This window comes from Clinocottus analis, unplaced genomic scaffold (genome assembly GCF_023055335.1).
Source record: "Clinocottus analis isolate CAN_PGR_092001 unplaced genomic scaffold, fCliAna1.0.p SCAF_18, whole genome shotgun sequence".
In the NCBI taxonomy this organism is placed as follows: domain Eukaryota; kingdom Metazoa; phylum Chordata; class Actinopteri; order Perciformes; family Cottidae; genus Clinocottus; species Clinocottus analis.
Window position 1 is genome coordinate 7,740,518 of NW_027175909.1, and position 121,896 is coordinate 7,862,413.

The following is a 121,896-nucleotide window of genomic DNA, read 5'->3' on the forward strand; positions in this document are numbered from 1 at the left end:
TGATCATCCTCATTTTCCTTAGCACCAAGCTAAATCAGCAGAAGAAGGGGGGGAGGGGGGGCAAGGTGAAAAGAAAAGAAAAACGTACATATTTTATGTATTTTTTAGGATTCAATGGTTAGATAAAATAGAGGAGGTAACAGAAAGGTTTACTTGATGGGTTAAGCCATAGTTTGTGTCATGTAAAGACTGCTTAATGGCTTGAGTAATCCTTTTGTCACCATCTGCCATTAGCCAACGAGCAGAAATTATGACTAATAGTAACTGTAGTTCATTCCAATAGTAAGTTACCCACTGTGCCAGCAGCTATTGCAACTTTGTGTTGTTGTTGTTGTTTCTACAAGAGAGTGATTTAAAAAAAAAGCACTTACATCTTTGGCCATGCAAAGACTATTACCTGTAACTTATGTAACGCCACTGGAATCTGCCCACAAAGACGAGGGACGCTGGCTCGTTAATGAATGGATAGGATATCAGAACTATCTAAACTAAGTAACTACAGCCCATTAACCCGATGTAGATTCCATTGTATCTTTCGCAGATGTCTTGAGGACACGACAGACTTGTTGTGCGAAACAAGACCAACGTAATCTTTAAATGCGTGTCACTACAAAACCAACCGTCCTTCTTTCTAAGAAGATTAGTACAAGCATTTCAGGTACCATGAGCATTCACTTCCTTGTTGTGATTGTGACGTTTTACGTTGACGTGTGTGCGTCGTAGCTTCTTCTTCTTCTCTTTGAGTGGGGTTTTTACAGCTGAATTGTGGGTACTGTAGTGAAATATTTTTTTACAGCGAGCTTTCTTTTGTTTATAATTTTATTTATAATTAATTATAATAACGTTGAGTTTACTAAATGTGTTACAGTGCAGTTTCACTGTAAAAAATGCTATTATCACAGATTGTGGTTCTTTGATGACACATTAGCTAGCATAGGCTATCAGCTGTCAAATGTGCCCTGCCCAGTTTTCCTTTCTGTCTCGCCATTGTCCAATCATGTACTACTATCCTATAAAAGAGGCGGGCTTAGGGTGAAATTTGGCTAATCATAGCGTCACATTTTTCCTCCTGGTGAAAGCCACCTATGATCGCTAGCCCGATGTCCATTCAGGAAGAAGCGGGTCTGATTAGCTTAGCTAGCTTAGGTTGCTAAAAAACCTTATAGTGCAAAAATGGCGTCGGTCAACCCGTTCAATCTCAGCGACTCCGAGGAAGAGGCTGAACGGCGACCCAATGAAACGGTTGACACAGAGAGAAGTCCCAGTGACGGGGTGCCAGGGCGGTCGCCAGGTAATCCTTTCTCTCCACCTGCGGACGCCGAGCCCCCGACACTCCTGCTGTCCAGCAACCGGACGAGCCCCAGTGGCGGCGAGGGCTCGGTCTCGATCGCGGCCACCTCCGCTATGGCAGGCACCACCGAGACACGGATATCTGTGGACGGCATTGCTGCTCAGCTATTACGGGACCAATACATCCTCACGGCCCTGGAGTTTCACACAGAACTGTTGGAAGCAGGCAGAGAGCTGCCGAGGCTGAGGGATTATTTCTCTAACCCGGGCAACTTCGAGCGTCAGAGCGGCACTCCGCCTGCCAAAGATCAGGTACTTGGACCTGGAGGACCACTGAGTAAGTAACGTCAGCTGCTCCCAGTGCTCGTCACGTAACTAGCTATCGATTGGCTCTGTCTTTAATGTAGCATTGTGCTAATTAACGTTATCTGAAAAACGCTAGAATCGGAAGCCCCATTGATCGCGAGATATCGCCATCCGCTCGCTGCACCTGTCCTCCTGGTCGAGGGCCCGCGCGCAGTCAACAAGCGGGTTTCGAGGGTCAGCTGTGCTGGCTGACATTCAGACTACATCATCACAGCAATGCTATTATGCTCTATTACACCATCCAGCCGGACGAGATGGATGAGTGATGCTGTGGCAGTCCGATAATGATGATGCGGAGGCATTGAGCTCTGCAGGGAAATGCCTCGTTCCCTTGTTCTTTATGCCAGAGCCATGTCAGAGGTCAGGACCAGCTTGAGCCCCAGAGGAGGAAAACAGGCAACTGAAGAAGTGGAAGCTTGTACAACTTACTGTTATAATACGGTGTTGCTCTATGCCAGTAAAGCACTTTATAATTTGAATTGAAGGCTGCAGCCGGTAGACATTTGGTGTCTCACAGGGCATGTTAGGCTAAATCCTGAACTTAGTTTGAACCGAAATCTTATTGCTTCACGGGGCAGTGCTTTATTAGTGGATGTGTTGTTTTGTACCAGTTCTACCGGGGCAGGGACATACTATTGATCAAGGGTGTATCTCTGTAGTGCCCTCATCCACTTGCAGGATGTATGTATGGGAGTAACCTGCAGTCTTATTTGGTGTCAGTAGACTCTGGACACATCAACAAACATGCTATGCAAATTGTAACTATGGTGACAGCCCCAGACACAAATAGATAAAGCCTGTTGTAAAGCAGCAGGAGTTGTATTACCGTGAACATCAAGTCTTATTGACTGTTGTGCATGCTATTAGAGTCTATATGCAAAGTGAATTGGACATGTTGTGTTTCCTGTCACAGTCTTATTATCCAGGGTTCTTTTGGTAAGTTATTTTGAGGATTTCTTCATTAATTCTAAGATTAAAATCAGGGTTTTAGTTTCTGAATGGCTCACACTATTTACAGAATCTCATGACACAACACTGCATTTGTAACTTTTATTCATTTGGTTCAGGATTAGCAACGAGGCTAGATGATGCATTTCATTGTATTCACATTTGGCGGTTTTCCAGCAAAAGGAACAACAGCATATGAATAAATGCGGAAAGAGGGGATCTGGTTTTATAACTGGAAGATTTATTTTCTATCATTTAGGTGCAATAGCAAAGCATTGCTGCTTTCTCAGGAGGCTGTTGTATAGTATTGAGTTTAGTGTTAGCAGTTGCCAGTGGAAATGAATAGACTGACTTTTACTTTTTTAGAGACCACAGCATCAATTTCAAATTGTTTGTATGCTAGTTGCAAAGGTCTTGTGGTTGTTTTATCATACAAACTCTCCAAAGATTTGGAGGATGGCCACAAAAAAAAGTTGGATGATGATGCCTTCCCAAAGCATGACAGGACTTGACGTTGTGTAGACTGAAAAAAAAAAATAAGCATCTGATGGAAGTTGTTGAGGGAGAAGGTGATGTCCCTTTTCTTTCCAGCATAATCTGATAGCCAAGGCCGCACTGGAATGATAATGTTCCTTGTTTTTGAAGGATGAGAGGGAGAGTTGTTGAGAAGGGATACCGATCGAACGCTTTCTATTGTCAACTGCTCTGTTGTTGTTCGGCAGCCAATTTCCAATAGGCATTTTCCAACAGTAGCAACACATTAAATGCCTTGACTTGGCCTCCAGAATGTTCTGCTTTTAGAGGGCGTTGAAAGGATGATTCGGGTTGTATATTATTGAATGGACTGTGTAACTTATTGTAAAATAGCATGGCATAAAAACCTCACAGTGAGGGGTTGAGAGCGTGCTACAGAAATGAAGCATCATTGGCTGAGTGTTACGATAGTTTGCCCGCCTTGTTTATGCTTAGCCTTTTAGCCTTTAGTTCTCAGTGCAATTAAAGCATTGTTCAGGTAAGGATTCCGAGTCTTCTGCTAATCAGAAAGTATCCACACACTCAATCACGGTTGGCTATTGTTCATTGCAATAAGCATGCGAACAACAAGCAGCATCATATCTGCAACTGCTGCATGACACAGCAAGGCATCTCTCCCCACCTTGCTAATTTGCAAGCAAGGGAGCATGAATGGTTTTCTCCCTGCCCCTCATTGGCTAGTCAGCTCGTTGTTTGCCCTCTTGATGCAAGGAGCTTTTGAGCATGCAAGTCATTTAAGTTGCCACATGCAAGGTTGACAGTAAACTGTCACATTTAAGAAGTTGATGATGTTTATCACATAAGACCTAGTATGGGATGGGTCCCAAAAAAATGGCATGACAGAACATGAATCCAAAAGTAAAGTTGTAGTTGCAGGCACCTACGATCTGCTACTTCAAATTGGTCATGTTGTAGCTTCATATAAAACGTTCTACCCAAGGTTGTTTGTAACCATTATTCTTGTGTTCTCTCCTGTTACAAATCTGTGAAGTTGGAACAAAGACAATCCAGGTCAAAGACACACCACCGTCAGCCTGTTGACACAATGCACCTCCTCCTTGCGAGCACTGCCTATTAGCTTGCCCAAACTGAAATGCACTATTGGTGTGTGTGTGTGTGTGTGTGTGTGTGTGTGTGTGTGTGTGTGTGTGTGTGTGTGTGTGTGTGTGTGTGTGTGTGTGTGTGTAAAATTATATTTTCGTGTTCATTTAGCTTCATGAAGTTCTGGACCAGCTGCCTGCATTTTATTAATCTGGTTCTGTGCATATGAATGCAAGTGTTGTATGTACATATTTCTTAGCAGCAAATCACAATGTGGGTTATTGTTGTTTGGTGTCTCTTTCATTGTGAATTGGCACAGCCTTCCAAATATTCCACAGACACTATGTCACTGTGTAGTCACACTAATTTATTACCTATTAATTATAGAATTTGTATATATGTTCAAACTATTGTCCAATTCATCTATACGTAGAATTAATCTGGTCTTAAACTAGATCCTTGTTCTATATGCCCAGTTTATACACAGACTTTAACATCCATACAGATTTCTGTGGCTGCCAGTCCATCCTTTCAAAGGAGATCCCATTGTTTCCCCCTCATTATATTTGCAAAATAGCTGACAGTCTTTTCAAAACAAACATTTCCATTAAATGAGCTAGTTGGCTACCCTGTGACCATCCATCTTCTCTTTTTAAATGTATCTCTTTGTTCTCAAACTAAACTTGTGCTCCTTTCCCTGCCACCAATGCCTCTGCTTTGTTTTGTTTACTTGCAGAAGCAGACAAAGAAAAATCCTTTATCATAATTGTCTTTTCCCATCCTTAAACTGCATTTAGCCTCCCAATTGTTTTTGTAAGATTAGTATTTTCAATGCTGAACCAGAGGAGGAGTGACTCGCGGTCACCAAAAGCTTCTGCGAAGACTACAACAGCACCAAGAAAGTATGCAGGGTTGTTGTAAAAGAAGTTGTATGGCAAGAGTTTGCTGCAGTACTGCTTTATGACAATTACAGGACCAAGATATTCATGCAGCCATCGTCCGGTCTTTGCAGGCCCACATCACCAAGATGTCGACTAAGCTTGCAAAGTGTGTACTTTTGCTCCTGGTTCCTGGCTTACCCCGGTTTAATTGCTGTGGCAGTTCTGTTCACACTCATCCTATGAAGCAACACAACAACAGCTGCAGGGGGAGGAGGTGTTTAGCAAAGCGACACAGAGGCCCAGCGGTTAATGCTTTGCAGTTTCTACCTGCGTCGACGTGGTTTACTCCAGCTACTCTGGTATTCTCCTGTGTGGAGTTTGCGTTTTCTTGCCGTGGTAGTGTGGATTCACTGTGGCTTCATTAGGTCGTAGTTGTGAATGTGAGTGTGAATGGTTGTCTGTCTCTATATGTGCCCTGTGATAAACTGGCGACCTGTTCAGGGTGAACCCTGCCTTGAATCAACAAACACTTGTCTGTGTGTGTCCTTCACTTTGTGCATTGTCGACATGTCGCTCACATCGACATGCATACAAACACTCTATTACCCACTAATTTACAGTAATGAGAGCTGTGACATACATACATACACACACACACACACACACACACACACACACACACGCACACACACACACACACACACACACACACACACACACACACACAGTGACCTTCCACTGTATCAGAGGTATCGGAGAACAAACAGTCCAATGTTGCACTTGTTTTGAGGTAGAGGAAAACTAACACCATTGGCTGAGCTACTGGGACAGCCTACCTCAGTGAAATAGGAGCTCAAGTATTCTTATACATCTGCTTCATCTGCTCTTTGAGTGAACAATACCTACTCAAATGTGAGGTTGTTGGCTGGAGGTGTTACGTTTGGAATTTGGTGTTTCCATAAAGTAAAGGTCATTGCAGAGTTAACATTTCGTGAATGATTTGTTTTCCCACATGTGCAGTGACTCATAAGTTTCTTGGCTAAAGTATAACCATCCTGCATAGTCTTTTAAAGGTCTCTGCTTTTCGCTGAATTTAACAAAGTTTCCATCTGTTTGGTCAAAGTGTGGCCTGTTGGTTAGTCACCACTTAACCACTTCATCACTTAACTAGAGCCAAGTGTTAGCATGCTTCCAGCTTGATCGAGAGTCCTTAAGCAAAATGCTGGATCCCTACCACAGTGGGGCTACTGTTGTGTAACTGACCCCTGACTACTACACAGGCGGCAGCTACACAACAGAGAGGAGCACATATAAAGGAACAGTTCTTGAGCATCAGTGCATTTTTGTCACATGTTACATCTATGCGAGCTGCTTAACCGTTGGGGTCGTCGAGTTGTGTGGATTGTATACTTGTCTCACTTATTGTTTCCATGTATGTGTCTCCGCTTAGATCGAGCAGGCAGCATCAGCACCTTGGACTCTCTGGACTTTGCCCGTTACTCAGATGATGGCAACCGAGAGTCGGACGAGCGAGTGGCAGGTAAGATGAACTGTAGTGCCAGAACTCAGAGCAAAAGACCCGGCTTAACCACTGGGACATTATTCTTTTTTTTTTTTGTTAAATCAGGAGAATAGGCATTGACGTAGAAGGGTGGCGTAGAAACAAAGACCTGCTGTATTAAAGCTGGTACAACGATGATGTCCGGGTAATCCAAGACACCACAGAATTGGAATATGGATTAGTTCTGGTGTTGTCACAGTGACACGGCTGTATAGGAGCGGCTTTCCCAGTAATTGCCAAATAACGAGCACATGTAATTTAACACATTTGATGTCAGAGTCCACATTAAACAACACTGTCTGTTTTTAGGGAGACTTAAGTTAATCAACGAACAGTGTTTTTCAAAATCGTGGCTCTTTGTCAACATGTCCCACTTCCAAAACGCTGCATGTTTTTCATTCTTGAACGAGGTTGAGGTGTTTCTGCCTCTGCGTCAGCGCTCACACCGTTGAGTCAGTCTGTGGTATTTTTGGTACAGGACCTGTCTCAGAATTGTTTAAAATCACACCCTTCTTTCCTCTCTGTTGCTCTGTCGTGACACACCACTACACTGTTTTTTGCCATACACATTACCAGCTGAGTCTGAAGCCGATGGCGCCTCCTCATGAAGCGCTGGTTTTAAGAGCAGCTGCTTAGTTACAAGCAGCTGGTTGGTTTTTGCTCAGATGTTGTGCGGTGAGTATTTTTACACAAACAGGTGGCTACGCCTTTTAACTTTTAACATCAATGCAGAAGGGACAGTCATGCAGGGCCAAATAGTATTCTGTTCACTTAATCAGCCTCCTGTTTCCATCTTTTCTATTTCATAATCGCCAACATGAAAACATTACTTTTTAGCCCCCTCCCCCCCTCCACTCCAAGATTTTGCCATAGTATTGGTGGTTAGTAATAATAACATCCTTTACAAACTGTCTGTAGTCATCCACCCATTTGTTCAATAAGTGGTAATCAATTTGTCCCCAAAAGCCCCATTTCATAACTGCAGTATGGAATTGTGCACAAACTGTGGCATATTTTATTATTCATGTTTTCTTTTCTATTTGTTTTTTTTTCCTTCTGTACTTTACATCAGTGCTAAGCATGAACATTAGACTGTCTTCCTGTATTGTAAAATGTTTTTTTGTTTTTTTTCGTGTCTATGCATTATAGATATCAGTAAATGTTATGTACATATGTATTGCATTATTATAGTAGAAAAGGATAACACTTCATTCACAAGTTTATCAGATGGATACACTTTAACTGTAAACAGGTAACTAGTTTGCTTGTGGTTTGGGGCTTTCAACAGTCTATGAGAAGATACTGACATGCGGTACATTAATGCATAGAAAGGGCACATATAGGACCATGCAGCAGAGATATTGGTTCCATTTTCCCAACTACGTAATGTGCATCTTTAAAAAAAAAGACAATTATTCACCAAATTGGCACCTTCCCCTTCCTCTCCTCCCTCCTCACGACCCCCACTTCAATCCCTTCAAACTGTTCTTCTGGCCAAGATGCCTGCCCCCAGCTGTCTGACTCTGGGTTTTCTGGCTTTCTCCTGACGTTGATCAAACCCCAGTGACCGATACTGGACAAGTCACTCCATCCAGACTAGCTTTTTGCTTCTTCTTCTTTTTCTTTTTTTAAACCTTCTCCCCGTTATTCAGTTCTTGGTTTTCCATTTGTTGCGCTTGCATCCTGTGCACTCTTGATCTGCTGGACAGGTTAGGGATGATGGATTCAGAATGAGAGAATTTGGCCATAAAAGTCCAACTAATGTGTTGCTGGCATTTGTCTTTGCAAAAATATAGTATTCTTAAAGTTACGGAAACCTAAAGTTGACAATGGCATTAGAGAAAATGACTGTTGTTGTTCTTAAGCATTGATGAGCATTCTTGCCTGCCTTTTGCACTTTTCATACTGGTATGATGAGTATGAAACCTGCAATACCTGTTGAGCTGCAATCCTGCTAAATAGGGAGCTATTTAGGGATGGGATCACACAAGATGACAGATTTTTAGTGCACAGCAGATTTTCAGTGCACGGCTATGCAACATAGTTTTCCTGCTCCATTGCTTCTTACTTTTTGCGTGTGTATTTTTAATCTAACGTGTCTCCAACTATTGTGTGTTATCGTTCTATATTCAGTGTTAGTTTAAGTGAATCAAATTTCAATCGACAAATCAACAATGATTTCTAAGTGTTTGCCTCTGATTGTCTGAGATGTCAGAAACGGCTTGCTCGTGTTATTCTGAAAATATTTGTTATTTTTGTGTTTTTTTTAAATTCATTTTTTAAAACTGTAACATACCATGTTCTAAAATGGCTTTTATACCTTAGATTGCTCATAGTATGATGGCCTATTTGTAACAACCTGAGCAGTGGCTGTCATTTGAGTGGCTTTTAACCAAATTATGAATTACTTGTTAGTAAGGTATTTGCCTGAAACACATCCTTTGTCAGACAGCTCCTAGATTATCAAAGCTACATTTGGGTAGCTTGACTCAATTTGTTCACCTCAGCTACAATTGAAGTAACTTTGAACTCCCATTTTTGAAGTCGGTCACATCAGTGCTGTTAATGGGAGGCGATCGAGGGCAGGAAACCTCCCCATTGAGATGTGTCTCAATGCATTAGACACACTTGTTAAACAGACCACCATCGAGCCGGCTTTACCATGATCCTCTGCTGCATGCGTTCCTTAGACCCATGATTTGCATGTACCCTTTTTTGTTGTTTTATGACTCTTACAATCTTTTGTGTGGTTGTTTTGTTTTTCATGCCCATCTTTGTTTTATTTCTTTGTTCCCTGTCTTTGGTTGGATGCATTTCCTGTGTGTGTGTGTGTGTTGTCACTTCCTGTCCAGTGCTGGAGTTTGAGCTACGGAAAGCAAAGGAGACCATTCAGGCTCTGCGCGCCAACTTGACTCAGGCAGCAGGTGTGGCGTACTTTTAACTTCTTCTCCACCTGAACCCTCTTTTGTTACAGCTTTCCCTCTTTTTTTTTTTTTTCTAAGAGAATTCCACTAGATGAATAACGCTCAGCATCCTTTCAAACTCATCTAAAATGTTCTCAATTTCTCAGAGAGCGAAGGTCCCTCTCAGGAGAGAAAAAACTTCAAGTCAAGTCCTGAAATTCAGGTGGGAAATCTCGAAGTGTTGAAAATTATGAGATTTGTGAATTCCTTTTTTTTTTAAAAATGAATAAAGAGATTTAGTTCCTTTAAATGTGTTCCTTCAAACCCTATGATGATATCACTGCTAGATTTGAGTGAGTCATTGTTACAGCTTTTCTTTCCTCTCTACCTCAGGAGCCTATACGCCCACTGGAGAAAAGAGCCTTAAACTTCCTTGTAAATGAATATTTATTAACAAATGAACACAAACTCTCATCCATCACCTTCTCTGATGAAAATGATGATCAGGTAAAGATTATTCTGGCTAAATGATAACTATCCAAATTAAATAATACTGTTTTCTTGTCATTTATTTCTGACTGCTTCTTAATACAATGTATTTTTACAAGGCAAAATAAGAGGTATCAGACTTGTGAGCAGTAGTCTATGAACTGTGGTAGGGTCATGTGACCATAAATATATTCAACAACTGGGATCAGCTGTCTTGTTTTGAGCCTGCATCAATTCCTGCTTTGTCTGATACAGAGGACACACACCCGTCCATCACACATTGTTTAAACATTTAGTTTTTTATTAATTTTCAGGACTTTGAGTTGTGGGATGATGTCGGCCTCAACATCCCAAAACCCCCCGACCTGCTACAGCTCTACAGGAACTGTGGCACCCCTCTCCCTCCTCCTCGGGTCGATGTGTCAGTAGGGGTGGATTTTGGCGATGTTCCAGGAAACTGCATTGCGCAAGATCCCCCAAAAAAGCCCGACCTCTCTCATCAGGTTGGTGTGTTTGTACATGTATGGGTCTAATTCAGGGACATGCAGTTCTTCATGAGTTGTCCCATCCATCCAATAATGTAGGATGTTTCACTTTGCTACAAAGAGTGAATCAGTCAAGTGTTTTACCTTTTTGGCTGCATCAAGAGCTCTGTGATCACGAAACTGTTGCTTTTCAAAAGCAGGGATGGGCACTCTCATTATCATGGACACACAACCCCTTTTACTCTCATTCTGTAACTGAAAATTGGCATTGACACGCTCTTTGAGAGACATTGGCAGTTGGCAATTGCTTTGACTCGTGACAGCGAAGTACTGGAGGCTTAGATGATGATGATGATGATGATGATGATGATGATGATGATGAAACATTTAATTGACCCTTCTGCATTCACATTGTTTCAGTAAAAAGATGTAGAAGTAAATTAAAAATATTTTGAATAACTTCTGAGATATTACCAATTTATGTAGAGTTTTGACTTAAGAGAACGCAATGTCTTTTAACAAAAAATCTTTTTGTCCTTTTTATAGCAGCAGACCGAAGTTGTCCAAGAGTTGGAATACCAGATAAGCCTCCTCAACAATGAGAAGCAGAGTCTCGCTGAGCAGATCAAGAAACTGCAGAGGTGTGGGCCTCAGTGCATGTTTGTGCTAATGTGTTTATATTACATAAAAGTGAATCAGTCAGAATGTAAAAATAAGACTGAGACACTGCAGAGAGTTGTGCTATATGTCTATATGTTCACTGTTGGTATGCTATGGTGTACCCTCACAGTTTTCTCTATATATAATAGTCATATGCCATTACAAGAGTAACATTTACCAATACCACAAGGAAAAAGAAAATAGAAGCATCCATGAAAATCTGGATATGTATTCAGCACTTGAGTACACGTTATTACCATAACTGTGACCAACACCGGCCATGAGGTAGAACCAATATGGAAATTTCCCCGAAGCGCTGCACTGAATCACAAAGGAACACTGTTCTGTTACATTAGTGAAATCTATTTTCATACCATGTGGATTAAATACGATTCAGAAGGATTTGCTTTACCACAATCCAAAATTGTTGAGGTAACTGTTCTACCGCTACTTTTGGATGGAAGACTTTTGTATTGTTGACTTCTTCACTAATAAGAGTGATGTGGTGTTTTCTGACTCTGTCTCCTTTCACGTCTCCTTTCACCTAACCCCCACAGTGAGATTCAGACACTGAAGAGGAGCGTCTCCTCTCCGCCTCCAGCCACTCTGAACCTGGGCTCCCAGAATACATCTCACCCCTCCTCGTCAGCCACCACCACCACATCCTCCACTGACCCTCTCTCTGTGGTATGTGGTTCATTTGAATATGTTATGAACAGACTTAAGATAATAGTAACAGTGTCCTGTAATGAAATCTTTTTTTTTTCTTGCTATAGTCTGACAGAGGCTCAATTACTTGACCCAGTAATTCCAACTTATCCTCATCTTACCCTTAGCCTCCTACAGATAACGGCCAGTACCTGGACATGCGGGGGGTTTCAGAGCCTGACACTAAACCGGACGCCTCCTCTACTCAGACCATTTCACAGACTCACTCACAGTCCCTTAACACGCTTAAGAAGCGGCCTCCTGTCCAGTTTGCTCAACCTAACAGGTGAGTCCTGAAAATCCTGTATTCGACAGATATGTGTATATATAGACACTAGACGAACTGACAAGTCTTGTGTCAGTAATGATGTATTTGTCGGTGTTGCTTCATCCAAAGTGCAAAAGTTAAATTACTTCCTCAAACTCAATCCATGCAGATTTTTCAGGTGGTATTTGAAATAGACTACAGAAAAAGATAATCAGTCGACTCTGCATCTGCATGTCAGCTACGGCCTCACACCCCATGTCAGTGTAGTTACTAAATGTAACCACTAGATGGAGGTAGTTCTCAGCCTATGCAGCCACAACAATTACAACAGCACTGACTGTTGATCGCCAGCCCTCTGGAGCACAAAGCAGCTTTGGTGGGAATTGAACTTTTGACTTTTGGTCACATACAAACTGTTCTTACCATTATCCCACTCATACCGTAGTATATTAAGAACACCGACATCTAGTGAATCATCCGGTGAATGGACTGCTGTCTTTTTTATGTACCTTCATTATATATCATTTATCAGATTAATGTAGAGTCATAAAAACTTAGCAGCAAAAAACAGTCATCATCTGCTGTTGAACAAGTCACAGTGTTAACAAATTAATCGCTAAAAACGCCTTAATGCTTAAAGCTCCTATTGATTGGAATACTCTACCGGTAAATATTCGATCCATAGCATCTTTCTTAATGCTATCACTGACCGTAATGCTTTTCTATAACCTGAAAGAGTGATCCATGTTTATTTGAGTATGCCCTCCAGTTGTATGTCTTATTACTGAATATTTATAATTATAGTTTAATTATCTTGTTCTTGATGTTCCTGTGGAATGTTTTGTCTAATTGTGCTTATATTGTATAATTGTCATTGAGGACCTCCTTAAAAACGAGATGGCACATCTCGAGGGGTAATTCCTAATAAAGAATGTCCACACTAATGTCTTGTAGCCAAACTCCATCTTGAGATTGCTTTTGGTTTATTCCACTAAAATGCACAGCAGTGACATGGGAGAGTGGCCCCGCTAAGCTCTCTGGCTGGATGGCCCAGCATTCAATCATTCAGTGGTCGGGCCAGTCTCCATAGCTCAGTGACTGTTTTTTGCTCTTTTTGTTTGTGGTGTCGCAGAAAGTTATCCCCGGCCTTCCAGCAAGCCCTGCTGTCCTTCTGCAGAATGTGCTCCGACAGCCGCCTGGGAGCAGAGGTCAGTCCATTTTCATGTAGAAGAGTACTTGTATAACCCGGTACAGTACAGTACATAATGCCCCTCTCATTTCCAGGTCTCGCGTATAGCAGACAGCGAGGAGAGTGTGATGCTAATGCTGGGCCGCTGCCTCCCTCACATCGTCCCGAACGTCCTCCTTGCTAAACGAGAGGTAACCCCACTTCTGCCGCTGCTCCTCTACTCCTGCACACCCTTCATTATTGTCATCATATCACAGGCTTCTGCACGATCCAGTAGATACACATACAGCAGCAGGGCTAAGTAAAGTGAGAATTTAAGGAAAGCTGTGGGCAGTCACTTTCAGCCTGTAAATAAATCCCATTGGAACTACGTCTGAGTAGACGAGCAGTGAATACATTCGTCGTCTTCAGTCAAACACCCTGAGCTGAAGGGGATGACCACGGTGAAAGTTATGTTTCTGCTGGCGAGTGTCTCATTTTTACAATCCGCTATTGTGAGAAAAATGTAGTGCCGTTTGCTTTAAAAGAACACCACCCTCTCCTTGGTTTGTGCCACGAGGCATTCCCAACATCCAACTAACAATCAATGTAGTGTTTCAGACCACGAAGAGGCTTCCAGTGTTCTTGGCAGCAGTCTTTCAAGTGTGATTTCAAATTTGTTTATGACAGTAATACTAAAATATCAAATTGTATGTGCTAATGCTGCACTGAGCGTCTTTCTGCTTGCTAACCCGAATCTTTTTGTGTCTTTTGCCTGCAAGTATGAATAAATAGCTTATTCAGACATGTGCAGTGCCAATCATAGACGTTCATAACCTGCAAATACCCAGCTGACTTGTGTCTATCTATTGATTGGGAAATCAATCACCCCCTTTATGATGGCGTTTGTTTTCACCAGTGTCGTCATCATTTCTCCTCTGCTGTATTTGTCCCCCACTCATGTTTGCTGTCCTTTTTGCCTTCACTGGTTTTTATTTTTACTCTTTTCTCTTTTCGTCTCACTCATTCTCTCACTCTCATGCATGCCTCTCTTCTAGAGAATGGTTGCACATCTTTGCCAGGTGAGTCTTTCAAGCAGTCATCTGCATGGTTCCCACATGACCTATGGACCGTATTCATGTAACGTATGCACCTGCTCCTGTTGGCTACATCTGCTGCATTAATCTGGCCTGCGGTAATAATTATACTTTTTCTTATAGGCACTGTAGTGCTGGCATTTTTGTGAAGTGCCAATGACTTGTGTTATGCAGTCTTGCATTGTCTTCAAAATGGAATATGACAATGTAAATATACATTTAAAATATGAACGGATATGCAAAGATGGCATAAAGTATGCAGTTGTAGCCTAACAGTGGGCGTGTCTACTGTGTGTGTCTTTACTCCTTTTGTTATTGGTTCTCTGTCTGATTTATTTTGCTGTGGCGTTCAAGATTCTGGAGTGTTTTGAATTCATCTCGTAACATTATCTAGAACCTTATTAAAAGTAGCTTAATTATTATGATTTATTTCTTTTCCTTAATTACTTCCAGGTAACTAAATGTAAAACATAACTTCTTTTAAATAGCTGTCAGGGAACATTTTTGCGTTGTCTTTCAAGAGCAGAATGTTAATTGTTGTTTTTTTAATGCCGTTAGAAGAAAAGGAGGTCTTAAAATGGATTACTCCCTCCAAGCTATGATGCAGACACCTGCACAGGTGTTACGTCTAAACAGAACTGCTTGCATGCAATTTGTGTCTGTGTGTTTCCACGTGTATACAAATGCTATGTGCTTGACTTTTGTGCAGTGTATTGAAAGTTGATAAGACACAAATTGGAGTGTTTTGAAAGAAGTAAATCTGGTTGGATTAGTTTCCAGTCGGGCTGCTTTGCATATCACAGTGGTTATGTTGCTTTATTCAAACTCTGACAGTTAGGGATAACTTAATCTCTTTGCAAAATCAGGATAAACAAACTGGGGGAGAGGATGACAAAGATTAAAACACAGAACATTTAAGCCTCTCAGTCTGAGTGGTGTGGACTTTGTTCTATATCCGTTAGATTCAGCGACCATGACATTGAGTACACACACACACGAACACACACACACACACACACACACACACACACACACACACACACACACACACACACACACACACACACAGCTGCACACTCTTCCATCTCGTAACTTGAGGCTTTCTTGCCACCACAAGTCTGGAGTGGAAACACACCTTTAGTTGTCTGAATGTGACACCCACTTGAGAACAAAAGGTGTTTGACTTGAAACGGTGGAACGAGCATTAAAACTCTGCCTGCCACCTGGTTGTAATATCAGACACTGTAAATCATTAAGCATTATGTTTCTCTTCAACATACTACTGTAGCATAATGCAGTGTAATTATGTTTTTATTTTCTTAAGGTGGGACATATTTGGGTTTTGGGGTATTTTTTTTACAGCACTGCTTCTTTTTTTTAATCCAATGTGATATACAGTAACGGGCATCATTATGAAGAGAGTAACTCTATCCTGTATGGATTGACTTCCTTTTTCTACTGGTCAGATTAAGTGTGATCTTTAACAAACTCCTGGAAAGACAAAGAACATTGATAGTTTTATCAGAGCTGTTACGAGAATAAACATTAGGAGTTAACATGTGTCTTTGTACTCCAGCTAGGATTTGTCTAATGATACATTAGAAGGTCAGAAAGGATAATAAAAAAGAAAAACAATTGAAAAGAACAAGCACCTGGAGGGCAGAAGCCGACGTTGTAGGTCACAAATAAAATATTTACAGCCGCAACCTGCACAAACATCAGCCATGCTTATTTAGGATATTGTGCATCAACAATCACTCACGAGTGCAATTTGATTTTAGGACTGTTGTGGCTCCAAAGGCTACTCATATAATTGTAACAAGCCCTTTGTGAAGCATACATGATACAAAACCTGCATCACCAAAAGATACAGGCTGTCTTTCTCCTAGCTGTTTTTATTTTTCTGTCGAGCCTCCTTTCACATAAAATTACATTAAACATTAAAACAGCAGTGATTGTAAAGCCTAGTGATACTGCATATGTATGGACATTTACAAAGAGATGGTTATCACTGTATTTGGAAATCGCCTGTGTTTTTTCTTTTATTTATATTAATGGTGTATTTTTGATTATTTGAATGTAAAAATGAATTACATTTTTTTTAAAATAAGATTTAAAATGTGGAAATCCTCAAAGCGCAACATTTGGATGCCGCACACAGTGATGCTTGGACTGGAATGTGCAGTCGCTCTGCTTTTTGAAGTAAAGCATCAAACCCCCTCCCCTGGCCTCAGAGTCCTGGCGTCGTGCTGCCCCCTCGACCTGCCCACAGTATTTATCCAGGACCGGTCAGATGGTTGACCTCCTGAAGGAGTCTTCACTTGAGAAACACAGGAGTTCACACACAACTAGAACAGGATCAGTGTGGGTTCTGGCATTTCAGATGCGTGCTGAGTTGCTTCATTTGTTTTATCAGGCCAGTGCTGTTAAGTCCTCAAACTGTCTCTTGTGAAGATGTATGCTATTTCTAGAGCCCAGGGCAGGGTATTATTGAATGTGACAATTACATTTCTTACTTTGCTGTTTTTTGCTGCTTGAACGGCTTTCACTCATATTGAACTCATCATGCAACCACTTAAAATGACCCACCGATACTTTAATGTCATATTTTTACTTTTTAAAAGATAGCCAACATGGCATGGACTTCCGAGGGCTGGACCACTATTTAGGGAGTGACTCATCACAGCCTGTCTTTACCCAAGCATCTCTGTCAGGTCCATATGCAGGTCCAGCCTTGAGGTTTTACTCGTTCTTCTTCAAAATTAAAGTTTGTTGGAGAGAAAACAACAAAAAAAACATATTTTTAACTCCTGTATGCACTCTCTAATTTGGATGTGTGTGGCTGGTATGTAGCTCACCACAATTTGGCCATGGACGCCCTGTATGAAGGGCAGCTGAGCTCTCTCCCCTCTGGCAAGAAGGTCCTTAAACTCTATCTGAACTCTGGCATTGAACTGTGTTGTAGTAGGGGCAACTCGTGCAATATGTAGAGATCTTTTCATTGCCATTCTGTTGAGAGGACAGCTTTGGTCCAATAACACTTCCCGTCAGCTACCGCATTAAAATTTAACTAGTTTGAAACGGTCTATTTGTGTGTCTGTCCAAACACAGCTCTGTCTGGGTGTGTGCATGCTCTATTTACGTTTCTACACTTAATGGCTCTCATTGTATGACTCTAAAGCCAAATAAGTCACAGGATAACACCAACAAGGTATTAAAGGTAAGCTTGTTTCTTCTGGTGTTGACAAACTCTGGTTGGTTTTAAAGATGCCTCCTTGTGTTTCTCCCTGTGACTTTCCCATATTCTCTCCTCTCTTTAATAAATATTGTCTCGCCCTTTTCTACTCCCCGTCCTCCATGGACTTCCAGGCCCGCTTGACTGCTACCGACAACCCTTTCACCTTGTGTTTTAGCCGCGCCCTTCAATCATAAAGGAATCTAAACTGATGCCACTTCTCTCTCTGTGTCTTTCTCATCGCTTGTCCTTCAGGAGTTGATCCCGCTCATCTTGTGTACCGCCTGCCTTCACCCAGAGTCTAAAGAGAGGGACCAGCTCCTCCACATCCTCTTCAACCTAATCAAGAGACCAGATGACGAGCAGAGGTGTGTACGTTTGTGTTTGTAGACAGAGCAATATGCTTTTTAGTGTATTATGATGGATGATCAAGCTCCACAATCGTGAGACACTGCATGACTTTATCCTGTTGTTGTTGTTGTGTTCCCAAAAGACAAATGATCTTGACGGGGTGTGTTGCGTTTGCGAGGCACGTGGGTCCCACGCGTGTCGAGGCTGAACTACTTCCTCAGTGCTGGGAACAGGTACAGGACACACACTGCAGGTGGTCTTTGTTATTGAATATGCTGCAACTGGTTTCCTGCAATGACAATAAGCGCTTTACTTCCATTTGTGACACTTAAATGGCACTTTATAAGGACTTTTTCTCTGTTCATGTAGATTTGATGAAAAGGAAAGTACTTGCTCAAAGCTCTATTGCAGAAATATGTCATAGTGCACGTTATTATAAACAATTCTCAGTTGTGTCTTGTATTTCGTGAGATTACCATTCAATGTTTTTGAAATTGCATATTCTGACTCTGACAACCCCTATCACTACCTCCTTGGTGTCCCTGACTTCTAAGTGATAGCTCTCTTGTTTTCATTGCCACCTGTGTCACCTCGTGCAACACATTTATGGGAACAACAGCTGCTAGAAGTTTGGAGGCTGAGAATTTGCCCAGAAAGACCAATAGCGGTTTCCACAGGGTCAGCATGTTGATGATACTCCAGTTGTTTCCATTCCACGGTGGCTGCCCTCCAGTCTACCTCTCTCCTCTTTTCAACTTCTGTTCCTGTATTTGTTTTAAAACATTTTCCTCTAAGACTGTCTCTTCTTCTGCAGATTAACCACAAATATCCAGAGAGGAGATTGTTGGTGGCAGAGTCCTGTGGAGCCTTAGCACCATACCTGCCTGTAAGAAAATATTGTGCACACAGCAATTATTCATTTTTATATATAAGTGAATATCTACATAAATGAGTTATCTCTCTGTCTCTGCAGAAGGAGATCCGAAGCTCCTTGGTGCTGTCCATGTTGCAGCAGATGCTCGCTGAGGATAAGGCTGACATGGTCAGAGAGGCTGTGGTCAAGAGTCTGGGTATCATCATGGGTTACATAGATGATCCTGACAAGTACTCCCAGGTAGGGCGTGTTATAATAGGAATGCATTTTAGAACGTAATATAAAGTGTTCTACTTAGTTTTTCTCATAAAAAAGTTGTTTTAACATTAATGTAAAAAACAAACGGTAAAATAGTAAAACAGCCCTAAAGGTTAATTTAGCTGTTTCTGTTCATGTTTGTGGGTAAATCCTTATGCACATCAATGTGTGTGTCCTTCAGGGTGTTGAGCTGATGCTGCTGTCACTTGGGGACCCATCAGAGCGGGTGGTCAGTGCAGTCCACCAGGTCTTCATTCCTGCCTTTGCTGCCTGGACCACAGAGCTGGGCACCCTGCAAACTGCCCTCATCCCTTCTCTATTGGCGCGTATAGAGAAACTACTTATGGTAAGTGTCGGTGCGCGTGTGACCTCAGATGGGTTTAAAACCTGAGAGCTTTTCTCAACCCCCTCATAAGTTTGTTGAGTCAAAGACATACACAATACGGTTTGTTCAAGACGTGTAATGTGCGGAAAAACTAGAGGAAAAAGCAAATGTTTCAGGGTATAGCAACATGCTGTTAAAAATGTACACAAAAATCATCCTTAATGTAGATGAATATAAAAAGGAACTATCCAATACTACAGATATGTGCAATTTGAATATGTGTACTGTAGACCATATGGATAGCTTCTTGTCCTCCATGATTCTTCTCATCGCTGCACAGAAACAAAGTCTACAAAAGCATTAAAGCGGTGTTGATGGTACAACATATGTATGTGTGCGGACAATACTTTTCACTTTAGCCCTCTTGCTTTCTCTTTTCTCTTCTGTACCTCCCTCTTTCTGTAGCAAGGAGAACATAGTCTGGATGAACACAAGCTCCACGTGTTCCTGTCGGCCCTGCAGTCTCTCATCCCTCCTCTGTTTGCTGTGGTGCTGCAGAACGCACCCTTCACCAGCAGAGCCAAACTCACTGGAGACATACCTGCAATAGAGGGTAGGACAACTACACACACACACACACACAGCAGATGTAGAAGTAGTCATTCTTGAAGCCGTCAATTTCCATTCTGTTCCTGTGCCTTTGGTCTTGCAGTGACTCGGTTCCCAAGGCCGGCCTCTCCCCTCCAGGATGTGGCAACCATCATCGGCAGCAGAGAGATGCTGAGCGCCCTGCTGCTACTCTACGACTACCAGTTAGAGCAGGAAGGAACCACTGGCTGGGACAGCCTGCTCTGGGTGGTCAACCAACTGTGAGAAATGCACATATACATGTAAAGTATTTGTACTTTGTTTCACCAAAGCATACACAAACGGTCACAATGTCCATGTGTCTGCTGTCTCCAGCCTTCCGCAGCTCATAGAGATTGTTGGTCGCATCAATGTGATGTCATCGACTTGCGTACATGAGTTCTCTCGTTTCTTCTGGAGGCTCTGTCGCACCTTCGGCAAGATTTTTACCAACACTAAGGTAAAAACATGTGACCTGTCCAAATTAAACATTCTCTTGACTGCACAAAAGACTGCAACCACAAGTTTGAAGTTTGAGTAGTCTCCCTCAGTTCAGCTTATCTTTGCCTTAATCCATTGACTATATATTTATTCTCAGCCAATTCGAGTGTCTAAATTCTAACTTTGAAACGTACGCACTAGTAAGAATGTAGTGTCCTAGCATTCACATGAGGTATCTAAAATATGTGTTGACTACACAGTAGCCTGTGTCAGTCATCTGGAGAATAATGAATATACAAATGAGCATCTGATTTAGAACACAGCTGTAGTGAACTGCACGGTATTTATCAGGGTTCACTACTTGTCACTGTGAGGTAATGAGAACTGTACAACTGTGAAATAGTCCTGAAAAGTAAATGTCAATTATATTTATAAAGTGATGGCATTTTGTTTGCTCGTTCAGGTCAAACCACAGTTTCAAGAGATCCTCCGACTATCTGAAGAGAATGTTGGTGAGTGCAGATTAAACCTACACAAACAGTTGTTGTAAGATTTCCTCAGCTCTCTCAAGAGACTGTTGGTAGGTGGAGTTCATGCGCAGACAGTGTTGATGTAAACAAGCTATTTTGGAGTCCGTTATGGGTGTTCCCCTCTTTCTTTCTTTTCAATTCCGGACATGTTTCTGTAGTTATAAGAGGTGCTTGGTCTCAGTTAGCTGCCAAGTGATTTAACTTTGGTATTGTGGCCATTTATGAAATGTGTTTTTGAACTGGGTCCCAGTCTGTGTTTAGGCCATTGTGACCTTACATTGCAAGTAAGTCGTTTTTATTTGTTTAAACCCAAAACAATGTAATGCTGTAGACATATTGTGACATAAACAGCCCTGTTACCAAATGCCGAGCACAATGTAAGAGACTGTACCTGACCTCATCATGTCCTGTCATATTGGAATCTACTTTCCCCTGATTAGTCAGGCAAAAACAGATAATGAACAGCTGTAGTAGAGTTTGAGTAAATGAGTGTGAGTGTCAAACTTGATTCAAAGCTGTGTCAATGGCTCAATGTCCATCTCTGGATTGTTTTTCCTTCATCATTCATTCTTCAGAAGCTTCAGCCGCTAACGACATTCTCACCAAAGCCACAGTCCCCATTTATGCCACTGGAGTGCTGACTTGTTATAACCAGGTAAGCAAATAGAAGACCGCAGCCCAATAGCAGCCGACTTGAAGGAGTCATACAGTACTCTGTGGTGGTGCAATATAAATCAGTCAATAGTCAAGACGTCAATGATTTTTTTTCTGATAGCCAGTTGACCTGTAAAGTGTTTTTGCCGCTATTCTTTTGTGTATGTTATTTTATATAATGCAGCACTTTCAAATCACTGTCGACAACACGTTCTTCATTTTATTTACCTTTCAACACAACACTTCAATAAAACATGTAAAGAATAGTCTATTTCAACTATACTTTAACTTTAACTATATCTTTGCTGTGCCAAACTACTCTTGCTGATTCGTAGAACTTTGCACACATGTGTACATATTAAAATGTAGATTTTAACATTTGTGTTGCCTCCATGATGGATCTGATAAACATTGTGATATTTCTGTGAAGGACGAGGATCGCAAGTTGTTGGTGGGTTTCCTGGAGGATGTTATGACAACGCTATCTCTGTCCCATGCACCTCTCGACAGCCTGAAGGCCTCCTTTGTAGAGCTGGGGTGAGACACACACACACACACACACCCCTACATTTCAAAAAGTGGTGGACCACTGTTTCTGCTCTTTGAGAATTTTATTGTAAGGTCCCATTATATAATATAATATCACCATTTGTTTTTACTTTGCTTGTGTTTCTTTCTTTTCATAAAACAGAAGTCCCTTGCATCGACACACACTTATTTCTGTATAGTCTAATTGATTTGCAGCACAGATCAGTGCGTGTGTAAAAAAATGAATCTGATAGTTGTTCGTTGACAGCTGCCGCAATATTACCCAGTATTTATCTCATGCTCTCTTTTCAGTGCCAACCCGGTGTACCATGAATTGCTGCTCACTGTTCTGTGGTATGGGGTAGTGCATACCTCTGCACTGGTCCGGTGTACAGCAGCACGGATGTTTGAGGTAGAAAAGACGCACACACAAACAAACACACACACACACACACACACACATAATGTCTTGGCTTTGTTATCAGATATTGTTAATTCATATTTCTTTTCACATTTTTTTTTCATTTTAGCAAGACATAGGAACATATGATAACAAAGCTTATAGCAGTAGATTACTACATGGTTTCACATTAATGAATAAAATGGTCATTCACATTAAGTTGACTTTATTTTATAGCTTATGTTAAACCTTTTTTTTTAGTATAATAAACAATACATTTGAAATAAAATCACAAGTACTGTATTATTAAGCTAAAATCCATCCATAAACTAAATTTGTAGTGCTACATTATATATACTATATGTATGCGTACATATTTGCTGTAATGTGCTAGCTCTGCTTGCTATTGCTGCTGTTTTAAAATGATTTAATATGTAGCTACCCTGTCTTCATGAGTGTGAACTATGACTTCTCTAACTTATAAGCGCCCTGGTTGCAACTGTATACCTCGACCCTCTTAGAGTTAACAGATCTGTCACTGTGCACTGGTCTCACAACAGACTTCAAAAATATCTGCTGCATGTCAGAGAAAGGCTTAAGTCAGCAACCTGAAAGTAAAGTCGAAAGAGTTCAAGGTCGGTTCTTTTGAAATGTTGTTGGAAAGAATAATTTAATCAGAAGTGTTTTCTCACGAATATGGTTGTACTTCTTTGGTATTTCAAGTCTTATTGAAATATAATACTTCTATGATGTTTTAGGGAAGACGACTGTTTCCCTGTTTTCGACCTGGCCAGGTTCCCAAAGCAAAAGTCCCGGCCTGAACAACCATAACACATCACGTCTCCCAGTCCTTTGAGATCTGTGCACACTTTAGGTCAAATATTGGAATGAGGGTCTAGGTATGGCAGCAGATCAGGCCTGTGTTGATTCTAAACTTGGGGGAGGAGGAGTGGGAGGCTGTATTCATGTCCCCCACCCTGCTGTTTTGTGAGGTACTTGCCCTTTCCCAGCACACCCTACTGTCACCATTCCATAGTGACGAGCTGTCCACCATTGCCAAAAATGTGGGTCGCTATTTGGACCTTTACCACAGATCCCAGATCAGATTAGTTTACTTTCATCTGTTTTATCAATTTGAACTGAATTAAATAACAATCTGACCTGGAGTATGTGGAAAATGCCCACAGCTTTATGCTCACCATACTGTAAAAGTATTTGTGCAGTTTAGTTATGTTGGCTTTGCCATTCCTTCTGCATACATGCGTGTGCATGTATGTATGTGTGTGTGTGTGTGTGTGTGTGTGTGTGTGTATGTGTGTGTCTGTGTCTGTCTGTGTGTGTGAGTGTGTGTGTTTGCGTATGTGTGATTGTGTGCTTGATATATGCAGTGCCGTTCCGTGCCTTGCAGCTATGGTTCTTGTCATAGTATATCACTTTCTTCCTATCTTTTTGTGTTTCTTTTACTTTTTCCCTCCCCTTTTCTGTTTTGCTTCTTTTTTTTTTTCCTCTCTATCTATTGGCGGTGTTGCTCGCTCTTGTCCCAATGCCCCGCCCACCTCTGTGACATCACGGCTGGTTCTATCCAATCCGATCAGCTGCTGGTGAAGGGGGTGAATGAGACGCTGGTAGCTCAGAGAGTGGTGCCGGCTCTCATCACACTGTCCTCCGACCCTGAAATGTAAGTGGAACAACAACAACAATAAACCGCGCCGCGTCTCTCCCCCCTTCTCTTTGCCGCCTGAGAACTATCGCACTGAAACAAGTCTGTACCTGCCAGGAGCAAATCCAGCACACAAACATTTCTCGAGACACCTCATTTGATGAATACTTTCCTTCATTCGATGTCAATTTTACAATTTCAGATTCCACTGGTCGCCATTTAAAGAGTCCTTTTGAAAGGCGTAGTTTTTGTTGTTGTGCGGAGTTTCTCCTGTGTTGGTTCAGGCTCAGACCAACCGCTGTTTACACTAACACTCTGCATGTGCGCATCATTAATCTGCAACTCGTACCCACGCCAGCGCTCATCACGTCATCAGTCTGCAACACTAACCTGTCCAGATGTGAGTGCACATTGTCTGCATGCGGCAATAGCACAGTTCCAGCATGTTCATCTGTAACCCCCCCATCTTCCTCCCCACCGTACTCAGTTCAAGCAGGGCCCCTCCTCCCGACCAATCTGTCAGCTACTGGTTGGTTATCTTCGCCCCGTCTTTTGCAGTTTTATCCTGTCACTCTATTTTCCGCTCTCTCTCACTCACACTGTCTCTCTATCTATCTCTCTATCTTCAATATCATCCCTTCTATCTTTCCTTTACCTCTCTCTCTCTCTCCTCCTACCCTCTATCTTTCCCTCCCTCCTTCCTGTCTCTGTCTCCTCCCACCCTGCCTCTCCCTCTCTCATCATGCTGTGTGGTGGGTTTGCAGTTGGTACTCCGAGGCATGAGTGAAGCATTAGTAGATCGTCGTGCGGCTCCGGCCCTTATAACTCTGTGCAGTGGGCCTGAATTGTGAGTCAATCGACACAAGAAAACCTCTCTGTAAACGTTGTCATTTTGTGGGCTGCATCCTTACAGTGTAGCTGTGTCCTCCCTTTGTTTTGCTGAGCTTGAATGGGCACTTAAAAAAAAAGAAAAAAAAAGAGCCCTTGTGACAACAAAACCCTTCAGGACATCTGAAGTACACCAGTGGCAGATTCTTTAACCACCACAAACATTCAGTTGAAGAAGATGTTGGCGGCTGAAGTAAATTGTCTCTCTTCCTGTATCCCGTCTTCAATGATCGCCTGATCTGAAGCCACAACGATTACTTAAATGTCCCCAAGTTCAATCTTGTGGCACACATGTGTCCTTGTCATTGCTGGATAAGCATGCCATGCCTTGACAGTTCTACAAAGATCAGCTCCCTCACAAGCGAAAACATTTTTTGTGGCTGCCAGCGTGTCTTTGGCTCACATGTTTGTGATTAGACAAGATGATGGAATTAGTGGCGACACTGTTGGAATGCAGCCCTTCTCATCTCATCATTCTCTGTATTGAAATGCACATGCTAATGGGTGCACACTTGACCCAACTTGTAGATTTAACATATGTTTATCTTTTAAATCTTCACATTTTTGGCATACAATTGTTCCCATATCTTCCGAGTCCAAGATGGCTCAAGTGTATCTCTTTCCAGCTCCTGCTAACAGTGGTATGATTATCTAACATCACCCTAACGGCACCCCATTAATCTTGCTTTTCACAGTCCATTACGATCATTGAGTATTTTCAAATATTATTCTGCATTATGATTTTTCATATTTTTTTTAATTGAATGATGCCAAAACAAACAAAAAAAAAGTAGCTGCATATGTTCCAGATATATTTAATCCAGTGTTCATTGTAGATAGAGGTCAAATATTATAAGCAATGTTTAGCAAGTTTCATGTTAGGAGGAGGTTTTTAAACATGTATAAAGAAAATAACTGATCTTAATAGGTCAATAGTAGCAGATGGTCATCGTTAAAACTGCCCAGTCAAATACAGACTTACTAGATCAACAAAGCTTTTAGCTGTTAAACTGGCAATCAACTCCGTGAGCAAACACCTGAGTCCTCACTGGCTTACCAGCGAGCTACTCGTGGTCATTACTAAGTAAGCACTATAGTTCTAGATAAACCAAAGCAGTCACACGTCTTTGTAGTTTTAGAATAAATGCCTACTGGGCACTTAATGGGCCATTGTAATAACAAATATGCAGATGAATAATAATTCCAGTTTATTTGACTTTGTTAGTAGCATTATTTGGAAAGTCACAAAATAGCTACAAATGACGTGACCTGAGGCTATGTAAGTTGATCTGATGATTTAAATGTTGTGAATGTGCAAACTATTGGCACATATTATTGGATTCCTGAAAAAAAAAGCACATTGAGAAATGGGAGAATACCTAAAATGGTGATACCAGTGACTATGAATGGTCAAACCATTGTCTTACCCTCTTGTTGCTTTTAGCTCAGTGAGGATATCAACTATACCTGCCTTTGGTACCATCATGGAGACCGTCACACAAAAAGAGGTAGGAAACTAAGAGCACACTTTCTGATATGCTGACTATGAATTTGATTGAATAATAATCATAATGAATGCGCAAATCATTAAGGAAACATGTTTAAACACAGTGTCTGTGCTTGTGTGTAGCTGCTGGAGCGTGTAAAAATGCAGCTGGCATCATTCCTGGAAGACCCGCAGTACCAAGATCAGCACTCTTTGCACATGGAGATCATCAGGACGTTTGGAAGAGTTGGACCTAACGCAGAGCCGCGCTTTAGAGACGAGTGTATGTGAAATCCACAAATATATAACATTTCCAATTGTAAACAATGTCTAATTTGTTTGTTTTGCTTTGACGTTGCGGCTGCTTTTCATGTGCACTAACTTTATGTCTCTAAATTCCTCTAGTCGTGTTGCCACATCTTCACAAGCTGGCACTGGCTAACAACAGCCAGACAGCGGAGAGCAAAAGGATCGACATTGCCACCCAGCTGTTTGAGGCCTACAGCGCCCTCTCCTGCTGCTGTATCCTTCCAGAGGTCAGACTCGATGGGCCATACACTGGTCAGCTTGGATTTACTTTCATTTATAGGTCTGATAACAGCTATATATGTGACTTAAAAATGTATATCTTAAGGGGAAACAATGTGCAATTCAGTTCACGTCTTCTAAAAGGGCAGCTCACTGCACTGTATGTATTTCCAAAGGATTTACTCAAAGTCTGTGTAACGCTTGGCTTTGGTTTAGGGTTCGCTATCGTAACAGTGAGTCAGTGGGAAGGTCGTTAGAATACCGGGCCAAGCGCTAGCTGCACTGGTTAGGTGTGCTCCTGGATGTACTGGCTGAACTGTGTGGTACGTTTTAGCGTGGCCCCTTGTGTGTGTGTGTGTGATTCAGTGTGTGTGTGTGTGTGTGTGTGTGTGGTTCAGTGTGTGTGTTGGCAGAGTCTGCCTGTTATTTGGCAGAAGGAGAAAGGGAAAATAAGCTGCCTCCATTTTGGGGCTGGAGTAATTACAGGGTTGGTTAAGCAAAGGAAAGGATGAGAGAGGGAGAACGCGCATGAGATGAGAAAAGGGCTGAGCATCAACTCCAATCGTTAGTAAGAGTTCCCAGGATAGGATTCACATTTACTCTACCTCTGCTCCGTCTCTGTCGCCTTTCTCTTCTGTGATCGTTTCATCTCTCACTATTTCTTCTTTCACACTCTTTTTTTTCCATTTATCTACTCTACCTCTTCTGTCAACCACACCCTACGCAAACACACTCACACTCACACGCACACACACACAAACACACACAGACACACACACACAGAGTGCAGCTGGTCTGAGGTTCATTCCTGTGGATCTTTGTCAGGCTGTGATTGTGCAGTGCAGTAGTGTCCAGGAGGTATAGCCCTAACCTCAGAGGCTTTACCTCCCACTGCACTTCTTTCTCGTGTAATCAATGTGACAGCTCTGAAATTGTACATTCCCATCTCTAAAAATATAAATTTGTTCACTCTGTGCCCTATACAGCTAAAGTAGCAATGACAGGTGGCATAACGCATACAATCCTGGACAAAGTAGTATTGTGCCTAAATCTAGATTTGTGTCAACATAATGTGGTATGGCAATACATATATTTGTACAATCAAAGGAAAACATTTTTTTCAAAAGTGCTTTCATTCACTGACGTTTTGGGTAGTCCTAAGTAAACTCCATACATCTTGAGATGCCTGGAAGCCCTATCCAAACAGTGTTTCTAACATCTTGGCTCTGAAAACACAAGCTTTTAAATGTCTATGCCTCTACATGTAGTGAGAAAAACAAGAATGTCTACACAGGTAAGGTTGGTTTTGCTCTCCTTTTTTTTCATTCTTTCAGTCCCAGATTACTCAATTTTAAAGTGAACAGCCACATTTCCTGAAACCTGCATGGCGGCCCCGATGTGATTTTTGCTGTGTGAATAGGAACACACTCGTATGTGGTGCCGCAAGGTGCTTTGGATCATTCCCGCCCTTAACTTCCTGTGCAGTCATTTCTGAGGAGGTGATGGTCAACCACTTCCTGCCTGGCCTCAGGTGTCTCCGCGCCGACATGGAGCAGCTCTCTCCTGAGCACGAGGTTAGAGGGGTGGGATTTGCATTCACACATTTGAGAAACTGGCTCTTCCACTCCCAATGCATTCATGTGTTTAGCAGCTCGTCCCACTGGACCAGAGAGCCTGTGTTTTTCTCAGAAGATCTTACATAATCTTGGTGAAGACAGACAGTCTGACTCTCCACCTCTTTCTCAGACACACTCATACACACACGTCTGCCATTTTTATTTGCGTCTCAGAATCTCAAGTGTACCACTCCATGTGAGCATTTTCCCAAAGTGACTAATGATCAGCTGATTTCATTTCTTTCCTCCGTACACATCCGCTCTGTCTGTCCAGGTCTACATACCAGATTCCAAAACAAGAATTTTTTTCCAAAGTGGAACTTCCATGCATTAAAACATACAAACACATAAAATATTTTTATTTAGCGAAGTTGGAACATGATTAGACTGCAGGCCGCTTGTCTTGTACCACTCCAGTGATTAACAGCATGCTGTTTGCAAGTATTGTATCCAAATAAATCTTTGATTAAATCATTCAGGTTGTTTTCATGACAACATTTCATGTGTCTCCGTCGTGTCCTCCACAGGTTATTCTGAGTTCTATGATCAAAGAGTGTGAAATCAAGGTGGAAAACAGAGGAATGACTGACGCACAAGGGTGAGGACCAACAATCAGTCCCATTCACACTATCACTTCTTCTGAAATCATTTGCAAAGTCTTGGAGTTTATTGCGAGCGAGGCAGCGACCGCAATAAGGGATGGCTTTAAAGTGGTAATTTAAAGGTATTTGGAGGGGGAAGAAGTAATCTAACTGTGAAAGGAGGGGTCACTTAATAGTGTTGAATCTGGGCCTGAATTGCTGGTTTATTACTCAGAGGAGAGCAGAACATTTAAGAGTGTTGAACCACACTCATTATGTGGGTATCTTCACATGGAGAGAGAGAGGGAGCAGAAAAGTATGAGCAGTTGTTTGGGGAAAGCTAAGAGAGCTGGGAAACTGGCCAAACTGTGGGTGTCTTTTTAAATGATGTTTCCCCCATCTTGTTAACATGTGTCTAGGGCTCATTAAGAGCAGTGTGTGCATATATGGATGAAAGAAGTGTGTATATGTCTGCTTGTCTCTGTGCACATATATGCTCAGTTTTGGGTGTGTTCCCCAAAACCCTCTGAGGTTAAAATGTCTATGTCTGTGCCAAGAGATTTTTGCTCCTCTTTCATTTTGGTCTGACAAGTCTTTCCTCGACTTCTCACACTATAATTGATCATTTGGATTCTTATTTGTGCAGCTTGTGTCTTTCGAGTATAGTTTTGACCTCGTAGAACTCCCCATTTACTTCCTGCTATGAAATATTCCTGATATGTTCTGGCTATAGCAGCTTAGTGAGCCTTCTATCAAAAGTACTTTTTGAAATTTGGCATCCCATAACAATGGTTTAATATTCTAGGATGCATATGCACATTTCTTCCAAAAGGTATATGAAATTTCTATAATGTCCTCTAAATACTGTGTGTAGTGATGCGTACAACGGTAAACTAACAGTTTGCAGGGAAGTTGAGGCCCTGAGATATGAGCCAATTGGATAACGAATCGTTTAGTTGTTCTTAGCTAAAGTTATGAGATGCTGTTGACCAGTCAACAGACCCCTTAAAGTAATTAACTTAAGTTCAGTGCTGGTGTTAAGATATGATGTTTGCCAAGCTGCTGCATTGCTCAACAGAAGGGCCGAGTGTTGTAACTGCTCAATTGTCTGAATCCCAGATAACTCAAAAGAGGAACTTATGGAGCCGTTAGACTGTAAAAAATCAGGAGGGGCTGTATTGGCACACAGCATTTCCCGTTTAACAGCAAAGTCTGTGCGGTCCGTATTGTGATGGCCTCAGGGTTGGCCCTGTCTTGTCCAAGCTTGTCACACTATATCTAAATCAATTCCAAATGCCAAATTTAACCTGTACACCCTTTTCCCTCCCCTATAGCTCCATGTCCATCGCCTCCAGTTTGGTAGGTGAAGATGCCAAGACCAAGTTCCTCAGCAAGATGGGTCAGCTAACCACCTCTGGCGCCATGCTGGCAAACGTCTTCCAGAGAAAGAAGTGATCGAGGACCGATCGATGACCGCAACTCACAGACAATCCCCTGCTGTCTTTTGGAGCATTTCAGTCTACTGGAAAAAGCGATGGTTCAGCTTAAAGTAGAACAAAACCATGTGTAATGTAATTCAGTTTCAAGATATGAAGGTTTGCTGAAAGTCCTATTGATTTAAAGTCTCCAGAGCAGCAGGACTCCATGTTCTGTTAAGGTGAAAAGCAATGTTTTTTTTTCAGCGAAAGCTGAGGTTTTCAAAAGCAATGTCGGGGGCAAGGGATTTGCTTTTGTGAATCGGTGTTGTCGACGTTGTCATTTGAGAAAGAGGAGAGCGAGAGGAAGACACTGAACAGTGTTGAGATGCACACAAAGTGATAACAAGGGACTTGTTTCTCGGATGTTTCTGGACTCAAAAGTATCACATAATTTCATTTGATTTCAGTGCAGTACTATCAGAAGAGCTTCACTCCTCATTAGGAAACAAAACTCTGAGCACGGCCTGCTGGATTTCATTTAGAATTTCAAACCCCACCTTGGAGCAAAGGGTTGTACAATGAATGCATTAACGTGCATTTATTATAGAATAATTGTACTGAAAGACAACACATGGCTCTGTTAAGAAAGCCTCGTACAGTGTGTCTGTACGGCTCTCAGAAGTATTGCATACTTGAAGCTATGATAAAAATGTCTCGCCTTTATTTCTTCAAAGTCTGTCACTGGTTTTTGTTTTGACAGCTTGTATTTTATAACTTATTTATGTCTTAATGAAAAAGAAAAAACAACTATTCCAACTTCCAAAGAAATTTGCACTTCACGTTCCTATTTTCTATTTTGTGTTTTAATTCAGAGTCTTACATACATGAAAAACATCACTACTGGTTTATGTTTTGTTTATCCGTTTTGGCAATGTGAAGTCGAAGAGAACACTGCTCATAATGATTCCCTCTGTCCGTTGCATCGTGTCTCTGTGTTGCAGTGTCTCAGATAATCGTACTTTGTTTTTCTTTTTCTAAAGTGGGTATTTGGTTCTATTTTTGTTGTTCTTCTTAGATCTGCTCTATGAGAAATGACCGTATCATACACTGAACTGGAGGGGATGGTACTCATTCTGTATATTTGAAATCGGTGTAATAAAAGATGGAGATCAGTTGTGTACTTAAATATGCGTCTGGAGGCTTCACTGGATGTCGGCATGCTTTTGCACTCGTTGGTGTCCCGAGTTTTGATTGTGGCTCATGGCTTTAAGTGTTGACAGGTGTTGGAGGCTGTAAAACAAGTCATTTCACAGACAAACACACTCCTGCTGTACCTGCCCCTCACATACAACCCTTTGATGTGGTCTATTGTCTGCTTAGTACAACAAACCAAAGTCCATCTTCTGGGACATTCCCAACAACTCACTGAAATAAAAGCTCCGATCTGCCGTCAAGATTGCACTATCTCTCAAAATAACGTGGTTAACTTTGGCCTATCATCAAAAACATGCGCCTGATCTCAGTCAAAGATGTGTGGACCTCAGAAGGTCGCTATAGGAATTCCAATTTTTTTTTAAGATTTTTAGTAAAATGACTAAGTAGCAGAAAATGTGGCTGCTATGGTAATGACATTGTTGATAAACAACAGATTTTTGGACACTTCTGATTGTGCTGGTACGCAGTACATTTATAAATGTGGAAAAAATAGAGGTGGGTAAAGCAGGGCATTGTGGAGCGGCACTCATTTAGTGGTTGAACATTACGTGAGTGAATGATAAAGAACCAAATTTGCATTTTCAGGCTAATATTCAACCACCGACACAGATAAGGTGCCAGGTGGACAAATAATCAATAGGCGACAGGGTGGAACTCGAGTGCATGCATGGCGGCATTGTGCGTGTGCACTCCCACTTTTTTGTGGGTGTGTCTGCAGATATGCGAGTGCAGAGTGGTGTGTCAATTGAATGTCGAGTGAGCATCTTTGTTCTTTGTGTCAAAACAACCCTCCCTGCTTGTCAAGACCCTCGGCTTGGCTTTGTCAGCGTAGGTGTGTGTCGCCAGGCAATATGTGTTTTTCAGTAGGCAGCTCTTTCTCACATTGGTGACTTGGGTGACTCACTGATCACATCTGTTTCCAGAGCAGATCCAACCCGTTACCCACCGGAACGTGGTGCCGAAGCCTTCATGTTGTTATTCCACTTCGGGCCACGTGCGTGCTTGCTTGCCCCGTGTGCTCCTCAATGCGTTCAAGGGAGACCGCGCCGAACCCTTGAAGCTCTCTCCAATACCATGGTCTCAAATCAGGCTGCGGCTGCTTTCTTCTATGGAACAAGTGTGTGTTACTTTCATGGAAACTATTGGACCGGCCCATGGCGTGCATTCATTTTTGTGTATATGAGCTGTCTGGAATATGCATGACCTTTGACTTGTTGTACGTGATGCTAAGCAACACAACCCACATACTTGCAGACACATAAAAAGCTGCACAGGCTGTGCTCTGACCCAGGTCATCTGAAATGTAATGCTTATAAACCAGCGTGGTGTTTGCCTGCAGCAGATCTACATTTTTATACATCAAAATAACCTAAATTGTAACTTTAATGTTTGAAGTGGATCCTAACAGCGACTTCTTAATGTTTTTTTCTGTTTCTGTTTTGATGTTGGAGCTTGACTTTGGTGTGAATGTTTGGGGTGCGTTCAGAGTCAAGCTGAGGTTTCTGATTGCTATGAGTCTAATCTGGCTCTTAATTGCTACCGTGCGAGCTGCACAGGCTCCACCACAAAACAGCTTCACTCAGCATGTTTTGACAGGAAGTGGTGGAGAGCCCGCTCCCTCCATTGGCTCAGCCTAAAACCCCTTATCATTCTTCCTTTTTCTCCCTCAATTTAACTTCTTATGATTTCAACGTTTTGCCCATGGACACCTCAATTTGACATGAGTCATTGTACCTTTTTAGTCATCATTTGTGAAACTTCTGGTAAACCACTCGGTGCAACAAGTGCTGCACATTAACACAGATGTCTGATTAATTATTTTAAATTATACACTTTTGTCTCTTATTTTTTCAGTTCCATAACTCTTATCGAGGAATATAAATTGCTTCATTTCTTTGCAGCTCTTTTGTGGTGTTGTTTACCTCTCTTTTCCTCTCGATCTACCCTGTTTTATCCTTTCAGGGCCTTCACGTGCAATTTAATATTTGCATAACTGTCAACTTGAAGAGAACATTTTCTCCACTCTCTCAAACCTCCCCTTTTTGAACTTGCCATGGTAGGCTTGCCATGCAAATACGTTGTGTTTTCCCTCTTTCTTCCCTGGGGGCTGTGCTTTTTGTTTTTTTCAGACTGTAGAAATGTACGTGGCCATTCCAGGATCCATGCTGCCGGAACTATGCTGCCCACTCACCTCTAGCATGACCACATGCTTTTGCTCAAGAGTGTGTGGTCATCTGTATTCATCTATGCCATGAGGTCATAACGTAACTTGGTCAATCACATGAGAAGTGCTCATTGGGAAACTTTCAAAATAAGTTGTTTATTTAACATTAAAGTTGATCATCACAGAAACATGCAGCGACAGTATCAGTGTTTATGGGTCCAATGATATTCTCCTGCATCAGAGAACAATCACACTTGCTTTACCTGTCACATGTACATTCATTCAGAGAAACGGATCTGTGCTCAGATGTAGGAAAGAAAAGTGGGAGTGGACTTATTTTTTGACACGCAGTATGGCAACGTGGGAGGAGTTCCCTCCCTCCCTCCCTCCCTCAGTCAGCCAGTCCGTTGTTACAAGCTGTTGCATGCAGCTTACTCCACAACGCGTGGGTGATAGCAGAAGGATGAGAAGAAAGGTGGTAACTGCAGCTGCCTAATGAATGAAGGCGCAATAATGCCCTGTGAGACAGTGTGGAGGCCACGCGCACAAGAAAAAGAGATTTACTGCGAGTTCATCTGAAGAAGAGTTGGATCTTGGCGTTAGGAGTCGTTTGCCTCAGAAGTATATTCTCAATTAACCAGCAGAGATGAGATCGAGCACTTCTACAAGTTGGATAGTCCGAGGCTGGATAACGTGCGTCCTCCTTACCTTTTACGCACAGGTAAGAACACACTTATTGTCTTCAATAGAACGTTTAAATTGACTCCTAACACAATTAGAAGTGCATTTCATATGCAAGAGAGTTGAACATTACTTTATTGTATACCCTGTCTCCTGTGCACTACGTTTTATGAGATAGAAATTGATTACATTCTGAAACTATCTTGGTCGAGTAGATGGAGGAGGAGGTGTGAAACAGTAAATCAGAATATATGTCATCACATCAGATAAGTCATATGGACTTTTTAAAGTGAGAAGGAAGGTGGGGGTGATTTTTTTTACACTGACTGGAAACAGTTGTGTTTGGGTTGAGTCCACTTCGTCTGTTCTGACCGCAAAAACGCCGCTGGCAACTCGGTGCTCATTTCCCTGAACCATATTATCTCGCGTGAGCCAAATGGCTTATCGGGAATCTCATTCGCTCTTCCATAGAGGAGACACTTTCAATGTGAGAGAATTCAAAGTCTCTAACAACAAAACATAGTCCTATGTTTAACAGTCACTGTCCCCATAAGGCTACAGGCAGTTTATGAATACATCATGCAACGCATCGTTGTGTTGTTTCCATTGTATCTTCATCATAAGCGCTGCGCATTGCCCCAGCTGTGTCACTGCCGCAGTTTAATTTAAGTTTGTTTTAAAGTGAATGGCATGTTGTTGTTTAGTCCGGAGCTAACTCTGTCCAGGTGGAAGTAGTTTATAAGATGCGGTCGTAGTGGTGGGACTGCCGGGCACCAGCGACCTGTTGGCCTGTTACCGTAAGTCAGAGTCGCTCCGACTCTGACTGGAACAGACGCTCTTTCTTCCCTGTTTTCCTTCCCTGCTTTTACTCCTCTGCTTCACTGAGATGTGTTGCAAGAGATAGCGCTTCGAAAAGCCTCTGCTTCTTGTCCATAAATCCAGAGAGGCAAGACAAATGGTGTCAAGTTCAAGCCTCATATGTTCAAATAGTGGCAACAAGAGTATAATAGCTGGAAAACGAGTCGGTGTGTGGAAGGGAAGACATGTTTTTCATCTACGTGTGAAGGTGACACTGCAAATCTTTGGCTTTGGTTTGTTCTCACCATGGCCTTGCCATTACTGACTCACAGCATCCCCAAAGAATTCCCCTTCTTTTTCTTGGTTTTCAACCACTTTATCCAGTCAATTCCAAATGCATGTCCAACTGTCTCTGTAACATTGAGCAATACAAGATTACTTCAAGATGTCGAGAGCTTTAAAAGTCAATGCACTATGAATAAACTGAGGTTTGATGGATTCATTTATTTTCCTAACCACATGGCTCCTTCACTATTTTTATTAGCAATTCATGCATCTGAGCCTCTTCCGTTAGATTATCCAATCTTGATCTCTCACTACCTCTTTCCCAACTCCCTCCATCTAATAGTCAACAAGCAACCCGTCTTCTTTGTAATCATTTAATTGATCAAGAGCCTTTTGTCTAACCCGCTGCAGCTCCATCCATACATCCACCATCACATCAGTAATCAGGCTTGAGCAAAAACACAACATTGCCTCAGGCCGTCAGATTCAAACTTGGTTTAACTAAACAACAGACACATCCAATTAATGAGGAAAGAAAAGCATTAAGGAGTGTGTGACAATAGAGCTTTGTGTGGAGACATCATTAGATTTGAATAGTGTTAACACTTCTTTGGAGCTAGCACAACCCGTTTGAGCTCTGTCTTCAATCAAAACAATTAGCAGACAATAGTTGGGCAGGGACTTGTTTTCCAACTCGTTGCAAGATCTGTTCTTCCTTGAAGATTGAGCTGCCGTTGCTGTGCCACTTGATATCCAGCTTTTATTGAAAATCCCAACCAGCCTTTAAAGTAAAACATTGCAAACTGTGTTTGATTATTACTCCTGATTTTGCAGGTATTAGAATTCCAAGAATTTGTTTCAGTGCCTGTTAAAGAATGAATCACATTCGCAAACATCATATTCAGATTCAATTGTGCATCTCCCCTTTACACCCCCTCGTCACGGATAAGGTGATACGGAATAAAACCACGCTCTGCTTCTCTTGGCTCCATGCCAACGGCTGCCGTTATGCAAATTCTCTTGTATTCTGACTGCCGGTGGAATGCACTCTGCACCACTCTCCTGTTTGATAGGATCACACAAATTCTAGGAAAATATGTTCACATGGGTAGTTACTTTATATTACCAGAGCAAGAAGACTTTACACTTTCTACATTGAATTACCCCAACGGACTATTTACCCTTTTACCTCCCTCATCATTAGACTCACACACTCAAACTCAAGTGTATGTTTGGATCCCTGCAGATAAAGTTAGCTTTGAGGTTGGATATTCTATCTTGACTGTCATCGTAACCTATAATCATATAGGGTGGATCAGCTCTTTTCCTCTTACATATATATTTAGTGAGTCGAAACATACTGCCTTGCATAACTGACACCCAATATTTAGATGTGGCGGTACCAAAAATACAATTCCCAGCATTCTTTTGGCTTCCTGTGCACTGTGTCCCAGCTATATGGATTCACCACCACTGGCGTTTGTGTCTCCACGTCTCTGTCTATCTATTCACCCACCTATCCGTAGTGCACAAACATGAACCTCTTAGCACGGGAAGCGTTCCTACTTGTTTCACTGGTGTCTGCTGCAGCACATGGTCCTTGTTAGCGCTGCGGTCTGACTCTGAGCAGTGAGCGCTGAGCATCATGATCCCTCCGGTTAGAGTCTAAAACAAAGACTGGCTGAAGTGTGAGAGGCCTAATGGAGGTAATTAAATGCCTCCGTGTTCTTGGTGCTCTGTTGAAGCCCGGGGCCGGACAGACAGACACTGAGGCTAAACAGAGTTTAACATGGAGGTGTGAGATAGAGAGGGAAAGAAATAGCAAGAGGAGGACATGGTGTGAAAGACGATGTTAGAGTTCCATCGCATTATTCTCTTAGCCACAGCTATATTTATATGCCTCTTAAGACTTTAGCATGATACTATTTTTTGTAAATGAAGAATGTAATTATTTTTAGGAAGGGTGACGTTTGAGTCCAGACAGATGTACTGTTGGAAATAAAAGACAGCCTTTGATGATGAGTATGATGACAGACTGACTTATGTCGGTCGCCTCTTGAAAGAGCAGGAGGATGGGTTGATCCCTTTTCACTTAACTGGACCTCTGCGGCACCAGCCTTTTTTTTTTAGAGTGCAAATTACAGAATGAATGACTGAATTTGTGTATAATTTCATGGGAAAAAGAAGCTTGCAGAAGGGCTGAGCGAGGGAAAAGTAGAAGGTTGATCCCAGTTCAGACTGCAGTCAAGCCTATAGGTTGTATTTGTTTTACATTTAAATATAGACGCTGTGGCTTTGGCATAGTTTCTGTCATAACAGCCAGATTCTCTAATTCAGCAATGTGGCTCGGAGTTCACCGGCCCCTAATTTAGGTTGGCTGGAGGACGTGTCCAGTATGTGAGAGCCTGCACGGCTTACCTTTGTGGCCTTTTTTTTCCAAATCAGAGTTCCCATTTTTACTGTTAACTTCCATGTTCCTTGCAACTAAAGCTCTGGCACTCCATAGTAACAATATCAACTGTTATCTCAAGTTTGAATATAATGAATTCACCGTTTAGATTAACTACTGCCTTAAGATTTGTTTTTATTCTCACCATTTAGTAAATGGGCAAGTTGACCAATTCTGCCAATGACATGGTGAGTGTCTTTTAGGAGCTCACTAGTGGAGATCAGGAGAATATCTGCAGCCAAGTGTTTTCAAGCCAACTGGAGTGGATTGGATTAAGTTCCAGTTAGTTCTCCTTATGCGACTGGTTGCTATTGGGTTTGGGTTGCTGGTTTGGAGGGTGTGCTGTGCTGTGGTCAGGTGCTTCTGAGAGTCTGGAAAGAATTCCTGGGCATGTCATGGAGATATTTAACCATCCTCTTCCTCTCATTACTCACCACCATCTGAAAATATCATGTGGATTTGAAAGATGAACTGAAGAAGAATAATTGCAGTAGAAAAGTGTGGCATACCTTTAGAAGGAATAGTAGTTTAAAAACTATTTCAACTTCCAAAGTTGCACTTCACTTTCCTATTTTCAGTTTTGTTCTTTGAAATTGTCTGTCTATACTATATATATATATATATATATATATATATATATATATATATATATATATATATATATATATATATATATATATATATATATATATTCCAAATATGCCTTGTTTTGTGTTTGTAAAGGATACATGACTGCTTTGTTTTCTGTCACTTACAAAGCTTACTTAAAATAACAGAAAACTAATTGTATGTCCTGTTATGTTTTTAGAACACTGTCTCCAAATCTATCCAGTGTAATGAAACACATTATTTAAGAGGCTCCAGGTGCTGCAAGAAGTGTCAACCAGGTAAACACACACACACGCACACGCACACACACACACAGAAGTAAACACAAGAAAGTAGCTGGTTTACATGACGGAAGTAGCATACAATAAAAATAGATTTCCATTCACAAAGATCTTGAATCAAAAGAGGAAGAATGTTAAAAAAAGGAACATCTTGGCCAAAAATGGCTCTGACGTACACATTTTTTCACAACCACACACATGTTGCGTTGACATTCCACTTAAAATACTCATTCATTCTAATTTTGTCAATTTAATTCCTCTTTTCTCTTCTTCCATTAGAGTTTTTAGTGGCTATGTGATTATGTACGGGTTGTTAACTCCATCTGTCTTTCTTTATCCCTCTTTCTCATTCTCGCTCACTTTTTTTCCTTCTTCTTTTTGGTTAGGCTTCCGTGTGTTTTCCGACTGCACTGATTCCCAACAGACCATATGTAATAAATGTAATCCGGGTGAATACCAGCCGGGCTGGACTGAACAGATGCGCTGTCTCCAGCAGAAGCGCTGTGACCAGGGTCAGTACCAGCAGTTTGGAAATCTTAATAAAACATGAAAATGTGTTTGCTACTCATGCCATAACGATACACATGTTAAAATATGATATCGTAGTTTGCAGGTATTATCTTCACTCCTGTTTACTTACATTAGAGAACAAAAAACAAACAGCTGTTAATCACAAGCTCTCCAGTACAACAAAGCTTCTGATACTGTCTCAAAAAAGTTAAGATTAAGGGTTTTAATACATATCTATTTATTGTTGTACTATTTTATTCTTTGTACCAAAGCCAATTCCAAGCTACACAGATAAATAGATCAGCCTGCGGAGTGGAGGTAAAACACACATGCTCATTCCTTTCAAGGATTCGCACTAATAGACTCTTGCCATTGACTACCAGGTAAGGGTTTTATGGAGCGGCCTGAAAACCTCGTGGCGGAGGAGCCGTGCCGTTGCCTCTCTGGCCTCCAATGCTACCCCATCAACTGCGAGTACTGTGAGAGGATACCCACCTGCAGTGCTGGATATGGACTCGAGTTGGACCTCGGTGAGACACGTGAACACATGACACACCTCAACCAATTACAGCAGCTGAGAGCAATGCGACAATGTGTTATTAATTCCAGAGTCTACTAATGGAAGGAAGACATGCGCTGCATGCAAGAAGGGCTTCTTCTCTGCGGACAACACCGCAGAACATTGCAAACAATGGACTAAGTGAGTTTAAATGTGCACACACACACACAGACACACACACACACACACAGGTTTTAGCCTAGAATCATGAAGGGAAAATGCAATTGGGTAGCTGTCGTCTGCCTCACCACCGACCAGCTGTTATGAGTAATACTCACACCACTTCCCCTGGAACCCTGGACCAAATACCAGCTTCCACTGCCGGCCGGATCCTTGATGATGATGATGATGATGGTGGCGAGAGGGAGGGAGAATTTTGTTTTTCTCTCCATCTGTTCCTTTTTCTGTAACGTTGCAGATTCATCGGTAATGGCTTTCAGGTTGGCCTGTGAAATGTTGAGGGAAAGAAAAAACAACAACGAGTGAGTCCAGTTGTACAACTACTTCCCTTGACTGTGCTTTTGTAATTTCATCCTCTCATCTAGTTGCAAGGCTGAAGGCCGGAGTGAATCACAGCCAGGCAGCGCTCAGGCTGATGCAGTGTGTGGAGCACCTGTCCATGGTAAGACAGGGAAGACATTGACACATTCACTGCTATTTGTGTCCGATATTTATGACTGTTTGCACCTTTGGCAGATGATATTTAGAGTGGGAAAGCAAGCTCTGAACTCCTCTATCTTGCAGGTGCAGCATACTCCTGGGTTATAGTGTCCGTGCTATCGGTCATCACTGTTCTCTGCCTCCTCATCCTGCTTCTCTTCTGCTACAAGGACAAGCTGAAATTACTCTCTGGTAAGCTGCATAAGTCATACTTGAAGTTCATCTCTCGCTATGATGTTTTTAAGGTGTCAGACATTGCAGACATTGGTTCTAAATGCCTTTTTCTACCCAAGTAGTGTGTAAATGTTACTATCTAACGCCTGAACACATTAAGAATGATCATTTCAGGTGTTCACTAACTTCTTTTTTGCAGTACATCTTTGCTAGAAATTATTAAGATGCCTGCCACTGCATTGTATGCAGGATTAAGGTACAATGTGTTGTTTCTTTGTCTAGTAAATCTGCGATCCTGTGTCCAGAATTTGAAGAGGACTAGGATACAACAGGTAAAGTGAAGTTTTAGTTAGAACACTGCAAATACACTAAAGCCAAAGTTTTTGCAAGTAATCCCACCGACTTATTAGATTGTTTCTTTTGATCATATCTGCTATAAACAATCAGAGACAATATATATATATATATATATATATATATATATATATATATATATATAGACAGCTCTTCTGTCTATATTACTACTTGGTGTATTAACAACAAATGAAAATACTTCTTACGACTCATGCACATAATAACAGCAACTTGCAATGCCCCTTTCTTTGTTTCTGCTGTTCCAGGAGACCTTGGCCCCTCTTTACCACAGTGGAGGAGGATTAGGAGTTGGCCCCAAATATACACCGTGTGAGACGACCAAACTCATCTGCCAAGCACCCCACAGCCCCGCCGATGAGCACCCATGCACCTTCCCAACATCTGTTCCCGATGTGAAGGTCTCACTGCCCTTCACGGGGGAAAGGACGGAGGACCAAGGAACCAAGGAGAAGATAGTGATGGAGGATCAGAGTAAAGGGCCCGGAGAACCAGAGGAGGTGTCAGAAGAAGAGGAGGTCGTGAGTGTGTCTCCTCTTTGGGCAGGTTCTTGTGTGTGTGTCATTCCTGTCCGTGAGCCACTGGAAGTAGGGGAGAATGAGGACTGCAGCCAGGCTGTCAGTGCCGGGACTCCAGGAACCTGCTCCTGCAGAGGGCTGGATGGAGATGAAAGTGGGAAAGAAGATAAACATGGGAGTGTAAGGGCAGACGGTAATGGAGAAAATGGTGACGGAAACCCAGAAAAGATAGTTTTGTCCAAGAGTGAGACAGGCGTTGCATCTATTGCCCCGCTTTCTCCTCCACTGCTCCACATCTCCTCCGTCATCCCTCCATCCAGTCCACTTCCTGAACTCTGCCTGCCGCTGTCTCAAGCTCAGATGAGACCAGAGTTCAAACCTCACCTGACTGACAGCTCACTGGTGAAGCGGGAGGAATTGTACAGACTGGCAAGCACAGACTCCACCTCGACGGAGAACGGCGCGACCTCTGCGACGACCTCGGTCAGCCCCTTGATGACTTCCTCATCCGTTGGAGATCTCTACCTGGACAAGCCCCCTGAGGCCTCGAGCCCGGAGCAAGGTCAGGGACTTTCCTGGAGGGACAGCAAGGGAATCAAACTCTCTTCTGGAGACTTAGATCTCGACTGTTCCCCTGAGAGCCTCCATAGTCAGCTGACTGAACCAACTCTTACCTCCGGTAAGTACAAATGGAACACTTGCATTTAGTCTGCCATAAAAAAGTCACAGTATAGTATGCCATTAAAGGGTATTTGTGTAGTATGTCTTAATAATACATAAAAAGTCATTGTTTAGTATGTCTTAAGAAAATCATAAAAAGATGTAATAAAAAAAATATGCATGCCATAAAAAAGTCTCACTATATTATGTTACTAAAAGTAATATGTCATAAACAAGTAATAATATAGTATGTCTTTAAAAAGTAATAAAAAGTCATGATATGAAATGCCATAAAAAATATCATACTATAGTATAAACAATGGTCATAAAAAAGTCATAGTACGGTATGTCATAAAAGTTCTTCCGATAATAAGTCTTTAAAAAGTCATGAGTCGTAGTGTAGTATGTCATAAAAAGTACCGGTAATAGAAAATGAATAGTACAGTATTTCATAAAGAATGCATTGTATATTATACCAATAAAAAGACATAAATAGTCATATTGTACTAGTCATAAACAAGTCATACTTCAGTATGCCATAAAATGGCATAGTATAGTGTCATAAAAAGTTGAAATATATAATAATGACTTATATTATTATTAATTATATGAGTTTATTATAACTCAAGTATGACTTAATCTCACAATTGGAAAATTGTGATTTAGTAGCTCATAATCTTGACTAAGTTTTTCCATAAGTGTTGTTACTTTTATTACCACCAAACTTTCCCAATTTCTGTCCATGGTCGAAATGGGCTTTTATACTTTTGTCTCTTGATTCTTAGAAAGTCAAGCTATTTTATTTTTACTCTCCTGGGGTATAAAAAAAAAGATGCTGTCGAGATAGATATATTTTTTGAATAGTTTTGCTATGACCATTTAACGATGTCAATGCAAAGTGAATGCTCCACGGTTGTGTGCTCTGATGATGTTGGCTCATTACAAAGACTGTTGGACCACAGTTGTGTTTGCCAGGTGGATCCTTAGTTCTCTGCTCATGTAGGCAGTCGCCACCACTGTATGGCCACAGCGTCATACCCATACATGAAATGATATGGTACCCAGCAGGCGACCAAAAACAACACAAAGCAATTCATGTTGGTTTTAATGGAAAGTGTTACTGTCACGTTGTTGAACTTGTATTGTTCTCGTAGAGACCTTTGCACACTGCCAAAAAGGAAAATCTCTGGAAAACATATTTATGTATTGTGCCTCAAACACTGAGTGGTTATGGTTAGATCTAAAAGTCGTCTCGTCAAAGCGATCTGAACAGTACTGGGGTTTTACAAGCCAACATTTAGGTTTCAGCATTTGAATACAGAATTAGTGTGATTGTTTCCAAGAAATATGTCTTATGAAAGCCAGTATTCGATAGCTTGACCCCGGACTTAGAGGGACCACACAGAAAGCAGGAATGAGATATCTGTGTTAGATGAGCTAGTGAACCACTAGAACCACACTCTAACATACACTGTGTGTGTGTGTGTGTGTGTGTGTGTGTGTGTGTGTGTGTGTGTGTGTGTGTGTGTGTGTGTGTGTGTGTGTGTCAGTCTGAACTATGCCATCTACAAAGCTCCTGTTTACCCAGAGTTCCATAGGGTTGCGCAAAGTGACCACAGCTTTAATTGAAGCAAGATGTGCACAGCTTGAGTAATACTTTTATAACCCTGCCCGCCCAACAAAAAACACACACACACAGACACACAAAACGTTTTTTTTTTTTACTCTCACTTAATGACTTGGTTCTTGAATTACACCCTGGCTGGCCTGAGAAGAACACCATTTCCCATAATGCAGTAATCACAGGTGATTAAATGGGTTCCCTGCATGCAATCTATTTATAAGTGTGAGAAGAAAAATGTATGTTCCATTTTAGTTGTCTTACATGGTTTACACATAGATGCTGGACAGTATACAACATCAGTCATGTGTTGGACTCTCCGCAGCTTCAGTTTTTGGGGTTTAAATGCATTTGTTTATTTAAATTAACAGTAGTAATGCCCCAGATATATTGTACCGCTTGAGGAATTAGACTGGCAGCTGTCCAGGTAAAATGAGCAAGATTTGGCAGAGCACTGTGTACAATTGTGGTTTTCGCTGAGCTAAGGAGGGGTACACAAGTTCAACTTTACTCTTTGGTTTAAAAACCCTGTCAGCACACAATTGTTGGGCACCCAGAAACAAATCTGCTTGACAGAATAACCCGAGCAGATTCCACAGAGCTTTGTTTTAAAAGTTGTGGTGATCTGACATAGTCTTGAGCTCGACCTCTCAGACTGATATTCCAGGAAAGGCTCTCAGATGGGGAACACGTAGACACACTTACTGTGATTGCGTTTGTCTGCCTTGATATGTGTGCTTTTCAGTGTGTGTGTGCGAGTGTGTGCGTGCACATGTGTGAACTGGCATGAGCTGTGAGTCACTGAGGGTCTGCCTGTCCTGTCGGCTGGAAACTCAGACAGGAGGCTGGATAAAATAGGAACCAGAGGCTTATTGTGGTGAAAGATGGCTTACAAGACAAAAACACACATTTCATTTCCTAATTCACCTGGTTGGGTGGAATTCATATATAAACAATACATGAACAATAGTAGATCAGTGTAAGTTTATATGTTTCTTATTGAGAAACGTGCACAGCTCTGGATGGAAATAAAGGTTATAGAGAGTTGAACATTATTATTTTGCATTTATTCAGCCATCTCTGTAAAACCTTGAACCCAAATGAGTTGTTTTCAGAGGTCTTGAGTTTCTCACGCTAAAAACTGCTGGACGCTGAAACAAATAAGGCAGAAAGGATATGATATAGCTGTCTATGTAGCTGTGGGCTCTTTGTGGTCATCCTGCATGGTCATTACGCCCACTGTCCATTTATCATCTGAGCTTACCCAAGATATAGTCCCTTCTTCACTGGCATCACGAATAGGGAAAGCTCTTTCTGACTCTGTGTGGGGGAGAAATTGTAAGGCCATGCCTTGCACAATTTCCTAATAAGGTGTCATATCACCCATCATTTTCTGTACCAGTTAGAGTGGGAGCTGATGATTTATTTGTCATGAAACCATGGTTTTTGTCACACAAGCCCACACTAGAAAAAAATGTAACTACCAGGCAAATTTGATGCATAAATAGTGTCCCATTTCTTATCCCTTTACCACTCTTGTGTGTGTTTTCTACTTCTCACAACCGCCTCTTTTTCTCCTTTCCGCATTGTTCCGTACAGGTCAGGTGTCCGGGAGCCACAACACCACCTTCATCTCCAGCGGTCAGGTGATGAACTTCAGCGGCGATGTCATAGTCGTCTACGTCAGCCAGACGTCTCTCGGGAGTGAAGGGGCGGGTCAGGACGATGCCTTCGGGAGCCCTGTTCAGGAAGAGGCCAATGAGACGGCTCCGTTTTTCCAGAGCAGCATGAGGCAGCAAGAGGACTCCATCAGTCAAAGCACCTTGCAGGACGAGACACTGCCAGTCCAGGAAGTGAGGGAGGAGCGGCCGCTGGGGAAGTGAAAAGTGACGACTGGCTGTTTATTTGTCAGAAGACGAAGTCGAAGAACATTATTGATCTCCTATACAGCCAAGTACCCACGGACTGCGCTACATCTTTCCTTCAGGACAGTACAGTGATCAGCTCAGTGACAATCAGTTAGACAATGTAAAAATAACCTCCGATCATTTCTGTTGGTTACTTTGCCTTAAATGTCTCCGCTCCCAATTACATGAAAAAAAAGCCTGAATAAATCTATAAACCATCTGCTTTCTGTCCAAGAAGAAATAAAAAAGGCTTTTATTTCAAATGGAGCGGAGCAGAGAGCAACTTTTTAGAGTTGTGGAGCTATCGATCTATGCCTCCATCATTGGTTTGGAAACATTAGTCTCTGAATCTTGCCTCAGGCATCTCCAAAGTGCCTTTATTCATTTTCCATTGGAAGGCTTCATGCTTTTGCAAATGGAAACTCCCTCCTTTCTAGACAATGATGGGGAATTTTGATGGGAATAAGTTGTGGAACTAGGGTTCTGACTGGAAGAACATCATGCTTTTATTGTTGTATGGAAATTGCAGCTGGGTCTTGATATAACAGCATTATATCAAATGCATTTTATCATTTCCCACCTTCCACCATTGGCTGGCCCAGATTAAAGTTTGTACACGCCTGAATTTGATATTTGCATGATTTTAAAAGTGTTCTTGCATAACAAAATATCCACCATGTGGAAATAATTGTGTTTGCTGTCACAAAATCAAACCATAAAAGCAAATACTTTTTTGTGAGGAATTCCATCTACAGGCTACATTACTATTTGGCATTTCACTGAGTGAATGTTTCTATTTTAGGGTTACAAGGTTGGACAAAAGCTAATTTACAGTAAAGAGACACATCCAGTTTTGGTACGACGCTTATTTATCCCATATTTAGATTTTTTTTTAAATTCTCTACTTATTGCACCACAAGTGCAGTGTGTCTAAGAAAAAAAATGCTATGCATTTGATAAGCTATTTTATTACTGTTTTGTTTTGTTTCATTATGTTTTAATGTGCAAGCCTTCATGAAGAAAAGTAAAATGTCAGCCTGTTTATATTTTCATTAATTTGACAAAGTAGATTGTTTATGTATTATTTCAGGAGATATGTGATCAATGTCTGTATATATTTTAAAAGAAAAGAATGTATATGTGAATCAAGAATGAACAATCTCTTTGTGCTTATTCTCCTTCGGTGTGGAAGTGTCGCCATTAAAAGCAGGCGAAACGCACACGTGGAGTTATAAGTTTGATTACAACCTCGCCATATGTTTTCAGCTATACGCTTATTATGTACATATCAATCAAACCATTGCAATGAATGACTGAAAGAATATTTTGATTGAAATTAAATACGTCTGCATCTAATCCTCCCAGGGTTGGCTGCTTTCCTACATTCTGTGGTTTCTCTCTGTCAACTTTTCTATTCTGGTTTTGACAAATTACAATGAACGAGTCATTTCTCCCCTCAAGACGATCTATAATCTTTGTGAAGCAATGCTAATTAGACATGTGGCGAGACCTCTGTGTCTTTATGCCCTGTTGACGGACAGACAGGCAGACAGGCGGACAGACAGGCGGACAGACAGACAGACAGACAGACAGCCTTTCATCAGGCCTGTCGATGGCAAGCAGCTGTGAGGGGAAACCAAGACCAGCCAGCGTCACAGAGAGACCACATGAGAGGAACTGGCAGCACTCATTTAGGCCTGGTTTGGGTCAGCAAGACTATGTTTATATATGTGTGTGTTTGTGTGTGTGTAAGTGTGCATCTCGTACTGGCCTATTTTATGGTTGTTTGCGAAAACAGGAAATTATGACTAGCTTTCACATGGTTTACATGAGACCCGGCGGCCCGGCCAACACAGAACCTGACTGTAGATTTAAATGATTTCAGCTTCTTTCTTTTTTCCCCCTCAGCCATGTGTGAGAAAACAGTCTCTCTTTTGACTGAAGACATGTAGGAAGTCCTTACCCACTGTTTGCTGCTACAGTCTGCCCCCTGGTGGTGACTGGAATAAATATTACAAATTGTGACATTGTAAAGAAGGGTGAGGCAAACAAGGGCTCTGTTTATCACATCTTATGCAGTATTATCCTACATGTATAACATAAGATACAGTCTCTGGTGTTATTAATGCATACCAATACACACACACACACGCACACACACACACACACACACATACACACACACACACACACACACAGACACACAGACACACAGACACACACACACACACACACACACACACACACCATTTTGAAACGCTAATTCAAATAGCGGCCACTGAAGAAGGGGGGAAATCAAGGATCACCTCAATCAGCAGTTAGAATAACACGCTCACATTCAGGTGATAACGTAGACCTTCCTGTGGAAAGCACCAGAAAATCCACAGTGGTCTAATGCTGACAGGATCACGTGTATGTCCAGGTTTTCAATTTCACCTGAAATGACTTAGTTGGGATTTATTTCACCAAATGGTCATTTGTCATTCGGCGGATGAAGTTTTTTGTTACTTCACAGGTCATGATTGTGCATGCAGGACATATGAGGAGCTTAAAAGGGTCAAATCAGACCAGCAGAAAGATTATGAAGTTGTTTCATAGCAACACTTGGACCAGCAGATGCAACCTTGAAATATGGCAAGATGTTACATTGTAACTAAATACACAATAGCTCTCTGTGACTTAGGCTTCTTGAATTATAGCAGCACAGCCCATGTGATTGCTCACCAGGAACCCCGTTAAAGGTTTTGTCGAATTGATTTGTCAAACTTTTTAAGAAGTCATAAGACCTTTTTGTCCTTATGATTACCCAATGCACTCCTAATTATATAAAACAGCAAACAAGGCTGCCATTTAGTCTCTGTGTCATTTGTCTTTCATTCTATCATTCACGTCTCTGGAGTCTTGGGACAACATCGTCGGAAAGGAGACGTTTTAATTTTAGAGGGATAACACCATTTTGTGTCACCAACTACAGAAATGCAAGCAATCAGGTAAGACACTTCTCATCGGAAGATAAACAGGATTCACTAAAAATATATATATTCTAAATACATACATTTAACCCAATTAAAATGGGTGGAGATGTTGCTTCAGGTCAATTCAGACAGACACTGTCAAATGAAGTCTGCTCAAAGTCTCTGACTTTGAACTTTATTTTGTTTATAGCATTCATTTTGCGTTAGTTGGTGAACCTCAACCACCTTGTCAATTAGTCACTTTAAGTTTAAACCAACAATAATTAAACATAAACAATCATGTGTCTTACAACATTTTTTCTTGATTTTAAAAATTGAATATACCCATACTGTTTGGTACCAAGATCTTCCTTAATTTATCATTAATACTTACATGCTCAACTCCTCAGGTCTCTAATTATTCCCGGTTGGTCCTCCGATGTGCGACTGGAAGGGAAGACAGCTATAATAACCGGGGCCAATGTTGGAATAGGAAAAGAGACAGCGAAAGACCTGGCAGGCAGAGGCAAGCAAGCAGAACCGCACATTTAAAGACAGATAAATGAGTACCATGATGACTGCGGGCTTTTTCTATTATTCTCTCTTGCTGTGGGACTGTGTGGACATTGTTTACAGTTTAACAAGCATGCAACTAACGAGGTGGCTCAAGCATTAAACTGCCAAATTACGTAAATTAAATAATGCTCACCAACAATGAAATACAGTTTAAATACATGTGAGGCCGGACTTACAACTCATGGCTGCCATTTGTAGATCTATAAACGCTGAGGCATGTTTCAAAGTAGGCTCAATGTCACCCTACGTTGTTCAGATTTCAACTTGAACGTACGCGCCAGCACACGGTCACTATTAAGAGGTGTCAATCTCCGTAGGCGTTCGGGTGATTTTGGCATGCAGAGACATGGCAAAAGGGGAACAAGCTGCTCGTGACATCATGAGGGAGGTAAAGGGAGCCAAAGTAGTCGCCAGGCAACTGGATCTGGCTGACACCAAATCTATCTGCCAGTTTGCTGAGAATTTCTACAACGGTGGGTGGCACACACACACACACACACACACACACACACACACACACACACACACACACACACACTCAACTAGAACACAGTTTTTCATAAAGACTGCAGTGATGGTAACATAGAATTTGTTTTTCCAGATGAGAAGGCTCTTCACTATCTGATCAACAATGCAGGTGTGGCTATGTGCCCTTACAGCACCACAGTGGACGGATACGAGATGCAGTTTGGAGTCAATCATTTGGGTATTTTTTTTATATAGATCTTGCCTCAAATGTATTTCATGTCTTGTTTTTACTGTGTTTATATATATATATATATATATATATATATATATATATATATATATATATATATATATATATATATATATACATTTTTTCAATTCCTCTATATGTTTGGTACATGTCAAGAAATTTACTTTGACTTTAAAATAAAAAGCATTCAAGCAAATTAGATTAAAACGTAGAGGAAATACAGCAGTTTTGGAGAAATTGTCTGTGTTGGTGGGGAGATTTGTTAAAATCTTCAAACTTTTTTGTAGATTTCATGCCAGTGGCCGTCACTACTTTTAATTCTAGCAATGAAGTATTATCAACCTGTTCATTTTGTTGCTTTGGTTCTGTGACTCAATGGATGACCAGAGAGCCAACCTCTAAATCCTTTGTGCATTTTCTTTCTATCTCCACAACTTTGTAATCCTTCTCTTGCTTGCGTCTGATTTCCCGCTCGCTGCAAACTCCTCTTTTTGTCTTTCTGCTTCCACCCGATTGTTCCCTCTTCAGGTCATTTCTTCTTGACCTTCCTTTTACTGGACTTGCTGAAGCACTCGGCCCCATCCCGGGTTATCAACTTGTCCTCGTTAGCTCACACTATGGGAAAGATCCAGTTTGATGACCTGAGCGGTGAGAAAGACTACCACCCGGTCAGGGCCTACGCACAGAGCAAGCTGGCCAACATCCTGTTTACCAGAGAGCTGTCCAAAAGGATTGAGGGTAGGGTGTGTGTGCGCGCATGTGTGTGTGTATGTGTGTCAGAGAGGGCAATAATTTTGCACTATGTATGTTTGTCTGTACGTATCTATCTGTGGCTCTCTGTCTCTTAATCCTGCGGAAAATATGGATCTCCATCTCACGCCATTGTGAGAGTCTCATGCCTCAACCACAGGCCTCTGGGCAAGAAACAGAACTGGAGAGACTTGTTTATAAGAACACACTTAGGGAATGATTCACTTCACTGACCACACCTTGTTTCTGAAGAATTACTTTTGTAACTGTATTATCATTATTACAATGATGAATGCCTTTTGTCCGTATGTAAAGCTTAGTGTTAACATACAGTACCAGGATTCTGATATCAAGCTCACGTGTCTATCATTACATTTTTGCACCATGTAATTTGTGTTGGACTCCTATTAGATTGTTTTTTGAAGGTTATCCAAAACACTGTAGGGGAATAGAAAAGCAAAGTGGGTTTTGGGTGCCCATCCACATCAACCTATTTGAAATAAATGATGTCCCTGAATGCATCTCTTTGGTAACAGCTCAAGGCGTGATGGCTTACTCAGTGGACCCCGGCATGGTGAACACTGAGATCACGAGGCACCTGGGGAACCCTATCGTGACCATATCCAAGACTATGTCTTTCCTGTTCAAGACCCCAGCAGAGGGAGCCTACACCACCATCTACTGTGCCGTCACTCCAGAGAACGAGATGGTCACCGGAGGATATTACAAGTCAGTGTTACTGTTGCACTACCAAGCGATACTTGAGATCGATCAATTCAAACCAAATATCACTTATTACGACTCCTCAGAGGTGGAAGCAGACATCAGGCAGCATCACAACTCACACACACATGTAAACAACCCTAGGTCAGCTAGCTAAAAGTGATTACAGCCACCAACAAGACATACACTGATGTACAAAATGTACTTTTCTCATAGGATTTCCCTCCTTAATTCTGTAACAGTTACAATGGGCCCTTTTCACAGCAGCCAAGTTGAAATGCCATACGAGGGTAAACACAGGTGTAATTGATCCAATTACTTCGGGTCCCATTCGATTTAGTGTCACGGCCATCCCAGTGACCCAGTAGACCCGATACCAGGGCCCCGGCTAACCTAAATGAAACAGGGCTGTCGTTAATGACATTAATTACACGTGTCTTTACCCTGCAATGACATGTCAACATGGTTGCCATGTGAAAAAAGGGGTCTTCAGAGGAGGATTAGATAAAGAGAAACAGGGTGTTTAAACAGGTATTTTAAAACGTCGAGACAATGAAAAAAGCGCTGAAAGAGGTCCTGACTGTCTGTTCTTTTCTGCAGGGACTGTGCCTTTGCAGAGACCTCCAGGGCCGGTCAGGACGATGGCACTGCTTTAAAGCTGTGGGCTGTGAGCTGCCAACTGCTCGGCATCCGCTGGAGATAAATCATCGAAACATGCTCTCCTTCATGCTATAAGGCTCAATACACAAGCACAAAGTGTTACAATATCATACTGAGGCCAGATTTACTGAGCAGAGACACTCATACACGCCTAACCGAGCTGTTGTAATATAGTTTGATTGGTGAAACTCAAGTAATGAAGGCTGAGAATGCTAATTGGTTGGAGAAAGCAATGTTCGTAATAAAAAGGATCACTGGTATTGCCAATTATTCTTATGTGTTTTGTTTGAATCATCAAGCTATAGCAGTGGTGCTCAACCTTTTCTCAGTGGAAATATTCTGTGAAGATGTTTTGGGTTGAAAAAAAAAATGAAATACACAGCGCTGTGCCATTAGTGTCTGATTGAATATGGAATACAATTCAGTTTATGAACATACATTTATATGTCATTGAATACTTATTAAATAAGTATAATTATAAATACTTTTTTTTTTAAATGGATGCTAATTTATTTTTATTTTTGTAATCTCACCTTCCCCCTGGACTGCCTTCGCGTACCCTCAGGGGTACGCGTACCCCCTTTTGAGAACCACTAAGCTATAAGACGTCAGTATGCAGCTGAAGCTCATCCTCAAGCTTCACTGTCGCTTCGGGAAACTCTTCTGAGTGAGTTCCTAAACATCCAACACGATCATGCGTGGCTCGTTTTAGGGTGAGGGCTGTTTTTGATTTTGCACTTTCTCGAAGCTTACTGGTGTCACGTACAGGAAGAAGAAAAAAGAAGAAGAAAAAAACCACGACTCAAATCTTTTTGACAGAATATATTTCCTCCCACTCTCTCGTGACAGCGCAGTCCGTAACCCGAGTCCCTCTGTCAGCGGCCGGCTGTTTCCACAGCCCACTACTTGCTCGTCAATTACGCGTCAGCTCGCTCCTGATTGGCACAGCCGTGTTATTGTCGCGAAGAAACGCGGCGGGGTGGGGAAAGATGACACGATGGGAGGACTGGAATCGGGAGGTAAATTCATTTCTTGCTGAAGTGACTCACTGGTCCTGAGGTGGGAATCTGTTGCAGAATGCACTGCAGGTAGGAAAAAGAAACGCATGTCTGCTTGGTGGCTTTGTTAATAGCAGGCACGTTAAGGTCATTAGATTACACCGTGCCAGCTGGTTTTTTTATGATTAAACATCTGTTAAATGTGTAGTATGCTTTTATCCAGACCATATGTCTTTTGCCTGTACGTTTTTAGTCTTCATTAGTCATTAGTAAATGAGAAAACTGTTGAAGGGAGCAGTCTGGTTGTGTTTTGCTCCTGTGAAACTGTTAGTGAGTTTAAACTCAACGTCTCTATTTTATTCTTATGGGAGTCAGCTAGTGTTTTCATATGTTAATTATAAGCAGGGGATGTAAATACATATGGCCTATACAGGATTTAGAAAAACATACATGTGCTTTTGATCCTCAATTCATGGATTATGTTTCGCATGACTGATTTTCCTGTGAACATAGTCACTTCACTTCTCTTCACTTCACTTTTATGGAAAATTCCACAAAGGATCAAGTTTCTGAATGCCTGTGTGACAAGCAGAGGGGTGGGAAATAGTATGTATTATGAAGGTTTCTGTGATTTCTGTGTGTTGCTCAGGAGTGTGTGCTGTTACCGCTGGTCATCTGAGGAGAGGTTAGATGGGAAAACAGTCGTCATCACCGGAGCCAACACCGGTATTGGAAAAGAAACGGCCAGGGACCTGGCAAGAAGAGGTAGCCTATACTATCTCTCCCCATCTTACTGTCTCTCCCCATCTGCCTCAGTCTATTTCTGGCTCGCTCACATTAATGTGTACCTGCTTCTTTGGATGTTATCTTCCATTTTTACTGACTACCAAACTGTGATTTCCACATTCCACTCTTGCCCCTGAAATTAAGCACCGCTAATGCTTTGGGTTGTTAAAGCTGTACAGCGTGATCTTTGACTGGTGCCCTTGGTCCTCCGACCTCCACCATCGAATCAGGTTTAATCCTATACTTGTGTGAATATCCAAAGTGCTAGTGCTGTTTGTGTTGGTGGCACTATAAGGCTGTCTCAAGTGATTTTGTGACCTCAGGATACCCTAACTACTTGCATATTCCAAGACCGAAACGAGGAGCAGATGGAAAAGAGGTCTCCAAATTAAACATCTTGCTTAACACTTCACCAATCCAAATGAATGAGAAATAGCTGTGATGGAAGACAGACGATGCATTAAGGGGACAGAGGGAGCATTGTGAGGGTCTGCTCCCCTCCGGAGCCAGACAGGCAACAAAGAGAGATTGGAGTGTGCACCCAGCAGTGTGCACACACACACACACACACACACACACACACACACACACACACACACACATACGCAGCAGAATGAGTAATTAAAAAGTGGTTCTGCATACATGATTTAGTTTCTTACATTTGTTTGCTCTTGGAAGGCTCTGCATGGCATCCCCCTTTTTTTTGGTTTAAACAGCCGCTGTGCATGCGTAGAAATTCATCTGGCTGTTTTATTTCTAACCAATAATCTTATTTTTGTCCATTAGTGCATGTTAATATATTTTTAAAGTGAAATGAAGTGAAGATAAACAACTAAAGTGACAAACGAAAGATTAGACAAAAAGAATCATGAGTGCCAGAGGAAAATAATAACACTGCGGTTCTTGCTTATGGATATTTCCCTGTCAAATTACTGGATCACTTTTCAGTAAATTAGATTATACAATGACAGGATGACAGCATGATTAGATTTGCAAGGATTCATAACAGAAGGTTGGTCCTTGGGGTACTGTATCAGGGCAACCAGACCACATCCCAACCTTTCTCATCCATTATGTATGTTTACTCATTCATCACGTAGACAAAGTCAATGCACATACTATTGAATCTGAATATATAGAATATCATCAGGTTTAACTCATTCCTTATTACATACAATTATCATTATTAAGCCTCAATAACCCTGTGTATCATCTGCTGCGTGATCTTTAACTTGACTCAGCATAACTTTCCATTCTCACATTTGTTCACTATATAATTTAATTGAGTGAACTTGGCTACCAGGGAAACGAGGGAACAATTGGGTTCTCCGACATGGGAACAAGGGGGAACAAAGACACTGCGATGGGATACAGACGCTACGCTCCAACTGATTAATGGCTCTCCTCTTCCATAATTGGTGGGCACAGCAGCTATTTTGTGTGTGATTGTCTGTGATTGTGTGGTGGGGGAGTTGTATTTCTATTTGTTACTTTGTGTGGGCACGCATGCATGTTTGTGGGTAACAGTATGTGTGTGTGTGTATCCTCAAAGCTCCCTTTCTCTGCTCATTAAGGGGAATGCCACGTCATTTGCGTCAGAGGCGAATGAGAATGACACAGTTGAGAGGGTCTTGTGTTCATGTGAGTGCACCTGGCTAAATGAGAGGCTGAATGAGAGGTTAGAGAACCTTCGAGGGTAATCTCAAAGTACAGACTCCCTCGATTGACGTAGTTATCTTTGTGTGCATGCAAATTAGCAATGCTTTTGTAGTTTGTAGATTGGAAACTTTCTAGCATTTCAGCCAGGTGTGTGTGTTAAATATTTGCCTTAATATAGCTGGTCACGTTTATATTAAGGCACTTGTATAACACAGTGTGCTGTAAAAATGACAGGGATTTCTTCTGCGGAGCTACAGTTGTGTGGAATGGGGTGAACATTATCCTTTTAAGTTAAATAAGTGACCTTTGGCCCTTGTTTTTCAGGCGCCCGCATCATCATGGCATGCAGAGACCTGGAGAGGGCAGAGGAGGCCCGAACGGACATTTTGGAAGACACAGGAAATGAGAATATAGTTATCAGGAAACTGGATCTCTCTGACACTAAGTCCATTAGAACGTTTGCTGAACTCATCAATAAAGGTAGGAAACTGACCACTGATATATTCACAAAAGGCACAATTTGTCGCTCTTCCTGTCCACATGTCTGTGTGCAAAAGAAAGACCTTGAATAACTCCTGATTGTTCTTAGCATAGCAGCTTAAGAGCCATTGATGCACGTGGGTTAGCGAGAGTCGAACTGTAAAATTGCTAAATGCACTCCACTTGCACTCCACTTACCAAAACATATTGAACATATGGTACTCATGGGAAACTATGACTAACTCTCCCCTTTTGTGTTTGTGGTCGGATCTATTCAGAGGAGAAACAAGTGAATATCCTGATCAACAATGCAGGCGTCATGATGTGTCCCTACTCCAAGACTGTTGATGGGTTTGAAATGCAGTTGGGTGTCAATCATTTGGGTAAGTCATAGTGGAAGGCATCAAATTCAGGGAAGTGGTTTCGATGGCGCTGGTGTATATCAGCGTGATAAAAGAGCAAGCGACGTCTTGGTAATTGTAAACAAGTTGGCAGTCAAATCTTTGAGTGATTTAATGATAGGAGGGCTTTTTTTTTTTAAAGAAGGTTCCAACTATTTTAACCCATATTGGGTTGAATTAGCAATGTCCCTGAACACAACCGAGGTGTCAGCCAGGAATATCAATCAAAGTTGCTGTTTTCCTCAAGCTGTCAGTGTTTTCCTTGTATTGAATCATGGCTTCCTTCCAAATTATCCTTGCCTCGCTGATATTTTTGTCACAGGCTGACAGAGAGAAGAATAGTCTGTGCTCGAACATGGTCACCCACACGCATATGCCAACACATATGCAGACACACACACACACACACACACACACACACACACACACACACACACACACACACACACGCATGCATCCACATTCAACATCCTTGAGATGTCAATAAACACTGGTTAGGTCAACAGCAAAAAAACAGGAAAAAAGAGAACAATAGTAAGGAAAGCAAACGTTCTTAGGGCAGTAGCATTGTGTATTTGTACCCTAAACGGAAATCTGTTTTGGCAATTTTTTCCCAGTTTTAGTACGTATACAGTACAAGAGCATTTTTTTTTATTTCAACATTTGTGAGGCGGACCTTTTAGAGTCAAACACTTCCATTCTGGTGAAATATGCATCAATTTATGATGAAAACAAAAGTCAGGCGACTAGTGACGATCAAAGATATGAGAATATAATGCAGTAATGCTCTCAGGCATTCTGTATTGCTTTCAGATATTTAGTGTCATGGAGATCAACTATTTGCAATTACTGTTATCTCTAATGTTTAACACATGTAGGTATGATTTACTCTCTCATGCTCCTTGTGTCTTTTGTTTGGGTAATCAACCTCTTTAATGTGCATATGGCTCCTATTCACGTCAATAATGAATTAATTCAATGGTCCAGCTTTTGTTGATAAGAATATAGTCAAGAGCCATAATGACTATGGTATGACATTCAATGACATATCATACAAATACTTTATTATGACACACTGAACTATGATTCTTTGATGGCATACTATGACCTTTTTTAATACGATACTACGCTTTTAATTATAGCGGTTTTCCAAAAATAGAAGTCCTCTGCTACTCTCATGTTTCAAACGAATTCATATGTTCTAAATATTTAAAGGGCGTGTCCCCTGTTTCCTTCCCGAGATTCGTGCTCATGATACAGTAAGTTGTTGACCACATACATCTTTCCTGAAGTTTTCTGAACTTCTGACTTAAAAAACACATGTTGATTTCCATTCATACAGCTAACGATGAGGCTGCATGAATAACACATGTAGGCTAAATGTTAACTAGTAAGCAAAGAGATGAAGTGTTTACACTTATTGCACATGACGAGCATCACTCTACACATTATTTACATCAGATTAGCTAATGGGATTATTGCCAACAACATAGTATGAGCTGCTGTATGTTGACTATGCAAAAAGAACCATGTGTGACTGTAGCATCACATGGAAAAGTTTCAGCAATAAAACCATGATGTCCACCCATAAACTGGAATAGAGAGTGAGTGAGCTCATGGCTGCAGGAAAGAGAGTCTTACAAGGAGGGACAAAGACCACCCTGGAGAGAAAGAAACACACCCGGGCTCTTCGTGTCATGATAGCAACAGCACTGTGGAAATGAAACGGTACGAGGAGTCCAGATAGCATCTGGTTAGCACAGTCAGTGGTGGTATAGTTATATTACCTCTAGAGCAGCTCCAACTTTCTCTTTAAAGCCTTTCTTAATTTAAAAAAAACGGGGTGATGAAAGTGTTTTATGAGTTTCCAAATGTTTGTGATTTTGTCTCGCAGTGTGACAAGAAAAATCCATCAGAGTGTAGTGTAGCTTGTTTGGATATAGCAAAGGACAATAGTGTGCGTGTCATGACTCTTTGCAGGTCATTTCTTGTTGACTTACCTGCTGCTGGACCTCATCAAGCGCTCTGCTCCTGCCCGTATTGTCGTCGTGGCATCAGTGGCCCACACTTGGACTGGAATTCGACTCGATGACATCAACAGTGAGAGGAGCTACGATACCATGAAGGCCTACGGGCAGAGCAAACTGGCAAATGTCCTCTTCGCGCGCTCTCTTGCCAAACGGTTACAAGGTGAGGTGGGGCAAGCATATAAGCACACATCACATGGGCTAGAAGAAATTTGGTTTGAAATTTGATTTGACAGTTGGAGTCATGATATATACTTATACACAATTATGCTAACATATGAGCATGTGTACAGTCTTGTTGAGAGACTTAAAAAGACTCGTGATGTTTTTTTGCATGGAAGCTTGATGGACAACTTCTGATGGGAGAATTTATTTTATAGTGGTCGGAGAGGGGACTAGCCGTCACAGTTATTGCTGAGAAAGGTGAATCAGAAAGTATCATTGTATTTAGCTTTACATAAGAACAGACTAACGTAAACAAGTTGGAACTTACCATCACTTGCACAATACTTGTCTTTTCTCATCCTGAGGAAGTGCAGCAATGACATATAATTTGAATTGCGTTGAACATGAGCCATTATACTGTCTCAATTCATTGTTCTTCCTTTTGCTTAATGGCAGAGAACTGAAATGAATTACTTTCATATGACAGCCCAACAGCCTAGTGGTGGATTCCCATGATCTGGAGCTGTCAAAACTAAGTTCATTAGGATATTAACTAAAAGACAAACCAAAAATAAGACATTCAAATGATAGAACACATTTCAAAAAGTAGAACGAAGCATATTTCCCAAAGAAATTGTATGCAAAATCATGTGTGCAAATGACAAAAACGTTGACATAATTGTTTGCATGTGTAAGCATGGCATTATGGGTTTAGGTGACTGTGTACGTGTTGCAGGCACAGGGGTGAGCGTGTTCTCTCTGCACCCGGGGGTGGTGCAGTCTGACCTGTGGAGACACCAGCACCAATGTATCCAGGTGGCAGTGAAGATCTTCCGGATTTTCACCAAGACAACACTGGAGGGAGCACAGACCACCATCTACTGTGCTGTGGAGCCAGGCCTGGACAGTCAGAGTGGAGGTTACTTCAGGTAGACTCAGTACTTCAACAAACCTACAATTGGTTATAAAGAGCTTTCAGAGTTCAGACTTAATGTTGCACAGTACTACTAGCTGCTGACTAACAAACATGTCTTCTGTTTGTCGCTGAGGGTTAACATGTTGTATTATTGTATGAGAAACAAACTCAGTGTGTAATGGTCATTCTCTGTTTTGGACAGTGACTGCGCTCCTGCAAGGTGCTCAAGGGCGGCTTCTGATGAAGACTTGGATCAAAAGCTGTGGGAGATCAGCTGTACCTTGCTTGGCATCACCTGGTAGTGAGCAGTGTTAAATTAGCTGTGCGGTGAAAATACATTGTTTGCTAGCTCACCTGTTAAAGAACACTTTTAGACACTTTTATAGAGGCATTAATGTTACAGTTGCGGATGTGAAACAGGTTATTTTTATAACCTGAAACAGTCCAAAAGTCGGAGCTTTTTTATTTTGTATGAATATCAAAATTTCATTTTTTGTCAAATTGTATTTATCAAACAAGGTTGCATGACAAAACTGTCTTTTTACTATACTTTCACTGACCCATGTGGGCATTCTTTGTTGAGACAGTTTTGTATCTTGAGTGCAGTTGCTGCTTTGTCCTGTTAGCTTGTAGAGTTGTCAAAAGGTGTTAGCCAGCATGGTCCTACTTTGGATGAAATTTAGTCTTTACATGCCGTACACTTTGAGTTGCACTGTGGTGGCATGATTGTTTTAGGCACTGATGAAAACAATTTAGCTCTAATTTCCCTACAAAATTTCCTTCTCTTTTTTAAAGTAACATTTAAAAGAAATACTGTACATCGGTGCACACATTCTGCATGTTGGTTGATAGTTAAACCCTTGACAAATGACAGATATAAAGTGGGAATTTTATATATATATATATATATATATATATATATATATATATATATATATATATATATATATATATATATATATATATTATAGATTTATTGATTGGTGAAACATGATGAATCATTGGCCTTAATGTATGCTCTTTTCCAACAGCCTTGTATCATCTGCCATTCTGTTAATCTGACGATATATTTTGTATGTAAAAATTAAACTGGACTGGGAAACATATTGCAAAGTCCTGCTTGTTTTGTGACTTTTACATAAAGTTACGGTTCATTACTGATCACTTAAGTTCTGTGTGTTGAGTTAGCTATTATGTTGATCTTTTTAGGTGCAGTAACTCTGGGATAAATTCAACCTTTGAGAGGCAAGGAAGATTGGGTAAATTGAGTGTATTAACAATGAGAGAATTAAGGGTCTAAAAGTCTGAGTCATGCCACCCAAACAGATGAAGGAATTTCAATGTGACTCACACCATGGTCAATTCATCAAACTGACACATGTAAAAAGGTAATGTTGAAATCCTGCTGCCTCTTACGCCACTGGATTGAGGCCCTGATAATGGACATGTGCATATAATGTAGTGGACTGCAGCACTTTCGTAGATGTACTTTTCAATAATATAGTATTACTGTAAGAGAGGGGCTGTAGAATTAGTAGATTAAGAAACAAAGCTCAGGATTAAATGCCAGAATTCTATTCAGAAAGGGTGTCTTAATCCAAATCACATGATGGAGTATTGAGGACAAAAGGAATGTGGCAGGAACAAGAGGAGTAGTACCAAGGAGTCAAGGACCAATGCTCCCTCAAAGCAATGTGTGTAGCCTGAAAAGGTTTAGATATATAATCACAATCACCAAACAACAATATCCCATCAGTCAGCTGCCCTGTGTCCAGAAATACTGTTAATAAAAACATGTTTTGCTTTTAAGAAAACTGAAATAGTTAAATATTACGACACACCTGACTACAGTATATGGAGTTACTGTCAAGTTTGTTCGCAAGACGTATCTCACAGCTGTTGACCAAGGCTGTAAGAAAGCGAGTGCCTTTGCTTTGGATGATTTTCTTCCGGAGGCAGTTGAAGAAGTTCAACCTGCTGAAGACCACGATGGTTCACTTCTACAACATAATTGACTCCATCCTCTGCAGCCACTGCCAAGCACAAGGGCAGACTGCAACGTATCATTCGCTCTGCTGAGAGGCGGATTGGTTGCAATCACCTTCCCTCCATGATTTGTTCACCTCCAGGGCCCTGAAGTGGACAGGTAAGATTGAAGCTGACTGCTCTCACCCTGCACACAAACTGTTAAAGTCCCTTCCCTCTGGCAGGTGGCTGCGGTCCATCAGGACCAAGACCACGCGCCACAGAAACAGTTTCTTCCCAGCCGCAGTTGGATTCATCAACGAAGAGACCACCACTAACTGACTCTGACAGGACAATTTCAAACACTATTGAATGTATTTCCTTTTTCTTATTAAAAGACACTTGCCCTTTTATTTCATAATTTATACTTGTTTTAAAGTACTATTATCTTTTTGATGTTTACCATATATATCTATTATTGTACAATGTTAATTGTTTTTATATTTGTATTTTATCGTTTTATTATATATCTATATGTATTGTTATGCATCTCTTACAGAGTCAAATTCCTTGTTGAAGCAAACTTGGCCAATAAATTATTCTGATTATAAACCCTCCTAGCCTGTAGGTGGCAGTGTGGAAAATAACTCGAGCTCAAGTAAGAAGGCTAACTACCAGTGCGCATGCGCGCGTGAAGGATACGTCAGCTCTTCTTTACTGCCGAGCAGCCCAAACGCTACGTGTCCCTCATTCTTCTGACTGTCTTGTCGTCCCATACGACCTCAGAATCAGGTAAGATAAAGGCGATTCTGTATTATTGTGTTTTACATAAAACTAATCCACTTATTGTTTTGATATTTTTGACTATTTTTGATATTGATTAGATTTCTCAGCTAACCGAACGTTACGTCGACCTGATAGCCTTTTCTCACGATAACGTTAGCTAGCAAAGATGAGCTAACGAACACACATAACTTTAAATGACGGTTTTCAGTGAGAAGGGCACTTATCTTAAAACGTACTGGTGAATATTTGACAACGGGAGAGAGAACATAGTGTATGTTAACGATTTTAGTGTGATGGGAATCGTGACAGGCTCAGGCTGCTTAAGTCAACGTCAGCAGTCAAATCAGTGCAATCTTTTATGTGGATGTGTCTTTATTCCGTCTGCAGCCTAACACCATGGACCAGGTGATGCAGTTCGTTGAGCCCAGCCGGCAATTCGTCAAAGACTCCATAAGGCTCGTGAAGAGATGCACTAAACCCGACAGAAAAGGTAGGTTTATATTGTTGTTGGCAGCAGCGTCCACGTTTACACTAAGAGACCAATCGGCTCTGATACAAGATTGAGGGATACAAGGCACAATATGAGTTGTTTTTCTTTTCTTAATGAGGTCATTTGATTTGTTGTAGTTTGACATTGATTTTTTTTTTTCCTCTTTAAGAATTCCAGAAGATAGCCATGGCCACAGCAATTGGGTTTGCCATCATGGGTTTCATTGGTTTCTTCGTCAAGCTCATTCACATCCCCATCAACAACATCATTGTGTAAGTAGCAGTATAACCCCAATTACCTGCATGGTGATTGTATCGTACATTTGGTTATGTTTTACAGTTGAGTGGTTAAGAGAGAGGTTGTGTATGCCGCAGGTCTGGCCAGGGACTCACTCTCCAGACATCTTATCTCAGTGTCTCAATGAGATCGGGTGTCTTTACAGAGAGAGGGGCTGTTTTTTATTACACTCACTTTTCACGATCAAATGCTGCATTGTCTCGATCTACTCACTGCAAAGCTGTCTTAAATATGTCAAATTGAGTATACATGGTACGGTATTGCATGTTTAATTAGGATTTTACAAAAAAAAATCAAGATCTGAAGTATTTGTAGTCGGATACTAATCTGAAAAATGAATCCTTAAATTATTTAAACACCACTCATTTACTAGAGCTGGAACAGGCACACATCATTGAGATCCATTTGAATACCTACATTTTGTATAATGATGTACGCATGATTCCAAAATGGCATTATTCATCGGGCCTTTAATTTTGGATATTGTTATACAACTATACTATACAGACTAAACTAAAGCAGGTCTTAGTCTCTACAGCAGTCAAGCAGTCACACTGGTAGCATATATGATTTTATTTTTGGACGCAGTAGGATTGAACATAAAAAAACTCTTAATTTAATCCGTTATCTTAACAGTCAGACTATATAGTTCACTAGAGTGTAGGAGTTGGATTGTCTGCTCTTGGAAGAAAGTTGTGGTACAATGCTAAATAGTGGTAACTGACGCATGCACAATAATTGCTTTGGGGTCTAGTTTTCTTCAGTAGTGATCAATCCGTTTGCTTGGTCACGCAACTGGAATATTACAGTAATGTTCATGTCCTGTTTTGTTTTCTCCATCCTTAACTCTGCCTTTTGTTTTTCTGTTTTCTAGTGGCGGCTAAGTTCTGGTCAAGAAGAAAACACAAACTTCAATACCCGGGTGCAGGAGACAGTGGTGCAAAGTGTTATGGGGATTTTTACATTTTGGGCACAACATTTATATTTCGATGTGTAAATAAAACAAATGGAAACACACAGACTAAATTGGTCTTGTCTGTCCAAATAGCTTTTCTATCACTATAACATGTATACAACCGTTTAGAACACTTTTCTGGATTTCAGAAATATTTTACAACTGTCATCAAAAGGCACAAATAATTTGAATCTGGGTGAACAATATTTCCTCGTACTTGGCAGGCGTCCTGACGTCAAAAGGCACATTGTGTAGGCTGGGGCACAAAGCAGATACCTGCAAACATTTCAAGGAAGATGTACTTTAAAGTTTAGGGATTGCAATGTGGAGACATTGTACTGTCATCTCAGTCCTTCTTAAAAGTTCCGTAATATCAACATGTGTTTTAAAGAGAACCAGATGTTAGGATGGATTAAGGCTTGGATATATATGGTTTAATGAGTCAATCAGTGAGGAAACTTATCTGAACCTGTTAAAATATTACAGTAAATATCATTGTCCAAAGATGGCCACTGTGTTGTAAAAACTAAAAATCCTACTGTGTTTTGGTCAGTTTTGAATTTCCTGTATTCCAACCGAGCTGCCCAAAACTTGATCATTTTATTACAGGAGAATAATAGAAATGATTCGCTGAGCTTCATGGCTTCATGCAAGTGTGCGTTCAGCTTCCTCCTTTAACCTCATGCTGGTCAAAACGTGTGCGTTTGCCGTAGCTCGGCTGTAGCAAAGTAGTTGCAGGTTCTTGGTCGTTAAATGTAACCCGAGAAGAAGGGGGGTGTCTTCTGTGTCATTGCCCGTCCTCACTGATGCCCATGCTCCAGAGCAGGGGCTGGTCTGTTGTCACGGTTACAGACTTTTTGGGGTTTCCAGGCGCAACGGGTTCATAGGCGTTGGAGGTGCTGACCAGCTTCCCAAACTGCAGGACCTGGTTATCTGGACAGAGGAGGAGGACACATGATTAAATGCAGAAGTATTGAGGTTCTACTGAGTGATACTGCACTTCATGGCTACTTTAAATAATTAAATTATTCAATGGGGGAAAGTAGATCATTATTTTTTCTGTGTGACTAGTTATCTTGTAATCATGCACACCGCTGTCTGTATTTCCTGTTATTTGACCATCAATAATGCAGCTATAGATTAAGGCCTTGTCTGGAGCACCAAGGCGAGGTGTTCCACATGACTTCGCTTTATGTCTGATCAACGACATTTGGGCCGAGCGAAGCGGCCCGAGGCCAAAAGGTTAACAGCCAAAGCCGCACACATTCACAACTGCTTCATTCTGAGGCCACTGAGCATACTTTATGGTTACTGAAGTGCCAACAAATCCCCGGACAGAAAATCCTTCAGCTGCCTCTAACAGGAAAGGTGAACACTGAGTCAAATCAGGCTTTTTGTTTGGCATCCCACGCCAGCAGAGTGAAGTGAACTCGACTTATATGTGGGACATTGTGCAACTACATGAGCACAGATAAGTAATTTACCAGATCTTCCACTAGAGAATCTCACTGTCAAGACCCAATACTTCAAAGGTTGAACCGCAAAAGTAGTTGATGAGATGAGCTTTAATTTCGTAGTTAAATTGTATTCGTGCTCCATTAGTGCCAAGTGGTGTTTTACTTGATATAAAGCTGCAAACAGCGTGAATGTTCTAAAAGGTGAACTTGAAAGGGATTTTCCTGAACGGACACTGAGCCGACGCTGACATCCAGTGGTCTCACCAGGAAGCTCAGTCGCATCTGCAGTGAGGGATCACGTTCCACCAGTGGACGACAATCACTGAAGAGTTCACCTGGATGAACGAGTCATTATCTTTCATCCTGACCGTGCTTTTAAACTGGTGAAGAAAACTCTCCTCACAACTTAACAAATGAATAGCTCTAACTCACAAGTAGTGTACGTGACATTTATGTTGCGAGGAATTTATTCTTGCAAAATAATGACTCCTTAAGGATAGTAACGAAACCATTAAGCCGTGCTTCAACAGGCCCAAATGGCAGGAATAGAAATTTGCGTGTCACTTTTCCCATTAAAGGTTACATTTGTTCACGCCACATTGGCTCTGAATAAGCTGAGCGGACAAACACCCTGAGAGTGGAGCTGTTGGATCGTGGCTAATGTGAAAAGGGCAAACTAACCTCAGGAGATTCATACCTGAGGCACTCTATTATTCATTCAGTGTAATCTGTCACTGTGTTCTTACAATCTGCAGCAAATTAAACAGTGAAATATTCCTACCCTACAGGTCAGAAGATTCTGCTTTTATTGTGATGGTGTTTTGTTTGTAACGCTTCACGGAAAAGACAGAACAGGTTTCATTCTGGCTTTTAGCTTCAAGTCATGCTGTTTTTTTTTTTCTTTTTAAAGTTATCACCTGTCTCAGGACGATCAGAAACCAAGATATCACTGTGACTTTTTTTTATTTCTGGTCTCTCACGGTTTTGCTCAGCTCTCTCAACTTTAACTTCTAAAAGCATTGATTGACCTTACTTTTTTTTGGTAATCTTTACCTAATGTATCTGGTTTACATGCTTAGTTTCAGTGCTCTATGAGCAAAGTGAGTAGCACAAAACACAGCTGGGGGGGGGGGGGGTTCTCCCTGTCAATCATCTGAGCGCCATTAATAACTCCATTTTCTTTTAACTTAAGGGGCAAACATTGCCATCTGCACGTATGAATAATGTGTGGATGGACAAATTACCTTAAAATGTCACCAATTTGTGACTTCATTAACATTCAAACAATATCAGAGGTGACAGAGCACGCATGCATTGTCATATCTGTGGATTTATTGAATCTGACTGTTGTTGCTGTGCAGTTAAAACTGACGAGGTGATACTATATCACACATTATTCAGCAAAGTCACGTCATATAACAACAACAGCAATAATAACAATGCAGATTTAATTGGATTTCACCACAACATAAAGGTGTTGCTTTACTCAGGTGAAGGCAGAGCAGAGCTACATACTTACAGTACTTATAACACGAGTCTGGTTTCCAGTAGTAGAGCTAACTTTCATAAACTTTCACTCAGATCTCAAAGGCATTTCTGCAGTAAAAGTGTAAATCATGAATCTGCAAGTCGAACAACATTAGTTGCCAATGCAACTGTGGCATAACTTTTTTTGTGGGCATTGTATATTTCAACTCTGGGTCTTACTGTGAAGCTTTTACGAATACAATTTAATTCTTTTGTGTAGAATAACAAAACTAATTAAGCATACAACCTCAAAAAAACGTTACGCCTCAAACATCATACTGTACAGTATATTGCACCCTATTAACCCAAACCAATACCCAATGATTGCATTGTTTCAACATCTTTTAGAAGAAACAAAAGAAGGACCAATAAAGAATTTTATGAATATGCAAAAATAGTTTCGGTGCAATCACTTCATGAAAAGGCAAAAATGAACACAAAGGAACAAAGACTGGGGAGAATGAAGCGAATCATTTGTCCACAGGCGCCTGCACGCACATCAAACAGGGACAAAAACAGTAATTCTGCTTCAAAGACTGCTACACAAGCATGGTATTAGACCGGCTTGACTCAGAACGAAGAATAAAATAAGCTGTATGTGAAGTTAGGGTACTTAATAATTGAGTGAACACAGAGCCACAGTGTGTAAGAGAATAATTTCCGACTGTGTTAAAGTGCCAGTCTGAAGTTCTCACTCTGCAGGGGAATTTGTTTTCACCAGCATCAGACCAGCTCAGACACAAAGGTTGCCAAATAGCTGAAAAACACAGTATAGCTGAGGCGGATATTGTAGTATTTTTTGTTATGCGTGGCGCGGCACGTGTTTACTTTATGGATCTCTGTGTAGCTTCCCCTGACAAATAACAATTTTAAAAGTCACCAAAAACCCATTTCGCAATCAACTTCTTATTATGAGCATTGCGGTTCTGCACAAACATGTGATTTCTGCTCAAGTTGGAACTGTTTTGGTTGTTTTCCTAAACAGATTACTCCCTTTGTGTTTTTTTTCTGTGGTCTTCTGGTTTGAAGTGTGCTGGGCTCAGTTGAAAGAGGGCGGACATCTGTGCACCAATTAGTATTTAGCAATACTTCAATTAAAAGGGGATAACAGTAGGTGGGTAGATTGTTTATGCTGCCGGGCCACTATCATATAAAACAACAACCACCACCACAACAACACATAATAATAACTTAGCTTATTTAGCCATGAACATTAAATGTCAAAGATACTATATGGAGGTTCGAGGTCATTGTGTATGGTTTGGAATTGGCTCACAATAACTCTTCAGTAAGTCAATGTTAAATAATAATCATAGTAAGGTAAAACTAGAATTGAAAAACCAAACTCAAATGTAGCAACAACTAGCATCAGTATACCATAAATAGGCCTACCAGGCTCGATGGCTATCACAGTACCAGAAGGTTTTCCCCACAGCACACTGCGATTATATTACAATCAGAAAGGAGAAAACAAAAAATACAAAAATGAGGATGTTTTCAAGCGTAAAAAGGGATGGCTGGTGTAAATACCCAGACTACCATCGGAGGCAGCAGAGCACTACGATAAGGAAGCGTTTGGATTCATGGCCAATAGAATGGCACTGTGGCACCTACATCATCCCCTCTGGCTGTCTCTCATACACACATCCTTTTAAAAATGCACATGCACACGCACCCACACACAGACACGCACACACACACACAAACTCTTTACCGGACAAAAAGCTTTCAGATGGCTTCATTAGTAATCCCCTCCTCAAAGCTGATACCGATCAATAACGGCCCCTGTTGCAAAGGGGACCGAAATGAGCGTCGCACCCTCCAGTGATAACAATGGAGATGTTTGCTGCCTGTAATTGCATTTCCAGCGCCACAGCCGAAAGGGCCCGTCAGCTGTAAGTAGACCGTATTTACACAACAAATTACCCAGGAGAGAGGGCGGCAGAGGAGAGACTCACAGACACTCAGACTGCAGTGGACAGGTAGAGAGAGGCATTATGGGTGTTGGGCATTTTTGCAATGGAGGGACGACCCTCGCTGCTCTATTATCTGCCGCTTAATGTTTTTTTTTTTTTATTACTAACAGGTTCTCAAAAGTCATGTTAAAAAGGTGCCGCTTGACGCATTTTTAAAACAGCGAAACATTAGAGTTCAATTATCCGGGATGTGTTGGTGAACTGGTCTCCTTCTAAAGCTTCTGTTTGAGTTAGTGTATTGATTAATGCTGACTATTATTCATGAAACTCTATTTATTTATTTTGCAATGCTGACGTCTTCACTTTGCCTACTGGACAAGTTGCACCTGTGAGAATGGATTTTTCTTTTGGCTCATTTAGCTGCTATCGGTGCGAGCTGGAAGGCCATCGCTGTAACCGTTTTATGCCACGAAGATGCAGATCCATATAGAGACGAGTAAAAGCTGCCAATCATATATTTTCGAATGCTAATTTTACTTATCACTTGTAATGGAGGATGAAATTGTTCATCGACGGGGTAATGTGACACATCAGACCTTTGAAATAACACTGAGTGAGCCACTGTGATCTCTGTTACTCCAACTTACACTGAGGAGACAATTTTCTCTCCCCATTACATCCGAATGTGTTTAGCATCAAACACGTGTCCCCTTTTAACGCGACTTGTCATCGAGAGGCAAATTGAACGCATTAAGTCAGATCCTCCACTCCTTTAGACCGGTGTGCTATCCAATTTCATTACGCTACACAGTTTGAGAGAGAAAATCATTTCCTATAAATCATGTTTGTTCAATGCTGAGCTGTCCAATTACTAAAATGAGGTGAATGTATGACTGTGTTTTCTTTTGCACAGATCCTTCCCTTCTCTTGCCACCTTCGGAAAGACACCGTCCATCATTGCAATGAATAGACTGTACGTAATCTATATTTGTTCAAGGTAGAACAAGAGCAATGAGATAAAAGTGAGGCAACGTTTGATCTAAGGCCTGTTTCACCTCAACAATCTCGGAGAGTATAATGTTTTTAGAAAAAGACATGAAGTGAATGAATTATGAACAAACAGTTGTCTGTAGTTTGTAGATGGATGAGGACAAGACGCGAGTTAATGCACAATATTCATCCAGGTTATATCGAACTTTAATGGAACACTAGAAAAAAGTTGGATGTTCAGTTGATTTAAATCCTTTAAAATTGAAAACAAAAATCAACCATTATGTTATTATAGTATTATACATTATATCAAATGTATTATTATCACTTCAGTTGTGGTAATAAACCACAACAATAAAATTAGATTTTGAATATCACTGATCTGAAAAAGCTGGCTATTCTATTCTAGAAATCATGCACGGTTCATATCATATCAGCATGTAATTTCAATACGGTGTCCTTCATTTGCTCCACCTGACAGTCTCCTCATATGCGAGGCTATTTATTGGCCCTGACGTGAGCCAAGGCTTGCACTAGCAGTGTTAGCACCATCTGCTGTGCAATGATAGCCACTTCCATTAAATGTTTATGACGGGTTTGTCTAAGAGTGAGGTGACAGACGCTGTTCTGGCTTCAGTTGACCTTCAGATAAGAAAACTCGTCTCTGCCGGGAATGTGGCATCAGTCAGCTGAGCGGCACCAGAGCAAACAGACAGCTGAGCAAATTATACATGTCGATGGTCAGGGGTTAATAACGTGGATATGTTTTTTTTTTCTTGATGGAGGGGTTAAGTAGACAAGTTGATGTGTTTGTGCAAATTAATATCCTGTCAGGAATACATGCCTGTACCGTTTACTTGTCTATACAATAGGCATGTTCAGTCCAATATGTGACTGCGTTCACTCCTCCTCTGCCTCCCTGCCAGGCTGCAGCTCCACTGGGGGTACGAGCAGCGCTTCGCATCAGGCGGCTCTCCATCCCCCCCCCTATATCTGCCCCCGCGTGTGATGTGCACAGCGGCAGAAATCTACAGATCCATAAATAAAACCATAAAGCAGCAGTTTTCCCTCCCGCTGCCACACAACACCGCTACAGAATATATACACTTTTCATTTCCCCTCGCTAGGACCTTGGTGAGCAGGGGGCGAAGGAGCGAGGGAGGAAATGAGAGGGGAGAGAGAGTTAGGAGGAGAAAGAGGGGGGTAAAAGGGCAGACAGTGGCGTCGTCATTATGCAGAACAGTGTAGCAGAGGAAGAGAGAGAGAGTGAACATGTGTAGAAAGTGATATGAAAGAAAGAGCAAGACAGAGAGATAAAAGGAAGAACAGATTCATTCCTTTAGCCTAAATCCCTGAAAAAAATTATAGAAGAACACTAGGCGAGGGTGCGGACGGAAAAACACCGTCTGAAAGAGAAAAGAGAAAGGAGATATGAAAAGAATTGGAGAAGGTCAGGGTGTCTGCTTCTGGAGAAACAGACGGAAAAGGAGAGATCTTACAGTGGAGATGTCTGCCTCTGGCAGGGACGCTGGGTAAGACCTCACTGAACCAGCTTTTTTCAGACATATTATCTGTTTGACTGCAAGATAAAGTACAATGCTTTACCTTTGAAAACACTCCTTTCCGATATTTAGAATGCCCCTTGAATGCTGACACGCTGCTGCCGGCTCGTGCTGCAACACTTTGAAACTTTAAAAAAGGTCCTGTCAACATGTTCTTAGATGGACACTTTTCTAAATTCATATGATAATCTCGTTTTGCTTCCTGTTTCACAACGATCCAAATGCCTCGCTTATTTTTCCTTAAAAAAAGGTGACCAAGCATGACGGCACGTGACCAAACCTGTTTAGACAACGAGTAAAGGGCGGCGTGTGACTCGCCTTAATTGTCGGTACACATGCATCCTCTCAGGGGGTCTTCATGTGCAGAGTACAACAAAAAAATATGGAGCATGCCGAGAAGTCCTTATTAAAAATCAATTTCATTTGCATGCCAATGTGTTTGTGAAGGCTTACGTTTCATAAACAGCATGTCCTCATCATCAGTGAGGGCAAGCTTTGTAATCTTGCCCAAAGTTTACTTTTAATTAAGATTTCTCAATTGCTTGGGCTCTCTATGAGACTCCGCTGCCGAAATCCATCTGTGTTCACGTGTTTGTATTCTATCAAACCCGGCACCTGTTTGTGTTGGACTCGTGCACGCGTCTATGTGTCTAATGTCGCACTAGTTTGTGTGCGTGTTTACAGGTGCGAGTGCTTGGAAATATCTTGGGAGAATGAGTTTAGAAATCTCATCTGGTGGGTCATGTGAAGGTCTTTCACCATCCCGATGACATTTTAAGCACGTTTGGAACAGCATGTGTGTGAGAGGAGCTTGAGTTATGCATTAAGTGTAGCTTTCAGGAAGGGCTGGAGAAGGACAGGCGATGCATGTGGTACATTAGTGCATGAATGGAAATGTGCACATGCACGTTTGTGTGTTTCCACATGCATGTGTCAGACTGTATCAGGAGTGATACAAATTTATATCATAGAGTCAGACATTTTAGATCATGATATAGTATATTTCCTCTGAAAATGATTAGCTGTGATATGGACAAACTTAAATATCGTAGCATTTCAAACAATATTCACCTCAAACCTTTTCAATCTCAACTTTCAAGTCTTTAAAACATTATATTTTGCATGATTGACGATTAAACGCAACCCAAAGCAGATGCTCAATATGCAACTCTCTGAGTGCTGCCGAAACACAGAGGACCCACACTCAATACTGTGCCTGAACGCATCCTGTGTAGACACAAGTGCCTGCTGCTGGTTTAACAACACAAGGCGCATAGACATTGTGTAATTCAGAAGTCTGCGATTGATCAAGAGTCCAGTGTTACCGTGTCATTGACTGTATTTTGTATGAAAACAACGTGACGGGATGAATCCTCTCAGCCTATAGAAACAAAGACGCACTTGATCTTCTGGAGCCTTTATGTGATTTGGCATTCCCGTGAGAAATGCCATTGTCATACTTGAAAATCCCGCTCTGACATATTCATTTTATGCCAAAATGTCACCTATTTGCCCTTCTAGGCATGTTTACGGCCCCCAGTGTATTTAATAGACATGCTATTTGGAACAGAACTCTGTATCTGTTAAAAACAATACAATAATCAATCAGAACCAAAGTCTTAATGATTAAAACTTAAAAAACCTGGAAAAGACTAAATGTAAGATTTTGTAAGATATATCTTGATATTTTTAAAACAGCTTCAACCCAACCGCATTTAATGTAACAATATCAATATTATATTGATTTATTGCACAACTGTAAAGCACATGTGTGAATGTTTCCGTTTGTGCTTTTGTGTGTGTGTGTGTGTTTCAGGTGTTTGGTGCTCATTAGAGCGTGGATGTATGAGCCTGATGATACTAAAGTTATAAGAAACAGGCTTGTAACCAGTGTTGTGGAGTATGAGCAGCTTATTTGCATATTAAACTGAATGGAAACCTGAGAGAGGAACGCTTCATCAGCCTTTCTGTCATCAGTAGGCTGACAGCCATTGTTCATGGTCCACAGAAGTCTCTCTTGCCGTTTGTCACATGGATAAAACACACACGCACGCGCACAAAGAAACTAAGAAGCAATAAAATAATAACCAAGAGCACAATGAAACAAGTGCACACGCACATCTGCACACACGCTAATACAAAACGCTGGCATATAAAAGAATAGATACAATCACACACACACACACACCTGCTACGCAGAGTTGGTTTGTGGACGACAGCTATTCAAATTTGTTGGTCATTATGATCCACGGTAAGCCGAAAACACCATGACGAAGCAGCTTCTGACGCACACAATCACAAACGCCGAGCCAGAGGCCATAACTCTGACTGTGTTGCTGCAGGATGAAGGCTTTTTAATATTAAGCTGTCGTTTGGGAGAAGGCTGAGTCACAAAAATATGACTAACGAGGTTTTCCCCACGCGCCAGAACATCTCACACACACACACACACACACACACACACACACACACACACACACACACACACACACACACACACACACACACACACACACACACAGGATAGTGGTTCTGGCAGTCACAGATGGACTCCTATGGTCTCGCTGACCTTCATCATCCATTGAATTTACTTGGCAGAATAAAGTTAAGTGGTGATTTAAGAGCCCTCGAAAAGCGCACTTGGAGGAATTTCATCTGTTGACCCACATTGACTTCTTAAGGAACATAACAGATGGCAGCCAATGACAGGTATATTGGGAAATGAGTGTTTTAAGACAAAACATTAAGCCTGAGGCATGTGTTGGTCATTTACACTGTGGCTGTCATGACTTTGACTGTGCTCTACAATGTATTACAAAACAAATGGAGTGTTGTGTGGGAGAATTCAGATTGAGTTTTTTTGTATTTATTTCAAAGTGCCCAGGTTTGGTATCAGGTATAATGTCATCAGCAGTGGACGAGCTCCAAGTTTAGGCCACAATCAAAATTAAGATATCATACACCGGTTATCCCTAAACTATCATAAAAAAATATAAAACATCAAAGGCAGGAGCAAAATATCAAGGCAGGAGAAGCAGATGTTTCATAATGCCCTCCAGGTTTTTATGGTTGATTGGACAACATGTGTTCTGTTGTTTTAATTGATTTTCAGTGGACACAGGAACACATTTTGTGTCCCTGTTATGGCGGCACTGGGTGCTTGTCTGATATTCTGTCTGTCATTGAAGGAGGAGGCAAACTGAGACGTGACATTTGTTTTTAGCCTCCTGCACTCATCTCTTTGACACTTACTCTTTCCTATTCTTACGAGTGACATTCCTCCATGAAGATCTTTTCTTACTGGAGACAAACTTCACCTTCGTGGGTGCAATAGCATGAGTACCATTTGTAATATTAGAATCTAAGTCTTCTACACGCTTATTGACTAAGAGATGGTCGATGTGGAAGGAAAACCCGAATACATATTTCACCGTAATTTTCCGCTATATACAGTTTTGTGAACATCTGTTCGTACAGAGATAATGCTCTCAAATAAAACATACTACACTTGACACCTAGACACTTGGAGATAATCAAGCCCTGAGTATTGCCAATTACCGTGCGTGAGCTCCTTCACATGCTGAGTCAGTTATCAAGAAGACAAGTTCTTTAGTTAAAGACACAGATGTTCAAATCACCAACAATAACTGCTCAGTCAAAGTCGATACAGATTAGCAGTTCTGTGTTTTAGTAAAGCAAAAATATTTATAAGATACATGCTCGCAGAGAGAAAACTCCACCTGCCTTATTTCATACTCAAGCCTTACTTACTCATGGAAAGGAACCTTTTTTTGTCTGAGATTTAATTTGCTGGGCCTGGAAGAGAAGGCAGAATATGTTGTTTAATTAAGACCGAGTGATGAAGTAACCTGTAATTATGTAATTGACTAAAACTTAATGGGATGTGTGTTCACTGCAGCTGTATTTTTGGTGTCTTACAAACCCGTAAAAGGTCAGGCACACTACGTGCATGACAGTTATTTCGGTCTCAGTGAAAAACAGAAAATCCAGATTGTGCTCTATAATAAAAATAATGTTTTACAATTGTTTTTCTGCCCTTTTGTTCTTTGGAACATGTTGTGGATGAAAAGGAATGAATGCTAAATTTGATAAATTTGCAGGACGGGTCGAGTGCTTTTTGTTTCTTAGCATATTCACCATTCTTTTTCCTATTACTTATCACGACAGCAAATGAGGAATCTATCAGCACACAGGGCCCCAGCTTGCTATGTGCAATGCTAATTTATAAATTAGGGGAGGAATAAAGCAATGAAAAGCAGCAAAACCACAGTGCCCGGTGCACAGACAAATCTTAGGGTGCTGCTGCGCTGTGACAAAACAAACAAAGGCTATGTGCAGAGCACCTGTTGCACGTCCTGACATTGCAATGGAGAAAAGCAAACACAAAATATAATTGACCCTAGTCATTTCAACGTACAGAACAAATGTCCATTAGCTGTTGGGCTTACACTAATATAGTACAGTACACTCTGGGCTATTAGGGCTGGACCCAAATATTAGACTACAGCAGAATCCTGAAATATTAACGGCTTGAATTAAACCGAAAGACACGCGTTGGAGCGACCAGCCGTCCATCTCAGTTTAGAACGCAGAAACCTCTGGCTGTGAGACCTTTCCGAGTGCTGGAGACGCGTACAATCAGAGCTCTCGCTGCCATTGCCTGTGTTGGAGCAACCCATGTGGACGCGGGCTGAATGCAACCCCCATATGCTACTTTCCAGCTATGGTGATTATGTCAAAACTGTTGGAGATTACATGTGAAGGGAGGTGGAGATTCCTTCTCTCTGGTCGTATGTCTCCCATGATCAAAGCTCTCCCAGGGTGGGGGCTGAGGTGGTTCTCCTTAATGTTTCCACCACGCTGTGTTACGTCTTCCTCCTGTTTTGATTGAGACACAGACAATTCACACTGTTGCTGTTGTTTAAAGGTGAAATATAAAAATAATCACGGAGCCCTCATCCTGCCAGTAAAAGGCTCCAGAATGGAACTGGTGTTCGCTGGTTTTGTTCCTTCAAAATCACTGGCTACCTCTTCGCTCTCTGTCCCGGAGAGCGCAATTATATTCTCATAATCATGGCTTTCCATGACAGAAAAAAATAAGAAAAAACACAGTTTGGCGCAGAATGGAAACTCCTCGTATGTTGTTCTACTTTAAATACTCCTATATGGTTTGGCATTCATAAATGCAATTAAACAATAGTCATGAAAGCAAAAGATAGGAGAGAAAATTCAAAAATAAGCTCTGGGTTTTAAAATGTTTAAAACCCATCAATAGAAAGTTATAGAATGTATTACAATGAAAAGGCAGCCTTAAAGTGTTGCAAACCTGACAACATGTTCTAGATGCAAGTAAAATACATACATACAAGCATAAGAAATGTGATACCATTTCAGTCACTGACACCAGCTTCTCTGCCACACACGAGCATCACAGGAGCAAATGGTCCCGTGTGTGACAAAATAGTCATTCTGAATGACTTTATTTCCTCCAAATACACCCCTACCTGTATAAAATATTTATAATGGTACTTTTTTTTAAACTCCTGAATACGTTATTTTATTTTGTGTGCAACTACCTCCAATGTATGCAAGAAAAATAGTGTCTATGGATCCATATTTTTGAGCTGGAACATTATCAAGGCCTGAAAACCTACGTGGAACCGCTTACCTCTCAATCATCCGCCCACACTTGCTGTCTTTTCCTAAAATCCAACTTCAGCAGAAAGGCTCACCTTCTATTCATGTCAAGGGATAATGCTAGCTTAATACTTTCACAGGAAATATCAATATGCCTTCAGGGGAGTTTCACAATCTTACACTCTGCAACAACATACAACAATCAGTTTAACCTCCAACACATTGATTGAGCTGTAAGTGGGTAGAAAATAAGGTAACTTTATGAGTCATTTAAATATGTTGTGAAAATAACAATGGGCTTTACTGGGATAAATATATAGTGATTTTCATTGTATGTTTGTCATAGGTTTCTCCCTACAATGCATCTGTGTGTACATGTGTGCTTGGCGTGAGATAAGGTGTCAATAACTGCTTTCAGAGTGCAATAAAAGAGCTTTGCTACGCGTTTGCTGCACCTTTGGGTGCTTGTGTCTGGTCCCCCTGATGCACAAGCTTCAAGGGAGACAAAAAAAAAACATGATGCAGCAATGTGTAGGTGTGTGTTAAGTAAAGGCTTCACAGGTTTGCCACAGTTTCTAAACAGGGATGAAAAATGCAAAAGGCTTAAAAAAAACGATCATTAACGCCCCAACTAAAGTACTTTGTGACTTCAATATGTAATACTTCATCTTTGTTTTTGCCGTGTCAGTACAGTTGGTCGAACATTTCCCCTTAGTGCAGCTAGTGTGTGTGCAAGGCTGGCAGAGCTGAATATAAAACACCAGCTCTGCGTGATTTAATGACAAACTCTGCTAAACAGTATAATCAGTGGTGTGTAAATAAATCCATAGAGAGTGCAGAGCAAACCCCAACTTCCAAATAAACATTAATGTGCTTGAAAATTCACACGCATAAGCACAGTGTGATCAGAAGGCATGTCGATGGTTTTCAGTGGTAACTCCTTTCCTACTTTCATGACTGTGGAGCCTCAATGACATCCCTATACGTAAGATTAATGTTACAGTGGTTATTTGCTGTGGGTGGTCCACTGCCACTTATTTTCAGCACGGTAGAGCGAGGGCGATGGAATGCACAAAATGAGCAAGGGAAAAATAGAGGTTACAGCTACTTAATGCAAATAAATTGGCAGGGGTCTGAAAGGGCTACTGCCGGCAACACCAATCAACAATCGGAGCCTGGCCGACAAGAGCATGGTCAGGGTTTAAGTTCCCAGGGCATGACCAATCAAGAGCGCAAAGGACTCACCCTCATTTTGCATAATCATTGGTATCAGCAATCCAGTTTGAGCTCCTACAGTAAAGGAAATGAGGAAAAAAAAAAAACCTTCGCTGAGTCTGCCACTGCTTATGCTACAACGATTTAGGCTTGCAAAAATGCATTAAGGGACTAAATAGGGAGCATGTTTATTATGAGATCCAGAATAATGCTCACCATTACTGACCCCGCTTCCCTTGGCATTTTATCTTCGTCCCGTCTTTATCCCCAGACTAAAGCCATAATGAAATGCACTTCAACCTTTGCAATTACAAGTAAAAACATTGGAAACAGCCCGAGGTAGAAGCCTCAGGGTAAATGAAAAGACCTGAACACCTCTAGCTTTTCTCCCTCTCATGATAACTAAACAGTTGGGTTTTCATATGCTGTATGATCAAGCCAAACAAAGTCAGATCTCTCTAAGCAAACTAAACTCACGGTCCCATTTGGTGGTTCCCATTTTAAGGGTTTGACTTGGAGTGTAGTACTTCCTTTTTTTTGCATTTACAGTCTTAATGTTGAGCCTTAATTATATGCAGGTGGAACAAGCACATGAAGCTAAAAACAAACACCAGAAAAAGCTTCCTGCATAATTTGGTCCAAGAACGAAGCAGATGTACTGCCTGACATTTAGAATCAGGGCAATTTGAACGAATGTAACTCGAGACTTCTGGTGGAAAGAAACAACATGGCAACAGAGCAACACATCAGTAGTCCTAAACTGAAAAGAGAGAGAGAGAATCATTTCAAGAAAACCTATAAATTCCTATTTTGTTATCAAATAATGGCTACTGAGAAGTGAACAGAGAAGAAGAAGCCACCTCTCAAGTAAAGTAGTAATAATAGAAGCGCCTGCTCAATTGACATGCGTACAAAAGCAAGAAAATTAGAAATTTAATCACGACATTATCACAATACACATTCCCACAGCTACAAGTTGCCAAGCCATCAAGCAGGCCGACCAGGAGAGGTGGACAATACACAGTTCTGCTAATTAAGACTGTGCAGTGTGTACTTAAACTTGAACTTTGATTTGCATATTTCCTATTTGAGAAACACACTAGAAGAGAACAATCACTTCTCCAGCAGAGAACCATCCATCAGAAGAAGAGCACAATCCCCACCTCGAGGCTGACATTATTGGATCAGGGCTCCAAACCATAGCAAAGTCGCTGGAGCCAGAAACAGAAACCCTGAAGCATGTCCCACTTCTCAGACAGATGTCACAAGTCGCGAGAAAACTGCTGTCAAAGTTAGACCAGGGCAGGAGGAGCAGCATCAGAGAGAAGCCATCCTCAACCACGAGTAATCGTCTCATTTGTCTTAATCGTCCCATTCAAAAGAAGGTGTATGCCTGGTTTTGGCAAAGCACGTTGACGGTGCAGGGGAAAAAAAGGTATCTCCACAGAATTCATTTGAGTAATCATGTCACACTCCAAACACCTAAAGGTACCCTGTGGAGTTTTATGTTTACAGTGGTTCTCTCCCAAACACATTGTGTGTGTACCACTGTGTGTGGGTCTCACAAAGGTGTTGAATGTATTTCCTCTTAAATTTGCAAAGCTGATTTGAAACCTGCATTGTTTACTACATCCCAGGCTTGTTTTCTCCCCAACATTAGTGTATTTCTTGATATGCCACCTAGTTCATCAGTGCAACAGGATGAAACCATTGGCTGGAATGTGTATTGCATTACCCACGTGAGCTTGCATGTGCCTCTTTGTGTGCGTCCACACACACACCAAAAAAATCTCGGTAGCTTTAATAGTGGACAAAAACTCCAGAGGGCACCGTTAAATGAGTAGTTTTGGGAAAAAATACACATATACGCTGTCACAGTGCAAAAACAAATGCAGAATAAAAACGGTATATTGTGGCATACATGGGGTTATGTGCTGGACTATTTCTTGGCCGGGCACAGTTACTTCCTGGAGTTAATCTCTGGAACTCTCTGGAAATTGACTACAGCCTTGAGTGTGTGTGTGTGTGTGTGTGTGTGTGTGTGTGTGTGTGCATGCATACAAGCCCCTGCTAAAAGCTCCCACACAAGTCCCATCACATTCCATAATCTTCCACATGCAGATATTCTGGACACAATCCTGTCAGTTTATCACAAATAACTGGAAGAGTGGGGTGTATAATGGCATGTTTGCATGTGACATTAACTTTAATCAAATGATGGGAAATTACATCATTATGGAATATTGCCTTGAGCTGCTGTCCAAATCCCACAACCCATCTGAAATACACACATATGCATGCATGCCAGCTCACTCATGTACGGACACTTAGACATAGGACAAGCAATATGTGACAGTATTTACTGGCCGTTTCCTCGGGGGATTTCAGAACTGATGATTGAAAATACATGTAACATACAGAAGGGGATATGGAGCTCAGCTGACAGTATGTAATAATGAGAGGGAGGATAGCAAGAGTGTCGGCCAGAGACAAGATTAGAATGAGTGCAAATTGGAAGATACAGCTCAGGAGTCCATCCGTCTCCGACCGGCACAGCTCATCAAATTACATTCAGGATACTATACACAACACGCGTGGTCCCCCAGCATTGATATTAGTACATAGCAGTCACTTCATTGAGCACTTCCCTCCTACATTGTTACTTTTACTACACTGCAGTCACTTTATTATTTAGTAGTACACTCCCTTCCTTTAGTATCATTACCGCAGTGCAGTCCTTTCATTAGACAGCGGTCTCAACAAAGACTCTCTTGAGCCACACGGCCATCCACGGCTTTCTCCACCGCCTTGTGATGATGCAGATTGCTCTTTCGACTCCCCTTTTCTCCCTTGCTGCCCAACAGGCTGAAAGCTCTGAAAAGTTTGATGCAGAAAGTGCATTTGTGCAACAAGGACTTCCTGGTTAAAATAAAGGCAAAATATCAACAAAAAATACATAAAAAACAGTGCAGACTTGCTTTTAAAATCTGCTACTATAATCAGATTTTAAGTATGCTAAGCATTAGCGCATTAAGCTAAACGTGCCTTCGCTTTAAAAATGCAGAATTAATACAAAAAGAGGCATAAACCAAAACTGAAGCGCGGTCAGGGTGATGCAGTTTTATTTAAAGGGACAACTGTGGAAAACATCAACTTAATAGACACACCGACATGAGCAAATCAAGGCTAGTTAGTGAACTCCTCATGTCAGTTTCAAGTCTACTGGTAAACACTTTGCTTTCCAACATTCACTAACTATCCCCTCTTTCTTACTTTTCTTTCAAATGTCTGATTAGAATGTATCGTACATGTCAATTGATCTGATTGACAATTACCTGCTAAGTAAGTAAATACAAGGGAAGTGCAGAAGATTCTGAGCAGATTGCTTCTTCCATGACCTCCAGGGGTTGAATGTGCTGCCAGCAGTAAGTATCTCCTTTCCCCTGGTACTGTACCAATAGGCATCAACCCAAAAGCTCCAAGGTTCTCGTATGACTGCCACTCTATCCATAAAGCTTCCTCGTACAAAGAGGAGCTCCTATTAATGACATTATAAGGGCAGTCATAGAAAGTTGACGTTGCTAAAGAATTCCCCCTTCCAGTTAAGACAAGATCCTTTTAAGGAGGATTTTATGGAGGTTTATACTTCCTTAAATGGTGGAAAGACGGAGAGGTAGGAGACATATTCTTTAAATGCTGAACAAACCACCCAACACAATAACACTATATAATGCCAGAAATGAAAATGATCACTAGACTAAGATATTTGGCAGCTGGGACAATAAAACAGTGTTTGCTGGTTTATAGATTAACATGCAGACCAACGACTAGACAGGCCAGCAGTCAGATATACTGATGTAAACTGAGCCATTTTTCCTCCACTCATTTCTAACCAGCATGATGAATAGACATTAGCAACACAGTAAGTAAATTAACGAATATCAACAAACAACTGTAATATGTTGTAGTATACTATTAAAGTCGGCCTATGTCTTAGAATCTATTTCCCTGCTGAGGGAGTAATTAAGGATTATCTTATATCCAACAGCGATGTTCCTTTAATAAGACAGCATTCCTAAATCATTTTTTTTTATTTTTGAGGACAGTTTTCTTTTTTGGATCAACCAGTTATATATTTTTAAAAGAATGTGTCATGCGGAGCAACAGGGTCAAGCACTCACAGGAAGGTAAAAGTTTCCACCCCGTGTTTGCGCAGAGTTGCTTTGAGGAGTTCTCTAAATCCACTCCTTGCTAAAGGCTAAATTAGGAACCGTCTGAGAGTATTCTCAGAATGTTGGTGAATACCGCCTTTGGTGTATCTGCCTCAACCTCGTCTCTTAAAGGATCAATCAAACAAACACATTTCCACAACTGGTATCTACTAAAGTATTTTCTTCAAGTTATGAGATATCCACGGCTAAACCTCTGACTTTACAAGGGAAGTGAAAAGAGTTTTGCTTATGGTGGTGGTGGGATTTTTCCCCATTGTCTTTTGTCTAATGTATTTAAGCTATTTTGCTTGCTCTAACTGTGTGTTACTGTACATGAGGACCTTATTTCAATGCTTTCATGTTATTGCTAAATCAAGCCTCTCACCGTTGCAGAGAAAATATAAATGATCGATACTCAAGACAAACTTTGACAAGAGAAAATATTGTATCCTCTCACTGCGAGCTCAAGGGAAGCTGTGTCAGCGTACATGTGTACTGTGTCTGAACTAATTTTCCAGCAATATAAAATATGAACGAACATTAAAAAAAAGAAATAATACTATATAATTAACTTAGGCCAAGGGTAGGTCAGCTCATCCTGCACACTCCCTTTGAGTAGAACAAGCAAAAGAAAAGTTTTCTCAATACGCTTTTGGATAAAGAAACATGAATCATTGCAGAATTTTATTCTTTCAAGCAAAAGTTAAAACAAGCTCTAGATGTAAGCAAAAAGCCCCCTTTGGGGCAACAAGACTGTAATGGCTGACAGCTCAAAACTCTTTCTTCATAGAAAGATCATATATTTTTCATCACAGAAAGGCTTTGAACCCAAGTGTGGGGGATCATTTCAATGGACTTCTAAAGAGGCTTAGTGTCACCAGAGAGGGACACAGAGCTGAGTTGCCCCCCTGAGCAAGTTGCAGTGAAAACCATCCACAGACACACATTTTAAAAGTTGTTTAAAATGCAGACAAAAGATGGGAGCACAATATGCACTGTTACTATATAATGTCCCATACATGCCGCCACATGTGAGGAAAAAGACATTCCTAATTTTTGTTTCATATTCTGGTCCTTCATCCCAACCCCAATGGGAAATCATTAGTTCCAGCCTTCTAAATATGCATATTATTAATTATGCATCTTGTTATCACTGGCTAATCTGCATAGGACTCTCATGTATAAAGTGCCTCTCATTACCACTCAGAAGGCCATCTCACAGGTGCGCTGAGTAAATATATACACACATGCACACAAAAACAAGTTAATAAACGAGGCTCGAGGTGCACACACAAACACACACATAGGCTTGTTCAAACAAGCACGGAGACAACAGCATGCTCCCTCAAGTGTATAGAGTCCCAGAAGCATACGCACAAGCACACACAGACACTGAGAGTGGACACTGACCAAGAAGCAGACAAACCCACTGACAGAAGGTCCAGGTTTCCTTCGCACTGATGACAGGTTGGTCTGTGCCAACTCATTAACAGCACAGCTGGCTATAAGGCCTAGAGTGGGCTAAGACCACAGCAGTCGTCAGACGGGCTGTCTGATTGGATTTCCATACAATGTTCACGAACATAAAAAGCTCAGTGTGGCATGCGTCTCCAATTTATGAAACTTGTCCAAAGAACTGGATCGTGTTGATGCGTGTCGAAAATCCAGTGGAAGTCGTTTTCCAGTGTGAGTATAAATGTAAGTTTGCGGTCTTGGCAGCTAACGGTTATGTGAAGACACTTGATGTTTGAAATCCCCGGTGACGTCTGCAGTGGTCTTCAAATCTCAGCAAGAACGTTCTCTTTTTCAACTATAGACCCGAGACACGTATCTTCAGGCCACATGCCACCACCAATCTTGTAAAGTATCTCGGCTCTTTTGGACCAATTTAACCAGAGACATATGGAGGAGGAGAGACACTGGGTCTCATGAAAGAACCACTAATGCGAACAGAATGGTTCATAAGGGCCACGTACGATTCAAAGCTCACAATTTTCTCTGAAGTAGAAACAACATTCCCCAGTGGTTTAGCCTTGTCATTCAGGTCAGGTACTTATACTTACAGCTTCTCTCCACAGGTGAAAAACACCTGACATAACAATCATAAAACCTTCATCCGAATTATTTTAAGTAAGCTAAATAAAATATGTGACGATAAAAACTTAATGCAAAGTTGAAATTCTGTTCACCATACCATTACTACCATTGCTTGAGACTTTGCTTTCATTTTATGCCAAGATAAATTCTTCTATTTCATTTTTGGCAACAATTATGTGAATGACACTTGAACATGCAAACTTATAATGTCTAGCCATTACAGCGCATATCCTGACGATGGTGGAAACAGGTGGAATTAATCAGGCAAACATGAACATCTCACAATACTTTTGTCTGGTGAAGACGGTTTGGTGAATCAGGGATTTAAAACACCCATTTGAGCAAAACTCACAACATAAAGTGACAAAGTTTTAGCCGTAGCAATACAAACAATTTCCTTCATGAGAACCATTGTGTTCCTTCTTTTCGCTTCACATGTCTGTTTTTTCTCGACATGTGCAGGATAATTGTATTAATCAGAGTCAGGAAAGAAGTAGTATGTTCTTATAAAGAATACCTTTTTGTTATTATTCATACATGTGTGACAAAAGAAGTTCATTGTTAAGAAAAAACAGTTTTGGACTTAATATGTCTGAAGAGATCTTCGTGACTGAGCCTACAAACAAAGTCGACAAAGTAAAGTAAAAAAAGGAAGTCGGAGACAAATTATTGGCTTGAGAGCATTAATCAAATGCTCGAAGTGAAAAGAAAGAGACTCACCCAGGTTCCATTTCAGCCCAGTCGTGGTTGTTTGACACGGTCCGCCCACTGGAATGAGGCTGCACCAGTCCCCCTCCAGGCCCGTGTTCACCTCTAGTCTGTGACTGCCCTGCTGACACACGGGAAATGAATGAGTGCTTTTCTGTGCATGTGTGCCAGCGCTGATGACAGGTGGAAACAATGAGATAGGGAGAAAAAGAGAAAACAAATGTGGAGCAAGACTTCTTAGACTTTTGCAGCCCCAAATGAGAAACTGAGCTACTCCGCCCAGGGACCAAGGCTCATTAAAATAAATGATTGCTCTTGTCAGTGCTGCAACCCATTTTCAGTTCCTGCTCACACTTAAAAAAGAAACCTTGCCATTTTGAATTTTAGTCCATTTTACTGAGCGTCACAGGGAATCAACAAGTAGTTTCTCACTTGAAAAACAGTTCGTTTGTACAGAAATGAATACCTCACTTCAAGTTGAAGGGCAGCATATTCTAGCGTAGTAGTTGTATGCTGTAGCTCAAAGAAAAGTATACAATGATGACGGGGGAGGATGGTTGAATTTGTAATGATGTGTGAGGAACAGATTATGTTTTTGTTTGAGGTACAATTAAGTCATTATTATGAAGTGCTCGACAAAGAAAATAAATATGATTTTCTTTTCAAAAAGTCACAGCATTCCTTTAAAAAAAACATCGTGCAAGGTAGTGTCAGACTCTTCCAGCTGAATAAAGATGAATTTTGCTCTGAATGTACTCGTTATAATAAAGCCTGACGCTGGAATGTGAAAAGGTCAAAACGAAGTTCCTTTCATTCACAGCGTACGAAAAAAGATTCAAAGAAACACCTCAATCTCATTAAAGCACACACGCATGTATTTGGTAGGTCAATGCTGCATCCGCTGGATACTGCCTAAAATATTAAATATTAATATCTGCATACTACAAGTGCCACATATTCTCAAATGGCCATACATCCACGCTTAAACCAAAAAAGCTAGATAGCTAGAAATGACTGTAGACCCGTCCTTTATAACGGTGGTTCTCAGATGGGGCTACGTGAGATTTGTAAAAAACACATTTAAAATTAGCATCTATTCTAAAATCCTTTAAAAATGGTTATTTAATAAATATTCAATAACATATACCATAAGTTAAGTTCATTAACTGATTTTCATCTATTCAATATTAAATCAGATACTGATGGTACGGCGCTGTGAATTACATATTTTTGTTGAGCCAGAAATGCTTTGCACTGGTTAGGGTAATTATTTCACAGCGGGTATATCCCGGAAAAAGGTTGAGAACTACTGATCTAAAAGAATCAGACACACAGACAAAGACACCAGAGACAGGCACCCTCAATTAGGAGTTTGAAATCTTGAAAGTGTGACATGTTTAAAGCAGAGTTTCCTTTGCTTGGCTTCATAGAGCTGTGAAGCCAGAGGGAAGGAAAAAAATGGAAAAATGCTAAGCGTTGGCGCGTTTGGTCTTAAGGAAACATCCCGGAGGTTGTTTTCTAAACATACACACAGTCGCTTTGTGTAAGTGTGTCATGGTGAGAGTGAGTGAGGAACAACAGAGAGAATGGCAAACCTGCAGATGAGGACACACAACACAGGATAACGCTCCTTTCTGGTTGTAGAGCTAGCCGCTAAATGCAATAGCAACGTCTTAGCCAGAACACAAAAGAGCAGAGGGATGAGGATTGAACTGTATGGGGAAAGTTTAGTTTGTTGCTGTTTAGACAAATCTAATGCAGTGTTTTGAACTTAAAACGGATGTAAAGAAAGCCATGTAATGAACTTCACACACGTCATTGAACATTTTTTTGTTTTCATTTTGTCATATTTTCTTTGTGTTAAGACTGCAGCACTTGGGTGTTAGATTTGAGTTCCAATTTAAATTATTTTTGTAAAATATTTAAAAACGGCAATACAAAACAAACAAAAAGCAGGCATTTTAGCAATGCTACCATTACAAGTGAGTTTGTTTGTGTAATTTGCAGATTTATGTGCACAGTAATAACTGAGAAATAGGAATAAGAAACCTAAAAAAAAACCTTTGAGTCTTTGGCAAAGTATACCAAATGTACCTAAACTCATTGAGCCCAATACTTAAGCCAGCATGCTAACATGCTCACAATGACAATGCTAACACTCAATTTTTAAAGCATGCAAGATGGTTTCCATGTATATCAACTTATCAATTTTAGTGAGGCACACAATGTATTTATTAAGACAATTAAACATAACTATGAATGTCATGAATTTCCCTAAAATGTTACATAAGTCATTTTGAATTAAAACCATTACCCACAAGTCATTTGGTCCTTACACTTTTCTACGAGGATGCTGTTCTTCAGCTGACCTTTACTGTCTTGGAGCAGCACAAAAAATCAAGCAACTGTTAGGTTAAAATATTAAATGGAAGGGCAATTTAAAAAATAAGTTGTCATCTTTAAGATTTGAATTCTATGAACAAAGTTGAGATTTGTATCTTTGTTGTCTTGCTTTTGTTACACTAAATTGATTATCCAAGTACAGAACAGACCGCCCTGGACCACTTCTTTAGCGCATATTTATATATTATTTATTTATTTGAATGCCACATGGTTGCTAAATTGGGATATATTAACATACCTCAGGTGTAACACACTATGTCATCTAAATCAGCTCTTGCACTGACAAGTTTCACTCCTCAAAAGGGCATCAGGTAAACAAGCTCATCCGGTTGACCTGGAGTGTGTGTGTGCTTATAGAGTGATTTATAGCACGGATTGGGCTGACACAGCACTGTGCATTGTATGTCCCAAAAAACTGAGAACGGGTCTCTCAAGGATCTTCGGGGGATGGCACACTAACTTGAGTAAATGTGGATATACGACAAAGACTCCCAAAAAAAAAATCCTGACAGAACAGATGAACTCAGTGCAACTTTTTTTCTTTCTTTCTTCAAATCGAGTAAATTTAGCGTCACCTTGAGACCTAGACTGATTAAAACATCCTCTTGTCGTGTAGGGACTGAGAATAATCAAACCTGAAACCCTCGCTGTATCCCTATCCATAATTTAATAAAAGACGAGAGGCTCATGTCGTGCCCTGAGCCAGCTATAGAAAAAACATTTTGGCATATTCCCAAAAATAGCATAATCCCACTTAAGCAACTCATTTGGGAAACAAAAGCTAAAACAAACTAAAGACACAATGCTGATTAAATCATACTATGTCTGTGACTTGACTCATTTTCTAAAATGTGTATGTTTAATGGGACATTTAAATCATAAAGTAGCTTTAGGGTTTCATCAGCAACATTTTCAGGTGACATAGTCCCACTTGTCCAATTAGCAAAATGGACATACGTGGTAAATTACCTCTGGTCTTTATTTGTTTTGTGTGTGTTTGTGTTCAACTGTCTATCGAGCATGAACAACTGTGTATGTAATAATCGTGCTGGCGTATCCCCAAAGCTAAGCACGTAACGAGGCTGTGATTGCATGGAATACGGGTGGTGAAGATATTTGGCAAAAGTTGTAAACACTTCAATTACAGATGTAACTGGAACAAATAGTACTGGGTCTCTCGAAGGTTGCGTTCACCTTCATGTAAAGGCGTCTGCGTTCATCAGTTGTTGGCGAATTGGAGCTGCGTTGACAAACGAGCTTAATTTACCCTCACTGAAGTAAGATTAATTGGAGGTGTCGAGGTATGAAGCAGCAAATGACAACGCGCCTTTGGAATAATGACAAGAAGTAGGGAGGGAGTGTATGATAGAAGGGTTTACTTAGCGCATTACAAGGTGTCATCAGGAAGTGTGACAGTTAGTTGTTTGTCCTGAAGATTCTGCAAATAAACAACATAGGGGGGGGGAAAAACTCTGTGTGTCCCAAATGGCGTCAGCTCGGCCCACTTGTAAACTCAATCAACTGAGGAGCATGGAAAAGTGTCTGGCATTGAGGAAAAACAAATTTGGGAGCATCAAAAGAAAATCAGTCTCTCTCTCATGCACAACATAAAATTGGGGCATCATAAGAGCAGAGAAGAGTGTGTGTGTTGGTGGTGCTTGAAGTGATTATTTAACAAAGAATCAAAGTGTTCAACACTCCAATCAAGGTGGAAGCAGGGAAGCGAAGCGGGGAAAAGAAAGGTTTTGAGAGAGAACAGAAAATGAAGACAAGGACTGAGGGAGGAAGGATTCGAAGGGGTAGGAGATGTTGGAGCAGGAGAGCAGAATGTTTATGTCACATAGACTATATATGAATATAAAGATGGATCTATGGTTAGTCTAATGCAAAGAATTTATACTTTGGGTCTCCCTGTGAGTGTCCTTTCAATACTCAACTTTAAAAACAGATACAGCCATAATTGGCACCTTCATGAAATGAAATACTGGGAGACTAAGAATCCAAGGATATATGATTCAGCGACAAGGTTATGAGTGGAACAACTTTACTTTTCCAGTTGGATTTTACTACACCTGTGGAAAAAAAAGGCTCTGGCCAATGTGTGTTTATAATACACTCACGGGTCTGAGAAGACATATTAGGCTAGTCCCCTGTATCATCAACAGGGGGAGTCGTGTCATGGGCAGAGCGTGGTGGAGGGTCTCAACAGACGCCATGGTCTGGTCAAATCTGCCTGCCAGACCGCCCAGTGTCACTATGGCATCCACCTGGAAAGACACACAGAATTTAATAAGACACAAAAGGACGCCATGGTTTGATCTACTGGACTGGTTCTCCGGCAGAATGCTGCCGTTTGTTTCAATGAAGAGAAATGACGGCAGAAGCGGTTGCAGAAAAACAAAACAAAAAGGAAAGATATTTGACTAATTGTGGGAAAAGGAGTATGATATATGCAAATCTAGAATGTCTGCCTCGTGGTTGTCCATCAACCGCGTCTGTCCAAAATGTCCCCACTTCGTAATATTATGCGTATAGATATGTGTGTGATATAGTAATAATTAGCATAGTAAGTATAGACTTGGGGCTGAAAATGTGCTTTTTAAATCACGTCAACCTTGAGTTCAAGTGGGAGTTTGTGTTAAATATGAACATAATTCTCTCAAGATATTCCTGAGACATCGGCTCCACGAGAAAGGGACCAAACAAAAGGACACCTTCCACAGACTGAAAGTAATAAGACTATTGAATTATTGGTGTTAGTCTTTTCATGGAATTTTTGGGCAATAATATAAATATAGAATATCGCTCAACTTTTAACTCAACAAAAAAACAAGTATGACAACAAATGCCACTGGGACACATAAACATTGAATAAAAAAAAGGAAGCAAGGACATATAGCATGAAGAGAAACCTGAAAAGGAGGACAGACAAACAGTGGTAGATCACACAATTAATTTGGACCATTACAACGATGTTCAACAACATCAGTCCTTTAAATTAAGAGGCGGACATGTAAACAGCAGATCAGGTAAGTTGACGACTTAAACTAATGCCATTTCCTGCAACCTCACAGCTAAAATGAGCTTCTTCTTAACTTTGAGGCAGCAGTTCCCTTACATACAATATTTACATCTCTCAGCAGTTATATCGCCATAAAAGTCCCCGAGCAGTCAGGCACCAGTGCTGACAGCCCTAAAACCCAACAGAGTCTAGAGGGCAGAGGCGCTGTCAGAGGCTGACGACAGTCAGCCCAGCACGGAAAACGCTCCCAATACAGTACCATCACTCACAGTTGACGTCAGTGTTTTCACTTCAACCACATACTGCAAATGAATTAATAAGTAAACAGAATGTAAGAGGGAAATATACTTTCTATTACGGTTGCTAATGCTGTGCTGCAGCTTAACATTGGGCGGATACAGTACACACATAAACAGACAATGCACATGTTTCCTTCTGTGGATTCTAACTTTGAGAATGTACCCCTCTTAGCTCAAGAGAGATGCTTGAGTGTTTTCTTTCTGGGTGTAAGTGTATGTGCATGCATTAGCCCACGAGATGCATTACAGCACAGGAAATAGTGTCAGCTGAAAATCCATCTAAACATATTTTCTATTTCCTCTTTACTACTTAAAGAACCTGCCGATACCTCAACGTATTCAACATCATTCAAAAGGTGAAAGAGCGCCGATCAAACGTGTGCTGTCGCTCCGTACTGTACATAACGGGAGCTCACTATTTCCCCACTGGGATCTATTGTTGCTGACTTCCGGCCTCAGGCGATGGAGTAAAAACAAGTGCGAGGAGATTGAGTTTATTTCAACATCTGGCTGACGCCCCCACATGCAGAGGCATCACCTAAACTGTACATAACAACACTAGATGGAGAGAGAGAGAGAGAGAGAGAGAGAGAGAGAGAGAGAGAGAGAGAGAGAAAGAGAGAGAGAGAGAGAGAGAGAGAGAGAGAAAGAGAAAGAGAAAGAGAGAGAGAGAGTAATTTAACAACAATTTTAAAATGCTTGAAACAAATTTGAAATTCACTACAATAATCTACGCAGAAACTCCAAGCATTCATAAATCTCTGTACCGTCTTTGGGTCTCAGACTCAAGCTCAATTGTTCAAGGACTGGGGGTATCTTTAAAAACAGCACTCACTCACTCACTCAGTCACTCACTCACTCACTCACTCAGTAAGTATTTACAGCACTAAAACGGCCAATGATGCAGAAACATAAGTGGCCATATCCAGACAACCTCAGCAAACAAAACTGAAAGAGAAAAAAAGGAGCAATGAGAAAAAAAAAGGATGTTCAGTGTTTCAGTGTCTGATGACACACAAGCTTGCACAATCTCTCGCTTCCCATCACACTTTTTGTTGTCCGCTATGCATATTAAAATCCATACAACAGTTAGAATTTGTATGTGTTCATGTTTCATGTGTGTTTAATAAAAACAAAACAAAAAAAACAAGAAGGGAAAGAAGAATCTTACGACTGAATGAAGAGAATCTAACAAACTGGCTCTACAGATCCGACCACACCGTCTCCTGATTGGCCGGGGGAGCCAGAGCGAGCGATGCTGGCTCGGAGATCAACAGAAAAAAACATCCTCATATCCATTTGTTGGAGATGCTGTGAACCGATAACCAGAGAAAACAAGAGAGAAATGAAAGCAGTAGTGCTGCGTAAAGCAAGAGGAGAGAAGCTAACTAGGACAGAGCTCTGGCAAGACAAACAGACACGCACACATAAGTACACCAGATGTTGGGCTGCAGCACACACTTCAACAAGTACATACACAAACGGATACCAAATGTTCACACACAGACCAGCCTTTCACAAACACATGCACAATGTAGATAGGCACATAGACACACATTGAGACGTAAACACACACACATAAATATATTCACACACACTCATCCACCCACCATAATCCTCCGATACCATTCTTTGGGATGTCTACCAACACAATACAAGACAAATTCTATAAATCAAGCGCTAAGCTGTGCAAGGGAAAACATTTGGGGGCTAATATGTGGAATTTTAAGCAGCCAAAACAGGAGCACAATAATCTAACCTGCAAAACAGCCTGCTATTATTACATCTATGTGATCAATTCAAGTAAACAGGATAAGTAGCTGGAAAAAGTAGTGAAAGTAAGCAAAGTGGAGAAAGACAAGGGCATCATACAATTAAAAAAAGATCTGCTTGTAAAAACCATACACTAAATTGTTAAAGGGAACAACAAGTTAAAATAAGAGTCATAGTGGGTAAAGAAAAGAGGAAAAAGCCAGGTCAACAAACTAAAAAAGTCATCATCAGCAATTCTTCTTATAGAACATCAAAAACTGATTGCCAGGCTCCTATCTCTCGCAGGCAGACAGATGGACAAACACTCAGCGTCAGTTCAAAGACTGAGCAAATATTAGCCAGGCCACGCGAAAAATAGCTCATGGAAGGACAAAAGGATATCCTCTCTTTAATCCAAACACCCACAAATATAAGCGAAAAAGAAAAATGTGACAACACGCATGCATACTGTATGAGATGGCGTGCATTTTCGTGTGGGTGCGAGCATCTTCTTCATGGTCTTTCATCAGCACTAAGAGGTGAAGTGATTGTGGCACTCGCCAGTGATTGGAGCAACACTCAACGCGCTGCTTAAAGATTCTGACAGTGAAGGAAATAGAGATGAAGAAAGAGTGTGAGAGAGGGCGAAGAGACAGAAACAGATAAACAGAAACACATGATTTTAAAACTGATCTTTGTTGAAATTATGGCAATTACATGGCAAATATTGTCATATTAGCCTGTGCAAATTCTCCTCATGTAATGTACATATCGTGCAAAACTCGGCTCAGGCTTTTAGAGTCGAAATAGAAATCGATTCCATCCCTGGATCCGATCTCTGCGCCTGGCTCTGAAGCAGCTGGCTAGGCACGAGGCTTCGCAATGGCTGGCAGCTCCTTTTGGAGTTTTTGGATATCCGTTTGTTCAGAAATGCTTTACACTTTGAACATATCACAACAAAAGTATTTCATTTTAAATCTGGCAAACCTTGATTACCCGTTGCATTTTACGCGTAGGTGTAAATGTGGCTCATATTATTCCAATGATATTTTTCCAACACTCATGTCTTCGGGGAACGTTGTGTGAGCGTGCGTTTTCTCCCGCAGCATCAGGCTGTTTTGTATTCATACACCCACACACACACACACACACCTCAGATCTGCCCCGAGTCAACCACATGCCTACACCATTGACCTCTGAGTCGCTCATCTTAAGTAACTGAGGAATGAATGCTTTGCTTAAGGCGCTGAGCTATCAGAGGCTGAGTGAGAGGAGAGCTTTACTTACTTACTTAACAGAGTGGAGAAAATACTGGCAGTCCTTTTGAAAATAGCAACAATGCCCTTTAATAAAACTATGTTTTTGACGAACATTGTTTGTTCTTCCCGGGCCAAGAAATAGTCCGTTAACTTGTGTGTTAACTTGTGTGTTAACCTTCAGTTAAAATACATAACATAGGTAAAGATTTTTTAATTTTTTTTAAACCTTTGGACAGAGTCAAGCTCGCTGTTTTCCCAAATCTATAACAAAAAAACAGTGTGTGTGTATGTGTGCGTGTGCGTGTGTGTGTGTGTGTGTGTGTGTGTGTGTGTGCGCGCGTGCATGTGTTGGATGTTTACTTGTAACTGTCGTTTTTGAATTTCCTCCACCATGATGGCAAGGCACTTGGTAAAGTCGGTTAGATCCTGGTCAGCTGTTTCTATCAGATTGCACCCCTAGGAAAAGGAGAAATGGAAACACACACAGGCAACATAGGCATAATCAGATGGATGTACACATTCCCAGATAGCAAAACAAAAAACCCAGGCCGAGATAAGGAGCAGGCGATAACAAAGCACAGAAAAACCCAACGAAATAGAGAGATGGAGAGAGGTATAAATCAGTGTTTTAGTCTTGTCTGGCTGTCTGTGGGCTGTGTTGCTGAATAATGTAGAGGTTCCAGTCAGTGGCCCTAAACTACAGCATCCAGGTAAACAACCAAACTCTGGCGTTCTCTCCCTATGTCTCCTTCTCCCTCTCTCTCTCTCCATACACTGCACAACTTTGCCACTACATACACGCACACACACACACGCGCACACACAAACTTGTTCGCTGTGCTCTGTTTGATCCCATCCATCCTCGCTCCCCACCTCTTCCCTCCATCCCTTGTCTCTCCCCCTCCCTTTGCGGATGCTTTCCTGTTCTCTCCTTTCCATTTATGCAGAATTATTCACCGTTTCCGACAAATCTCTGAAGGAACGCCTCAAACTTTCCCCATTGTTCTGCTGCTTAAGCATTACTATGAACGTCTGTACTCTCTCAGGGAGAAAAAAATGTTGCTCTTATTTTTTTCAGGCAACCTGTGTGATATTTGTGAAACGGAACTAATATTACAGACATTACAGAGAGAGGGGGAAAAGTGAGAGCAATAAAGAGGGTGTCAACCCATATCGTTGTGTGTGAGTCTGTATGAGTGGGGTGGTTGTGTGTGTGCATAGTGAAGTCTTGGATCTGTATTTCAGACTGTACACAGTATCTGAGAGGGCTGATCACAGAAACACAGCACAAATACATTCCTTTTCTCAAAAGGTGTTGTGTCTAAGTGACACCTTGTATTTATCACTTATTGTACATTGCCTCGCCTCTACTCGCCGATTCAGGTTTGACATTTTGCTTGTTTTAAATACGGAGAGTACGGAGAAGAATTTGCATTTTATCTTTACAACCTTGGATCGTTCTGTGTAAATGTGCCTACACGTTAACATCTCTTGCACATCAGAAGACTCCTAAACCCAGACTGTGTTTATTTTTCATTGTAGTCGAATACATCCACATCTTCTGTTAAAATGTTTCATAAGTAAACACACAACTTATTGAAAGATTATTTCTTTTAACATTTTATTGTAGTCTTTTGTGTGCATTAAAGTAAAGCAAATAGAACCAATAAATATGTTGAATATATTGTATTTGTTCAAAGCGAAACCCTGCCATGTTCCAGAGTGAGCAGGAAGTGAACTATATCTATAAAATGTGACTCTGACAACAGCCAGAGATAGTTTTTGATGACTGGGTCAGCATACATCCTGAGTGCACTGGCAGTTGAAACCATGTCAGTCTGAACATTTACACCCGCTTTGATAATTCAGTCTGCATGTTCTTGCCACTGCAGGTGGAACTCCTGGAGAGGCTCGAGGATACGAGCCACTAAACCCCAGCCGTCTGAGTAGTCACTTATCTACTTGCCTGATGTCAACTCTGTAACCCTGAAACCCCCCCCCCCCCCCCCCCCACACACACACACACAGACACACACACACACACACACACACACACAAAGCAGGATGTTTTTCAAGCTCAAGCTGAGTTGATAGTTTGTGTCATGTAGAGATGCTGAGGGTTTAGTCTACTGAATCCAGTGACAGTGCCAGGGTGAGTTGGGGAGAACGTGTCCCTATATTAAGGATCAAGTTATTTGCACTGAATCATTTGATAATAATTCACACAGTGTGCAGTTAAACTGATACGCCGGCAACTACTCGTTTTGTAATTGTGGACTTTAAGTCAGCACAATAACAGCTAAATCACACTTCGGGTACATTCAACTGCTGTCAAACACTGCTCTGCAAGAAGACGTCTTTATAGTCGGTGTCCCTTCGGACCAGGCGGGGAAAGATGATTTATTGGGAAACAGAGAAGTCCCTGCTTGCGTGGACAAAAGTGCAAATCCGCAATCAATATTGGAAAAGTAAACTTCTAAATAAACTTGTCGACATGTCAAGGTTGTTAAGGAGTCGCGGTGTACATTTCATGCTACAGGCAGTAAGGAGTTTTTTTTTCCGTTCATGTCTGCAGAAAGTCCTATTGCTTTTTGCTCATGTTTTTATGTGTGTGTGTGTGTGTGTGTGTGTGTGTGTGTGTGTGTGTGTGTGTGTGTGTGTGCGTGCGCACCTGTAGATCTGAGAGTACGTGCAAGTTGTTTTCCACTCACCTTGTCTCCATAGAATGCTTTGACCTCGGCAGTAATGGAATCAAAATCCCCACTGATATAGTCGGGGAGAAAGCTGGATGTGAGGATAGGAAGAGAGGGTGAGTGACAGCAGGAGAGGGTTACGATCGCAAGAAAGACAGAGAGTGTAGAAGATAGAAGAGAGAAGGGGAGAGAGGACATCGGGGCATGTGTCAGCTCTTTGATCTGTGCAGCGAGGGAGTGACGCCGCCGGGGGAAGACGAAGAGACACGGAGACTGACAGGGTGATTCTCTGTGGCAGTGAGCCTGTCTGTCTCTCTGTCTGTCTCTCTCTCTCTCTCTCTCACACACACCCACACGTGGCTGACTGCTGAGATCGATGTGAAAGCACACACACACACATACACAACCAATTTCTCTCGCTCCCTCGCTCGCACACACAAACACGCACAAATAAACAGAGCATGATATACCTGGTGTTGTCAGATATTGGCCTGTTCCATTACTCTGAGTGACTACTTTCTCCATTAGAGCTGAGGATCTGTATGATTGCGACAGGTCACAGTGCAATTTGAATTTGATGTGAAACATGTGCTCGATCAACGCAGCATACCGTAGGCGTCAATGGTGAAGTAACGTAATACAAAAAGTTCACGCGTCTGTTTTTAGGAATTGTTCTTTGTATACGGACTGCTGATTTGGGTTTGAGGACAAAGGAGTAAAAACACTACAGACCTCTGTGCTGCAGAACAATTACAGTTTTGGAGCAACATTGACAGTTGAGAATCAAATTATTATAAGCCAAAATCCTCATATTCATATTTGATGATGTTTCTGGTTTGAAAAATACATTTTTGTCAAGGGTCAAATGGGTTAAAAGCTGATTTTTATATAGATTTAATTTCTCTATAGATCTTCTATATTCCTGAGGGAAGATGCTGATTACGACAGTTTAAACATTTAAAGCTCAAATAAACGTGAGTTAACTGTGTTTAATGTTGTGCCGATTATGCACCATATGCTTTATCAACAAGTAAGAGTTAAGCTTTGGTTATTTGTACATATTTCAGCCATTTTAAATGATTAGAAAATAGATTAGTAATGAGCCGTAAGAGTAGAGCATATATTAATGTTGACAGTTACTTTACAGTTAGTATGCATGACACAAATGTCATTTAACTTTCATGGTGGAAGGAACACTAAACATGCTCGTTTTGTTATTGTTTCTCGCTCATGTAAGGCTACTGGAGATAAACATCATTTGTACAACAGAATATAAATGCAATTTATTGGCATGAAAATGAATCACACAGCCTTACTTCCTCATGGTTTATGACGCAGAAATGCCTCTCAGAGAACAATGATCCCAAAATGAACTCAGACAGAATATTAGTTGTTGACTACATAAACCTGGCAGAAATTCTATGTTAATACATGCAATTAAGAGGATTACAACGGAAAACTAAACTGGGCTGGAGGTTTGGGAATATACGTGCATGCGGGTGATGCATTCTGAAAACAAATAACACACTGTATTGTATTCACCCAAATACAACCATGTTTTGAGGGAGCCTGCATTCCCAAGGTATAGGAATTAACAAGGTCTCTAGCAGATATCAATGAAAACAACCAAAAATCTTCAAGCCACGACTGAGTGGAACCTTCCCGTCAAAAAGAGACAGATAGCTCTCCATTTATTCCATTTATGTGTGTGTATGAGTGTGTGTGTGTGTGTTTACGTGTAAGAAGCAGAACCACGAAGGGATGCGGTTGCCGCTATCTAGAGGCATTAACAGGTCTGACATTACGATTTCATGGTTGGTTGGTTGGTGCATTTGTTTGTGTGTACATAGAGGTGTGTGTGTGTGTGTGTGTGTGTGTGTGTGTGTGTGTGTGTGTGTGTGTGTGCGCTCCCCAGCAAGAGGCGAGAGCGATGTTCCGGTCGGTTGAATAAAGAGATACAGAGGGATTATTCCCTCCCTCCCTACTCAGTGTTCCCATTCACACCAAAAAGATACAGCAAGACAAACAGAACAACAATTGTATCCAATCTACTGACACACTGACTGACACACACACACACACACACACACACACACACACACACGCACGCACGCACGTAAAGTCAATCAAGCACGACTGACTAAAAAAAAAAATTTGATCCAGGTAAAAACTTTCCTTGTCCGAACAAACACATTCACAGGTACGAAAGTGTGCACACGCACACGCACACACACACACACACACACACACACACACAGACACGTTCACAAACATCTGCAAATAAGGAAGTACACAGAGGCACATGCACACTCCCCGTGTTATAATGCAGGACGTCACAATTGCATCTCTATTCAGAAATAACCTTCATGTGACAGATGGGACGAGACGTGGCACTGTGCCTGATCAGAGCTTTACAGGCGCGCGCACACACACACACACACACACACACACACACACACACACACACACACACACACACACACACACACACACACACACACACACACACACACACACACACACACACACACACACACACACACACACACACCCTGTTGTGACCTGTGTGTGTGACTCCATCGGCTGATAGTAATTGACCAGGCGAGGTTCTAAATTCTGTATTTGTGTGTGTGTGCATGCAGCGTAAATGCTGTGTGCGTGTGTTTGTGTGTCTGTGCGCTGTGTGTCTGACAGTCTTCACTTCCACATTAATATTAACTGACACTTTAATTTGAATGGGAAATAGAGCATTTTACCGCCAGTTTGTCTGAGTACCGGGTGGCTGTGTGACCTTTGCCTGTGTTTACGTGTGTGTGTGTGTGTGTGTGTTGTGTGTCCCTCTCTCTCTCTTGTCCATGCTGCCTTAGGAACCTTCTTGCGATCTTGTCTCATTTTCGCGCCGCAATACTTAGCTTTCTTTGTAATCAAGGCAATTTCCGTCATCCTCACCACTTCATTTAGATTTAAAAACAATCGTTTCCACTATCTTATACTTCCTGTCTTGGTTCCCATCAAATTAAGCCTGACCATTCTACCGTCTGACCACTTAATTACAAAAGAATGTTTCTTTTTTATTATCTTGCTCCCTTATATCTTTAAATATCTCCTGAATCACGGCCCGATGGACGTTCTCCTCCCTTCTCTCATCTTTCAGCACTTAAAGAGATGCCGCTCTGATTACTCCTCTCGTCCCTCTCATCTCCCAATCAGAAGAGTAAGCCCGGTGAAGGGATTGCGGGGATTATTTTGGGTGACATAATTAACGACCAAAACAAGCCGAACACAAGGCACTTTGACACGTTCTGCTCTCTGACTAATGGGACTATTGATAAACTTTAAGGCACGGACACAGAGTGACAGATTCCCAAATGAACTCTGGACAAATGACAAGTGTTTTTTTTTTTTTTAACAAAATATGACTGTCCTTTCTCAAAAGAAAAAGTTAGAAGTATAGCACAAAACCTCTCTGGGAAGGTTGGAAGGAAGATGTGTGCCCGACAGCATTATGTCTCTCCAAACGTCAGAATGAAGTTTAGAAACTATCGTGATATCGTTTAAAAGAAACTTAATAGTAGTTTAAGTTCTATGAACTTGATATAAGTTAACTTAATTATTGTTATGTCATGAGGTACTACCGGATGACCTACTTTAATAAAGACTTGTTTGTGTGCAGATGTGAGGTGTACTTGCTGGAGATAATGATGAAGCAGGACAGACAGCTTATTATCTCCCTGCAACAAAGACTAATTAGCAAGACGTCAAGGCACATGTGAGCTCGCCTGCATGCCAGTATATGTTTACCATGCTTATGGTAATTTGAAACACCTAAAAAAAAAGGCTATTAAATTGCCAACGGTTGGATGCATATGATTGTCGAAACATGTAGGTTGTGTGTGTTTGTAGCAGCTTGTTTAAGCAACAGTGATTCGGGGATTTGGGATAAATCACAAAATTAATCAGCTTGATGGCCGTAGGTTGTCAGATTAATAACTAGAGATTTTCATAACTCCACACACTCCTTAGGCCCCACACACACACACACACACACACACACACACACACACACACACACACACACACACACACACACACACACACACACACACACACACACTTTTTTAACTCTCAGAATGACTCATCAGAGTTGAGATGATGGGGGAAGGGAGACGGGGCGGGGGGGTAATTGTAATTAATCTTAATTGTCACAAGACAGACTTTATGCAAAATCAAAAGTGAAAAGCCTTCACTTTCAAAAGGGAAAACCGAGTTCCCCATGCTCATCAACTCTTCTCAGCAGGTATATTTCCAACACAGAGCAATAAACACAGAAGGGACTTTTCAATCAGTCAAGAATAGACAAACCTTACTTGGAGCAGACAATCATATCAACTGTAGAGGGAGAATATGTGGGCTAAAAGATACTGAAGAAAACCAGCTTGTCTATGAGCTTCTTGACCAAATATTAAATTATTATTAAAAACAAAACTAAATTAAAACAAATAAGAATAGCAGCTAATGACAGAGGATTACGAATTGGAGCATTGCTAACAGAAAAAAAGGCAAACTGCAGGTGACATTACATACAAAACCTACTGAAGGGCCAACAAAGACGTCATAAATTGAATAAGGTACCGCATTGTAAAATGACTCAACATATTGAATGATTCATGCTAAGTGTGGATTTAAAAAATAAATATAAAATGGTAACAGCACTGAGAGCAATTAGGAATCAGCTGATGACTGTTAAGAAAGGACTCCACTCTCCTGAGTCTCTCAAACCCCTGCCCGGGTTTCATTTGCAATGTAAGCCTCTTAATTGCTGGACTGTGCCCCTGTTTTTAAGTCCAGCAGTTAGACGTGCAATTATTTGACTACAGCATATTTGTAGGGCGCTTTGAACGGATTATAAAATGAGTTGCATACATGTGAAACTCTTTTAAATATATGCTAAACAGATGTAAACATATCAGCCTCAGACATCTTTGCTAATCCCATATGCATATTAAGTCAACCCACACTGGGTCCTAACCACTGACCTAATTAAAATACCATCATCACCCACAGAGCCATTGGTCTGTCTGCTGAGCGTAGAGAATAGATAGAAATGAGGAAAGATAAAATGGCAGACAAATAGAGAGAGCGACTGTCAGAGATATCTCTTTGCCATTAAGTCTTCGAAAATAAGTAGTCTTGCTTGACAGCTTCATTTGCTGAGCAACAGCATTATCTTCTCTGAACCAAAACGCAGACACAATCATATGCTGACACAACAATGCTCTGAAAATCTCTTCCACATATACACATGCTGAGTCAAAGACTCTTGGATAGATGCACACATGCGCACGCCAACGCACACACACACACACTTTCTGAACTCTGCTTGTGGACAATTGACTCGTCCCACACACCCCTCCCTGTTCGCCCATCTCGTGACTTCTTATCCTCTTAAGAGGATTTGATTAGATGCACAAATTCGACCAAATGCTATTTTCATTTAGAAATGAGGAAGATCAGGATACATGAGAGCCAGGCGGTCTCAGCTCCAATGAAAAAGCCCCAATGGAAGCTATTTTAGTTCACTCTTTTGACTGATGACAGTTGTGTTGATGGAGTGAAATCCCTCCCTGATAATAAGCATCGAGCACAAGTTATAGTATGAGGAGCTGTTCGACCACTACCCGTAGAGAGGGGCGCGTCCTTGTGCGTAGCTAATGAAGAAAAAGGGAGAAATCATAATGTAATGTCACATAACATCAATGTCCAAACTAAACACACAATGAAAAAGCGTTAAACACACTGAACTACTGATGTTAATAACTTAATTAACAGCTAAACAAAACATTACTTTAGATCAGTGCAGTCTTTACATTTCCTAAAACCTTGTCGAGACCCACATTCACCTGCACCCCAGCTCACCCTGGTACTTGGATGTTTAGTTTGCTCGTTGCTAAGCAGTTACTGACTAATTGTGCCCGTTTGCCAACCTCAAACTAGAGAAGTTGGTGATTAAAAGTGCAGTACACGTGAATATATGCATGCACGTCAATGATGAATCCTGCTTCTTGTCTGGTGCTAACAAATAAAAAAAAAAGTTAAAAAAACAGATAAGATGAAAAGGCAAAATAAAAAGCCATTAAGTCTAGTTCGATAAAGCATGATTGGATGAACATCCCTTATTCAGGTACAATAATGAGACTTTGGGTAATTTCATGCTAGTATGTAACAGTGGTACTTAAGAATCTAAGAACTGAACAACTTGAACAGAGAGATCAGGTGCAGACACACCAGCCGTGTACTCTACTTTATCAAAGAACACATTACAGAGTAAAAAAAAATCTGGAAAACAGGAGCATACATGAAAGTAAACCGAGATGAGAAGAAAATGTGATAGGAACAAAATCATATGGTGTGTGTGTGAGAGAGAGAGAGAGGGAGAGAGAGATAGAGAGAGAGAGAGAGAGAGAGAGAGAGAGAGAGAGAGAGAGAGAGAGAGAGAGAGAGAGAGAGAGAGAGAGACATCACTGATCTAAAAAAAGAGATTTGATTGAATTCAAGTTCCATCTTGACTTTGTTTGAAGATGTAAGTATGCACCATTTGTCTTTAACCGCCCCACAAAGGGAAGTTGAATCCTTGACATCACTTATCACGAGAGACAGAAAGCCTTAGCCTGACGTGACCCCTCCTCTCTCCGTCCTTAATGACTTAATGACTACCATTAAGCCTGTTTTGACAGAAAAAGACTTGTCTTTTAACGGTGGGAGGCCGTCCACCCACTCTGTTCCTGCGGCAGAGCAGGACGCTGTCGAGGCTGTCCGGAAACTCTGTCAACGCCATTCGTTATCCGCATTCATCCAGATCATTTATTTTCTTACAGAAACACCACATTCAGGTCACTGAAAGGCCAACACTTTTGTCAGGGGGGTTTTCCGTCATTTACATTTCAAAAGAAAATCTTTAAAAAGATTGCAATGCTACAATTTACATTTTTGATTTGTCCTCCAAAAAAGCCAACCTCAGGCAAAGTTTCTCTACAGGCAAATGAAATGCCTTGATTTTCTCCAACAAATCTGACACAACTTAAATCTCCATCAGCAGAATGTCAGCGCACACACTGTGAAGCACTTTCGCTCGGTTCTCTTTTTAAAACTGGATCTCAAAAGCCAACGTGTTAACCTGCAGTGAGGAAGCACAATGTGTCAGCATAAACTTGTAGAAGTTTTTCTGAGAAGGGTGGGACTGATCCTTTCATGAGTCTGCTGATGTGTCATCTCCAGCTTAGACGTGGGACTTCTCTACACCCTGCTCTGCATGTATCTAACAAACAAAATATCCCACTTGTGATTTTTTGAACTGAAGTTTTTAACTGTGATATCCGTGGTGGAAAAATAAAATGTCCCAGTACGGGTTTCATTTGGGACAAGTGAAAGCTCCAAAACAAAAACCCACACGCATACACAGGAACAGGCACAATAACACAAATAGACTCATACGCAGTCACACCTTTGTTCCATTACATCTTTACCTTGGTTTCAATATATTATGTATCGAGCAATCTCATTGTAGTTTTTGGTCATCTATAGTATCCTTTTTAATCTGCTGCATCGTTCTTATACCGCCATTTAATTGCATGCTGATGTTGTCTGTGTTGCTGCTGGTACTCATAACGCCTGGCTTTGATTGATCACTTGCATCTCCTCCTCTCTGTAGTCCATTACTTATGGTAATGTGGGTTAAACACATCTAAACATGCTCGTGATTGATTTACGCATCCCCCATCCATAAACATCCCCCTTATTTTTTTTTCCCCTCCTCCCCTTCCTCTCTATTTTCCCCTCCCGTCTCCAAGCCCTTCCTGTATAATGTATAACTTTTTCCGGACAGCTGCAGTTTGTGTTGGGAGCAATGGGGCTGTAAGGGAGGCCTGGCTGTCAGCTCCACTGTGCAAGCTGCTGACAGAGCTCACAACTGGAGGGTCAGAAAATGAATACGCAGTGTAACAAGCAGACCCTGCCAGCAGGCCAAACAAGCTCACACTCTCAGACAGAGATACATGACTGGTTTTATTTTTTATTTTTGAAAATAAAGAAATATATGTACATGCTCGCAGAAACACAAAACACACGCAGGTTTGTTGCAATGTACTAATGAGGACCTTGTCTCCAACAAAAACCTGACCTCTTCGTACGTGTAGTGTTAAATCTAATCTTAAATTTAGTTCTAACATTAACTGTGCAAATTATTTTCCATCTCGAAGCATCAGTTTATATTGGAGACCAATTGCTGTCGATTGAACATCATTATTTTGTTGTGTAAAGCAGTTGTTGGTTTGCAGTGAATACGATAAAGTCAGGATCATTGTGCCATCTCCTCAATGGGTGGTGTTACAATAAATGGTTTTGACTGTAATAACATGGCACGTTTGACTCGTCAAACATGATACACTGGTGTGATTGATAGCAAAGTATGCAGAGTGTCTGAACACAGTACATGTGCTGTTTTTAGTGGATCTGCACAGTCGACATACACACTCACTTTATAAGACTAAATCAGCTGTCAAACTCGAGGAGAAGTTGGCTCCCTGAAAAGGTGTGAGTGGGCCTAAATGACATCCCTTTTGCAAATGTGTCCTCACCTCAGATGTCTACAACCTAAAATGGTTGTTTCCACAATCTATTTGCAACAGCAAGCACGTAGGGAGACAAACACAAACACATGCCATCTCATTCACACCCTGACAAAATACACACCCATGCTCACACTCGCCGTGTTAATGTAAAAGCCTCAACACTTCAGGGACACAGTGGACCCCAGATCCATCTCTGTCCTGACAGCAGTCCTCCATTAGCCAGCCACACACCCACATTTGCAGAACATACAGCACTTCATCAGAAACACAAAAATGAAAAAATGCATCCAGACAAAGCTGCTCAATGCACAAATACAATGCTATTGAATCGTTTACTCAATGGCATTGTTATTGCTATCCTCTTTCTCCCAAACGTGACCAATCAACTGCATGCACAGAGGAAGTTATTAGCGAAAACACAAATTAAGGTATGCAAATGTGAACACAAGGCAGACTCACCCGTCTCGGTCTTCGATGGTGGTGTTGAAAAGGTGATTGGCAGCTCCATCAGCACATGCCCTCAAGAGAGCTGCAGAAAGATAGACAGGGAGACACTTTAGTCTGTTTAAATGAAGGAAATTAGTTGTGGATAAATACTACACCTTGCATTCACTGGAGACGCAGTGCTGCTCTTATATGACTCAGTTACAAGTTACTGTGAGCCAGTTCAAACTGGTGTAGTAGTGCCACAATAGAGGTGAGCTCACGGTGGGTAAACAGGGGTATGAGTAACTGTGACCAGCCAGCCTTGAGTGCAAGTTGCACAGGGTGTAAGCATTTACAAAAGAATTATCAAGAAAATCCATGATTAAAATTGTGGCTCTTGTTTTTCTTATCTTCGTCCTTGTTATCCGCTGCTCACTTGTTTGCTGGCTTTCACTGCACATTGAGCATAAATGCTGACTCCAGTGGTTTCTACGTTTCCGTGTGCCAGCGTGCGTGTCGTCTTTTTTTATTGTCTTTGGCGCATGCTGGTCGGGTTCAGGACCGTGAGCAGTTCTCTCTGGAATCTGATGTGGGCCACATTTCATGTTCACCAAAATATGTGAACGTCCAAAGAAAAAAAAGGTCTTATCCGAGCAATGAATCAGAATTGAGTTTGAAGGCTTGAAGTGTGAACATAACCAAAGATAAATAATCTGTTTCTTTATACGTCTGACATCAGAGCACTAAACACACAAGAACCAATTTATAGACAAAGAAAAATATAACAACAATGTGCAATTCAATCACAGCACGAGATTGGACACCAGCATCAGTAATACCAAGGCTTTTGTTCAATAAAAACCTTGGTATTACCACTGCAGGTCCAAATTAGTTTTTAAAAGAAAACTACTTTTCTATCATATAAAATATAACAAATGACACACGACACAGAAAAGTAAATTGGATTTGACCCTTTAAAGGCAAAGTAAGTGAAAGAGCACTTATCTTTTCTGATTTTAAAAACAGTCAAATGAGGCGGTTATTTGACTTTCTTAAAATGGTATTCAAGTTGCACTAAATTAGATGCAAACTATTTGCAAATGTATGCTCTTTCATGGCCACTATTCTATTTAAATTGAACAGGCAGCCTATTTCTTTTAAGAGTTTGGGGCTCTCGTGTTGCACACGGGGGAAAAACTTCAAAGTATCAGCTGTCGTTTTCTACTTGCGCCGAGTTCAAAACTAACTAAAGTCTGCACAAAAGAGGCAACAGGCAACTGTTGTACACAAGATGTCTGTCTCATCTGTTTTCTTTCCTCAAACCCATCTTTTAGTGTGCACATGCCTTTGCACAGTAGGGTAATACAATAGGATATATAATATATTTCATTTTTGACTTGTAAATTGCTATAAATTAAATATTAAAGGTTGTAATTCTGTTCTCCAGGTTGCACACTGTAAAAACGAGACACCTTAGTACTAAAAATATAGGCTTGCATGTACTAAACATATTCAGTTACACCAACTTACTGTAAATCCACATTCTCAATCTAACTTCCTTTGTCTGGAGTGCTTAAAAAGTTGGAGAATGCAGACACATTTGCATTGCTGTAAATAAGACACTCAAGGCAGTGCTTTATTCATAACCCTCACCACCTGCTGTCGACGTCTCACGTCAAGAAATGATTGGAATGCAAATGACTCATTATCTCTGACAGAGTGCAAAGGCTGAGAAACTTTTCAAACAGAGAAACTCTTCTTTAAGGCGGCTGGTGCCAGACTGTGAAGATATCAGTCATTATCTATGTATACACGCACACGCATACACGCACACACACAATCATTTTCAGACTTAAGGTTCTAGTACAGTTGCTTATATCTGTCAATCATTTACTCAGCTCTGTTTGCATGGCATGCGTTTAAAACACACACACACACACACAAACGCACAAACACGCACATGCACGCGCACACGCCGATAAATTGAAGAGGTTTGAAGAGATTCTACAAAGTGCGGCTTTGTAAAATCCAACATCATAACAACCTTTCAAATACTATCTGACATTTGTATCATTTCCCATAATATGCATTTTATCAACATATTTTTTGCCATATATTCATCCGGAAACTACGGTTGCTTTCAAACTGTGATGTAATAAAAAAAAGGGGTATCGGGCAAACCTCAATCTGCATTTCATCATAGGGAGACGTTGCCTTGCTTTGATAATCAAGGTCCCTTCCAGTATGAAAGCAGATCTCATAAATATCAATGAGGGATCATTTTTCAGTATCTTGTTTACATCAAAACCTCTTTTGAAATAATTTCACACTGTTAATTCATTACATTTGCCTCGATGCCAGGGTTTCCCACAGCAGCCTCTCTCCTCTGCTGACATTAAAAAAAAAACGCCTCTGCTAATGTTGGCATTACTAAACTTGTACACTTGGTTTACACAATCTGTCAATAAGTGGAACAGCATGACACTTATGCAGGTGTGAAATACAAACAAAAAGGGCGCATAGGGTAAGTAAGTACCAATATGTCTCTATAGCACAACCAGTAGTAATTCACTAGACATTAGTTTGGTCATCACAACTTTTATTTGTATTGTGTTGTTTATGAAGTTCATTTATATTGACCAGCTGGACATGAATGGCTGTGATCTGCTCACCAACCTTCTAGGGGAAGTAAACAAAAAGTAGCTGTATTAATAAGTAATTATCTATGAGTTGTATATCCCTATAGGTTAACTTGTCCTTGTGTCTCGCTTCAGTCATTCTTGTGCTTGTGTGTCAAATAGTGAAGAAGTGTGCTTCTTCTATCGTTTTAAGATTGCCATTTCTGACAAAATTTTCTACAATCTAAATATACAGAAAACTGGTCAACCTTCTTTAAAAGCTAATCTTCATTGTAAAGGAAAAGCCTGTGGGAGCCTCTGTCTTTCCTGGATCTCTCAATGTTACATTTGTCTTCATCACAGTGTAGGCCTCAATGGCAAAAAGTGGGTAAAATGAACTTGAGGAAGATTATCTCTATCTGCACTCTATTCACACAGACAAATACAATTACTGTCATTCTCCAACTGAAAACTATGAATTGCCGGCCGTATGAAGAGCGGCCCAATTGTTAAATCAACAGCTGAACTAACTCCATCTTCTCTTTCTCCTCGGAGCATATGAGGCTAACGAACAAGCTCACCAGAAAAACCACATAAAGGCCCAAAGCTCACTTTTGAATTCTGACTGTGATATTGTGAGCTAGAAAGGGGACAACAAAAGCAGTAAATGGCGATGACCTTGTAAATTAACTAGCCATAATAATCCCTCCCTGCAGGCTGCAGAACCAACTCCTCCTGCCACTCATTCTGCTGAATGACAGATATGGTGGGCAGGAGATAATGCACTTCCACACACAGTACTAAACCTGTCATTTCAGTGATTTTTGCTCACCAGTTTGATGCAGGAAAGATGCATGTTCATGCAGAAACACACACACACACACACACACACACACACACACACACACACACAGCTGTGTGGTATATTCTATAGCAGGCCAGTATTGATGAGGTTAGTGGTGAGGATTAATGCCTGTCAGGTTGGGGCTTTAGCACTGTACAGGAGAGGGCAAACGGTCACAGAAGGAGGTGAAAAGATTATTATCCTTATTATGATGCTGTGATGCCCTCCCTTCATCTATCAGTCCACCTCTCCCCATCCACTTGTCCTCCTGCCTCCAGATCCACCCTGCTCTCTACGACTCGCCTCCAGTTTGATTGATTTCCTGCACACATATACACACACACACACATATATATATATATATATATATATATACACACACACACACACATATACACATATATATATATATATATATATATATATATATATATATATATATATATATATATATATATATATATATATATATATATACACACACATACATACAGTACACATATTTTCATTTTGTATTTTTCTCGAGCACCACTCGGTCAGTCTTCATTCTTTCACTCTGTCCCACTCTTTGTTATTCCAAGGGGCAGAATTTCCCTGGTTCTTTCACTCATTATTTTTTGTTTTCACTAACAGCCTGACGACCTCTATCCTTTAATCCTCGTGGACAGCTTCTCTTTTTAAATTCTCGACGTACCTATTTACGCCGTCTGACACATGTGCTTAAACGCTGAAGTTCGGGAAGTGCGTCTGTGCACGTCAATGTACTGCAGACAAATCCCCCAACCGGACTTGATTGCAAGGCAGATACTCGACTGGCTGATGGGTGACGTTCATAAACCTAAACTTCGGAAAGCTGCTCCACGTCAACAAATGACGAAATCAGGCACAGGTCTGAATTGTCTTCCTCCTGCAGATAGACACCTTCACTGATTGCTTTATTGATTTGCTTGTTTGCGTTGTTACACAGAAGTAAGTGAAGGATCTGTAAGTAGGTAAATGACTGACTGATTGACTGAATGAACAAGTGAGTGGGTGACTGACGAGATGAGCAAGTGGGTGACTGATGGACTAAATGAGTGAGAGGGTGCGTGAGGGAGATAAGCAGCTTGATGCCGGTGCACAACATCACACTCTGCACGTGTAAATCAGCATTCCCTTTGATCAGTGTTGCGCTCTCCCAGCTGGTACGGCTCCTTTGCTCCCTGCTGCTCGACCTCTCCCACAGGTGATGAGGGGGCCCAGGGGCAGCACATCAGAGAACCTCATGTGTGTATGCGTGTGTGTGTGTGTGTGTGTGTGTGTGTGTGTGCGCGCGTGTGTGTGTGAGAGAGTCGTCTGAGAAGGTGGAGACCTGGCTACGATGCCTCCAGGTGAACAACCATCTGGAGAGTGACACACGCTCAGACACGCTCATGCACACACACACAAATCCCATAAACAATATTAAAAATACATGGCCTATCAAGTGAGTAACGATAAACTTGCTAAAAGCGTGTTTACCATCACACTGCAAGAGATCTGAGATCGGCCATTCATGCATCCTCATCCTGTCAAAACTTATTCAAGTCCCATGTGCAAAACTGCCATGAGCAACACTGATCAAGAAAGATTCCCAATTTATGAAATCCACAGCATTGCTTGTGCCACTTAACACAGAATATCTCTCTGAAACTCTTTTAAGTAGCCTTATATAAGAAGGAGCAAATGCCAAATGACATTATCAAGCTGTATCATCCTGTCAGAGTTCACGGGACATGTCCGTCTACCTCACAGACGTCGCAACATGGTGCAGGTGGATGGTTTGATGCAATGCTTTACTTAGGATTCTTGTTCCTGAACTACTGGCAAGTATTGATTGGGATGAGACAAATAAATAAAATAAAATATCAGCAACGGAATTGTAATTGATCCCCAATGTAAAATGTAATCACTGGAGTGTGAACACATCAATTAAACCTTGCTGGTCCGGTCACATTTTGGATATGAAAACAAGGGCATTAAATGAAAAATATCAATCTCCAAACACTGTAAGTAATAATCAACAGGGCGTGAAGACTCTATTACCAGTCTAATATCTCCACACATGGAAGCAAACTAATAATTTAAGTTGGATATTGTTTGCAATGTCAAATTGGTGTTGGAATACATTTCAAATAATAAAACAACTGCAATTTTCTAAACAGCAATTGTACTGTGCAGATCTGCAGAAGAAACACAAGGTATTTACTCTGGACGCACACTGTAGGACTTTGATCAATGGCATGGTCAACGAACCGTTTCCATTTTAATTTAACATTTACCAATATCTTCCTGATGAACGATCCAAGTTTTTCATCCTTTAAATTAGATTGTTTTGATTGCTTAATTAACAATCCAAAGGACCTTTATCTTGGGGCAACAGGAAATCTTTGGTGTGAAATCAGAAGAGGAATCTGCTTTGCCTGATGCCGTTAAACACATTTCTAGAAGGACAAGCAAAAACAGGGAGCTGTGTGACAGAAAGATCTCAGGTGTCTCTTGGGGTTATTTCTAAATTAATAAGAATGTCAAAAACTTCAGTCATTGAAATTCAATCTGATAATATAATCGCAAAGTTGCCTTCAGAGTTACTTTGTCTCTTTACCTTTCCTGGTTGCATAAGTCCATGTATAACATTTGTCATGACTTAATTAGCCTACAAGTTTAGTTGTTGTTGTTGTTTCACAGTCTTAGCATCAAAACGGTTGAGACCCAGAGACCCAGACCACTTCTCTCCGCTACGTCTTTGATAAAACAAATATGTGCGTAACGAATTCAGCAGTTAGGCTCAAGTTATTCTTGTTAGATTTGCCTCCATTTCTGATCAGTTCACCAGATTTAAAAGAAAAACACAGTTGTCGGATACAGATTTACATGACAATGTCTGGTTTAAAGGCTCAAAGTCAGCTTTGCATATTTAATACATCACAGCCAAGTAACACAACCATTATACATCAATGTGTCTCATGAGCAACACATCAGGGAGTCTGGAGCTCTACTTCCCTTCAAAAACATATTTTCTTTCATCTTTTAACAATGAACCTTTGAAGCATGCATTTCTGTTTGTATTTTACTCTGAAAAAAGGCCTTGGAGTATTCAAGAAGTAGAGGCTAATCAAATAGTTATTTACAGACAAAAAAAAGTGGTTGGAATCCAGAGGACTTCCTTGTTTCATAAAATGTGACCAGCAGGTTGCTGATGTGAAACAGAGTGAACACAGTCCTCGCCATTGTCTACAATGAACATAACAATGCCCCAGGTCATGAATGTTACAACAAAGCTGCTGTTTGTATTACGCAACGGGTGATGCACGTTTGAATACGAAGGTGCAACCCCTGTCCTGCTTGAAATGTTCTCCCCTTTTTTTCACAGACAAGGACAGTGAAGTTTTGGCTGTTCATAAGTGTTCATATCACTAACCAGATCATTTCCCCTCTGATGCAAGGCTGCAAGAGACCTCAGAGATGTAACAATAGCTCAGAGTCACTCCTGAAGGTGGACGCCCACGTTCTAAGTGTGGGAGTCTTGGGTCCACTGGGTTTGTTTATATCGACCTTGTCACTCCCCCGCTGAGTGGAATGGACACTCACGACCACTGCCTGTGTTCACATTACTTACCAACCAATTAGCTGTAATGAATGTACACACACTTGAATGAATCCGAATGGATGTGCTATCCTTGTCATCTTGAGACCTTACAAAAAGAGTGCGTTCAGTGGTTTTTGAAGGAATAAAAAAAAGGGTTCAGTACTGTGAAATAATGACCTATGGAAATAATAAAAATAAAAAATAAAGACTTTTAAAGTAGCCATATAGCTCCTGTTTAATCATATAGATTTCAGGTTTATCTGTCGAGTTAGACGACCTTGTTTCAACTGACATTTCAGATTCAAAACTCATTATGCCATTTAATCATGATAATAAAAAGTCAGTTCCTCCTGGGCAACAAAATCATGCTGACTATTGAAGCTGTGAATGCAATGAAAATTTAACAAATGTCCTATAGTATTTTAATTGTTTTTGAAATTGTATCACTTGTCCAGGTCCTTCAGCCACAGTAGTTATTCAACGAAATATAAAGGAAAGTTTTCCGCAAAAGTGTCATCTTTAACTTAATTCAAACACTTTTTACAGGAAATATGGGCAGAGGGCAGAGAGGGGGCATTTTCAATGACATGGCACAGTCCCAGAAGAAAGAACAGGAATAAATGCCCAGTGCAACTCAATGCAGATGATGAGATCTAAGTGATTTTAAAGAGTCTTGTGTCGGGATGTGTGAGCTTTACCTTTACTCCAGAGAATGTGCAGGTAGTCTTTATTTAGAGGCTGGTTCAGGATAATCAGACAGATCCTCTGCATGCCTGCACAAGAAAATAGTTGGAAAAGGGAGAGGTATTAATCAAAACCAATCAGGTAGACTCACTTCAGACAATTAAGCATAATGTCCACATTGCAAAAACATAGCACATCATTATAACGCCTGTTTTAATAAAAAAGTCTATTTTACACAGAATAGCGGCTGTTGTTTATGGCACTGAATCTGCTAAATAAAGAACAAAACTAAAACAATGCCGTGATAATGAGCTCATTATCATGGAAACAGGAAAACAAGAGGGAGGAATCAAAAGCGAAACCATTCCAAACAAGTCAGGATGTTGAACATTGGTTGAAAGTTCAAAATGTTTTCCCACTCACACATTAAATGAGTAGTTTGTTTGCCGCCGAAAATAACACAACATAAGTAGCAGAGAGAGTACAGACGATGTCTATCTAAATTATGCAATCATTCGTGGACCAGGTTCACAAGTCAAAGTCCTTCATGGGAGTTGTTGTTGTTGGGTGTCTTCAAAGGAGAATGTGTGCATTGAGCTGCACACACGTCTCACCAATGGTTTTTTTGAATAGTTTGACCTTGATGACACACCAGCTGTACCTACGTGGCAACACAGGGAAGCCCATTCGAAAACAGCACAACCAAACATAACGTGACATTCCACAGCTTATCATTTTCCTCTCAGTGTACCTCCATGCGTCTTTGTCAGAGTTTCTCTCCCAGGGTGCATCGTTTCACAAATCCATTTCCTTTCTCAACCCCCCATCCCTCTTTTCTTTCGCTCTGCTTCTCACGCAGATCCCCGAACACGCTAGAATTGTCTTTTTTCTGTCTGCAGGAGATGAAAAGAAATATGATGGAAAACTCTGCATTCATTGACAAAATAAAAAACAGAGCTGCTAGAAAAGCCTTAATGGAGCAAAGACTAAAGCGCAAGCTGCCTTTTCCTCGCCTTAACACTTAGCCATTCCCCTGCATGCTCATTTATCTTTCACTCTCATGTCTGCCCTCATGACTGATTTCTCATCCATTTTTAAAGTACTTGCCCTTTGTAGCGAAGCCAAAATGCCATATGGAAACTTAAGCAACACTGTGATTACAATGCCCTCTTCCCTCACTGCTAAACTGTATTTATGTAAATTCCTCTCAACTGGATACCAGTTTCGAAACAGCGCTGCATGGCATATCTATTAAAGCTTTGCATCTTTTCCAATACACATTTCAAAATATATCAGCAATGCAGAGGGAGGCCAGAAAAAGAAATGTTAAGAAGGAAGAATAAGAATATCTTGAGGTTTCATGAAGTTCTCATTGCAAAATATGCATCACCTTGTCGTTCTATGAAGCTCCCTTTGTGGCGTTAAACCCTGAAGTGTAAAGAGTGCATTTTGACGACGCTGAGGAGGTGTGGAGGTACAAATTGTCTTTGGGTTTGTGACTTTGTTGCAGCATTGTGCTTGATGTTGTTGAAAAGTTCACAATCGTGGAAGGTCATTTCCAATAAGAAAGTCAACCCCCGGCAGAGTATGGTAAAGGCAGGAGGAAAGAAAGAGAGGGTGCAGAGGAGGAGGAAACGAACGGAGGACACAAGGAGGGGTAGGTGACTAGGAGAAAAGGAGAAGATTTGTCAGTCTTGTCTCTTAATTGGCTGTAGGTGTACAGAGAACAAAAGACAAACCCAACCAGCCGTGACTTTTCAGATAACCCCTCGTCGCACAAACACACACAAGGAGGGCGGCAGCCTTTTGTGCACTCTGTTCAAAGAAATGTCACCTTGGAAGTGTCAGACAGCATAAATACAACAAATACACACACACACACACATACACACAAAAGAATCCAAGTGCATAACCTAGGACGCAGATATTCCAGTAATAGGCATTTATAATTCAAATTATGAAATTTAAAAAGGCCAACTTTGCACACTCGGTATTTGAAAAAGCCGACACCCAGGGGCTGTTTTTATATCCTCCACCGCATCGAGATAAGTATTTCATTTAAGATATGAAACTAAAGCAACAATGGGCATTTTTCTAAATGTATCTAATGGAGGAGAAAGTGTGCAAGTGAATGACACAGGGAATCTTGAACAAACGTTACTTCGGATTAGAAAGTGACGGATTCAACAAGAAATGATATCATCGGGAGGATGCGTGTGGGTTCTGATCTGCATCCATTATTTGCACTCCCTGTGAAATCCATAGACTACATCTTGGATTTGCACAGAGAGCAAACTCAGGTGCGTGGCCTGTAATGCTTAGCTAGCGTGTTTGAGTAAACACGTGTTTCAATGGGTGCTTCAAAACTGCTGATAGCATCCTATCAGAAGTGAGTGTCTCTTGACTGATGCTGGCCTTTGAGTGTTATTGATTCTGTTTAGCTGCGCAAGCTAACACCACTTCTGGTGTTCTTGTTCTGTGCAAATCGCAGGCGTGTGCGAGAATGTCAAGTTTATTCAAACATGTGTACGGCACAATTACAGCGGCCCTTAGTAATCTAACAGCAGGATTATAACCTTCAAACAGCAATCAATAGGAGACACAGAGGGAGAGAGCAACAAAGGACGCAACGCACCATAATACAACATATTCGTCTTTAATAAATGGTGCAGGACCCAGTACTCGGCTCTGTTCCTCTAGTAGCACTCATTCATTCACTCATTTTATCAAAATGGGACAGATTATGAACTGGTGCTGCGGTTAACGATTATTAAATTATCGATTAATCTGTACTTTTTTATTGATTCATTAATGTGTTTGTGAAAATATGGAAAAATGTCCATCACAAGTGCAAATTCTCCTAGTTGTTTGGTCTGACCAGCACAATCCAAAGATATTGAGTTTACATTTGAATACAAAAAAGCTGGTACCAGAGAATGTTTGGCATTTTTAATTTAAAAAAAAAACCTCAACTTTCTAAAGCCCAAAAAAAGGCATGTTTTCCTAAAATATATTAAATAAGTGATCATGGCCAAAAACTGTGAAAACAGAACTTAGTGTCAGATTTTCACATTTCTTAATGTGCTTGAACAAATCATGTGAGGAACACTTGTGTCACAGAAGACAACACAATCTGAGTATAACATAGTCATATTTAATCAAAATCACTTCATTCAACATCAACTTTTTTGGGATGGCCCGCCACTAACCTTCCTTGTCAAATGTCTAAATTCCTTTTGTTTTCAAACCATTAGCCAATGAGGAAAATGAAAAATGACTAATCATCAACACAATTGTTATTAATGGGAAAGAGGAGGAAAGCATAGAAGAGGCAACATAAAAGCACTCGAGAATAAAGAAGTATGGAAGACGCATGGAAAGAGATAAACAACAACATCAACAACCAAAGCAGAGAAAGAGAAAAGAGCGGACAGACAACGAAGGGGAAAGATAATACATCCCTGTTTTGTTTTTCCTCCTTCAGCCGTGTACAATGGGGTATGAGAAAGGGTGGGATTGTATTCTAAAAGCTGATAGTAACAGGGTGGCATTTAGCACCCCGGCAGATGGAGAGTCAGGGTCAAATATGAGAAATGTTGATTGAATTTCATGGTTTAAATTGTGTTTGGCAGAGACAAGATCTACTGATATATTTCCTGAGAAGCGGTTCAGCCATTGTTTTATGGAGAGTAGGTGTCTAAATTTCCAATTGAGGAGACTGGTCTTCTTGGCAATAGCTAGAGCCACAAGTAAAGATGGATCGCTTGTTAATATTAAGTCTGACAGGTCACTGAGAAGGCAGGTGGATGGAGATAGTGCAATGCTACATGTCAGGAACTATGAAAGTTGTGATCTCTTTCTGAAAACTGTGAACAAGAGGAGATGTACCACCGGGCGTGAAGGTTATTGTCGTGGGTGTGAAGTTTATTTAAAGTGTTGCCAGATTGACAGAACTCGGGTGAGCGTATTTGTTTAGTTTTGTGGATCAAAAATGTATTGATTATCTTTTTTTTTCAATTTTTGTAATAATAAAGTATTAAAGATATTAAATGTTGTTTTTATTTCATTTTTTATCTTTTTATTTTTGAGAATGCAATGCTCATCAAATCACCTTGAACATTTAAAAAAAAAAATGTTCGCTCATTTTCTGGTTTGGTGGTGTATTTTTTTCCACATTCCACTCTGTGAATGGGCAGACAAAGACGACGAGAGGTCAAGGCAGGATATTTAATTTTCAAGTAGAGCAAAGCTTGATACAAGATTCTTCAGTCGTTTCAAAAAGTTACAGGTAAAAGAAAAGCGGTCAATCAAATTACTTAAGTATAATTAGGAATGAAAGCCCACAGATTACGGAGGTACCTGACATTTTTCAATACGTCCTCATCAGTAAACTGCTCACAGGCTGACTGCAGGTCTATGAAAAGGTTGATTGGTGACCGTATGCTGAATCCAAGAAGGACGATGGAAGCAACAGCTCAGACACTGCTGAGCTTTTTGGGGACAGAACGTTTGTTTTTCACTTCTCTATCTCTATCTATATATTTGTGTGGGTGGACAATATTTCAGGCCTGTGTCAAAACCCTGCAAAAGTATTTTTTTTGGACATAGTGACGCTGCTTCTGCTGCTCAACCAATGGCAGCCTCCTTCATCATAATGTGCATGCATGTAAGGCAGGAATATATGTTGTGTAAATCACAAAATTATTTCTATATAAATTGATTGAACACACACAACATAATACATAACATAGATAATTGTACATAACGGATAACATGAGCTGTAACACAATAAAGAAGTAAGAGATGGAGATAACTCATGTGCCTGCTGTCTCCTGCACAGCAGGGGTTTCTTAAGCTGTGTTACGTTGCGGCACACTATCTGATTATTATAAAACGCCTGAGAACATAGCAAAACATAGCATGACAAACATAGCATGACAAGAAATATGGAGAAAAAATAAACTGGACTGTTAATATGTGTTTTTCCACTGTCAGCTTGAACTACCACAACAATTTATGAATTCAAATTGAATGTATTCAGGGTCATATTTCCTCTCTACATGCATAGGGAGCATTTACTGGTGTAGTGTTGCCTTCAGCATCACTTTCTCATTTAAAAAAAAAGAGATGTTTTCTGTCACTGCATTTGAGGCAACGTAAGCTCGCCGTCTCTACCCGATGATGATACGAGTTCTTGAGCACATTTAGTCTGGATATTGGAAAAAAAAAATAGATTGCACTAAAAATTACCCAAAAATGTTAATGTAACCTTACCAATTGGCAATACTTCCACGATCCACAGAGCACCAAGCTCTGAGGGTTGGAAAAGGCGGCTCTACAAGCCAAACTGTTGTACGATCCCCTTGACCTTTACAGCTCTGGGTAAAACCTGCCCGTTGGCAGCTTTTCCTCCTCCACACTCACACGGCACCAGGGAGCTCACATAAACCTTGACCTTAGCGCAGTGGTTAAACGCAGCTACAACCAGCTTCTTCGTAAGGTCCCCAGGGAGGCCTATTCAGACCATATGGAGGGTGTCTTCTGAGAGCATCAACAGATGCAGAGAACATTTAGGGAAATTAATCTTGCCACAAAAATGTACCTACATGCGTTTGGAAAAGAGAAACCAGTACTACTGAAAAGATTTCAGTCAATTGTTACTCTAAACATGTTTTTTCTCAGGTTGTGTTTGAACAAAGTGAATTCATATGATCACAGAGATTGTATTCAGGAGCAAGATCATCTATTTTTAGAAACGTTTCAATAATCACAATGCCCCCTCACGGTTTTTCTCAAACAGCAAACACTACAAGCAAACACATTCAACCCTCTTTCAATAAACATTCATTATTCACGCAGCCAAACAAAAACGACACACGGAAGTGCATCTCATACATATACACATTGTTGTCATGAAAGTACCAGTGATTTGTTTTGGAGTTTGAATTCCCCCAAGACCATTTGTGTCAGAGAGTGTCAGGGAGAAGCAGCGAGAGGAAGACAAGTGTGACAGTGATGTGAGTATGTTTGTGTGTTTTGATCAGACGCATACAGATCCGTGTTTGAGCCCCAGTTTGTGGTTTGTGGCTTGTGGGTGAACATGCCATGTGTGCATGGACAATGTGTATTTGATGTGCATGTGTTTTTGCGCCAAGGGAGTGTGTGTTTGAAAAGACAGCACCTGAGGGCAGGAGGCAGTCCAGAGGAGTCAACGCTTCATCCATGGTCAGGATCCAAAAGAGCTCGTCTTCAATCAGTCGACTCACCTGGAACTGAGAAGAGGACAGACACTGTTGCTAGTCCGTTTGCTTTTATCTGCCAGAATATTTTTTTGTTTTATCATTCTCTGCAGACTAAGTTTAACAGTAGACTTGAAATTACAAATTGCTATATATAAGATCTGAAATGATGAAATGAAATGAAAGAAAAGCATGAAGTAGAGCCACCTTGCTCACCTTTCAGCTTTACAATCCAGCTAGCAGAGAACAGTACAAAAGCACTGTGTCGATACTAATCACACCATAGTTTCTGAACCACTGCTGAACCTTTGACCTCAGTAATAACTAAGCTTCCTCCTGCCTACCCCCACACATGGCCATGACTAGTTGAAGAAAACAAGACTACATCAATTATTAACGGAAGTGCACCATATACTACACTCGACTATACACATTTTGTTTGTTTCAGTTTCCTGGCTTTGTTTCAATTAGTTTTCCCAACATAAAGAGGAATACCAAATTCCACAACCCTGCTTAACGTGAAAGTAAAACATGTATAAGCTGGCTTTATAAACTGGCTCTAAAGATGTTGGTTTTATTCAAAAACTGAATAATCAACATTAACATTTCCTGCAACGGCTATCAATAGACATACAGCTGTTCTCTAATTGTGTGTTTTACAGACCAAAACATACATATGTTTTAATTTGTATAGTTATTGCAAAACACTTATACATTATTCAAAGTAATACCGTTAGACTTTAAAAATGTTATACACTAGTTTGTTTTATTGCAACACACATCAGCCACCCATCCAGCACCTGCTGCTCTGCCTCCAGGATTTCCTCAGTGACATCATTGAGGCTGCGTTCATGCATAACTGGGCTGCATGCTAAACCAATGCCGCATAAGCTCATTTAGCACTAACCAACCTTTCGCGTTAAAATACTAACACACATGTAGAAACACATCACTAAACTTTAACCACCTTGCTGTGCGCACATGTATGAGGAGACAGTGCGGCAACGAACAACGGTGCTTCTTGTTGTTCGCCGATAAAACCGTGCAACACAGACACAAACACACCTGGCCGACACTACACTTCACAACAACTGAAGCGACTTCACATCTTAAAAGTGACAACGCTTTGCTTTGTAAATATTCAATAAAACTCACAGAATGAAGCGACTTCCGTCATACAAGCCATGAAAGGTAAACAGTCAAAGAGAGCGCGGAGAGATGACGGCAGCGCCAGAGAGGGGCGGGGATTTGTTACGGCGACACCCAGAGGCCAAAAGTGGAAACTCGTTTTCTCTGAACGTTCCTCTGAAAGCAGATGGTTTCAATAGTGAGACTCTAGGGTTCTCCAGCTAATTAAGTCGTAATTTCACTTTTTTCCCCCAGTGGAAGCTATTCCAATAGGAAACTGACTCCTCCAATCACTGCGTTCACTCTTTACTGTATCTGTCATTATGTGCCCATTTCCTAATGGTGGGCCTGCTGAACAGATGTCCAACTTACTATCAAATAAGCAA

At 41.0% G+C, this 121,896-nt stretch overlaps 7 protein-coding genes across 15 annotated transcripts in view; 5 read left to right on the forward strand and 2 right to left on the reverse strand.

Moving 5' to 3' along the window:
• Positions 1-915, reverse strand: part of pign (phosphatidylinositol glycan anchor biosynthesis, class N) — a 10,813-nt gene extending 9,898 nt beyond the window's left edge. Inside the window, exons 1-2 of the mRNA XM_068581223.1 lie at positions 398-915; positions 1-29 (exon numbers count right to left, since the gene is read on the reverse strand). The exon at positions 1-29 is cut by the window's left edge and continues 214 nt beyond it. Coding sequence (XP_068437324.1) covers positions 1-13 — 13 coding nt within the window. The 5' untranslated portion in view covers positions 14-29; positions 398-915. The remainder of the gene's footprint in view (positions 30-397) is intronic.
• A 151-nt stretch (positions 916-1,066) lies between these two features.
• On the forward strand, positions 1,067-31,985 carry relch (RAB11 binding and LisH domain, coiled-coil and HEAT repeat containing). Of its 9 annotated transcripts, none has more exons than XM_068581215.1 (31): positions 1,072-1,627; positions 6,511-6,600; positions 9,474-9,545; positions 9,692-9,747; positions 9,918-10,031; positions 10,328-10,516; positions 11,045-11,139; positions 11,716-11,845; positions 11,995-12,152; positions 13,267-13,342; positions 13,419-13,514; positions 14,361-14,384; positions 17,890-18,002; positions 18,128-18,218; positions 18,800-18,871; positions 18,959-19,099; positions 19,299-19,463; positions 19,908-20,055; positions 20,155-20,311; positions 20,406-20,529; positions 20,974-21,022; positions 21,616-21,695; positions 22,125-22,231; positions 22,535-22,634; positions 25,047-25,129; positions 26,615-26,678; positions 26,801-26,939; positions 27,062-27,178; positions 28,670-28,758; positions 29,328-29,398; positions 30,716-31,985. In XM_068581215.1, exons 1-31 carry the CDS (start codon positions 1,174-1,176, stop codon positions 30,834-30,836), a joined length of 3,585 nt encoding a protein of 1,194 aa, XP_068437316.1. In that variant the 5' UTR covers positions 1,072-1,173; the 3' UTR covers positions 30,837-31,985. The 9 variants fall into 9 exon arrangements, 8 of the variants coding, with proteins under 8 accessions (XP_068437316.1, XP_068437318.1, XP_068437315.1 ...); XM_068581217.1 differs by lacking the exon at positions 25,047-25,129 and adding an exon at positions 24,218-24,300 and having other exon boundaries at positions 21,619-21,695; XM_068581214.1 differs by lacking the exon at positions 25,047-25,129 and adding an exon at positions 24,218-24,300 and having other exon boundaries at positions 1,073-1,627.
• Positions 31,986-34,824: 2,839 nt separating this feature from the next.
• tnfrsf11a (tumor necrosis factor receptor superfamily, member 11a, NFKB activator) lies at positions 34,825-46,476 on the forward strand. The gene is made up of 10 exons (XM_068581512.1): positions 34,825-34,899; positions 39,200-39,278; positions 39,668-39,793; positions 40,175-40,321; positions 40,401-40,491; positions 40,896-40,972; positions 41,095-41,202; positions 41,467-41,516; positions 41,805-42,753; positions 45,955-46,476. The coding sequence occupies exons 1-10, from the start codon at positions 34,825-34,827 to the stop codon at positions 46,236-46,238; spliced, it is 1,986 nt and encodes a 661-aa protein (XP_068437613.1). The 3' UTR covers positions 46,239-46,476.
• A 2,498-nt stretch (positions 46,477-48,974) lies between these two features.
• Positions 48,975-52,913, forward strand: si:dkey-73n8.3 (uncharacterized protein LOC100150965 homolog). Its single transcript, XM_068581513.1, has 7 exons — positions 48,975-49,252; positions 49,627-49,742; positions 50,110-50,265; positions 50,394-50,498; positions 51,039-51,248; positions 51,797-51,989; positions 52,584-52,913. Exons 1-7 carry the CDS (start codon positions 49,239-49,241, stop codon positions 52,684-52,686), a joined length of 897 nt encoding a protein of 298 aa, XP_068437614.1. The 5' UTR covers positions 48,975-49,238; the 3' UTR covers positions 52,687-52,913.
• Positions 52,914-53,510: 597 nt separating this feature from the next.
• zgc:112332 (uncharacterized protein LOC553712 homolog) lies at positions 53,511-60,955 on the forward strand. Its single transcript, XM_068581514.1, has 7 exons — positions 53,511-53,731; positions 54,291-54,406; positions 56,411-56,566; positions 56,845-56,949; positions 58,948-59,157; positions 59,896-60,088; positions 60,278-60,955. The coding sequence occupies exons 1-7, from the start codon at positions 53,721-53,723 to the stop codon at positions 60,375-60,377; spliced, it is 891 nt and encodes a 296-aa protein (XP_068437615.1). The 5' UTR covers positions 53,511-53,720; the 3' UTR covers positions 60,378-60,955.
• Positions 60,956-62,731: 1,776 nt separating this feature from the next.
• On the forward strand, positions 62,732-64,639 carry sec61g (SEC61 translocon subunit gamma). The gene is made up of 4 exons (XM_068582253.1): positions 62,732-62,832; positions 63,214-63,316; positions 63,486-63,588; positions 64,488-64,639. Exons 2-4 carry the CDS (start codon positions 63,223-63,225, stop codon positions 64,495-64,497), a joined length of 207 nt encoding a protein of 68 aa, XP_068438354.1. The 5' UTR covers positions 62,732-62,832; positions 63,214-63,222; the 3' UTR covers positions 64,498-64,639.
• Positions 64,083-121,586, reverse strand: tpk1 (thiamin pyrophosphokinase 1). Its single transcript, XM_068582254.1, is given in 10 exon segments — positions 64,083-65,501; positions 85,922-86,030; positions 90,433-90,579; positions 95,005-95,100; positions 97,356-97,428; positions 106,424-106,493; positions 114,158-114,232; positions 120,325-120,415; positions 121,538-121,556; positions 121,558-121,586. Coding segments are annotated over 10 exon segments (837 nt in total). The 5' UTR covers positions 121,569-121,586; the 3' UTR covers positions 64,083-65,355.
• Positions 121,587-121,896: the final 310 nt, after the last annotated feature.

Bases quoted from the DNA above. Each gene is read 5' to 3' on its own strand.
- relch (XM_068581215.1), top strand. From the start codon at position 1,174: ATGGCGTCGGTCAACCCGTTCAATCTCAGCGACTCCGAGGAAGAGGCT. The intron at 14,385-17,889 runs GTGAGTCTTTCA...CTTGTCCTTCAG, and splicing joins TGGTTGCACATCTTTGCCAG to GAGTTGATCCCGCTCATCTT. The intron at 18,219-18,799 runs GTACAGGACACA...CTTCTTCTGCAG, and splicing joins TTCCTCAGTGCTGGGAACAG to ATTAACCACAAATATCCAGA.
- tnfrsf11a (XM_068581512.1), top strand. From the start codon at position 34,825: ATGAGATCGAGCACTTCTACAAGTTGGATAGTCCGAGGCTGGATAACG. The intron at 34,900-39,199 runs GTAAGAACACAC...TTATGTTTTTAG, and splicing joins TCCTTACCTTTTACGCACAG to AACACTGTCTCCAAATCTAT. The intron at 40,973-41,094 runs GTAAGACAGGGA...TCTATCTTGCAG, and splicing joins GTGTGGAGCACCTGTCCATG to GTGCAGCATACTCCTGGGTT.
- si:dkey-73n8.3 (XM_068581513.1), top strand. The intron at 50,499-51,038 runs GTATTTTTTTTA...TTCCCTCTTCAG, and splicing joins GTTTGGAGTCAATCATTTGG to GTCATTTCTTCTTGACCTTC. The intron at 51,990-52,583 runs GTCAGTGTTACT...TCTTTTCTGCAG, and splicing joins GTCACCGGAGGATATTACAA to GGACTGTGCCTTTGCAGAGA.
- zgc:112332 (XM_068581514.1), top strand. The intron at 59,158-59,895 runs GTGAGGTGGGGC...TACGTGTTGCAG, and splicing joins TCTTGCCAAACGGTTACAAG to GCACAGGGGTGAGCGTGTTC. The intron at 60,089-60,277 runs GTAGACTCAGTA...TGTTTTGGACAG, and splicing joins CAGAGTGGAGGTTACTTCAG to TGACTGCGCTCCTGCAAGGT.
- sec61g (XM_068582253.1), top strand. From the start codon at position 63,223: ATGGACCAGGTGATGCAGTTCGTTGAGCCCAGCCGGCAATTCGTCAAA. The intron at 63,317-63,485 runs GTAGGTTTATAT...TTCCTCTTTAAG, and splicing joins CACTAAACCCGACAGAAAAG to AATTCCAGAAGATAGCCATG.